Source organism: Patella vulgata, chromosome 5 (genome assembly GCF_932274485.2).
Source record: "Patella vulgata chromosome 5, xgPatVulg1.2, whole genome shotgun sequence".
In the NCBI taxonomy this organism is placed as follows: domain Eukaryota; kingdom Metazoa; phylum Mollusca; class Gastropoda; family Patellidae; genus Patella; species Patella vulgata.
Window position 1 is genome coordinate 21262385 of NC_065883.2, and position 129441 is coordinate 21391825.

The 129441-nt window shown below is 33.3% G+C and overlaps 7 protein-coding genes across 10 annotated transcripts; 3 read left to right on the forward strand and 4 right to left on the reverse strand.

Annotated features, from left to right (window-relative positions):
• The first annotated feature begins 4315 nt into the window (after positions 1–4315).
• LOC126821038 (sorting nexin-6) lies at positions 4316–16615 on the forward strand. The gene is made up of 14 exons (XM_050549330.2): positions 4316–4369; positions 4477–4524; positions 5848–5949; positions 6319–6432; positions 6936–7057; positions 7414–7537; positions 7913–8008; positions 8744–8849; positions 10210–10285; positions 10719–10758; positions 11145–11327; positions 12106–12169; positions 12558–12643; positions 13320–16615. Exons 1-14 carry the CDS (start codon positions 4364–4366, stop codon positions 13371–13373), a joined length of 1221 nt encoding a protein of 406 aa, XP_050405287.1. The 5' UTR covers positions 4316–4363; the 3' UTR covers positions 13374–16615.
• Positions 16616–17814: 1199 nt separating this feature from the next.
• Positions 17815–39541, reverse strand: LOC126821682 (myosin-10). 2 transcript variants are annotated; one of them, XM_050550154.2, is made up of 25 exons: positions 39395–39541; positions 38078–38163; positions 37526–37637; positions 36074–36209; positions 35756–35833; positions 35200–35254; positions 34871–34969; positions 32802–32857; positions 32414–32477; positions 31561–31670; positions 31266–31347; positions 30814–30886; positions 30183–30246; positions 29724–29834; positions 29059–29130; positions 28100–28235; positions 27157–27288; positions 25716–25854; positions 24896–24975; positions 24324–24476; positions 23112–23214; positions 21750–21793; positions 20491–20653; positions 19828–19846; positions 18033–18411 (listed from the first exon to the last, which is right to left on the reverse strand). In XM_050550154.2, exons 1-25 carry the CDS (start codon positions 39453–39455, stop codon positions 18183–18185), a joined length of 2457 nt encoding a protein of 818 aa, XP_050406111.1. In that variant the 5' UTR covers positions 39456–39541; the 3' UTR covers positions 18033–18182. The 2 variants fall into 2 exon arrangements, with proteins under 2 accessions (XP_050406110.1, XP_050406111.1); XM_050550153.2 differs by lacking the exon at positions 19828–19846 and having other exon boundaries at positions 17815–18411.
• Positions 39542–41786: 2245 nt separating this feature from the next.
• LOC126820369 (lysophospholipase-like protein 1) lies at positions 41787–48775 on the reverse strand. The gene is made up of 5 exons (XM_050548272.2): positions 48628–48775; positions 46345–46444; positions 45316–45482; positions 43503–43618; positions 41787–42766 (listed from the first exon to the last, which is right to left on the reverse strand). Exons 1-5 carry the CDS (start codon positions 48716–48718, stop codon positions 42545–42547), a joined length of 696 nt encoding a protein of 231 aa, XP_050404229.1. The 5' UTR covers positions 48719–48775; the 3' UTR covers positions 41787–42544.
• On the forward strand, positions 48750–80745 carry LOC126820366 (tubulin polyglutamylase TTLL5). The gene is made up of 34 exons (XM_050548264.1): positions 48750–48799; positions 49360–49566; positions 53185–53294; positions 53603–53685; positions 54176–54282; positions 54441–54504; positions 54834–54900; positions 55509–55591; positions 56028–56097; positions 56332–56416; positions 57694–57795; positions 58483–58574; positions 58903–59010; positions 59473–59554; positions 60224–60285; positions 60459–60547; positions 61164–61184; positions 62153–62185; positions 62782–62957; positions 63530–63592; positions 63879–63935; positions 64180–64234; positions 64445–64553; positions 65574–66054; positions 66876–66990; positions 67770–67916; positions 68203–68315; positions 68956–69176; positions 70162–70179; positions 70816–70980; positions 73585–73668; positions 73926–75360; positions 76181–76287; positions 77936–80745. The coding sequence occupies exons 2-34, from the start codon at positions 49451–49453 to the stop codon at positions 77941–77943; spliced, it is 4728 nt and encodes a 1575-aa protein (XP_050404221.1). The 5' UTR covers positions 48750–48799; positions 49360–49450; the 3' UTR covers positions 77944–80745.
• A 2129-nt stretch (positions 80746–82874) lies between these two features.
• Positions 82875–89087, reverse strand: LOC130010424 (uncharacterized). 2 transcript variants are annotated; one of them, XM_050548271.2, is made up of 5 exons: positions 88950–89087; positions 87668–87971; positions 84906–85131; positions 84501–84648; positions 82875–84055 (listed from the first exon to the last, which is right to left on the reverse strand). In XM_050548271.2, exons 2-5 carry the CDS (start codon positions 87947–87949, stop codon positions 83887–83889), a joined length of 825 nt encoding a protein of 274 aa, XP_050404228.2. In that variant the 5' UTR covers positions 87950–87971; positions 88950–89087; the 3' UTR covers positions 82875–83886. The 2 variants fall into 2 exon arrangements, with proteins under 2 accessions (XP_050404228.2, XP_055956794.1); XM_056100819.1 differs by lacking the exon at positions 88950–89087 and adding an exon at positions 88542–88843.
• A 4309-nt stretch (positions 89088–93396) lies between these two features.
• On the reverse strand, positions 93397–97176 carry LOC126820368 (uncharacterized). Of its 2 annotated transcripts, none has more exons than XM_056100820.1 (5): positions 97048–97176; positions 95585–96362; positions 95014–95236; positions 94316–94463; positions 93397–93646 (listed from the first exon to the last, which is right to left on the reverse strand). In XM_056100820.1, exons 2-5 carry the CDS (start codon positions 96335–96337, stop codon positions 93475–93477), a joined length of 1296 nt encoding a protein of 431 aa, XP_055956795.1. In that variant the 5' UTR covers positions 96338–96362; positions 97048–97176; the 3' UTR covers positions 93397–93474. The 2 variants fall into 2 exon arrangements, with proteins under 2 accessions (XP_055956795.1, XP_050404223.1); XM_050548266.2 differs by having other exon boundaries at positions 95585–96365; positions 97048–97158.
• Positions 97177–98966: 1790 nt separating this feature from the next.
• Positions 98967–105932, forward strand: LOC126820365 (galactose mutarotase). Its single transcript, XM_050548263.2, has 8 exons — positions 98967–99127; positions 100670–100800; positions 101423–101577; positions 102106–102315; positions 103054–103135; positions 103553–103697; positions 104359–104530; positions 105711–105932. The coding sequence occupies exons 1-8, from the start codon at positions 99069–99071 to the stop codon at positions 105789–105791; spliced, it is 1035 nt and encodes a 344-aa protein (XP_050404220.1). The 5' UTR covers positions 98967–99068; the 3' UTR covers positions 105792–105932.
• The last annotated feature ends 23509 nt before the right edge of the window (positions 105933–129441 follow it).

The window sequence follows — 129441 nt, forward strand, 5'->3', positions numbered from 1 at the left end:
GTTTTGCGACCCATTTGTATCCATTTCTAGATGCCAAAGAATAGCGATTTACCTCCTCTAATCTTGATTCTAGGGCAAATATAACTCAATGTCTACATAATAATAAATAAAAAGATTTAAATCAATAAGACATACAATACCAAATAAAAGGTTGTACTACAAATAAAAAATTGTGGTTGTTAAAACGTGCTCTAGTAGGGAATCAAAATAAAAAGTTAAAAACACAACATCAACAGGATAAATCAATTCTTAGTTGTTGTAAAAAAGGCTCCACATGAAAACAGAGTGGAATTGGGTTTAAAATCCCACCAACACAATATCTGGGTCATATTTACATAGCTACGGGTTGTGCATTACGAGGATGGGCAGTAAAGGGAGGCGGCGTATTTCCAGAGAACATATTAAAACGGGGAACAAAAAACATACACAACCAATTGTGTACCATGTGAAAGGAAACCGAATTAAACCGGTTACAGAGTCAAACCGGTACGAGTCGGGAATGATATTTGCGTTTAGTTTTTCGATGGAGGCAAAAAATACCGAGATCCCTTGTACTAATTAATCGTGTACTTAAATTATCTTTTGGCAGTTAGAAAAGCCGATATCCTGGTCAAAATCCTTCCAACAGCTATAGAATAAAAATCCCATATATCTAAATAACGTGTCTGAGAGATATGTTATACTCCATAATTCCGTCCCACAACGATATGAAGTATGACTGACACAAGGTAATTAACACGCAGCTGTGCTCATTAAGCTAAAAATATTGATCAATCAACTAGTTCTATATTCTGACAGAACAGTATCTAACTAAATAAAAATTGGTTACATAAACAACGTTTCTTATGACACGTAATCAATTTTATAACGATCGATGTGATGAAGAGATAGAGACTAACAATTTTTTTTTTAAAAAAAAACCTTATTATTTTGTTACGCGATGGCGAATTGGAGACCTTCATTAATTTAACTTGTACAAATATTAGATATTACACACAACAATTATATCGAGGTTTATCAGTAAATAATCAGATTTTTCATATTCTTGTACAGTTTATGTCGTCATAGATGGTATTCAATAATTTAGGGTTTTTTCCTTTATTAAAAGAAAGCAGGTTTTAAAGTACTTGGTTGAAATGCGTTGTATGAGAAACATGAAATTAGGTCGCAATGTCTGACTCCTTCCGCAATTTCTATGAGGACTGTCATCCACTGGCGAGTCTGAACGATATAGCCCTGATTCATGTCAGATTCCACCCGAAACACGTAATATTAATTAAGTTTGAGAGAGGGAGAGAGAGAGAGAGAGAGAGAGAGGGAGGGAGAAGTGGGGTTTAACGTCCACTCGACACAAACTAGGTCATTTCGGGACTAACATATGGTTTAATTTTATTTCAATAATTCGCTTGCGCGTAGTGGTCTTTAGCAGTGGGAGGAAACCGGAGGACCCGGAGAAAACCCACGAGGTTGGACAGGCGACCCTACTCCTTGTCACGTACAACCGGGGATTCGAAACCAATTAAGTTTGATTAATTACATTTAGAAAATTAAATATTTCACAGTACAATTTTACCGAGACAGCGGCGGTGCTATATGGCCTATTCAATGGTTCTTTTAACTTTGTTACCGCCTTTTTGTACCAGTCGAACCACTAGGCGCGGTTTCCGCCCAGGCCATCCATCCTGCATCACTTATAAGAGACACCGCCCCGGATACAGATAGTGGACAGGCACATCACTCACTCAGCCACCGAGACCACCGATATAGTTCTAGGTCAAATGCGTAAATACGTGTGAATATTCTCACAAAAGCTCCGAATCTGATAAAAAAAACGTTTACTTGATTCGCTCATCAGGTGGTTTTGGTACTAATAACTCTCTTGTGTACAGGCCTCTTTGGTTAAATCTTCGAATTGTGCTAACCACACATTGGCGTCTATCGTCAACGATAAATCAGAAAGATCGCCACCTAAAAGATCTCTACTGACAATCTATTGCCGAAACATCTATATTATGGCATAGTTTGGGATAAATTTGCGCGACAGATTTTCGCGGACAAGAAATCCAACTATCTGCAATAATTAGTCCTTAGTTTGTACAGGCCTTAATACTATAACTATCAAAGATTCTATTATAGTATATTTCTGAATCCATTCCATTCTTTAGAATGTTTCTATACTCGGATTTCCTTAATTAGATAGTACAGGCAATATACCACCAGCACCTCAAACAAAATAGTACATACACGCTAATTACCCCAGACTTCCATTCATCAGCTTTCTAAAGCGGTATTATACATACGTATGAAACTCAAATATAGAGTTTAAAATCTTAAATCATTATATTAACCCCACAAGAAAAACAACTGTTCAAGTCCACCAATACTTACTTTGAGTTTTGCCATTTGAATTTTACATTGGTTCCTATTGAATTATCTTCGCCACCTTTCTTCGATATAGTTGATAGAAATAATACAAAATACAAGCCAACGTTATACGTATAGATCTTGTCCGGACATTTACTTAATTTGATTGAATTTAGATATGTTTACTTAGTAAAGTAGCACACATTATTTTACTATAAAATATTTATGTGTATCGTGTGTTGTCTCTTTAACCATGTTATTGATATTACCAACGGTAAATTACCAACTGTAGTAATTAATCCTAGGGGAAGAATCGTATAGTATTATTATATTACCCTAAAGTAGAAATCATTTCCTATATCATCGACATTATCAAGTCAATGTATTATCGATATCGGTTTCACATGTCAACAGTAATAAGCCAATTTACGAATCTATCCATAATAATCTAAACAATAACAAAGCAAAAGTGTATATTGTTAGGCCTACGCTCTGAGGGAAACCAGCTCCGATTTTAGTACTGGTTATATATATCTCTCTGCGTTAAGGATGAATTATTCAAGAGCTAAATCAGCATATTGCAAGTCGTTTTTGGGTTTCAAATGTTATATAAATTATCAATTAAGCATGTATTCACATGCCAAGCCCATTTTAGACCATAGGGTAATCGAAATATTAATGGATTGTCATTTAATAATTTAACGCTAAACTGGATGGACGAGACCATGTTTATTAATTATCTTAGCATTGTATCTTGACAATCTAAACAATCTTGTCAAAACTTCAAACACTCATAACTTCGATCAGAATAAAGTCATTTGACGGAAAATTTCAATATATTCATTTTTTATTATCTTTTTTGAACTATTATAGAAAATAGATCTTTATCTAAATCTTACATTATGCATCTTTAAATCAATTTTAATTACTTCCGCGACACGTAACATAGGATTAAACCGAAGTTGGAAACGGAAATTTGTATTTAATAATAATAAGTCCATTTATATCGCGCTAATTCCACATATAGTCGTGCTCATAGCGCTATTTGTCACTATAGGAGTCATTGGTCTGGAATATAGATTATCTCCGGAATCAATTTTCTAGGGGACATGTATCTCGGGGACCAGTTGTCTGTGAACCAACTTTCTTAGGTGCGAATGTCTCCGGGTACAATAATGTTTAGAGCAATTAAGTTGTCTCGGGACAAATTATCTCCGGGGTAAATTGTATTGGACCTTATTGTCGCCGCCACATGAAAGAATATTAATATGCTTTGCGCAGTACATTAATGTAATAGTGTGAATGTACATAAAATATCGATTAAAACTAACTAACAGCGTGGCTTATTTTAGAAGAATGAATTATTAAAATATCAGATATTCTGCTCTACATACCTAAATTATTTGAAGGAATGTCGTCTGATGGACTACTTAGTCTATACGTACTAAACGGGGTATTATCTCTCTCACTTGTACCGTAATTAACTGTGTCCTACCGTATTTAAATGAAATGGGGTTTAACGTCCTAGTCCTACTGTTTCTGCACCAACTGGGCTAATAAAGACGGTCGTATCTAAAACAACCGCATGTTACCCAACCGTGCAAGTAGGTTCTTAATGTGTCAGCCTTTTTCAATTTCCGAGGGGAGGGGGGAGGGGGGGTGAAGTTAATTCCTCTTTAAGTCCAACGCTGTCATTCATAGTCTAACTTCTTTCAATTTTCGAAGAGCCTATTTTTGAACAATTCAATATAATTATTATTATATCGTTATTAGAACCCCAGTTCAATTGAATTGCCATTGGGGGGATTTTATGCGAATGCGTTGAATAGCTTTAGTTATAACAGCCAAATACCGTCATTTCTTTATAAATCAAAAGGACGTTAAACCCCATGGCATTTCATTTATAAATCAAAAATTTTATTGATTAGAATGTCCCTTTAAATACGAAACTAAGCCGTTCAGGAACTCGCTTTTTATAGTCACGTGACCAACTGCAGCCATGATGGTGGGTGTTGCAGACTATTTATTTACTTTTTTATGTTTTTATATGAAATTGAAAGAAAATCATTCATTATTTGGTCGAAAATTAAACCATGACCTTGTGTATTTCAGGACGGAATAGATGACAGCCCTGACCTCCTTGCTGAGGATAATATCAAGGTAAAAATATATCGAACAATCAGCAAACTGACAAAATGCCATCGTTAGTATCGTATGATCGCCCGGCTGGCGTATTCAACAATATATTGCACAATGCAAATTTATATTTTGTTTTATTATTCTATGGTTATTTCACTATCTAAGCTGTGTTTCATTTTATTATACAAGAATATGAAAGTGTCATTTATCGAAAGTCATAACTTTCATAAGAGGTGACTGCAAAGAGACCTGTTCAAGATTGTAGTACATCTACATATAGGCTACTACATGTACTGGTGTAAGCTGTATTACTATATAAAATATGTAACAGCACAGCCACAGGCATTGTAGAACGAAGCAGATGTGATTGTTAAATATAAAACCTTCATAATTATGCTTCTCAAGTGATACAAATAATGTTAAATAATTTCATTTTTCCGAATTGATTTTAATCTAAATCTAAATTGTATGATTCATTTTGTTTAAAAAAAAAAAGAACAAAAAATGTGAGAATTATTTTCATTGACGTCAAAAATACACGTAATCTCACTTGGGTGAGATTTGGTAAGTTGGCATGCACATTGCCAGTTTGCCCTTTGTATCCAGTTCTGGTCTGAAATTTTTTTATTCAACAGTCTGTCTGTGGGTGACAGACTTGCTCAAGCACCACACTTTGTGCGATGCTCTATGTTATCATTCATGGAAAAATGGAAAATTAACTGTAATTTGCAGAACTCCTCTTAATCGGTTCATGTATTGTATTCCTAGTCATGTAGCAGTTTGCCAAGTTGGCAGTACTAGGTTTTATGTACTGGGTAACATGCTTTGTTTGAATAAACCAATAAACAGACCACACACAAATCACTACATGTACTGTTGCCTACTATACCTGTGATATTGACATTGTTGTTTATGTATTTATTAGTCATTGACATCAGACCGGTATTCTGAAACTGATAAAAACATGAGTCACAGTATTTAAATAACAGTCTGTTCATTAATAAAATATGTCAGTTAATCTTTGGTTTGTGAAAAGTATAATATAATGATGATTTATGATCTTATAAGGATTATCTTTCATTTTTTTTTTTTAATATTTTAAAAAAAGCTTTTTAAAACTTACATGTATGCATCTACAAGGATATAAATAATTGAGTGGTACTTGTACTATGTATATTGTCCACATTTACCCCATTCTTCAGAATCCGTCAACCATTTTTTCCTTTATTTATCTAACCCTTGTACATATGCGATGTATAGGTAATTTTGGCTGTTGACTGATTCTGCTATCTAGCCAAAAAAGTAATCTAAAGCTTATTGACAACCAATCTTTGATAATTTCAGAGTCGTTCTGATACAGTTGATCTAACAGACACATCTCTCTTGGTTGACATATCAGATGCTTTAAGTGAAAGAGATAAAGTCAAGTTTACTGTACATACCAAGGTAATTATGTTATTATCTTCATTACTCATTTATGGAGTTTTTAATTAATTAGCCTACATGTATATACATGTAGACATTATACTGAGGTATACTCAAACAGATTAGTAATTTACTTTTATAACACTCTTATGACAAAGAAACAGGTGTCCGAAAGGATTGCTTTTTACTCTTAAATTCAGCAAAACTGATGCTTTTTCATTGATTTTAACATAAAATAACTTTCATTGAAGATCAACTCGGGTGGCAATATTATTACAAATTAAATATCAGGCTCTGTTCACGTTGATTTCCATATCTATTAATTCAAAATAGTTTTGAATGTAGTCATTGTCTGTAATTTTAGTACTGTCACTGATCTATGTTTTTCAGACAACACTACTACAGAGGTTTAAACAAGCTGAGTTTTCTGTTGTTCGTCAGCATGAAGAGTTTATTTGGTTACATGATAGATATGTTGAAAACTCTGAATATGCTGGTATTATTGTAAGTGTCTTCAGATGACATTTTTTGGACCCACATCTTGTCGTTCTTGGTGTGGGGTGGGGGGTCGACTCTTTTCTAAAAAAGCCAAAGGCTCTGCCAATTCATGTACAATCGCCACGTGACTTGGCATGCTGGTTCCGTGGACAATTGCACATCGATGGCTGGACTACTTTTGATGTGACGTCATAATTCCAAGTTCCTTGTCAATAGTACTGTGGTACTTGTTGTATAAGTTCTGTGAAAAATAAACCCTGTATTGGCTGTATATGATATATTGAGTAACAGAGGAATTCAATCTTCTGAAAGGGGACATGCACTAGTGTTCTGTGAATAGTGTAATTGATATATAATATAGTAGATGACAAAAAGCTAACTTTATTATCAGAAGTCTTTTTAATGACAATCTACCAGGTTTGTTTCAAAATTTGCATTCCTAAATAAATGAACAGCTGTTTTCTCAGATCTGTGTCACAATATATGTTTATTTATTTCTGTAATTATAGATTCCACCAGCACCACCAAAACCAGACTTTGAAGCATCTCGTGAAAAATTACAGCGGTTAGGTGATGGGGAAGGTACAATGACAAGAGAGGAGTTTGCAAAAATGAAACAGGAGCTAGAAGCGTAAGTTTCTAATCCACCATTTGTATAATTTTACTTTATGTCCATGTTTACTCAGTGATGCCCCCCCCTCCCCCTCCCTTTTTTTTTCAAGTCTCACCATTTTGATTCATGTACGAATCCAATATCTTATTTGTATATTTGTCAGTTGGACCAATATAATTTCTGCTCTAGAAATGTGGTTGTTTCTTTCTTTTGTTTTGGCTTTTAGGAATTAAAAACCACTTTTATTAGAAACAGACTATGATAATTATAAACTGGATTGTACATTAACTTACATGTATATAAGATGTGAATTTCTTGTTTCAGCTGTTGTAATTTATTTATGTTTTATTTGTATATTTTTCGTTTAATTATAGTGAATATTTAGCTACATTTAAGAAGACAGTAGCTATGCATGAAGTATTTTTACAAAGATTAGCAGCTCACCCTCTTCTTAAAACAGATGTTAATTTTGAAGTTTTTCTAGAATTTGATTCTGATGTAAGTTTTTTTTAAAACTTTTGGGCATAAGATCCAATATTTTTTTTTTATATATTTATTAAATTTGATTCTGATACAAGTATTCTTTTAAACTGTGGTTTTTAGTGTAGAATTGAAAATAATTCTGTATATAATATATAGCCATAAGTTGTGAATAGGGCTCCAAATTATGATAGTTTCCTCCCACTGCTAAAGACCCCTACGCGGAACCGAATTATTGAAATAAAATTGAACCATGTTAGTCCCGAAATTACCTAGTTTGTGTTGAGTGATGTTAAACCCCATTTCTCTCTGTCTCTTCAAATTATGACAGGGATTAATAAGATTATTTCTTGAATTGTTTATGTACTCTAAGAGGTTTTTATTTACTTGTAGTTAAGTGTACGAGGTAAAAACAAGAAAGAGAAAATTGGGGGCTTTTTTAAAACTATTACTAAAACAGCAGATGAAGCATTATTAGCACAACAAAAGGTGAGAAATTTAAAGTTTATCTATTCGACTATATTGGATTGTTTATTGTATGCATAATATAACAGAATCCCAAGCAACCTACTACCGGTATGTCTTAAACAAAATTAACACTTAGTTTATGGTTTGGAGGGTTCTTAGATCAAGATTAGGAGGGAGAGCTTACTGTTCCAACATTTTTGTTCGATCTTTGAAGATGAGTATGGTGTTAATGTTATGGTGTATGAAATAAGTGAAAGATTGGAGAGATTCAAATATTTTTTACAAATTATTCTCTTACTTTTTTGTCAAGATTAAATAAGTACTAAGCCTGTGGAAAATATCGATAGTGTCAATTGGAAGGCCAAGAAAAGCACTATCGATTATCGTGCTTTATCTATTTTTCTTGTGTCTGAAATTTCAATGTTTTCTGTCAGTAAATCATAATACACAGATTGTAAATCACAAATTTTAATTTGTCAGTGTTTTGGAATACGATAACTTTCTGATTGTTTGAGGTGATGAAACATGATGTTTTATTACATAATGCCATGACTAAATTCAATTATGAGCATGTGTATTGGTATATTGGCAAAAATGTGTACTGGTATATTTGATAATAAAATGTGTTCTGGTATATTTGATAATAAATGTGTACTGGTATACTGGTGATACTGTGTGATAATAAATGTGAACTGATATAGTACATGTATATTGGTAATAATTTGTGATAATAAATGTATACTGGTATATTTGCAGGATGTAGATGAATTTTTTGAAAGTGAGAAGCAATTTCTTGTTGAATATCACAATAAGATTAAAGATGCTACAGCTAAGGCTGATAAAATGACCAGAGCACATAAATGTAAGATTGTATTTTATGATTAACGTCCAGGAATATATAATAGCAGTAAATTATATTAAAAAATTATATTTATAATTTTCCAAATAACGAAAATGAATTTAGTTTTGAGTGTTTCAAAAAGTAGAAGATAAACTTCCATAGGTCTTTGGTAGAAGGGGCACAGGGCAGGAAAGAAGAGACAGTTGCTAATTTTTATCAACTTTTAAATATATAGGTGTTCTATTGACCCACTTCTTATATTAGAAATAAAGCCTTTCACTTCTTATATTAGAAATAAAGTCCTTCACTTCTTATATTAGATATAAAGTCCTTCACTTCTTATATTAGATATAAAGTCCTTCACTTCTTATATTAGAAATAAAGTCTTTCACTTCTTATATTAGAAATAAAGTCTTTCACTTCTTATATTAGAAATAAAGTCTTTAAACTTCCTATATTAGAAATAAAGTCCTTCACTTCTTATATTAGAAATAAAGTCCTACACTTCTTATATTAGATATAAAGTCCTTCACTTCTTATATTAGAAATAAAGTCTTTCACTTCTTATATTAGAAATAAAGTCCTCCACTTCTTATATTAGAAATCAAGTCCTCCACTTCTTATATTAGAAATAAAGTCTTTCACTTCTTATATTAGAAATAAAGTCCTCCACTTCTTATATTAGAAATAAAGTCCTCCACTTCTTATATTAGAAATAAAGTCCTCCACTTCTTATATTAGAAATCAAGTCCTCCACTTCTTATATTAGAAATAAAGTCCTCCACTTCTCATATAAGAAATAAAGTCCTTCACTTCTTATATTAGAAATCAAGTCCTCCACTTCTTATATTAGAAATAAAGTCCTTCACTTCTTGTATTAGAAATAAAGTCCTCCACTTCTTATATTAGAAATCAAGTCCTCCACTTCTTATATTAGAAATAAAGTCATTCACTTCTTGTATTAGAAATAAAGTCCTCCACTTCTTATATTAGAAATAAAGTCCTCCACTTCTTATATTAGAAATAAAGTCCTTCACTTTTTGTATTAGAAATAAAGTCCTCCACTTCTTATATTAGAAATAAAGTCCTCCACTTCTTATATTAGAAATAAAGTCTTTCACTTCTTGTATCAGATATAAAGTCCTTCACTTCTTATATTAGAAATAAACTCTTTCACTTCTTATATTAGATATAAAGTCCTTCACTTCTTATATTAGAAATAAAGTTCTTCACATCTCGTATTAGAAATAAACTCCTTCACTTCTTATATTAGAAATAAAGTCTTTCACTTCTTGGAGGAGTTAAAATAAATAAGGTAATTGCTTTACATATTTCAAGGAAGATAATAATTAAAGATATTTAAATGATTTTCTTTGCCTAGGTGTGGCTGACACATATATTCAAATATCATCATCATTAGTACAACTAGCTACCATTGAAAATACAGAATTAGATAAGTAAGTTGTAATGTGTACATAGCTTTAACAACACTCCCTGGAAAAAAGTGAGGTCTATTAACAATGCTAGCGAGTATCTTACAAATCTTATTATTACCAAATCTCTTGCAAATCTGTGGCATGCATGGTGAATTGCATAGAAACCCTTTGCCAATGTTTGCTTTGTCTCTTATCCGCCTGGCTAAGTAAAGATGAATGCTGACGAATCCTTACAAATGACTTGCGCTCACCACAAATGCCTTGCCATGCCATCACTAAGAATGGCTTATGATTTGAACAATGAGAGAGTGATTCCTATTTTCCAGTTCTTCATTCATCTATTGCAAAATGTGCTTGTATCTTGAAATGGTAAATGTTTATCTATTCAGATATACATGTACTTTAAAAACCTTTATTTTTTTTTCGTATCAATAGTTTTTATGTTTATTTTTAGAATATTTACAAAAGTAGCTGAAGCGCTAGAAAAAGCCAGAGTAAGTATTTATTAAAATGTAAATTTTTAATACTGTAGTCCATGTTTATAGGTCTACCTATACTTGTCAGCATATATTTAAAACAGACATTTTACATGAAACACACTGACTATTGTGTTATTTGGAGCAAAATTGGTTGAAAATTTGAATTCATTTTATCCAGTCTTTAATAGTACGTGCAGGAGGACAGCACCACACACAAACAATTACACAAGACAATCCTACGGACAGAACACAATATACAGACACTACAAACAATAAATATCTGATCAAGTGAATGGATCCAAAGTCTAGCCGTAAGCGTCTACTGCCATGTACAGCTTGGACCTGTATTGATACAAACTTAACTCAAAATGATTGAGAATTATTTGGATAATGTTTTGTAGAAATTAGAAGGAAGAGTTGCAACAGATGAAGATTTAAAATTAAGTGATACATTAAGGTATTATATGAGAGACTCTGCAGCTGGTAAAGATTTATTATATAGACGATCACGGTCTCTAGCTGATTATGAAAATGCAAATAAAGCTCTAGAAAAGGCTAGAACAAAGAATAAAGATGTTCAACAGGTTAGTGGAGAGATTAATTTTTTTTTTAAATTTTTTGTCTTAAATGAGTTTGGTGGTGTTCATTGATGTGTAAAGACTTTTGAAGAACCACGTGTAGAACTAGAAGTATTATAAATGGTCAAAGCACAGTTTTACTGCTGTAACATGCCCAGAACTGGGATCCAAGAGCTAGTCATCTTGTTGTTGTTTAACTTCTTGTAGAACTAGAAGTATTATAAATGGTCAAAGCACAGTTTTACTGCTGTAACATGCCCAGAACTGGGATCCAAGAGCTAGTCATCTTGTTGTTGTTTAACTTCTTGTGGCTGATGTGATCTGTGGTGGCTCATTTAGTAAAAATTTGGCTCGCTAACCTGGAGGTTCTGTGTGCAGGATGGAGGACCTTCCAAGGGACATGTATAGTCGTTTGGATGGTCTGAAAAACCGAGATCCTATATACACTTAAAAGAACCCTTGATAGTTAGAATTCTAAACTGAAAGTAGACTGTAGTGCCGCTGTCCAGGCAAAATTTAGCTCATAGCCCACTGTATGACATATGCCCGTCTCCATTAGCCTAGTCAGTGCAGAATAGTAAACTGTTAACCCCATTTCATTTAATTTCTTGTCACCGACACTCAACAAAAGACTAAGGCTCTGACAAGTCAAGTATGATCGACATGAAACTTTGCATGACTGACGTCACACTTCCACGATGACTGCACTGACATCATACTCGGTTCCTGGTCCATAGTTTAAACATTAGATATCCACTTGATTATATTATCTTTTTATTTACAGGCAGAAAAAGTTCAACAACAGTGCTGTGAAAAATTTGATAAAATATCAGATACTGCCAAAAAAGGTAGGTTTATAATCTTGTTGAAGAATATGTTCAGCTATCTATAAATCAACTAGGGATCTGTCAAACACACGATGAATGGGAGTGCAGTTGGTAATGAATCCATTAAAGTTTTGTCAAAATCTTTGCTACTCGCATCAAGAAAATCACACCTATTAAAAGGGGTTTTACATGAAGTTATATATGAATGAATGTGGTTTCCTAATTTTTATTTTGCATAAAAATACTTTTAGTAAGTTGCTGGGGGACGGCACCACACATAATTACACAAAACAATCCACGGACAAGGCATAATATGCAGAAATCACAAACAAACGTACATATCAGATTAAGTGAAAAGAGTGGAAAAAATGGTTGCAATGAATGACAGATATTTATGTTTTTATTGTAGAATTATCTGAGTTTAAGACTAGAAGAATTGCTTATTTTAAGAAGAATTTAGTAGAAGTAACTGAACTAGAACTGAAACATGCAACTGTAAGTATATAATGTTATTTGCCTGTATGAATACCATTAATAAATCAGTTGCTGCCATGACAACAGGAATTCTACATGTGTCTCCATGCCTTGACTACAACAGTACCACTCTCTTTGCAACTTAGTATCAGAAGACAATAAAGTAGTGTTTGTATTTGAAGTTGATATATTATTGATTATGCTTTATTAAAAAAACATTATGGGTGATTCGGTAACGAGTTGGCAGTTCTCACTATTATAGTTAAAAACTAGATAATGTAAAGGCAATTTGGTGAAAATTTCATTCAAATTGAACCACTATGAACCGAGAACTAAGCGACTGAAATTCCCATAAGCCTCGGTCATCATTACTAAAGTCAGTAATAGTCTCGATTATCCATTTAATCGTTTACTAGAGAAGGAAAGTTATGCAGTAAATCGGCTTACAATCCACTAAAGATCGCAGGCTAGCGCTGCCATCTAGAGTTGATTATGGCCTGGATAGGTTAATCAATGTCTAATTAATAATTTAGATAACATTTCAGGCCTAAAGAAAGACCTGAAATAGACAGATTTAGCTCTTGCATAATGTATGTTTAAATGTTAGTTTTCTACTCATGAAAGTAAAAATTTTCTAAACATATTTTTGTCAGTTTAATTTTTTATTAACCATTTCGATCAAATTTTGTTTTTGAAGGCTCAAATCCAATTACTGAAGAACTGTATTGCTGCTTTAAAGAAAGATTCCTAGAGATAGTGTATGGAAGGTGCCTTTAAAGAATTTGTTGCTAGGCTGAAAACATTGTTGGAAGAGCGACCATATTGTTCAGCTGGTAGTTTTTATAGATCAACCCTTGAATATTTCTACCTTGTTAGTTTGATACAAACAGTTTATATTTATATTGTTGTATTATATATATATATATTATACCTATATGTTACATCACACTGCTAAATGTAATATTCTTTGACCCCTCCACAGGTCATTATTAATGTTAGAAATTACTCTGTAATAAATACCAACCAGTTTAGGTTATAAAAAAAATATTCTGATTCTCAAAGGTCTACATAAAAAATACAAAAATTATCCTCATTGATTACCACACATTTATATTTCCTGTGTTACAAGGAGGTAACTCTTGAATTTTGGAAGTGTCTAGTAGGCTTATTAGTTGTCAAGTACACAACCCTGCACAACCATAAATGACACTGTATGATCATAAATTAGAAAATGGCATCCATTTATTCATCTGCTTAATTTAAGTCCATTCTATTGTGGATGGAAGGAACGGCAATCACATCAGAACTACAAAGTCTGTGCTTTCATCTGAAGACCGAGACAACAATTAATTACTGCGTGTATATTAAATTATATTCGGATTAGGATATAGTCCAGTTACAGCTAAGTTTACATACATAACACAAGTATTAGTAACTTTAAGTAAATTCCAATAAACAGATGACAAGGTAAATGTAGAACCTTGAAATGCAGTACTTATGAGAAGTCATTTAGCCATACAAACCTTTTATGAATTTAGCCATACTATCCTTTGATGAAATAAAAACCTCCCCACAATATCAGATTATTTTGTATGTTTGTCTTGAGAACCAGAATTTTTTTTGTATTTCCTAAATAATATGCCATTGCTAATGGATCGAAAAAATTCATCTGTCATTAGTTAAATTAGGCATATTGACAGATTAGTTGTTATTCGTTTTATCATTGTGACTTTTATTTTTACATTGATGTTACACCCTCATTATCTGTATGTCATGCATGTCATAAGTTACTTAACAATATGTAAAACACATTTAATATAGAAATTAGTTATGCCATATTATATATAGAACGTTGTAGTGAACAGTAATACTCTGTTCGCAGTGGATTGATTTGAAAAATTTGTAATACAATTATGTTTTATAATATCAGTTTGGGTTATTGCTGTTTCTTTCATCTGTCTTACTGCTTGGAAATATTGCATGAAATTAATATCAGTCATTTTGTCCACAAGTCTACTGACTCTTTATGGCAGTAAATTGCTATGTCTGCAAATTAGTATGGTCTCTATAATAAGCTATTTTTGGCATTAATTTCAATCATTGTGGAGTTAGAGAAGGGGAATCAATTGCCATAAGGAAGAATAACCTACAGATACCATGTTTACCCAGGGTATATTCCCACACTGACAGCTTGCAGTGTCAGCTTTTGTCTCCATGGTAAACTACATCATTAAACACAGCAATATCACATTCATGTAGCCAAACCGGATTATTCTACTTATTATATTAGTCATAATAAAAATTGTTTTCACCATATGATAAACTAGAACATGTATAACTGTTCAATATGATGACATTTATTTTCAATAGATCATGTTATGTATTAAAACACATCACAATATAATATTTCACGGTTTAATTTTGCGGTTCATTTATTTTTTTGGGCATGATAAAACAAGTAGACAGCACACTATAAATCTATAGACGTAGAGATGATTTCAATATATTGTATATAAATGTAAATAATTAAACAATTAATTGATTAAATTAACCAATTTATTAAGGATTATGTATATAATCTATTAAAGATTGATCCTTATTTAGAGGAGATTTTCAGCTACCATGAATTTGAAATATTCTCAAAGATTTTCTGATCTTAATTCTTCATAACAATTCTTCATTTCTATTGTTTTCTTTATTTTATACAAATTGTTTTGAACAAGATAAAATGTGTTATTTTTAGTGTTGCTGTGTTATTTGTTACTGTGTGGCCTTATTAAAATATTTATTTAATTTTTCTGTTATTATTTTAATAAATTGGTTAAAATTTAGTGCTTTAATTAGCTCTTGTTAGAGTTTCTAAATATTACATGTGTAACTATGTTTAACATTCCAATTTCAGGCTTGTTAACTGCTTCTATTTATGTTAGAGAATCTTCAACTTTTGTCATTCAGTTCTAATTTAAAAATTAGTAATGTATTCACTGTCTCTGGCAACCTTTTTGTTACTTATTTCTTATAAATTTAGTTGTTACAAAGTTGTACTAGATAAAGACAAGAGGAGTTGCTAAATTTTGGAAACCAAAGTAGGTACAGTACCTTATGTTTTATTTGTGGAAAATGTCATTTGTTTGTTTTAGAGGTGGAGCATGTTTTGGCAAGTGTAGCATATTCAGTTATGTTTTGTTTCATTTTTTAAATTTAGTTTATTTGAAAAATATAATTATGATGGTCGACATGTGCGGGGGATTAATCAATCGTGTACTATATGTACAACAATGAAATACAAGCTGACAAATATCAGAAGTTATCGTTTGTATTTTATAACAACTGTAATCTGTGCATAGCCATATCAAAATACTCTTCGAAACTGACATTCAAACCTAGTCAGACAATGTATTAGAATTTGAAAAAAGGTGTCAATATCTTGTATTGTTTAATATTTTGTTATGTTTTTGTATTGCTAAATATCAGCAGATGAATGTATCAAACGTATAATTCTAAATCAGTCTGTATTTGAATCAGTGTTATAAAAGATGCCATCAAAGTACTATAACTAATCTAAATCACCCACCCTAAACATTGTAAAATGCAAGATTAAATGACCAAGCATCAATGTTTCAAGCTTGTCAAATTGCTCTGTTCGACTTTCTGAATAAATAGTTTGACAAAAAGAGAATTAATGTTGCTATAAAAGATAGTTAGGGTTAATCATTGTCAGATATTTTTCTAGTATAAAGTAGCTTTTTATATTGTAATTAGATGTGAATAGTTAGCAATGATTGTTAAATAATGTTGATGACTGATTGCAATAATTACCCCTGGGACTTTGATAATAATATATTGATTGGATCACCATCCTTGATTGGTAATAATATAAGCACTTGAAAGTTTGGCAACTCATCGATATGTTATTACAGTTTGATAATGAATGTATGTACCTCCACGCTACACCATATCTGTTGAAATAAAATTATTATGTATACAAATGAATTTTTTCTTCACTGGCTTTTTATACTCCCACATTGAAATGTGGCCTTACATTGTCGTCACACCAGTCTGTATGTCGGTTGTCCACAATTGCTTGTGGGCGATCTAGAGGCTAAAGTTAATATCTAATTGTCTTTAAATTTATACACTGTGTTTAAGGTCATACGACGAAGAAGCCTACTGAACAATTTCCGATAATTAGTCAAGAGTTATGGTCCTTGATCCCTTTTTAAAATCTTGTGGTCACTCTGAGTTAATATCTGACTTCAAATTGACACACAGTGTTTAAGGTCATGAGATGAAGAATCCCATTGATTTTCACATTAAAGAGTCTTGTGGATGCTCTAGAGGCCAAGGTTAATATCTGATTCACTTCAAATTTATACGCAATGTTTAAGGTCATCAGAAGACAAAGCCTATTCATTTCCGATAACTTGAACAGCTAAATTCATGATATTAAAGATACATTATGTAAGATTTAGATAAAGAGCTAGCCATTCTTGCTTTAATACTATTAATAGTTAGAAAATAGATAATGTAAAATGAATAATATCACAGAGAGGGATGACATCGGGGCGAGTTCATTAGCTCTCAATATTAACTTTTTTCTTCTGCAAATTGAATTAAATTCTAAAACAATTTTTAAATTATTAGAAATATAAAGGTGTTTGAAGTATATCTGGATAAAAAATATTTAGTGTAAATGGGAACATAAAAATAGTATATAGTATGTCGAGATCGTAAAAGGAACCAATTCTGTCGGGTCCAGTTTGTATTACTACATCTGATGTAAATAACGTGAGAGAGAGAAATGAGGTTTAAAGTTTACTCAACACAAACCAGGTCATTTTGGGACTAACACACGGTTCAATTTTTATTTCAATAATTCGCTTGCGTGTAGGGGTCTTTAGCAGTGGGAGGAAACCGGAGGACCCAGAGAAAACCCACAAGGTTGGACTCGTACAACCGGGGAATCAAAACCACGTCAGTTGACTCAATGACAGACCTTATGATACTGCGCGCAAGATCAAGGGTATACTATTGACAGCAATTTAAAGATCTCCCCACATTAGGAAGTTGATATGGTCCTGATAGCACACTGCACAGCAGCATGTATATGCCCTTCTTTATTACCCGGGTTGGTGTAGAAAAGTATACCTCATTTCCCCATAAAATATGGGTATGTAAGGAGAAACAAACTGTAAGATATGTAATTTAATCATATTTACATAAATATACCATAAACAAATAATATATAATACATTACAGGATGGGAAATATCACAGATATAGGTTTTACATGCATACATCAGTTTCTAGTTAGGTAATTCTTGTGTGTGGTGCAGTCCTCCTGCATTTGCTACTGAACATGAGGTATTTCCATGTAGGGTCTACTGGAATGCTACAATACAATATTTTGTAATTAAGCAGTTTCCATAACCTATTCTTTTCTAGCAATAGGAGGCAATGGGGAATCACTGAATCGAGCAGATTTTCTAGAGTGACTAGATAAAGTTGTTGAAGATCTGGTTAGTCCAGACGTACTCTCACACTGATTGATCAGGATGCTACTAACTGGTCTCGGGCTCTTGGAATCTGACCTTGGCGACTTTTGTGACCGGGGAGTCGTTGGTGACTTTTGTGACCGAGGGGTCGTTGGTGACTTTTGTGACCGAGGGGTTGTCGTTATTGACTTCAGGCTTGCGCTCTTTAGATTTGCTTCTGCTACAGCTTCTATAGGATGGCTTTGAGACATTTGACTTCCTGCTCGACTTGGTGGTTTTTTGCTCTCCCGAGATTCTAGAAAAGAAAAAAAAGACAAAGATACAGATTACAGGATGTTCCCTAGTCCAAGTTTAAATGTGCTAGGTTTAACGTAAGGTACAGAACTACAGAGTGAAATGGTGTTGAATAATGTGTATGACTGAAACATTTATTATCCAAGGCCAATCAAAATACTACCAACATAAAAATTCCTTTTTATTTTTCAGCTATTTATTGCTCTTGGTTTACAGATATTCCTTCATGGGTCATGATAAAGAAAATGTGATGCACAAAATCCTTTGAAATCCTCATATGTATACTGTCTAATCAAAATCATCATAATATGCACAGACCATGTTTCTATTGAAAACAGTCTTTAGATGCTAATTGTGTACAAACGGAACAAGAATAACATGCAATTTTAATTGGACTACAAAATCGCCAATTATTTCTAGAATATTATAAAAAGCCTTCAGGATATCTCTGTCTATTTGTATTAAATACAATACAGGTCATGTTAGCTAGGATGATGTATTATTGTGGTACTGATTGCAGTATTTGATGTAATAACTGTTTGTGTTCAAAAAGCCCCACCTATCTCATTATAAAAGGAAAGTTTGATTACCTTTCACCAGAAATAAACTTAAAATCAAGCCAGACACTACTATAGAAGTAACCCAGCAATATATGGGTAAACATTCTCTACATACAGAGACAATACTAGTTTAATACAATTACATAGTTGTTTTTATAAATTTTGTACATCTCAAATAATATGAGCCAACAAGGAGGCAATGTCCCCCAAAATAAATAGATGACACTCATTATTTACTTGCACATTGATCTTTTATAATGCACATTTTATAACACACTGAGGAATCAAATTGCTTACCACTCTGCTTAACGTGATCAGAAAAAACTTTTTATCGAAGTAGTCAAGGTATCAATGTAATGAAAGTCTACACTACACTATATTTCATTACAAATAAAATCAGAGGTATCTCTGCTAGGCCTCAACATGTAATACTCATCATCGAACTCAGTCAAGACATTTACACAATGAACATCTTCACCAAGTTTAAACATTCTAACTCAATCAGAAGCAGTGTTATTGTGTTCCAAAAGGTTCGACAGACAGACAGACCATCAAATTCAATAGGCAGGGACAAATATTCAAATTCATTATGGACTTTAAACATGCAGATTGAATTTCTACAATGGAATTATTTGATCTACCATGCACATTACAACTAAACTAATAACTGAACAAAATTGACGACAAAACAATCATAAAACTTAAATTTTAAAATAATAAATAAATATTAGTTTGACTAATATTTAGGTAAAACAATTCCTGTAAACCATGCTGAGAAAATAAACAATATAGAAAAAATAAGGCATTCACGAAAATAAATCTATATACTAGTGTTGTTGGTTGTAATATAAAGTTACCTCATGATCTTTCTAGTAACTGAAAGTTTAGTAATTATTAAAATGATAAATCAGTTGCTTTAATTAAAACAAAAATATTCAGCATTGAAATGGTGCAAATTATTTCAATAATTCACATTGCAATCAATGTGATTAAAACACAGATCCTATTTCGTTTTGTTTTTTATAGTTCAAAATTTCGTTTTGGTTGAATTGAAGGATAAGCCAATGAAACGGTCTGTTATGGCGACTTCTTGGCGTGCCATGGACGGAATTGTGGGTAAACCACTAGAAACGTCAACACTGATTGATTAATCAACGTCTGACATCACACATCACAGGGTCAAAAGTCACTTGTACGACCCCTGACATGACCTTCCAGTACAACTTGTCAGATCTTCATGTAGTGTAGGCCATCGAAAGTATAAAAAAATGAAACGAAATATAGATGTGTATTTTAATTAGATTGCATTGCAATGTGATGCAGGTACCATGAAAACAGTAATAATAATTTTATGAAGTGCTTTTGTGGAAATTTTGGGCAAAATGAAATAAACACTGACTAGCTTGTGGAAGAAGATCTTTGTGATCTTAATAACGACACTTGAAGTCAAGTTACTGTGAAAGGATGCTGTCAGTTTTCTGTTGCATTATGAAGTTTTGATACAGATTTTTGATAATTACCTTTAGGACGACGTCTCGCTACATTATCCAGAAATTTTGACAGAACAGATAACTCATCTTCTAACTTTTCTGATACCTCTCCTATTTTCACCTCTCGCTTTTCAGTTCTGGCTAATATTTCACCAAATGCATCTATGGTTAGTTGATCTCGACTTCCAAAAAACTGAAAATTACGAAAATTGTACATTTTTAATAATTCTATATATTTTATCATCTACTGGTAGATATTTCCTTAATCCTACTGACAGCGTAAAAACTAAAGGTGAAACACTGAATGTAGAAATTTAAGGGGGTTAGTGACTTATTTTATATTCAATTATGTACTTATAACCAACTTCTAAATGACTGAAATGACTCTGTGACTCAAAGTTGGTTGCTATAATGACATATTATTATGTTATCATTGACTTTAATGTCCTCCTATCATATAATTTTAACCAAAATAATTGTATTGTTTGGAAGGATTATTTATTTGTACTACCGGTACCATTATACTTGGGTTATAAATTTCTTTCCTAAAAAGGTCAATTAATTTGAAGGTACAAGCCTAATAATAGAGAGAGAGAGAGAGAGAGAGAGAGAGATTAATGTCCACTACACAAACTTAGGTCATTTTGGGACTAACATATGGTTTAATTTTATTTCAATAATTTGCTTGTGCTTAGGAGTCATTAGCAGTGGGAGGAAACCGGAAGACATGGAGAAAACCCACGAGGTTGGACAGGCGACCCAACTCCTTGTCACATACAACCGGGGAATTGAAACCACACCAGTTGACTCAATGACAGACCATATGATACAGCATACAAACGCTAACCATTTGGCCATCCACCCCACCCCCCACCCCTAGTAATAGAGGGACAAAAAGCATTATTCAGATCTGAATAGAGAGAGAGAGAGAAATGGGGTTTAACGTCCACTCGACACAAACTAGGTCATTTCGGGACTAACATATGGTTTAATTTTATTTCAATATCTCGCTTGCGCATAGGGGTCTTTAGCAGTGGGAGGAAACCAGAGGACCCGGAGAAAACCCACGAGGTCGGACAGGCGACCCTACTCCTTGTCACGTACAACCGTGGATTCAAAACCACGCCAGTCGACTCAATGACAGACTTTATGATACAACGCGCGCAGCGCTAACCATTCAGCCATCCAACCCCCCCCCTGAATAGAGAAGATTATATGTAAGCTATGGTGCAGTCATGCCAACTTCAGGAGAACAAATATAGGTATTATAATAAGATTATTAAACAAACCTCTTGCATATTTTTATCTTCAGCCCAACATTTAACTAGTTTATCTATAATAACAACATACAAATAAATCAGTTATTTCACAATAATATAAGATATAAGGAAGTCTAGCATATAAATCTTGAAATGTGGAGAGTAACATCCCCTCAACACAAACTATAGGTCATTTTGGGACTAACACAGTAATTATGTTTCTTAATAATTTGCTTCTGTGTACAGGTCTTTAGCAGTAGAAGGAAACTTGGAGGACCCGAAGAAACCCACAAGGTTTGACAGATGACCCTACACCTTGCCATGTACAAGCTTGGGATTGAAACCACACAATTTGACCCATTGACATATCTTATGATCGAAAGCATTAGACCATCAACAACTCAACCATGTAATATGAATGCATATGAAGTGATTTATATTCAATTTTTAAAAGAATTTATTGTAATTTCTAATCAATTCTGTTTAGTATAATATGTGAACAGCCCAAATTGAACAACAGTTCTTTATACCTGCTTAGTCCATTCTGAATGTTTTTTTCTATTATCATTATTTTGTCATTTGTGAATCAGCATTTACTAAATTACTTCTTCACACTTGTAGGGTATGTTTTTCTTGGTTCATTACAAATAGCACCCAAAACCATAGAATACACGACTTGTGTACTGATTATAAAATGTTCATTGAGTCTTAAATATTGGACATTAGGATTCCATATTTTCACTACAAAATAACAACATCAATATTGATTGAATTGGACCAATATTGAATTTTAATTCATGTTTTTAATTTCGAATGTTATGGAAAATATTGAGTTTGAGGTTTCGCTCCTTTAATTCATTTAAATTTTTAGAAAAATAAAAAACCTAACAGAATTGTTAATCATATTTCTTAATCTTAAAAAAAAAAGTATATATAAAATATAATTTCTATAGGAATTAGATTGACTTACTTCTTAAGGGAGCCATGGTGGCTTAGTGAGAAGGATGTTAAGCTTGCTAACCTGGAGGCCCTGCGTTCGATCTCTGCGTTGGTCGAGAAAGTTCATCAGGATTTTCCAACGCGGTTCCCCCTTGTGTAGGATGGAGGACCTGGCAAGGGACAACGTATAGTCTTTCTGATGGGACAAAAAATGAAGGTCCCTGTACACATTGGCATACACCTAAAAGAACCCTTGACAGTTGGAATTCAAAATGTGAGTATGCCATAGCGCCGCTGTCCCGGTAAAATTTCCCTCATAGCACACTGCATGGCATAGGTCCGTTTTCATTAGCCCAGTAGGAGCAGAACAGTAGGACGTTATAAACCCCATTTCATTCTTCTTACAATAAGTATACATAACATATTCATTTTATAGAGATTAGACTGACTTACCTCTACTATCTAACAGATTTTCTGTTAATTCTTCTTTTACTTTATCATTATCTTCCATTTGTTCAAATATATCTTTTATTTCCTCTTCCAACTTTCTACAGGCCTGTAATAATACATGAATGCATGTCATAACAACTCTAATCTTGCATGTTTGTGCTCTAAATATATCTTCAGACAAACAAGTATGGCTTGTGATACGGTGTGCTACAAATTCCCCATCAAAGTTAAAGATGCATTATTCAAGAGCTAAATCTGCCTATTGCAGGTCTTTCTTTAGGCTATAAATTAATGTTATATAAATTATTAGTTAGACATTTATTAATTTGCCGAGACCATAATCAACTCTTGATGCCATCGGATGCTCTAGATTTTCAACAGATTTAAATACAATTGGCAGTTAATATGATTTAATTCAAAAATGGATAATCAAGACTTTGTTTACTATCGTAATAACAGAAGCAATGACAATCGTGACTACACTGTTCTGCAATCAATGATAACTCCACTCAGAATGAAGTAATTTGACTGAAATTTTCATCATATTCCCTTTTCATTATCTATTTTTAAACTATTATAGCAAGAACTGTCAGCTCTTTAACTAATCTTACATAATGCATCTTTAATGAAAGCTCAAGAACCTGTCCATTCTTATTGCATTATTTTGATTGGTCAACGTTTGTGATCAACAGAACAAATGTTTTAGTTTACCATCATCAATGCTATAACTGCATGGGAATTTGTTTGTAATTCCGTATTTAATGATGGGAAGGAAGTTCAGAGCCTACAACAAACTACTACTTATTATGCACAATCATAGCACAATATTGAAGATCTAGCAGTAGTGCTTTAGATCAGTTTTTAATACCCAATAAGAACTTGTAATTCTCAAAGAATCCCGAATTTTTCACGCAAATTTCTTAAAAAAAATTAGCCTCTCTAAAAAAGCAGATTTATTAATGAGATAGATATTGAGTTTTGCTACGGTATCAGTGTATTATTATTTGTATTGATCGACACTGCATTTCTGTTAACCTAGTTTATCCATAATTGGGAATAAATATTAAGAGAAAATTCAACCTATCTATTGTAAAGACATCAAGTTTATTATATTTTATTTGAACATAACTTAATATGCAAATTTTTGTACAAAAATGTAGAGCAGGCACAACTTTTTGCATGCAGAATCAACTGAGTACTGAGGGGATTTCTCACCTCGTCAAATGTATTATTTTCTTCCAGAACTGTTTTTAATTTACAGCCTTCTAAATAGATCTCTTGTTCAATCTGTTGAGTTTCCTCCCCTTGTTCATGTAATAATTTCATATAATAGTCTCGTTTCTCTTTTAAATCACCTCGCAGCTTTTCCTGAAAACAGAAATTTTTAAATAAATTAGTGTTAACAAAAAAGTTTCTAAATAAACAGTAATGAAACAAATTATATACAGCATGACTTTGAAGTAACGATTATCTAAATCATGCATTTTTGTTTAATAAAGCAAGTTATGTCCCATCTTAGTATTGTAATATACAACATTACAGTCATCTACTGTTTACCGTATCCCGCAAACTTGTACATTTCTTAAATACAATTTCTTTAAATTGCTCAAATTATTAAGTTAATGTGTATATTTAACAATAAGTAAACTTGAAGGCTGATTAATGACGTCAGATTATCCTATTTGAATTGCTGCTTTAAGCCATGATGTGATGTAGATATATAGAGACAATAGTCAAAATTTGAAGCTATCTATAATGGCTCTAGTTTTTATATAATTCCAACAAACCTGTGGTTTTGCTTTCTTTTCTTTATCCATCTTTGCTTTTCTGATTCCCTCTTCTAGATTATTCTTCTCTGTCTTCATCACTGAAATCATTCAATAATCTTAAAATATCAGTTTGTTATCCATAACAATTCTATAGGTTCAGTTTATTACTCATAGCAATTCAATAGGTTCAGTTTGTTACTCATCAATTTATTATTCACAACAACTCTATGGGATCAATTTGTTATTCATAGCAATTCTATACATTCAATTCATTATCAATAGCAATTCTATTAGTAAGTGCAGGAGGATCGCACTACACACAAAATAAAATCTACAAGATAAACCTGCAGACAAGATAGAATACATACACAATGCAAGAAATAAACACATATCAATTCAAATGGGTTAACTTTGTTACTCATAGCAATTCTATATGTTCAATTTGTCATCAATAACAATTCTATGGGAATTGTATACTTCAATTTGTTATCCATAATAATTCTATAGGTTCAATTTGTTATCCATAACAATTTGTAAGTTCAATTTGTTATCCATAACAATTCTATGGGTTCAATTTCCTATCCAAAGTTGTTCTAACAGCTCAATTCAATCTGCTATCCATAACAATACTAATTTCTATAGGTTCAATTTGCTATCGAAAGCAATTCTCTAGGCTCAATTTAATCTATATCAATTCTATAGGCTCATTTTGATATTAAATGACAAATCTATAGGTACAGCAACAAAAAATCCATAACATTTGCATCCACAGTCTTTTATTTAAATCCATCATGTTTATTTTTCTCCTAAAGAATTAAATTATTGTTTTTCTCCTTACCAACAATATCTTTCTTTGTTTTTTCATATAATTCTGTTCTGGTTTGAAAGAAAGACTCAAATTCATAAAAGATAGGCGTTCTTTCCTCGATCTCTTTGTTTTTATCTTCTATTTCTGTTTCCATAGAGGTAACTTCTTCCTATCAACAAATACAAGACAACATGGGACATGTGGAAATATCATTAACATGAAATGAAATGAAATGGGGTTTAACGTTCTACTGTTCTGCTCCGAACTGGGCTAATGAAGACGGGCATATGCCATACAGTGTGCTATGAGGGAAACTTTGCCGGGACAGCGGCACTACAGCCTACTCTTATGTCGAATTCCAACTGTCAAGGGAGTTTTTACGTGCACGCCAATGAGTACACAGGACCTTGGTTTTTCGTGCAATCCGAAAGACTAGACAGCTGTCCTTGTTAGGCCCTCCATCCTGCATCACTGAACCACGCCGGAAAATCTGGATGAACTTTCTCGGCAAATGCAGAGATCGAACACCCAACCTCCTGGGCGACCTTCGGTTATATTTTTTCCACAACTAGTAGTCGGAAATAGAAAGTATTCGAAATGCTTCGAAATCGCGTCTACGGACGTCTGGTTTTCAAAATTTTATGGGGGAGGCCCCCCAGACCACCCATCGGACGTTGGAACAGTGCCGACTAATCTATCCTAGCTGGGGGTTGTGTTATTTTGGGCGTGTCTGTTAGGGGCAACCCACCGCACAAACAGTCTGGCAGTGGTCATTCATGATTACTGTGGTGGTACTGAACAACTCCAAAGCTGTTTTAGGTGGTACAGATTTCAGCTAATCTAGCCTAGCTTTGGTCTGGAAATTAGATAACTCTTTGTCAGGGATACTCCATCACTACAATTGTCTGGTAATTACATAGCTCTGTCAGGGGTACCCCACCACTAGAAATATCTGTCTGAGTGTTTTTGTAATACCTGAAGATGTACGGTACATTGCTGTGCGATTTTCATGTGGTACACTTTTGAGCTAATCTAGACTAGTTGGGGGGCATGGCATTTTGGGCGTGGAATACCACACCCACCACCAGAAACCCGGCAGACTTACATTCTGATGATACCAGATATACATACATTGATAACATATAGGAGAAAATTGGTACACTTTTCAGCTAGGTTAACCCCCTGGGCTCCTGCTCTACTACATAATAAATTATCAAGATCATGGGGAATGGAAGCTTATTAAAGATATTTCTTGAAAGTGATGACAACTTCTAGTCACTCAATCCTGGCCTCTGTTTACCACCGAATAAAATGTCTGAGGGGTAAAATTTTGAAATGGTTATGTTATATATTTCCCAATAGACGGTACAGTAGGAGAGTTACATGTGTGATTGTGTAGATTCTATATTTTACTTTTAATCCAGCATAATGTCCCTTTAAGAAATAAAATGACCAGAGTAAAACAGTATACCTCAACAGTTGAAACTTTAGACTGTAGTGTATCGAACATTCCTTCATACTCATTTGTAATCTCACCCAATTCACCCTGTAGTTTATCTATCTCAACCTCATCTTGTCGAATTACACGTTGCAAATGAGTACCCTATAAAGAAATAGTCCATGAAAGTAATAGAAATAAAAGTGGGAGAGGGGGTAAAGCAGTAGGGTTAACGCACAGAACCCAGAAAAAAAATGAGCAACAACCATTCAGCTGCCCACCAGAGCTTTTTCAATAATACAAGACTTATTACATTTAAAGGGGCATTATGTAAGATTGGATAAAGAGGTGACAGTTCTTGCTATAATAGTTTAAAAAATAGATAATGAAAATGGAATATGTTGAAAATTTCAATCAAATTAATTCACTCTGATACAATTACAGTGTAGCCTTGATTGTCATTGCTACTGTTACGATAATAAACAAAGTCTCAATAATCCATTTTTACGTTAAACCATCAACCACAAAACGTATTTAAATCTACCTAATATTGGAGCTATTCAATAGCATAGAGAGTTGATTATGGTCTTGGTAAGTTAATTAATGTCTAATAAATATATAACATTTAAGGTCTAAAGAAAGACCTGCAACAGGCATGGAGATCTAGCTCTTGCATAATGCCTGTTTAAATTGTTTCAATGGCATTTAGTAATTGAACTGAAAATACACATATAGAATACAATTTAATGTCTATTACTGAGCAAAGTTTCAACAATAATAACAAGACAGGGCACGAAAAATATCAATGTTGATTACAGTAATGCCAAACATGGCACTAACTATATATCAATGTTGATTACAGTAAGGCCAAACATTTAATAATATTATAATAATATCAACTATCTAAGTGGTGATAATATCAAGAGCCATTGGACAAGTTCGACCAGTTTTCTATGAACTGTGATGAGTAGTATACCTCGTTAGTTAATTCTACATGTTTTGTTTTGCCTTCTTGTATCTTATGATTAACACCAACTAAAATCTGTTGGGTTTCGGCTTTTATCTCCTCTAAACATTTATGTATAGAATCTTTCTTGGTTTGTAACTCAGTTCTGAAAGGAAATGTAAGGATATAAAAAAACAGCTTGACAGTCAACATGTTAAAGAGAAAGAATGATCAGTTGGAATCGTATAGTCCTGATATAAAAGAAATGGCATTTCACATCCTTATGCCGTATATCCACAGATACGACTGTGCCTTTAACCCAGAGGGAGAGAGAGAGAGAAATGGGGTTTAATGTCCACTCGACACAAACTAGGTCATTTCGGGACTAACATATGGTTCAATTTTATTTCAAGAGGTTGGACAGGCGACCCTACTCCTTGTCACGTACAACCGGGGATTCGAAACCACGCCAGTAGACTCAATGACAGACTTTATGATAAGCATGCGCACGCTAACCATTCAGCCATCCAACCCCCTTTAACCCAGAGGATAAATGCACTAAAATTTCTTTCTAGACCTCCCACCCCCTTTCCTAGCTTTTACGCTGGAATTGCCTCTAGAACATGACTGGCTGCAAGTTTCCCAGAAAGTAGACTCTTAACCCCATGATTGAACAAAACAAACCAACTCACGATTAACACCATAATTTGGCCATTTTGGAATTGACATCGGTAATTCACACCATGCAAGGAATAGACAATTCTGTGTAGACAGAAATGTTTTTGTCTAAGCTTATTTGAAATTCCAACTACCTAGGGATCTTTTACGTGCACTGTACCCGAGTGAGGGAGGTTGTTTGTTTAGAATTCTGCTCAATTCTATGAGAATTTTCTTATTTCCAATCTATTCACGATTGGATATCAATATTTGATAATTAATTAGCTGTGTTGTAGGTTTTGGTAATGTAAATTAAACACTAAAAAACTAACCTGTCTTTTCTTTCTTTTTCTAACTGTTCGCGTAAATCTTCTATCTGATTCATTAACTGTGCATGTACAGCTCTATGAAAACAAGCAAAATATCTAAATGACTAACTTAATCTAAATATTATATTTTTTTTAAAAATCATTTATAGAATCCAAATAGTTATTTAATTTTTGTTCTAAAAACTTGTAACAAAATCTGGTAACCGTTCTGTTCAACAGTTTTATATAGTTCACAGCAACAATATCATTTCTCTTTCTAGAATAAAATGAAATGAAATGGGGTTTAACATCCTACTTTTCTGCTCCGAACTGGGCTAATGAAGACAGGCATACGCCATACAGTGTGCTATGAGGGAAATTTTGCCCGGACTGGGGTACTACAGCCTACTATCAAATTCCAATGTATACACAGGACCGTAGTTTTTCGTACCATTCGAATGACTTAGACAGCTGTCCTTGTCAGGCCGTCCGTCCTGCATCACTGACAAAGGGGAACCATGCTGGTAAATCTGGATAAACTTTTTTGGGCCAATGCAGGGATCGAACACCCGACCTCCAGGCTAGAGAGCCAGCGCCTTACTCACTTAGCAACCATGACCCCCTCTTTCTAGAACACATTTTACTTGAGATAATGGAAATCAGAATAAATAGTACAAATAATATCCTACTTATGGGAATCTCTAATATTTTCTATCTCTTCCTCCATATCAGCATTTTCTTGTTGTAATCTTCCTACTTCTTGAGCTTTTCTAGATAAATTAGATTTATCTGACTGTAATCTAAAATTATAATATAACAATGATAATTGTAAGTTTTTGTTGAGCTAGATAAATTAGATTTATCTGTCTGCAACCTAAAATTATAAAATAACAATAGTAATTGTAAGCCTTTGTTAAGCTAGATAAATAAGATTTAGCTGTCTGTAACCTAGAATTATAAAATAACAATGGTAATTGTAAGCCTTTGTGTTAGATAAATTAGATTTAGCCGTCTGTAACCTAGAATTATAACATATCAATGATAATATCATCAACCTTACTATTACTACTATTATCCGTTAATTTAACAATAGATGTAAGGATGTGGGTGTATAAAAATCCACTATATATGAATATATGACTACTTACATTTTATCTAGAGATCGAACTTTTTCAGTATTAGCTATTTTTACCGCTTCTTTTTCTTCAATTTCTGGATAAAAGATAAGACATACGTAGAACAGTTGAAAATGAAAAGATCTATCTAGTGTTCTAATAAGAATAGTGTTATTCAATGATGATATCTACTATCTGATGTTCTAATAAGAATAGTGTTATTCCATGATAAGATCTACTATCTGATGTTCTAATAAGACTAGTGTTATTCCATGGTGAGATCTACTATCTAGTGTTACTAAAAACAGTGTTATTCAATGATAAGATCTACTATCTGGTGTTCTAATAAGACTAGTGTTATTCCATGGTGAGATCTACTATCTAGTGTTACTAAAAATAGTGTTATTCAATGATAAGATCTACTATCTGGTGTTCTAATAAGACTAGTGTTATTCCATGGTGAGATCTACTATCTAGTGTTACTAAAAATAGTGTTATTCAATGATAAGATCAACTATCTGATGTTCTAATAAGAATAGTTTTATTCCATGGTGAGATCTACTATCTGGTGTTCTAACAATAATAGTGCTGTTCGACGATCACACCTTTCTAATGTTCTAATGAAAACCTGAGGTCTCCCATTTGAAGAGAACAAAAAGATTACCTCTTTGTAATACAATGGATCTTTCTGTAAAATCATCATTTCTAGCAAGTTCTTTTGCTATATCTCCTTCATACTGTACATAATAAAAATAAAAAGATCATTCTATCAATATAAGGAACAGTTAACACAATTTTTAAAATAACCAGCGGCTGCCACGCAGGATACGCCCACATTTTGCAGGAGATGGATAGAGAACAAGCTAAAAACAAACGCGATTTTTTGTACAATCAGGGGCAATAATCCAGAAAGTTATAGTCTGAAATGCGCAATGAAAATGTGGGCGTATAAAAATGTATACTATATTAATATGCACTAAGAAATATGACCAGAATATTCCATAATGTCATTCAAGAAAATGGCATGAGTAGAGCAAGATAAAAGTTTTTAAAAATGTATAACTATATTAAGGGGATGCGTTGTCATAAGATTAAACATAATAGATAACAATTTACCCTTTTCACTCTACTTGTTAATTCTAGTTTAACATCCTTAAATTCTTCATGAGCCCAATGAGTGGCTTCTGATATAGATAAACTGTAATAAAAATGTTTTGATTAAGAAATCTAATAAGGCAATTTGTGAAGTAAATGTTTAGCCTATTGTCATTTCAAATGAAATGAAAAATTTAATTTATGAATAGCAAATTTTCACCTAAATAATTGTTCATGTAATTATATGATCACCTATCAACAACCTCAGCAGAAATGAATATATTTTTTTGTAAATAAAATATAAAATTTTACAAACCCTTTAGTAACGAGATCTTGATTCATTTCTAGTTGTTTCTGTAACTGACTGTTTAACCTTTTCTCTTCTTTCTCTAATTTTTTTATAGTTACCTCATAACGCTTGATTTTCTAAAGAAAAAAACAAGGAGGTTTAAAATCTCAAATTCCATTAGGAGGGATTTCAGTCCCTAATATGCTTAAAGGAGGCATGTTGCTTACTCAATATCATCCACAGTCTTCGACATTGCAAACACGACTTATTGGTCAATATGGCATACAAAAATGGCATACAAGTTGCATGATGGAATGTTTTTGAGTGCGATCTGTAATGAAGCGACTCGATGAACGGGGCTAACATCCCACAGGGGAGAATACTACCAGTGTAGACTGGAATAACCAGACGCCAAAGACTGCCATTCAATTTGAACTTGTCGCATATTTCGCCGAAGATAACTAATCAGAAATCGCGATAAAAACAGAAACGATTGAATTTAAATTGTTTATATACATTCATATTACATTATTATATGTGTTGCGACCAATTTGTGTCCATTTTTAGGTGCCAAAGAATAGGGACTTAGCTCCTGTAACAATATGAGTGACACTCAAAGTTTATTACTGCAATGCATATTAACAAGACGGATCCTCAACTTATTTTTAAACTTTGGAGAGCACATGTTTGCATGAATAATGTTTTGCAATACTTCACCAAAATTACTGAATAATTATACATTTACCTGTATTTTTAGCTTGAAGACAGTTTCAAATTATTGGTTTTAATTGACAGATTAGGTAAATGATGTTTTCTGATAAAATAAGTTTAGCAGTTCAATAAATAATAATTTTTAAAAAATGTATTATGTTACACTAACCTTTCTAACAACATCTAATTTACCAATACTTTCTTGCAACTTTTCTTGTAACACATCTAATTCTCTAAAAAAAAAACCAAAAAACATTAATACAAAAATATCTTTATTCTTTAAACCTAACTAATCAGACAAAACAAAAATTTTGGTTGATTGGTTGACTTAAAATATGTAAATGAATCTCACAAGAGATATGTAGATATTACTTATACTACTAAGGTGGAGTTTAGTTATTGGACATCAAGGGCAATAATTTCTCAAAAAACATAAAACTGGTCAAAGATGATGATCATACCAGTAGATTGCCAGAACCTGTAGGTCAGAACAAAATTCACCACATTTAACACAGAGCAGAGAAACATATTTTGATATTTACATTTAGTCCACTTACTTTTTCTTGTCAAGATTTAGTTCTGTTTGTTCTTTAGTTTGATCAGATGTGTCCGCCTGAAGAAATATATAATACCAGTATTTAACAAGCCAACAGTGAGGCTGATGTCCCCCGCCGAAATCCCAAAATAAATAGATGACACATATTAATTAATTGCACATTTATTTTTTTCAAAAGTATCGAGCAATCAAACTACACACTAAGTTTCATCACTCTCTATCAGATAGAATGAAATTGATTAACTCTGCTTAGCTTTAGCTTGAAATGTTAATCATTGAAATCAGTCAAGACATTCACCTAATGAACATCTACATCAGTTTTAAACATTCTACCTCAATTAAAAGCAGAGTTTTTATGTTCCAAAGTCTTGACCAATCAAATTGCTCATCGCTCCTTAGCCCAGGCAGAAAATTTGAACAATCGAACTTAGTCAAGGTAATAATATAATGAATCTATATTCAGAGTTTCATCGCTCTCACTTCATTATAACCAAAGTTATCGTGCCCCTAAATCATCAACCAATCAGATTGCTTATCTCTGCCTACTACACTGAGATCATTGCTACGATAGATGCGTAATCAATGTTTCAACAATCGGAAGTGACGAACGCAAAAGGAAAACACGATTTATCCCTCTATATAACTGACTGGAGTGACAAGTGATAACAGATGCATGGGCGATATTGATACACTATATATTATTATAGTGTGCCCTTCCATGTTTAATTGTTTAGGGACACTTTACAAAGTGACAATTTAATCATATTAAAAAAAATAAAAACATACACCAAGTTTGAACATTCTAGCTCAATTAAAAGTTATCGTGTCCCAAAGCATCAACCAATCAAATTGCTTATCTCTGCTTACCCTAAGCGGAAAATGCTCATCTTCGAACTCCATCAAGGCATTGACCTAATCAACACATACACCAAGTTTGAACATTCTAGCCCAATTAGGAAGAGAGTTATCGTGTCCCAAAGCATCAACCAATCAAATTGCTTATCTCTGCTTACCCTAAGCGGAAAATGCTCATCTTCGAACTCCATCAAGGCATAGACCTAATAAACACATACACCAAGTTTGAACATTCTAGCTCAATTAGGAAGAGAGTTATTGTGTCCCAAAAAGTGTGACGGACAGACAGACGGACAGACAGACGGACAGACAGACAGACGGACGAACCCATTTTAATAGTCCCCTGCTTTCTTCGAAAGGCGGGGGACAAAAATAAACAATGCTAGTTTTCATAACAATAGAACAAATTATTTGATGACCCCTATCTTGGAGTATAAATAAATCATAGACATCAGAAATTTCTTTACCTCTAACAAAAGAGCCTTTTTTTATATCTTTGAGTGGTAGCACGAGTTTAATCAAATGATATATTTTGTTGGTATACATAATAGAATGTGCATAATAGAATAAGAACCCCACTGTACAAGAGACAGATCTGAGGTAAAGAGAAACATGTAACCAGGACAAAAACATGGTCATTGTAAATCATAAAATCATGCGATTGAGTCATGGGGCTGTCCGACAGTTTCCACTGTGCTTTATAATCCCAGGTAGTGCTGTGTATTGCCACTACAGTCATGATACGTATTGCGATTAGGGTGCTACGATACGATACGTATTGCGATTCGGGTCCTACGAAACGATTTGTATCACGATTCATTACCAGGTCAATATTTACCAAGAAAACAACAGGATAAATGAATGATTGGTATTTTATTGGAGTCACAATTTACAATTACTGCCCAGGGCTTGAAATGTGCGTTTGTCTACTTGTTGCCAACAGATCAAAATAAGGAAATAAGGCCCAAAAAAATTCAAGGGTGTTGTGTAATGTGTGACGCTGATCTTAAAGAGTGACAGGTTACTTACTGAAGCAACAAAAAAACATAAAGAATGATGATACATCGATTCAGCATTTCACAATTCAATGTGCAAATCACAAGAACTTCGTCGAGAAGGTGAATCGATTCAACGATGTATCGTACCAGCACTAATCCCAGGAGATAAACCTATTTAGATTTTAGCATTCTGTGAAAAATGTGTAAGGGTACTCACAACTGCTCTTTTTAATCTCTTCTTTTCTTGTCTAGCTTCTGTTCTTTCCTGAATTAAATCTTCTTTCAGTTGTAAAATACCATCCTCTAAATCTACTATCTGTACAATAAATAAATAACATATCGATATTAAATGTTTTCTATAACATAACAGAAATACTATAAATATAATGCTCTTTCAAAAGAGGTTTTTATACCTTAAGATATTTTGATATTTTACTTATTTAATTAAAACTAAAGATATCATTGTATGTTTTATTATTCCAAAATCTTAGCTTGTCAATTTTTTTTTAGATTAAATTAAAACGTTTTCTAAATTCACGTTCTTACATTTTGATTGGCACACCTGACTTTATCTCTTGTTTCATTCAAAGTGATCTGCATACTGAAAATATAGAAAAAATTAACTCAAAGATTCTTGAATTATAAAATTAATAAAGAAATGAAATGAATTGAAATGCGGTTTTTAACGTCCCAATGTTCTGCCCAAACTGGGCTAATGACGACGGGCATATATCATACCTTATGCTATGAGGAAAGTTTTGCCCAGGCAGGGGCACTATGACCTACTCTTATATCAAATTCTAACTGCCAAGGGATCATTTATGTAAATGCCAATGTATACGTCACAGGATCTCGATTTTTCATCCTATCTGAACGACTTGACAGTTGTCCTTGTCAGGCCCTCCGTCCTGTATCACTGACAAGGTGAAACCACGTCGGAAAATCCCGATGAATTTTCTCAGCCAATGCAAAATTAATAAAGAACTGAAAACGTGTTTTCTAGAAACTTCCAGCATCTTAACACTGACACAGCTGGTTTTGTTATTTAATGAACTACTAGTAATGGCTCAGTTAGAATACATGATACAACCAATATAAATACCTGGCTTTTTCAGCTAAACGCTGATTAAGTAAAGATATAATTTCTTCATGCTGTTGACGAATCATTTCTCTCTCTGGACTAAAAATACAATGAAAATATGGTAACATCAAACACTAATCTTATTCTTAAATTAATAACATGCTAAACAAATGAATAATGGGTTCCAAAATTTAGTCATTTATAATTTAGGTACAGGTAGCAAACATAATGTTTGAAAGATCTGTAACTATAAGCTCTATACGAAAAAAAGGGGAGAACTGGGTTTAGTGGCATTCCCCCCCCCCCCCCCCCAACCCCCTGAGTCTTTTATTAACTTACTGAAGTTCTGAATTTTCAATTTCTAATTCTTGTTGATGTTTCCCCATGGTAATAATATTAGTATTAATTGTATCAAGTTCATTCTTTAAATCTTGTAAAGCTACTGTATTGGACTGATGAGCAGAGTTTACAGCATCTATAAAATGAAAAAAATTAATTAACATTACATATTTCGGACAAACGTTGACAAATAATGGTCAATTACTTACACAAAGATGTGTTTGGTTAATTGTTTTACCGTCTCTACACAATAAAAAATAAATATAAGAATGTTTATTTTTTTTTTTTTGCCCTACAATGGTAGCCAGGAAATCATTATTCACAGTCATGGTGTAGCCTTAAGCTAACACTGAAGCTGGTGTGCTGTACTATTTCTAACAAGCGGTTTGCCATTCAAGATATGCCCACAGTTTGCAAGAGATGGACAGAGAACAAGCTAAAAAAAGAGATTTTTCGGACAAATTCATAATCCAGGATGTTACAGTCTCACATGTGACAATATCAAAAAGAACCATGATCTTCAGGATATAAACATACATTTTAAGTTTCATTAAAATCTGATAAAAATTGTGACCTCTAGAGGGTCAACACACTATAAATGTGATTCGTACAATCAATGGCCATAATCCAGATCTTTGGGATATAAACATATATTACAAGTTTCATCAAAATCGGATAAAAATTGTGTCTCCAGAGGACCACATACTTGATATACCATAGTTTTACACTATTTGTGTACAAGGAGCGGCCATTTTGTTGGGCAGTTTGGGTCTGATTTTCACGAAATTCAAACCCAACCGCCATTATAGTGTAACGGTGATATATTTGAATGTTTTTTTCAATCGGAAAAAAATTGTGAACTAGAGAGGAACAAACAAGCTACAAACGCTATTTAGGGGCCATAATCCCGACAGTTACAGTCCGATATGCACAATTATCGACAGGAACCCAAGATCTTTGGGTTATAAACATACATTTCAAGTTTCATCAAAATCGGATAAAAATTGTGACCTCTAGAGTGTCCACAAGCTAAAAACAAGATTTTTAATACAATCAGGGGCCATAATCCATGAAGTTGTGGTCCGATACATGCCAATATTGAGAGGAACTAAGATTTTTTAATATAAACCTATATTTCAAATTTTGCCAAAATCAGATTAAAATTGTGACCTGTAGAGTGTCCACAAACAAATGTGAACGGATGGACGGACAGAGGCGACAACAATATACGTCCACATGAAAATGTGGGCGTATAAAAAGAGCTAATCGGGCATAATTAAATGAACTAGAGAAATCAATAACTTATATCTAGCAATGTGCTTTTAAATCATAGTTTGTAATAGGTTTCTAAAATCAACAATGGCTTCAGACTGTCAATTTAATCTTTGATACAGGAACAGGGAGTATGAAAATTTACCATAAATATATATTACGGTATAAGAAAGAACTTACTCATAGTTTCTTTTTTAATCTGTCCTGGCAAAAATAATAATTTGTGCCTTAAAACACTGGCTTTTATAGTTTCTGTTTCTAGATTGTCATGCATTTTTAATCTTGCTCTGTCCTGAAGAATAAATAAATTATAATATAAATGAACTGTTAAGATAAGGAGATAAAAGCATAAAAAATCTAATAGGCTCATTCTAATTAATTCAATAATAAATTAACTTAAATTTAATTATAAATTTTATAATTTATTTCAGCTAATTAATCTGGTTTAGAGTTTATGTAGAAAATGCATATTCCCAGAAACAGATGATCATATATAGTTATTTATAAATAGCAGACATTTGTTACGGCCCTTTCCATTAACAGTTTGACTTTACTACTTTAGACTACGGTACATGTTCGTTCAATAATAAGTCACACATGCAAATCACACAACTTCCTTAAAATATTTTGCACCCATGAACAAAATTTCTTTGTTCACAGGCATTGCTAGTTGCAAAGAAATAACTATTTTGTCATTTTTAAATAAAAACTATTTGTAAAAATCTAACTTACCAATTCACGAAGTGCTTCAATGACTTTATCAATATTCTTAACATCATTTTCTTTAAAACCGAAATCACTGTGCCTCATTCGTATAGCTGGGAAAAAAAAAAAAGAAATATGCTAGAATTTTTCGGTTAGGCCAAGACAACATTTATCTAATTTAAATTAGCCAAACATTTTCTTTTAATGTAAATTTAATAATCAATTAAAATTGTTTAAAAAAATTTTGCACAAAAGACTGATCACTTGCCCTTTTATTTTGATAACTTTGTTTATTCACATTGAAGTGAATATATTATCATATTCGATGACCAAGTCCTTCCATTTCCCTTTGGCAGGCTATGTATAGTATTATTATTAGTGGCAGTCAAGGACTTGGTGATCGAAGATAATTTTCAGCCTAATAAAGTTAGTAAACAATGGCAGTAGATACCTTTAAAGGAGCTAAATCACTAACATTTGGGACCTAGAAATTGAGCCAAATGGGTCACAACGCATATAATAATATGGTAATCTGATTGTATATGAACTGATTTACATTCAATTGTTTCCGTTTTGACTCCTAATTTCAAATCAGTTATGTCCAGCGAAATACGGCATGAGTCTCAATCGAATAGAAATTTCTAGCGTCTGGTTATTCCAGTCTATTGCACATGCTCTCTCAAGAGAAGTTATGGCGTCACCGTTTGACATGAGTTGTGGAATATGTCTAGCCTCATTCTTGCTGGTCACTTGTTACAAATGACACTGAAACGCAATATGGTCCACGATTCATGTACGGTACCAATGGTAAAATGTTTATTTTGTCTTAAATATTGGATATCAGAAGCCCACCTTTTCCCGGTAAGATAACAACATCAATGTTGATTTGAATTGACAAATAATTCGTGTTTTCAACGTGTAAGACTTTGGGTGACATTGAGTTACAGACTTATACTATAGCTACTTTAATATTACATCACTATTTAATCGGGTTTAATATTTTCAAAAATGTATTATTTATTAATCACTATATATAAATTTACATACAAAATCATGAAATGAAATGATATTTCTGGTTAGGCCTATGATGATCTACTGACACTACTGTCACACCTATCGTCTCTGTCTGGTTTTCGACAGCAACGTTCAGAGTTATTTATTTATTTTTTTTTTTGTATCTTTATTATTATATTATAGTCAGTTCAAATAAGTTATTGAGTTACTCAGTTAGTCAGATTTAACTATAGTGTTAATAATAAAGTTACTACCGCACCGGTACTAATAATATAAAAATAAATAAAATAATGTCTACTAGCCTAATCACTAAAAAAGACTGTCACTTACAAAGTTCGTCAAGCTTTCCAACTGCATTGTTGACATTAGCCTCTTCCGTTTGGACCGACATTTTGTTAAAATTTAATTAAATATGCAAAAATATCTAGTCATTTATTCAAAATTACGGATTTCTCTAAAAATGTTGTCAGCCATTTGTAAACTTTATCGTTGTCAATAATGTTTTTGATCTCAATTTGTAAAGAAAAGCCAAAGGGAAGTAACTATAGTAGCTTTCAACTATAGTCTCCTTCATCAAGTATCATTACTATAGTATGGTACTTTTATTACGTCAATAGACTATAGATACGACAGAGATATAGCCAACAGAGATTTTTTAATTTTAAATAAAGGATCTAGTCCCAATGTATTCTTAATAAATCTTCTATTTCCCCCTTTCTATAAAGACAGGAATTATTATTATTATTATTTTGTTGTATTTCTATAGTGTACCTTTCACAAAAGTGCTCAGATGCGCTTTACAATTCAATAAAGTGGAATGTAAAAAAGTTGTCAAGATCGTTTCCAGATTGACTGGTCCCCCCTCCAAAGTCCCTGAAGGTGACCTCTACCAATTACTTGGAATACAAATTAATTATAAATTATTTGCGACAAGATTTCTTTGCTTGATAAAGACATGTACACTGGTTGTAAGGTCACCATAATATCTCATTCAGTTACTAAATGCCAATTTAACAATTATATTGTATATGAATAGCCTTAAGTGATGAAAGAATATTCACTTGGTCAGCCTGTGGTCTATTTTTCATAAATAAGAGGGACTCTGGTAGGATCTGATTACATTATGTAGTACTCTTTTTGTCATGAAATATTGTTATAAAATAAAATTCCACCACAGAATGTAAATATGTAGGCTAATGTCAAGATGGCTACTAATTAAGATGCTTTTTGTCTTGCAAAGACAAAATAATACTTAATTAGATTTCGCTTTATAGGATCCCATGATAATTTCTCTTTGCTACAATTAAGCAACATAAACCAGTAGAAAAAAGCAGGTCTACAATGAAGTATTCACCAATAACCACTTACACTGTCTAAAGAAATGAAATGAAATGAAATGGGGTTTAACGTCCTACTGTTCTGCTCCTAACCTGGGCTAATGAAGACGGAGACGGGCATACGCCATACAGTGTGCTATGAGGGAAATTTTGCCCGGACAGCGGCACTACGGCCTACTCTTATATCGAATTCCAACTGCCAAGGGATCTTTTACGTGCACGCCAATGTGTACACGGGACCTCGGTTTTTTCGTCCCATCCGAACGACTAGACAGCTTTCCTTGTCAGCCCCTCCGTCCTGCATCACTGACAAGGGAGAACCACGCCGGAAAATCTGGATGAACTTTCTCGGCCAATGCAGGGATCGAACACCCGACCTCCAGGCTAGCGAGCTAGCGTCTTACCCACTTAGCCACGTGATCCCCCACTGTCTAAAGAATTTTAATATGGATCAACACCACATTCATATCTGCATCCAATCAAACATCTGGGTTTGTTCAAAGCTCATTCTAATTAAACTATCTTTCATTTTACTTTTATGGTTCTAATTTTCAACACTGCATAAGATCAAACATAGGCAGCAGTTGGACAAGACTATATATGAATACGAGAACACAACAAATTGATAAATGGTTCTGATAAAATATAAAATACATGTATAAAACGATATGCAATAGTTTTCTGCTTAAACCAGGCAAACAAAAACAGGCATATGCTATGCAGTGTGCTATGTGGGAAGTTTTGCCTGGACTGACATTTTTGCCTACTCTTTGCCAAATTTCAACTGTGAAGGATTCGGTTACATGCACACCAATGTGTACACAGGACCTCAGGTTTCCTTAATGACTAGATGTTGTTTCTACACTGTTGACAAGGGCAATATAAAATAAAAAACAAATCGAAAATCATCTGCTTTTAATGGGATTGGGGAGAGAGAGAGAAATGGGGTTTAACTTCCACCCAACCCAAACCAGGTCATTTCGTGACTAACACATGGTTCAATTTTATTTCAATAATTTGATTGCGCGTAGAGGTCTTTAGCAGTGGGAGGAAACCGGAGGACCTGGAGATAAACCACGAGGTTGGACAGGCGTTCTACTCTTGTCATGTACGACCTGAGAATCGAAACCATGCCAGTTGACTCATTGACAGACCTTATGATTCAACACGCACGCACTAACCAATCGGCCATCCAACCCCTCTAATCAGATTGGAGTTTCTTGTTACATAAACTGCTTCAGTGCAGTCAATACCAAGTGGATTATAGTATTTTGGCATTCAATAATGGTGAATATGCTAGGATAATGGTACTGGAAAGTTTGAACTAATGGACATGTAATTTGTATTGGAATAATAAAACAGTAATGGTCATTCCAAAGATCAGCTAATGGTCAGTTACAGTTTATTTATTTTATTACAAATCTCAACATTTTCAACAATATATGACAAACCTTGAATTTTAACATCAAAGCTGTAAATTATGTATAGAAGTCCAATAGTTAGATTTAAAAAAACAAAACAAAATATTTACAACCGTTCCAAAGAATCATAAAAATAAAGAATAAACAAAGTTTTTAATTTGATTATTTTGTATTAGGGACAGTGGTGTGAAGACCACTAACCATACATGACAAACAAGATCATGTGGGGGCATCAAAACCCAAAATTTTTATCATTACCTCAGGAGGCTCGGCTCAGGTGGAATGGTTATGATCAGTTTGTGTCATATCTGAATCTGCCAATAGAATTGGAAACCTCACTGCAACCGCATGATTATTTCCTATCGGGAGGTGCAAAAACTTAGCCTGTTAACCTTCAAGTGACCCATAATTAGCCCATTTTATTACATTTTCCTTCAGGTGACAAATATAAAAACTAACCTGTCAATTCTATTCTAATAACTTTTTTACAGTTACTGAAACATTTTGTTTTAGGCATGATAAAGAATTTCCCAGTCAGTAAAACAATGTCAATGAACAAACTATCAGAACTGATCAACCATGACCATATTTTTAATTATTTCTAAACTCCTATACAGTTTTTGTTGCCATTGCCACTAACATTCAAATTTAATATGGACTTGATGGGATATTTTATATAGACGATTTCCAACAGCAAAGTAGTCCATGCGTACAAAAATATATCAGCTATTGGGTATTATTTTTGTTATCCAGTCCCGCAGCATGTGTAATTCTTTTTTATCCAGCTCATGTGATAGTTTAGGAAATGAATTAAAGTTTGTCGTAACACCCAGCGATTTTAACTGGTTACATGTTTTTTCTCCCCATTCATATTTCACCAAAGGATCTGCTTGGCCATGACAATAAAATAATGGAGGCATTTCATTTGTTGATTTCTTTACACTCTGAAAAAAAAAGAAAGACATATCTATTTGCAAGATTTGATTGCATTTTCACATTTAAACTTATAGATACATTATGGGAGATTAGATAAAGAGCTGGCAGTTCTCACTATAATAGTTAAAAACTAGATACTGTAAAGGGAATTTGCCGAAAATTTCAATCAAATTGATCCAGTCTGAACCGAGAAATTAGCATTGAATTTCAGATCTAGCCTTGATCATCATTACTAAAATCAATACGATAAAAAACATAAGTCTCCATTATCCATTTTTTGATTAAATGGGCTTTAACATTCTACTGTTCTTATTAGGCCTTGTACACAAGGTGATCTTATAAAGTTTTGGTTTTCATAACCAGGTTTGAAACCATTACTACATTCAGCTGTAGTGGCAGGTTTCATGCACAATTCAGGGTATGCTTATTCTATACAGAACACCTAATACTACTTTTCATTTGATGACTACACATAGCTTACAAACACTTGTAATTTTGCATTTAAAATCCTTAAATTTTGTTCACAATTGAACTCTTAATAAGAAAAATAAAGCCTTTTATGAAATCATATATTATTGAAATATTGAAGTTAGATGAGAGTATCAAGTTAAAAGCAAAGGAAAAATAGCAGGGCTTGAGATCGGGAAATAGCTGCTTGATATTATAAAACAGAAGTCTTTGAAAATCGATCAGCAGTTATCATCAAGGTACAGCTACCCATTAATCTTTATAGTTTATACTTACATCATAAACAGCTGAACCTGTATTAAGGAATCCAGACAGAACAAAACAACCAGCTACTTGTGGGTGAAATCTATAGGCCATATGCATAGCTAAACATCCACCCATAGAGAAACCTCCTATAAAAATATTTACCTTAAGTAATACAGGAAAGCCAAAAAACGTATATATTTTGAGTAAATAGATCAAAAAAGATGTGCTGATGCTAAATTTGTGAGGAAAATAGATATTTAACATGTCCATGAAATAGATCACGGGTGCTGATTTATTAGTGTCACAGTAAGGTCTGATATGGTGATCATGTACATGTAAGTCACAGTAGAAATAACCCCATCTCAAAAACTTTTTGTATATTTACACACTTTTGATATAAAAAAATCCATAACTCAAACATCAAGGAATAACTCTTGAGAACACTTGAATGTAGTGTATTTGAATTACAATTGGTCCCGGTTTTACAAAACATTCTCAGACTTAAGTTCAGAATTTACTCAAAATCGTGCGTTTTATTTTAACTAAAATATAGCCCATGATAAAACTTTTGTTATTTTAATGAATCAAATATATCAATAAGAAACTATGTGCAAATTTTTATTGTTTCTAGATCAAAGATATTTCTCATAAACAGTAATTAAAAGTTAATCTATTTCTTAAGTCTGAGAAAGCTTTGTGAAACCGGAATCAGTTGTTTTACAATCCTATACATTAATTGGTTGTTTTCGATCTAACCAGTTGAACAAACCAAGCAGACATACACCGGCACTATGAGGAAATAAGGAAAAATAATCTAAAGATATTTTGCTACATTAGTGTTGATGTTTTTCAACAGAATTATTAATCTAGACAATTTATCACATGGTGACTATATGATGTTTATCATTAAAGATACATTATGTAAGATTTAAATAAAGAGCTAGCCATTCTTGCCATAATAGTTTGAAAATATACTAACGTCCAAAAGAAAGTATACACTGTGCATATTGTGCTGCATCAACCAAAGTCGTTTTTCCATGGTATACGGTATTAGGGTAGAATGTCAATTTGTTTCACATTTTTATTTTGCTTACAAATGTTGAGTTTGGACGCAAGAGACAAACTCAGTAATGCTTTATCAAATGTTTTTAATCTAAACAAAACTTAGTCATACTTTTAGTGTGTATACTTTCTTTTGGACGTCAGTATAGATAATGTAAAATGAAAATATTGAAAATTTCATGCTAATTACTCTGTTGCGAGTGAAGATATTAGACTTTGAAGGTTTGACAGGATGTGTGCAATAATTTCAACCACCGTACTGATTGTTCAAAGCTAAGTCTTGCTTCTCCATTTTTAGCTTAAATCAAAATATGGCTGAACTGTTCTAATCTATTCAATATTGGAGAAATCCGATGCCATCGAGAGTTGATTATGGCCTGGATAAGTTAATTAATGTTTAATTAATAATTTTCAAGACATTTCAGGCCTAAAGAAAGACCTGCAATAAGCAGCTTTAGCTCTTGCATAATGTATGTTTAACCACTGCCAATGATCTTTATAACAGTGTTGTTTGTATTTGCACGTTTTATGCTCTGTTAACTATCACTCTATTCAATATTTCATGCAGCCAGGATACATCACAACAGACAATGTTTTGTGTACATCTTTGGTGCTTAAATATTAATTGTGTGTATATAAGTAGCAACAATCAATATATCTGATTACAGTGATGCTGTAATCAACAATTGATTCTCATCACTATAATGGTCACGATGATCTGTTGGCTTCCACAACAAAACACACTAAAGAACATATCAAAACAATCAAATATAATCTTTACCTATAATTATTTTATTTTTGGGTGTCCCCTTTTCAACTAAATCATTGACAATAGGCTCTAATTGTTGACACATCGTTGACACAGATTCTGTCTCTGGTACGTCTTGGGCTATATCAACTCTATCAAACCAGACATTACTTAGTTCACCACCATATAAACTATAAGGTCTGAAATATTAAAGTTCAATCAATCATTAACGATAAATAAAAACATCATACATGTCGATGTTTGCTTGTTTGTCAGGTCCTCTTAAATACCCACTAGTGCTTACCGGTACATCAAATTATATGAATTGCTACTGTCTTGCTTTTCATTACTCAATGTCAATCAAACTAATTAACACTAATGGAATTTGATCAGACTTTGTTTTTTTTATGTCAATTAAACTAATTGGATTACCTGTCTCAAAAAGTCCAGAGCCTTTACAAAAAAATGCTGAATAGACTGATTGACAAAAGGTGACAACAATATAGGTCAGGATTAAATTTGGACATGCAAAAATGAAAACAATAGAAAAAGACATATCCATAAAAAAATTGTCTTTTACATCTACAGATGAAAAATTACCACTAAAATTGGTATTATACAATATATATGCCAAGTACATGATAGTCAGTTTGTCAAATTGGGTTAATAACTTCATCTGTTTCAGCTGGTCACAGCAGTTAAAAACTTTTCGACAGATGTTTTCTTTGATCAATAAATAATATCTAATACAAATTTATCATCCAAGTATAACCAGATTTCTATTATATAAATAGAAATTATTGATTCAATATAATCATCTAATTGAGAAACAAATATATGTGAACGAATATGAACAATAAGGCTCAGTCATTAAAATCCGACACCCTTGTATACCAAAAACTATGTTAAATATTTGTTTCCATGGAAACATAAAAATTATTAAATCTTAGAAATTTTCAATTCGCAAAATGTTCAACTACTATTATAGGTTGATATGTATATAGTACAATGTTTCATAGAGATAAAGTGTCTTTTGGAATATTTTTGTGAACTATATTTTACCTTTCTGGTGCTGTTGGTATTATAACATCCAAATGAGGAAAAGAGAACTCTTCCCGTAATACAAGTTTCAACCATTCTCTGATTCCATTACCAGTATCACCTTGAACAAAAATAAAAGACAAGAGATACTTTCATTATTCAGCAAGTCAACAATATGATTAAATCTATATCTATCTAGCTATGTAAAAACTAAAACACTTCTATATTTATTTGTATATTCTAAAACACAAAATAGCCGTCTATAGACTAAAAATAGGTTGCCAGACAACAAAACATACACTGTCCCGCAACAGTTAAGTCATCTAAGCAGGCCAGATAATGGCGACACTTATGTACATGTATTTTTTGGTAGGTAATATAAACATTCATGAGACACAAAAACTGATGAAGTAATTACCAGAAAGAACCAAAATCTGATAGGTTTCTAATACAGTCTAGTTCTTCTTAGTTCAGACACAAACAACACATGTACTGAATATGATGATAAATTTAGCTGTTTGAGTTACTGGGAATGATAGAAATTCAACAAGAATCATGGTTGCATGCCCAAAAACATAACATTTGCTAAGTCACTAAGTGATTAAATAATATTACTATTATTAAGCATTTCTACTGCGCACAAGGGCCATATCTCTGACAGTAAGAATTGGAAATGATGAACATATATTTCAAGTTAATCTATAAGTGTATGGTATCCACAAGCAATTTAACTACTGCTGTGCCAGATATATCGCAAATCTTGTAGTATAGTATTCCTCAGCTCTCATTCTGTCCACATGACAATACAAGAGGGCCACCATGTTTCTTCATACTGTTTATTATATTAACAGTAATATGAGAGCAAGGATAGAGTCATCATCGGAATATTTGCATGTAAAGGGAATTATTTATATCCCTTATTGCATAGATTTGGGAACTACTTGTATACCATCTCATCCGGTTATCAGAAATGCATTTGATTTGTATATTATGTGTTTATTCTAGATCAAGCAGTTTTTAGGGATCTGCATCTGTTTCCTTCTATTCCTCTTTGATAAGCTGATTACACCTAAAATACAATCATTACTTAACTCTACTTGATGAACTAATAAACAATTCAAAATTGCAGGACACATGTTGCTCAAAACCCTTCTTATTTTCTGTTGCTCCGTGGGTAAGCGTGAGACCACAATGGGGAGAGAGGAAAATTTTTGAAAACTAGAAGCCTGGAAATGCCATTCCCAGCAATCTGAGACAATAAATGTGGTACTGAAATACTCTGATTTCGTAGTGATAACTTGTGATTTTCTTCTGAATGCATAACAACTCAAGATTGTTTAATGAGTTTATGAGGGTACGGCTTTTGATAATCTGCAATTTCTTAAAATATACATGTGAAACTCTTGACACGTATATTTAAAGTTTAATTTAAATTGAATTTCACATATCTAATAAGTTTTACTGATGCCTGGTGTCTGTCATCTCCCCAATACTTTTCATCAGTGAAAATATGCGCTAAACATAAGTATTGCAAACTGGCATGGAAAGAACAAAAGAAACTATAATTTGATTAAATTTGCTGGTGTAGCGGATGACACATTAATTAAAGAATTAATCACTTTCACCAAAGTCCATGCTTTCATCCATTTCTCGCCCCACTAGACTAGATTCAGGCATATATAGAAATCTTGCATGTGAGTAATAGGCGGACATTTTGGCTGTTTTTTTGGGACACAGGACTTGAAGGCATTTTGTGAGACTGTCCCCCAAAACGCGAGACTGTCCCGCGAAAACATGGGATGAATGGTCACCCTCAAATGTTAGATTTCTATTTTCTAAACAGTGTGATATCAGGCCCTATTTATCGTAAGGTTTTATTAACAAAGCATGTAGGCTACAGTTACTGGTAGTGGTACTGTACAATTAACGAAGCGTGTACAATTACCGCTACTTTACAAATCATAGCCCACACAGCAAGCTTTTTCAGAGTCAGCCATAAAATCCCCCAAACCTGATTGAATAAAAAGATCTCCCCCCCCCCCGTTCCGACTGACCAGAATACCTGGGCAATGTAAGCAAGCATAACAAGACAGAGACCCCTTAGATAGAGGATACTGCTATGCGTTTCTGTTATACTGCTTGTAGTGAATGAAGAAGGCATGGCATTCTCAAAAAAACTAATAAAATTTAAATTGGAAATTGGGTGGGGGGGGGAGCATTGTATTCACCTCGTTTAAACCAATGACACTTTTGAAAAAAATAAACAGTTTAACCCCAATAAAGAATAATTCATTTATGAATCACCTGATCCGTGGAAAAATATTACTGAGCCTTTATATGTAGACGAAGTGTGACCTATAGTCTGCACCAAAAACTTTCTCATGGGGGCAGACATGTTTACCCATAATACCTTGCTCCAGGACGAAGTGCGCGTGTCAAAACTCGCATGTCGTGCCAAAACAGACCGACGAAGTGGGTAAGTTTTATGGATTTTTAGCCTTTAAAAAAATAATAATTTGTCAGGATTTCTATTTTAATTAGTGTGATAAACCAGCCTAAGATAATGGTTCATTTTAACCAGTATATTTGATTAATAGCATACGTTTTTTAGGCGATACGCATGGTGAATCTTAAGTCTAAGTCCCCACCCACCTTCCCGCGTTGCCAGTGTCATCAAAAATATCGTGAAATAATGAATTGCTCGCTTTCAGACACAGAAAGTGTTGTATGATCAGTTTCAGCAACCCAATTTGCATAATTAACAGAATTAATCTTTCATTTCTTAATAAATATTAGATTTTATTTACAAACTTCCGGTCCCGTATAACAAATACGACAATATGGAGGTGTGTCCATGACAACTCCGTCAACTGATCTACTTTCATTTTTATATATTTCCCTTTTTTTTAATTTGAAAATATGACTGTAGAATTTGTTGATTGCTCCATTTGTATTCCCTCATTAGATCTACCCAATTCAACACTTTTTTTGACCTAAGAGATTTTGCTAAATATATAAATATTTTTTTTTTCTCAGTCAAGACCAAGAGGACAAGAGGTTCTAAAGTTGTAATGTGTAGGAATTATTGTTTAGTTGGTATGACAGTGTAAATATTAGACAGATCAAGATGGCTAGTAGAGGATCTGATTCAGATGGTGGATCTATGACACCATCAGAGAGAAGCGATGAGGAAAGAAGTGAACATGATTCAGATTATGAAACTGATGAAGAGGAAGAAGAAAGGTTTGATGTTTGACTATTGAAAATTCACTACGGTAACATATGTAATATTTATGATTGATTAAAAAGGACAGAAAAAGGTTAGGCTGTTACTGTCCCGACGTACATAAATATTAACATGAATTTTATTATAATTAAACACAATTATGAAGTATAGTAGTCAAGGGGATATGTAGCCTATGTAAGCCTAAACTAAACATTCAGTTAGTCTATCATTCCCAAATTTGTTTCATGGCTATAGCCTGGTTACAAATGAAATGAAATGAGGTTTAGTTTAACATCCTACTGTTCTACACCGACTTGGCTAATGAAGACGGTAATATGCCTTACAGTGTGCTATGAGATAAATTTTGCCCAGATAGTGGCACTACGATAGAGTGGCCCACAGCTTCTATTATCTGTACTATATAAACTGACCTGTTTTAACAGCTTGTTGTCACGCGGATCAAAACTTCGATTATGAGAAAAGGGCTCGCTCGTGCACTGTAAGCAGCAAACAGTCGCCCAAAATAGACATTCAAGTGACTATATTCATTCACTTATTTATCAATGAAGCCATGTAAAAAAATTATTCTTTACTCGTCGGGCTTTTAAAAATAAGAAGTTAAGAACTAGATTAAAATTTTGGCTAAAACACGGCGATTTAATTTCTAAGTTAGTTCATTGTAACCAATGACGTATATATTGTAACGGTTCTCGTTTCAGTGTCAACTCATGTAGTTTCGCCCTTTTTCTATCTTTTAAATCCACTCTCGTGGCAACATACCGACACTGCAAGACTGTGAAAGTTACTTTTATTTAACCATAAAACTCTGTTGTTAGTGGGCGCTTTAGTTACTTTAGAAGTTACATTGTTGCTAGCTCTAAATACGCAGAAAAAATTTGAGACTGGAAATTAATTGAACGAAATTATTTTCCCTAGTCTCGATTAACCAGACGTGTATGATTAAAATAAAATTACGGTACTGGTCACAAGACTCGGATTCTAATCATTTTAGGGCGCTGCGAATTTGGCCTCCGGTTTTGTGTCAAATTTAATAAGAGGATGTGCCATTATTGCTATGCCATTCGTGTTTAGTATCCTTATGCATTTGCCATTTCTAACATGGTGGTTACAAAACGTTTCAGTTATTATAAATCCAGTAACAACTCATTTTTGTAGAACTGAAATATAACCAAAAAGACGCGCATTGACCGTTTCATAATTATCATAGGCGTACGGGCTCGATGACAGTTAGGGGGGCAGAACCCGAAATGCCCGAAAAAATTTCGGTGTCGGTCTTCCTCGAGAGGCGAAGAAGTGGAGCTTACCTTGTATGCCCACCCCCCCCCCCCCCAAGAAAATTTTGGAATATTTGACGTTTTCCTGCTATTTCAGCCCGTGAACAAGCAACTTCAATGTGGTCTAATATAGCCTAATGACAATGGCTGACTCGAATTCCAATCAAAAGATCAACCGTTGGGAAAAAAACTGCCGCAAATGCTTTTTCCTGTTATTCCAGCCTGTGAATACAGCAACTTCAATTCGGTCCAATATACATGTAGCCTACCTGGCTGACCCAAATTCCAAACAACCAATTAATCGTCGTGGGTTATGGGGGCCTCACCCTCCCAGAGAAAATATTGAAAATTTAACCACCGCAAATGCATTTTCTGCTATCCTAGCCTGTTGCAGTTGCATTCACAAATAATAATCGATGCCAGAAAAATGTCGCACAAAGAATGGCTCTAGACAAAATGTTTTAATCCATAGTCAACTCAGTACAAATTCGTTGTATTCAATTAAAAGAAAAGTAAAATTAGTGTTTTATTAGGGATCGATGACAGTTAGGGAAGCAAAACTAGAAATGCCCGAAAAAATTTCAGGTTTACAGACAGCGGCGCCCGTTTTCTTCGAGAGGCAAAGAAGCGGAGCTGACCTTGTCTGGACCCCCCCCCAAAATTTTTGGAATACTTGACGGCTGCAAGTGCGTTTTAGTGCTATTCCAGCCCGTAAAATTAGTGTTTTATTAGATTTCGGGAACTTTATTTTGCCAAATAGATGAAATAGGCTCGTACGCCTATGATAATTATTAAAAATATTAAAACGCGACACGATGCGTAAATTGTGCGTCTTACTTTCGAGAACAATAGCTATAAAACAGAAATTTCCAGATTGATACATAATACGACACAACCAACCATAAGTGGTAATTCAAACACAAAGGATATATTTAAACTTACATTTCTCTAAAAGATGCCTATTGCAGAACTCCCAACTTATTATGAAGTCATTGTCATGCCGGTTGTTTTTAATAACAGAATTTTCCAGTCATATAACAGATCAAAGAATTTTTCGAGACGCATTGTCACGTATCGACTTCTATTTTTGGATTATCTGGCGCCACACATAGCCCAATCATATCAAAAAGCATGCAGTTCCACCTTGAAATGGGTTCAGTTGATTTACGGTTTATTCTATAATTTATAACACGGTTTAGAGCACAATGTGTAGGAGTCGCATTTTTGACTTATAAGTAGATTCTTATACGGAATTCCGGATGCAATGCTAGACATTTGGACCACTGCTGCCGAACCGATTTGAAAATGCTTAAGGCTTTTTTTTCTTTGCGCATGTCGTGTGCTCCTCTGTTTTTGATGTGTATGATTTTTATTTTTGTGATAATTATTTGAAACAAAATAGGATTATCATAAAGGATATTTAACATATTCAATATGAGTACAGTAAGCACTCTCTACGTACTGCGTTTGTAAACCATGAAATTCACCCCTTATTAGAAAGTTTCAAATATAGTCTATTGCATGTAAACGTTAAAAAAAATCAGCTCGAAATACAGACACTCTCTCTCTCTCTCTCTCTCTCAGGGCTGCGCATGGTACAAATGTTAAATTCAATCGTTAAATGTAGGTACGTAAAAAACGAAGAAAGCCGACTGCGGAAAATAAGAATTCGTTTTCCAGAACAAAATTTGAAACTTTGATGTGACCAAGAAACATAACTCTTTTTAATGAAAAAATCTACCGCTGTAACGCTACTTGGGCGATCAACTTTTCCATATAATTAGAAAGTCCCATTCAAATGGCCAAATCACACAAATATCCAACTTAGCAATAGTTTAATTGTTAACGAATGATGATTTTAATGGTAAGTCTTATCATATTTGTTAAAATAAGCCCCAAATATAGCTCGTTTATTTGATTTTTGTTATTTGCACGAACCACTCTAACTACGACCTACTTTATAGTATACCAAATTCCCACTGTCAGTTGTTCTTTTACTGTACATCAATGCATACACAGGCCCTTGGTTTTTCGTATCATACAAACGACTATGCTGTACCATGCCAGGCCCTTCGTCCTGCAATATAACCTTGTTACCGTACCGTTTAAAATAAATTCATTCAACTTTGTACACACGAAACGTACTGAAGATGTGCCAAACAACAAATTATTTAGAAAAAAATAATTCTTGTATTCACTAAATCATGTTGGCTGTAGACACATCTTGATATTATACTCTGAAAGTCATTGCATTCTATTCCTATTTAATTCTATATCCATTCTATTCAATACTTGCATAAATGATAAAACTCAGAATTTATTTTATTTGGTTTATTGCAGCTCGGATAATTTGAATGTTGTGTGGACGGGTTATGGTAAAAAGAATCCAGTGATGTTATTCAAGGTTGAAGCCATTATGAACAAAAAAAGTGACTTTAAAACAGTTGGAGGTTGGTCATTTGAATTATTTTTAAATACTGATATATGAAACAAAGAGGATTAAACTTAAGTCATATAATAATATCCTTTTTGATTTATTTTTAAACTGTTCTTAGTGGTGGCATAGACCATTTGTCAGCTGAACTATATGTAGCCAATATTGATCAAGGTGTCCATTAAAGGAAGCACAATCATTATGCTAATCTTAAAAAATTTGCAGTGTTGAATACAATACAGTAGAAGTGTCATGATAATTATTATTGTCAATAACTTAAGAATATGGCTGAATTATTAATATATATTCATCATTTATTTTCAGAACGTTACCACATGGCTTATAAATTTGCTAACACAGAATGTAAGATTATTCGGAATATTCTCCAAACGCATGGTTTACACGAGGTATGTTTGCTACATTCTTGAAAAGTTAATTAAACCTCCAATTGCTAGAATAGAGTTAAAGAAAACATTCTGGTCTAAAAACTATTAAAATCAATCCTTGTTACGTTTGTTTATATGGCATTTTAGTAACTTTGTGATTGTAAATGTCAGAGTTTCTTTCTCCCTATTTGCTTTCAAATTTATGAATGAATGAAATGACGTACAAGGTCTTACTTTAGTGCTCCAGTTGTACCACTAAAGACCGGTTTTAAACTTAATGAAAGCTTATGAAGTGAATCGGGGCAAACTTGAGATTGTTCACTGACAAGCACCCCACCCCCATCTTTGACTTTATATAAGCTTAAATATAAATGATTTGGTCTGTTGTGTCTTTAAAGTTTGAAACCTAAAATAGTGGACAATTTAAGTAGAGTTTTAACATTAATGAAGATAGATTTTTAAATATCTTTTTTGAACAAATTTTTAATTTTGAAATGTCATTATATTTCAGATTCATCCAAATAGTTCTGATTACAATATAGTTTGGTCTAATGGCCATTTAAAACCATTCACATTAAGAAGTATGACAGAATATCAGAAGATTAATCATTTTCCAAGGTAAACTTATAACAGATGTTTAACAAATTCAACAACTATTTTGGAAATTTGAATAATTTATAGCTTGAATTCAAATTTGATATTAAATCTCCAATTTAAGAAAATATTTCTTTTGATTGTTTTAATTAATAATGAATTTAATGACTTGTATTGAACAGGTCGTATGAATTAACACGTAAAGACAGACTGTTTAAAAATATACAAAGAATGCAACAAGTCAAGGTAGGTACATGTAGGAGGAATGAACAGATCGGAATATTGTTCTGAGTTAAATAGTAGCTAGAACTGGAAGTCTGTAGGGTGTTCTGAAACAATTTATAACTAAAGAATTGCATATCTGTTTCGATCACTAATTGCATAGAATAGATCTTGTCTGTAATTGATTTAAAAATATATTGATTAAGTTTGTTGGGACACTGTAACTATCAAGTAAGAAATCCTTTCTTTAATGCTAATGTACACACATGTGTATATCCTGATTCATATCCATTGTCAATAGCAACGATTTGACTTTTTGTTTATTAATAATTTCATACTTTCATTTTTTTCAGGGTTTAAGACATTTTGATTTTATTCCATCAAGTTTTGTTTTACCTGGTGAATATCAAGATTTTTGTTGTAAGTTATTTTTTTAAACATTATAAGTGTTAAATTTCCTTAAATTTTGTAGCAAAACTGCTAGACAAATAGTAATTTGTGAGAGAAAATGGGACTGTAGTATTACAGAATAGGCACTTTATCCATACTTGTCTTGTTTCCTTTGTCTAAAAGTGTAGGTGAAGACCCCATACACCCATACTTTAGTGTGTTAGGTTTTAATACACCTAGACTTATTGGCAAGTTTATTAGACACACCCGTACTTATAATTTGTTAAGATAAATACATAGATTATTAACATAAACCTTAAATCCACAGAAATTATTCATTTTAAGTCTACAAAATTTGAGAATAAATTAGAATTACCTAAAAGCAATGTGACCGCTGTCCAAGCATCTTTAAACTAATTCCCCAAAGTTGTTATGGTTTCGGTCAAAACTTCCCCTAAATTTGGTTTAGTAAACAATTCAGCTATTGCTGATAGTGATATCATGGGTTCCATGTCGGCCGTATATGCAGGTCGGTACCGAGGGCTTTTGAAAATGACCAAAACTGGATAAGATCCGTATGTCATTTTGCACGCCGGAAAAATAACATATAACTCAATATAATCATATGTGTATTACAGCTGCATTTTTAAAAGATAAAGGTCCATGGATTGTGAAACCAGTAGCTTCATCAAGAGGTAGAGGTGTATTTTTAATCAATCATGTAAGTATATACTTTTTTACTGAACCTGGGGGGTTGGGATGGCCTAGTGGTTTAGAGTGCCGCGCTTCGACCTCTGGCTGGCCGGTCACCTCTGGCTTGCGGCTGTGGTTTCGAGCCCTGGTGTGAGCGTATGTGGCATGGAGATAGGGGCGCCTTCTCAACCTCGTGGGTTTCCTCCGGGCACTCCGGTTTCCTCCCACTGCTAAAGACCTCTACGCGCAAGCGAATTATTGAAATAAAATTAAACCATATGTTAGTCCCGAAATGACCTAGTTGTGTCGAGTGGACGTTAAACCCCATTTCTCTCTCTCTCTCTCTTTTACTGAACCAGTCATGCAGAGCTTTTTTTTGCTTTGACATGTCTTCCTCTGCCTTGTACATGTAACTAGGTTCTCATTCATAATTTTAAAAGAATTTTGTTTATTTTTGATTTCAGCCTGAACAAGCACCATTAGATGAAAATGTTATAGTATGTAAATATGTAGCTAATCCATTGCTTATTGATGGTAGGTTTTCTTACCTTTATATAATATTGTTTTGAAATAGATTTTGAAATTAAACTGTTTGCCATTTTGCTTTTTCATATAAACAACATTATCAGACATCAGTTCTTGTTAGCAATTGATGAGATGTTAATGTAAAAACCTATCTTTATTTTACAACAAATGGGTAATCCTGATGTCTAAAATATTCAAGTAAATGACAACATACATTAGTGAATATTATGTATTTAATTTTAGGTTTTAAATTTGATGTAAGATTATATATAGCTGTGACATCCTATGATCCACTGGTCATTTATTTATTTGAAGAAGGTTTAACAAGGTGAGAGAGAGAGAGAAATGGGGTTTAACGTCCACTCGACACAAACTAGGTCATTTCGGGACTAACACATGGTTTTAATTTTATTTTAATAATTCGCTTGCGCGTAGGGGTCTTTAGCAGTGGGAGGAAACCAGAGAACCCGGAGAAAACCCACGAGGTTGACAGGCGACCCTACTCCTTGCCACGTACAACTGGGGATTCGAAACCATGCCAGTTGACTCAATGACAGACTTTATGGTACAGCGCGCACGTGCTAACCATTCAGCCATCCAACCCCCCACGTTTAACAAGGTATTTGTTAATATTTTTGATAATGATTTATATGGCCTCAATCAGTGCCTCAAATTCATCATTCACGATTGAAATGAAATAAAAGGGGATTTTAACGTGCTACTAATGGGATAATGAAGACAAGCAATTGTCATGCATTGTGCCCGGACAGCGGCGCAACAGACACTCTTATTTCGAATTCCAACTGTCAACCGTTCTTTTACATGCATGCCAATGTATACAAGCGACATCTGTTTTCTGTCACATCCAAATACTATACATTGTCCCTTGCCAGACCCTCTGTCCTACAACATTGTCAAAGGGAACCATGCCCCAAAATCCCAATTAACTTTTTTCGACTAACGAAGGGATCGAACACGGGACCTCCAGATTAACGAGCCAAGGATTTACTCACTGAGCCACCTCGACTCAAGATTCACGATTCTAAGTAATGTGCTAGATTAATGAATTTTATCTGCTACTTTGTATCGGATTTGGAATGAGCTGTCAAACTATTACATAAGTATTTTGGGAAGGGTCATGTGATCTTTGACACAAATCTAAATCTTACAAAATGCATCTTTAAGGCATATGTTTTAAATAGTTTTTTTCAAGAATGGATGTCTAGGATTGTTTTTCTTTGTGTGAAATGAAATGGGGTTTAACGTCCTTCTGTTCTGCTCCTAAACTGGGCTAATGAAGACAGGCATACGCCATACAGTGTGCAATGAGAGAAATTTTGCCCGGGCAGCGGCACTACGGCCTACTCTTATATCGAATTCCAACTGTCAAGCGATCTTTTACGTGCATGCCAATGTGTACACGGGACCTCAGTTTTCCGTCCCATCCGCACGACTAGACAGCTGTCCTTGTCAGGCCCTCCGTCCTGCATCACTGACAAGGGGAAACCAAGCCGGAAAATCTCGATGAACTTTTTATTTGTTTATGATTATTGATGAAATAGTTGTTGTTTTCTATTAAGATTCTGGGGTTTTTTTTTATGCCAGGTTTGCAACTGTTAAATATGAGAAGACAAATAGATCTATAAGAAACCAGTGTATGCATTTAACTAATTATAGTGTAAATAAGAAAAGTCAGGATTATGTACGGTAAGTTGTAATAATTGTAATATTTTTCACAGTATTTTGATGATCACAGTTAAAGATGCATTATGTAACAGCCAAATCTGTCTATTGCAGGTCTTTCTTTTGGCCTTAAATGTTATATAAATAATTAATTAGACATTTATTCACAATTAATTAGACATTTATTCACAATTTATTAGACATTTATTCACATGACAAGTCCATAATTAACTCTCTGGACATCTGGTGGTCGTGATTTTTAATGGATTGAAAAAACAATTGTCACTTAATGATTTAATTTAAAAATAGATTGAACAACAATTACCATTTAATAATTTAATTTCGGAATGGACAATCAAGATATTTTATTATCGCAACAATGGTACTTGACAATCAAAGACTATATTGTGAACACTTTAGAGCTCGATACTTTTGCTCAGAAACAAGTAATTTGACTGAAATTTTCAATATTTTTATATTTCATTATCTAATTTTGAACTTATTTATATTTTAGCAAGAACGGCCATCTAAATCTTACATAAAGCATCTTTAAGAGTGTTATTTGAGAAATTAATTTTTATATTGCTTCATACCATTTTATCGAATGTTATTACACTGGAAAGCTACTATTTAAACTTGTAAAGCATGTCTAATATGTATTAAAATGTAATTCTCAAAATACATTATTTGTTTTGTCACATCTAATTACAGTAATGATGATCCCGAGATAGAAGATTATGGTAATAAATGGTCCTTAGGAGCATTATTAAGATATTTACGATCTGAAGGAAAAGACACTGCAGGTTTGTAGCACTGATAAACACGTAGTCTTGAACATTCAAATATTGGTCTGGGCAAAATAGGCCCATAAACAGATTTCCATACTTCAATTGTATGGCATCTGCCAGTCTTCATTAGCTGAGTAGGTGCAACATAGTAGGACATTAAAACCCCATTTCATTTCATGTCTTTTGCTTCGTTAACTGGGGAGGATCTTCACATAATGTTGGAAGAATGCATTGCAAACTGGTGAATCAAATGGTATTTTCAATAAGATTGAGTAAATTTACTGCATCAAAGGGAGATAATAATTTGTTGAAGATTTATTATATGATGTTTTATTATATTTAGCATTAATGATGAGAATAGAGGATGTTATAATGAAAACTATTATATCAGTTGAACTACCTGTTGCTACAGCTTGTAAAATGTTCATGCCACATAGAGGAAACTGTTTTGGTAAGTATTGTTACCATCTTTTCACAGATATATACACACATACACAGAATTAATTAAAACTTGGAGAAATATCCTATGAAGATGTTTTGGTGGTGTTAGTCTGCATACTTTAGAGGTTACTTCCAGTCGTATTAAATTCTTGCTATTTCTAACAGCAAATCTTTTTAATTATTATTTTCAAACATGACATGGTTTAGTTTTATTTGTAAGAGAAATAGTCATAGTGCTATCATTGGTATTTGTGTTAACTTTGTGTTCCTCTAAAATTACAAAGGTGTCATATGCTATACTTTGTGTAATTATATGGTATTGTATTTTGTATAATTTTATGGATTTGATATATTTTGCTGAATCATATGGATTTGATATATTTTGTTGAATTATATGGGTTTGATATATTTTGTAGAATTATATGGATTTGATATATTTTGTTGAATTATATGGATTTGATGTATTTTGTAGAATTATATGGATTTGATATATTAATTGATGATACGTTAAAGCCATGGATTATAGAAGTCAATCTGTCTCCTTCTTTAGCTTGGTAATTATTTCCTTTTATTATTTATAAAAAATAGTCCAAATTGATGGGCAGGGAGGGCATATTTGAAGATGTCAAGAGTTGTTGTTTGTAAAAGCTGGAAGTACATTCATTTTTCAAGTTGACCCTATAACTATTTTGACTTTAGGTGATAGGTTCATTCATACACATAATAAATGATAAATATTCTTGTATGAGTGATGATAAGTTAAAGATACATTATGGGAGATAATATAAAGAGATGGCAGTTCTCGCTATAATAGTTAAAAACTAGATAGTGTAAAGGTAATTTGCTGGAAATTTCAGACAAATTGATCCACTATGAGCCGAGAAAGAAGCGGGTGAAATTTTTGCATAGTCTCCGTCATCATTACTAAAATCATTAATATAAACAGCATAGTCTTGATTATCCACTTTTTCTGATTTAATTATCAACGGCCGTTAGCGGCATATAGGAATCTAATCCAGCCAACATCGAAGGCTAGCCTTGACATCGAGAGTTTCTTATGGTCTGGATAAGTTAATTAATGTCTAATTGATAATTTAGATAACATTTCAGGCCTAAAGAAAGACTTGTAATAAGCAGATTTTGCTCTTGCATAATGCATGTTTAAGTGTTCATTTCTATTTTGTAGAATGGTTGATTCATCAATGTTTTTTCTTAAATTTCAGCGATAGTCCATTAGATTTAAAGATAAAGGGCAATATGCTGTGTGATTTATTCAGTCTAACAGGTAAGAACAAATTGACAATAGGAAGCAAACCAAACAATCATTTTCTAAATCGAGTTATCATTATTAATAGTGATTAAAAACATTTTTACCACAAATTTTGTTTTTAAAGAAAGTGTAAAATAAAAGAAATCATTTGTAGTAAAGATTGTGATTATATTTGTGTGTGTATTTAGGAATTGTTTGTCATGATCCTATGGTTAAAACGTTACAACAGAGTAAAAGAAATCTAGAGATAGCCTCTAAACTAGCATCAAGAGCTAAGGTAAGTCCTAGGCTTAAATGAGTAGTATTTAATGATTCTAAACGAGATACATTATTGACTATTCACTAATAATATGGTTATACAGCATCCAGTGGTAACCAGGCTTCTAGTAGCTATAGAGCTGAAAAAAGTTTGAAGTGTAGTGCTAATTAAGAATTAACTTGCAGTTGTATATTTTTGGATCAGGAACGTGCTAATCAATTGAATAATAGCGCCTAACAGGCAGCTGTGTTTAATTATGTTCTCCTGATTTTGATTGTTTCTGTGTGTTTGAAGTATATGTTTGTGATATGCGCTTAGAAACACTTCACGTGTAATGAAGCGCTATATAAATCGAACAATAATAATAATAATAATAATAATATGGTGTTCTTGGGGGCAGTGCTCTTTGAAAAGAGCACAAAGCTTTGTCAATTCAAGTATGATTGACATAAAACTTGGAATGCTTGATTCTTGTACAATTGCTTACCGATTGTCAGACTTCCATTTTAATATGATGTCGCATTTTCAAAATGGCAGCAACGGACGTCACCCTTGGTTCCTGGTCCATAGTATACTCTTACTTGTTGACATGTTAATTACTACTAATTGTATGTTGTTTAACTTTATACTATAGTGGAAAAATCTTCCTAGATATGTGAGTTTCTAGTTCATGCTTTTTTACTGGGAATTGGGTTTCTACAATTATAGTGCTTGGAAATTTGAATTATTTTGGTGATGGGCAACTAACAAAAACCAAGAAGTCTTGTAGCTATATGATAGTCATGCTTTAATTAGGAAATTGTCCTGAAATGTTTGTTTTGGTATAACCACATATTACAAACTGTATGACACTAAACTGGCAGCTGTGAAAGAAATATATTTGTCCAATAGTTCTTAGTGCCTAACATCCAGTAACATGTAGCAAACATTGATTAATCAGTTTTAGCTGTGTAGTTATACCAACATATGAAATTTGATTGTTGCATCCATTTAACTAGGTGGTTAAAGCTTATTTCATTTTGGTGTTGGAGAATACATTTGTAGTTTGCTTATTAATTTATTTTTTTCAGACTTTAGTCTATTTCATTAATTGGTCAGCAATGATCACAACAATGTGCAATTTTAGGTTTCTATCAAGGATCAAGGCGACTTCAATATTAACTTCAAATGTCATCCTTATAAGTTGACATGTTCTTATTTAACTGGCCTTAATACTGTTAGTGAGAAGATACAGGAATAACTCATTAAATTTGTACTCTCATAGAAAAGACTAACTGTAGTCAAATCATGACTATGTCTTTGAGTTGCTAGTGTACATATTTGCAATCAATGTGATTGTAATTGTCACATTTTGGGTCATGTCACATGATTACTTGTTTGTATCACATTCAAATTTATTTTTCCAGAAATTATGGCTTCTTTGTAGGCTTGAGCTTTCATAAATTTATAATTCAAGTTACTGGAAATTAAATGGGCTGATTTTAGCAAGACTAATATTTAACAGTCACAGTTAATGTGTTAATCAAAGATCACAACAATTATAGAATGCTAATAGTTTATATTTTTGTTTTATATTTGTAAAATGTAGTGTAGTTGTAGTAATAACTGTATTAATATTTTCAGTCAGCTAGAGCACGACCATCATCAGCTTGTTCTGTAAGTTGTACATTCCATTCATTCATTTCTAATTCCTTCATCTACACCTCATGATTACATATATCATAGCACCTGTTCACTTAATATAATATAAAATTGATAAGTTTGAAAATGAAGCAGCATTCCCAAATATAACCAAGTATCTGTTACATTGCACAATGTAATGAAATAAAGGACACATACTTATGTGGTCATGGTTATACTGGTACTATTGCAAGTGTAGATTAGAACTGACTTTCTTTCTTTGAAAAATTATCAGGTTTTCGGACAGGAGCATTTTATTTTCATTCATAAATGAATCATTCTCAACTTTTATTATTTGGGTTTGTAGATTGTGAATATGGAACATTCAGAATTATTGGAATTGTAATCAGCTTGTGTCACAAGTTGGTCATTCCTGATAACCAATGGTTAACCATTCATCACTGATCATATTGAGAGAATTCAATACCTGAATGTTCCATCAGTTAGTTACCCACAAGGGTTGGGTCTTGTGGTAGTTTGACTTTCTACTGGTTGTTACTGGGCACAATTTTATGTACAGAGAAAAAATACATGTATCTATTTGATAATTTTGTTTTCATTTATTGTTGCAGCAAAAACGACCATTGTCTGCTGGTTCAACAACACAGAAAAAAGAAGTTAGGAATCCTGCTTTAGCTGGCCTTAGTGGAGAAGAAATAAAAATTTTACGTCGTGTGAAGGAAGAGGAATCTAGAAGAAAAGGATGGGTCCGAATTTTTCCATCGGCTGACTCATGGGACACACACTCGTAAGGCTATAACTCATTTCTTTTGTGGCTAGCTCTGTCTAAATGAAACACATGTCTCACGCTTCTAATTTCAGATGACACTGTGAAACAGTACTTTAACCATTTTGAGTTTCAAGCACATTTGCCTGTATTTTTATTTTATCAGTGCTCAAAATTTGCTGTTTTGATGTATATATGTTGAGTCATGCTTTGTTTGTTTGGGAATGAATGCTAAAGTGTTTACCAGTATACCATGCTTAGTTTGTTTGGGAATGAATGCTAAAGTGTATACCAGTATACCAACTTCAAATTTAAATATCTCCATCAGTACATAAGTAAAATTTATAAATGGATACGTTTTTATTTTTCGACCTCTCTATCTCATTTATTCAGAGCTGGTAGTGGTAACAAATATTGTTAAATACATCGAAAAGTTTTAGGGTATTGTGGCTTTTAAACATGCATCTGTACGTGTGGTCACTATATAATACTAACTCTACCCCTGACACTGTTATAGCATATTCATGATAATTTCATCCCCAAGAAAATAGCCATTTGTTTTCTCTGAAGTATATTTAAAATTTTATTTTCAGGCAATATCTCCAGTTTAATACAACACATAATTTAATGTTACATCAGAGGTTATACGCAGAAAGGTAAATTTATGTATTTATTATATAGGAGATCATTTTCCAAGACTTATCCATTTATATTACTACATATAGGAATGAACTCTTCATAAAGATGCCACAAATAACAAATTGGTTCATGACATTCACTTTTTGATAACTATTTTGCAACAAAGTTTATTTTACTTTTTTAAAATATAGATAGAAATTTACCTCCTGATGTGCCTACATAAAAAAACTTGAATAAATCTACACTCAGTGAGAGATATTTAGTTTTTATTTGTTTTCTTTTAATATTAATGATATGTTTTAGACACAAGACTGGATCTAAAACTGGTGCTAGTCTAACATCAACTGGTCAAAGATCAAGGTCAGTTTATTTTAACACATTCATAGGTGAACAAATGACTTTTTAATCCATCATGATTTATTCTCAATTTTCTACTCTCAAAACGTTGTCCTAACATTTTCGATATCACTAAGAAGAGTAAGACTTTGTGCTCTATATTTTTTGTTGGGGCATTTTGTTTGAAGTTTTCCTGGATTGTTTATTATAATGTTGGGGAACAAGACTACTGAAAATATATTTTGAAATTAAAAATGTTGTTTTTCAGGAATACTTATTTACAAATAACTGGAAGTGGTAGTCACACAAAATTAGATCCAGAAGTATGTTAAAACACTAATTACCTTAATAATATCTTTCCTAACCTTGAAGCAGTTATTAATGTTTAATCTCACACTATTTACTATAATTAACGGTACGTCTTAATTCTGAAGCAGTTATTGGTAATAATCTGTCCACTTGCATCATTTTGATCATAGAAACAAAAAAAATGTACTGAATTCCGGTGTAATTGTGTTTGATTTGTCTTACAGCGTTCTGTAGAAGCATATGCTCAGGCTCTATTGAGAACAAGACAATATGAAAGAAGATTGGGTCCAAGAAAAAAGAGAAAAAAAGGGAAAAAAGGAAAAGCGGGTAAAGGTAAAGTAAAATGATTGTTATTATAAATGCTGTATGTAAGATTTATATTTAAAGCTGACCATTCTTGCTGCAAATATAATGGAAAATGAATATTGAAAATTCCATTCGAATTACACTTTTCTAAACAAAGTTATGAGTGTTTGACAAGATGAACCTACAGTAGCAATGTTATTTAACAATCAGGACTAAATCTTGATTATCCTTTCTATCGTTAGATTTTTAAATCTTGGGTGTGTTCTAAGCCATTTAAATCTTGGCCAACTGATGTTCTATATAGTGTCATGTAAATGTCCAACTAATAGTATATAAAATTTGAAGCCAAAATAAAGACCTGAGATAGTCAGAGTAAGGTCTTACATAATGCATCTTTAATCTGGTATTAAGCCAGTGATCATCAATCGACGGATTTTGAATCCCTTGCAAATTACAATAGTGTAAAAATTGAATTTCTAGAAAGATTGTCAGTCCCAAAATATTTCAGCCTCTTTTTAATCCGATTGAATTCAAGCCGAGAGAATTTACATTAATGATAAAAGTACATTTAACAGTCATTTATTTCATGACAAAATTCAATGAGCTTATGTCATTAAAAGGGCAATATATTTGTGAAATAGTTTTTGCTATTAACTTCTTCGACTAAATTTCTTCACAATTATATCAGTTAATACGTTTTGGCGTACCGAGACAAGCCTAGTTATGCAAAACTTTGCCTGGTTTTTGGTATTAGATTTGATTGTTAATTGTAATAAATTAACTCTTTTCATGTTGTTTGATAACCATGAGAGACCATATGACCGTGATAGTTATCATGACGAATCTACCTTGTAATTAGGATTTAAGATACAGTTCTGGTAAAAATGATGTTATTTATATTTGTGCTGGAAATGTATTAAAAATATCATTTAAAACACAGCAAATGTCTTATTTCCAGACTTGATAGTGCCAAGGTTGATTTTATAAACGTCATCAAAACAAAGAGTTGATAAAAGTTAATCACTATGTTAAATGTTTCTATTGTAGTCAGTAGCAGAAGAATGAAATTAGCTCAAGGCGTAGCTGAAGATTTACAAGATGAAGGTGAAGGTCAGTCTGATACAGAGGTACCTCAAATATCAGATGATGAACCTGTGATTGAACCCGAACCAGAACCTGTTCCAGTTCCAACAAAGAAAATGGAAAAAATAGCCCCAACTAATAAAAATCCACCAATTCCTACAAATCAAATCAAAATAAAGGAAAAAGAATCAGAAGTGGTAAACAAGCCTGTTACTCCCGTGGTAGTTGAAAAACCAGAAGAAAAAGAAGAAACAGAGAAAACCGTTAAAAAAGTAACTTACACAGAAGTTCCTGCACCCACAGGAGCAGTAGCTAGATTTGAAGAGAAACCACCTCCAGTTGAAGAACCCCCACAAACACCAACTCCTCCACCTAGTCCACCACCTACCCCACCAGAACCTAGATATAATGTAGTAGGATTACTTAATAAAGGTAGAACTCTCAGGTATGTCTTCATATTCTACGAGACATTGGAATAAAATCTTCATACACAACCGACACTTGTAACACTAGGGACCGGGTATCATTCAGATTTGATGAAAAAAGGAAAGAAACTGAGCTTACCATCTAGAATCTAATACATGTATCCAATAGATTGCCGTCCCGAAAGTATTAAATGCCATCAAGATTCATCAAAAAAAAGGCCCAGTTTCTGCTACCATGTAGTTTAAGAAACACTGTTTAGTTTTGACATCGGTTGTCTAGTTTATGAACATTTAGTTTAGTTTTGATATTGGTCGTCTGGTTTATGACCATTTAGTTTGATAATCTAGATGACCGATGTCAAAACTAAACAGCGTTTCTTAAACTATACGTAGCACAAACTGGACGTTTTTTGATGAATCTTGACGACGGCATTTAACACTTTCTGGATGGCAATTTTTTATCTGCATGCGAGTATTAGATTCTAGATAGTAGGCTCAGTTTCTTTCCTTTTTTCGTCAAATCTGAATGGTACCCGGTCTCTAGTGTAAGGATGTATTGTATATCTGGGAACATTAGAACAAACCAGGGCTGTCGGTTCTACTATGTTTATTAGTCCTTATAATAGTTTCATGTCATAAAATAAGGAATTATAAAAAAGTTGACTTTAAAAAACACAATTATATTTCTGCATGTAAACACACCATTTATTTATAATGTTAGGTAAACTATTTGTGATATAATTATCTATTGGCAACAATTACAAAATGTTTTAAGATGTGTTTATGGTTGTAAATTTATTTTGAAATGACGTAGAATTGGATGTATTATTTTGTGTTTCAGTAAAGTACAAGCTAGATCAGCATTTGCGATGTATTTAGTACGAGTTGAAGACAGATTATTAACAGATTCTAATGTATTATCTACAGAAGCTATTGATGCTTTAAATGAGCAAATGGTAAAATATTATTCGTATACATTCATACTCCTCATATATTTTATTTGATAACAACAAAAAAAACTGACCAATACAAATAAAATAAAATGAAATGGAGTTTAACGGCTTATGAAGACAGGCATATACCATACAGTGTGCTATGAGGGAAATTTTGCTCGGACAGCGGCGCTACAGCCTACTCTTATATCAAATTCCAAATACCAAGGGATCTTTTACGTGCAAATGTGTATGCGAGACCTCAGGTTTTTCGTCCCATCCGAACAACTATACATTGTCCCTTGCCGGGATCAAACATCAAGTTTAGCAAGCCAACGTTGTGCTCACTGATCCACAATGGCTCCCATGTGGCCAGTACAAGGATGTTTTTATATAAGCATACTTAATTGTATTAACTATAAGCTGAAGAGTTTATCATCCTAAAAATTGAACAATTGAATGACTCCTGTTCCTTGCCAAGCATTCCATCCTGCACCACAGACAATAGGGAAACCATACTGGAAAATCCTGTCAAACTATCTCTGCCTTCACCAAGATCTACTGCATAAACCATCTGTTCAGTGAGCCCAAGCCTTACTCAATGAGTCACTCAGTGATGTAATATTGATGATACCTGAGATGTATTAAGCATACCGGAAAATCTTGAGCTTTATCTACCAACTCCAGGACCAAATCATGTAAACCTCCTGTTTACTGAGCCAGCGCCTTACGCACTGAGCCACAGTGTCTCCCTCATTAAGATGGTGTAATGATCATCTGACCTGTGTTAATGTATTTTACAGGATTTGGTGTTGAGGTTTTTAAAAAGAGCTGCTGTAAATTTACAACAATCATTTAAAGTTGTTGTACCAAGTCGTAAACTTCCACTAAGTGATAGAAAACGAATACTGGCTAAACAGTTGGGAGATTTTGTTCATATCTATAATAAGGTAAAAAAATATGATTTATTGTTTTGGAAAATATAGATGTTAGGTTTTTAACTTTGGAAATTTTGATGTTAGAACTGCAATAAATGAACCAAGATCATGGAGAAACTAATTTTTGGGGCGACCGAAAGAAAAGATAGAAATGTAATAAAAATTTTAAAACATATTTCAGAAGTTATAAATTACAATATACTATTAAGGTATTATCCACCCATATTCCTTATGACTTATAACAGCATGGGCGACAAAGTTGTATGTATATTTCATTGCCATGGCAATAATATTACAGGAAACTGAACAACTGAAATCTCGTCAACAAATAGATAAGACACATCTGAGACGAGGTGAAAGTACTGAAGGTTTAAATGAAAACAAGTTTGATCATTTTGTTAAAACAGTCAGGTAAGTCAGAATTTAAAAATATTCTGATATTTATAAAGAGTAACGACCATTATTTTAATGCATATTTCTATCATATAGCAAATTCAATAAGATCATCAAAGATAAAAGCCTGATTGTACTTATTGTCCCAGATAACATAACAATTGGTATTATATGACTTGTAAGAAGCTATTTATTTTTTAAAATGTTTTGCATTGATGTTAATTCCCATTAGGTTGCATTAAAATAATCTTTATTTTTTTATTCATTTGTTCATAAAAATTTTTAAAAAATTTTAATTTTCATCTCATAAGTCTAATCAGTTCAAATTAAATTGTATGGTATGCCAAATCTTTCAAGTCATCGCTACAATAATATAAACACCATATTTTCAATTTTATGAGTTGTAGTCACTTGTACAAATATGCTAATGTATTCAAGGAGTTTTTAAAAAAATCTACCTTACTCTTAGAAGAAGTCTGAGCATGTCAGTGTTTTGATCCTCATTAATAAAGTGAATTTAAACTAGTTATGAATATGATATTATTCAAATTTACTAACATTTATTTTCTTCACAAGAGATAGATAATTCCTCTTTAAATTTAAGATTTATGTTTTTGCAGTATTACCTTTGAATATAATATTTTTATTTTGTAAACAGCGAAGCAGAATTAGAGGATGTATTAACTACGTACACTAGAATCAATAAATCAGCCAGTATATTTCTAGGTAGTAATAGTAAATCTACTACTAGTACTAGTGATACTACTACGCAACCACCTATATCTACATCTAATACTACATCTACTACTACAACAGAAACATTAGTTAAACGTAAAGACAGTGATAACGGTCTCGTTACATGGGAAGATGTTCCAAGAAGTAAGTCAAAAATTTTCCTTGTTTATATCACTGTCATCTGGTTAATGTTTAATCATGAGTATTTAATTCTTATTTCTTTCACATTTGTTAAAAAAAAAACAATCTTCTTTAGAAAATTCGTAAAAATCATCTACATGTATAATTACCCAAAATCATCTAATTTGTACTTGTGTCCAGTTTAAAGCTGACCGTTTAATTTTAAGAACGAGTGTGAAATTTACAGGTGTTTAATTTCCCTGACAACTGTTCCAAAATAAATAACCCCATTGAATATTAATGTTTAATAATTAATTGGGACATATTTTTGAACAGTGGACACAAGTATAAATTAGATTAATTTGGGTGATATTAAACATTTTCCCCATTTATCTATTGAAGATTCAATATTGAACAAACATGAAAGAAATACGGGCTAAATACACAAGATTAAACAATACCCGGGTTACAGTGTATGTCCAGTCAGATGAAAAATAAAATTGGAATATTGGATATTCAGGGTTCAAGACATAGAATTTCCAGAATTTTGTATAATATGGCAATGTTTTTGCCTTTTGACGCATTCCCTAATCTTTGAGTGGCATTTAGCGACTGGGAAACTGTGTTTTGTTGACCCATTTCCCGTGTTTATAAACGATATCAGTTACCACTAATTCAATGTTTTTGGACCCATTCCTAGTGCTCAGTTGTGATATTACCATTTACCACTGAATCAAGTCATTCCCTTTTATAAGATGTTAAAATCAAATATAATCATTATGCCATGGTGTCAGAATCTTTTTCTGTAATTAATTGATGTCGTTTATTAAATGATTTATTGAGAAAGAGACAAGTCTGTTATTTATTTGCCCTGATTCGTTGTAAAATTTATAAAATGGTATTTAGAACTAATCAAATTTTATTTTTTAATTTCAATTTCTTCGATTGATAGAAAATTAACATAATTTAGTATTTTAACCAAAGTTTTTTTAAAAACTAATATTTTCAGCTTTTCTTCGTTTAGCAGGTAAACTAGTAGTTCAAATTCGAATGCATTCTTTTAGAATTATTTTTTATTTTTGCTGCTTACACTAGATTGGTTTCAGCACAGATTTAGTTACAATTGAAACAGAAATTAAAAAAAAAATTGTGTAAAAATATCCCCAAAGAAATCTTGTTAAATCCTGTGTTCTTAGTCTCAGTGTCAGATTACATGTATTTTAATTTTGTGATAACAATAATTGTAGGAATTTGATTTTGTTTTCGCACTATGATGTTATTAGGACTTGATAACTCGACAAAAATTAGCTTACTAAATATTTCTTCAGTGCATCAAGAATAAGTGTTGTTGTTTTTTTTTCTAAGTGAATGCTTCCCTTCATTTAGATTTCTATTTTTTATTTTGCACACTTGACTTAGCAAATTTTTTGAACAAAAAGCTTCTAAGAGTTTAGATTCCTAGTAACTTTGCCAACTGTAAAAGTATAATGTCTAAATGCTTTTCTTTTCCAGAACAAAATCAAAACGTTTCTCATTGACATTTGGAAATCTTTTACATAAAGTTATATTCTATTACTTGAATAATGTTTTAATGGAATTGATCTGGACACATTTCATTTCTTGAGGATTTTTTTATTTTAACCCTTTAACCCTTCTTTCTTAGTTCGTAGTGCTTCAAATACAGATCTTAGAGCAGTGAATAATCATGGGGCATTCGTGGGTAATAACAGACCAATATCCGCTAAACATACATACACTGATGCTGTATCTATATACAGTCAAAGATTGCTCCGTCCTCGATCGGCATCAACTGGTAATATGGCTAAAGGTATATAACTATGTGTTACATGGATTGAGTTGGCAGATATATATATATGTTGCATGATAACAATATTGTAATATTTTTATTGTGGTTTATTTGTGTTTTTGTAATCTCTCAATAATAACTGAAGGAGTGGAATGCTGTTTTCCAAATCATTAATCTTTCATTACTCTTTTATATTCATCTACCAATTTGCAATAATAAAACCCTTCACATGGTAAAAATTTAGAAAATCATGGTACGTGTGCCAAGCAGAAATTTTGCATCAAAATAATCTTTAAATGTCAAAATCAGTTGAAAACTATCTAAAGATAATCAACATTCAAGAAAATGAGATAATCCAAAGAAAATGAAGAGAGAAAATGCAGTTTAAACCTAATGTCACAGTTAACAATTATTTACAGACTAAGGAATTAATTTTTTTTATGATTCCCAAGTTGGAACTAGTTATTTTGTATTTATCATTCTGTATTTATCTACCAACAAAATAGGCTAACATTGTTATGGACTTTCAGGCACTGGCACTGTTCTGCAAGTCTCATACGGTTCAGAAAATTTAAAAAAAAATGTATTTCAAATAATTTCTGTTGCAAAACTATATATTTTCATAAATAACAGTTCATAAAATGTAAATATGTTAAGAACAGAAAATTGACCTATATAATGGTTAACATTGTATTTTGGCATTTATCTCACTTTGAGCCAGTGTGACATCCGACTGGTTTTCTTAAGCCGTCTGCCACACATATTATAATCACTGTACCTTTTTAAGCAGTAGTGAGTTTTAACTGTCCAGGTGTAGTTGAATTTATGCCATTTGTTTTGTACGAAAGTCAGCTCTCCTTCAGTTAATTGCAAGCTATACTAACTTGTGTGAAATAGTTTTATTTAACAACCGCTTCCAGGTTTAGTTGAATTTATACCATTGGTTTTGTACAACAGTCAGCTCTCCTTTGATTGTTAATTGCAAGCTGTGCTAACTTGTGTGAAATAGTTTTGATTAACAACCGCTTCCACCTTAGTGATATCACCTACAATGACATTATTACATTTAGGAAAATTTGCCTTGCTAACCAATCTTACGAAATTTTGAACTATAAAAATCGAAACAAAATAGGATCTGTGTTTTAATCAGAGTATGGTATCATTATATTAGCTTGAAATAGGATTGACATCATTGGGTGGCATTTGTGATGTTCGTCGTTATGGAATATTTCGGCAAAGATCTGATTTCTAATACTTCAGTCCATTCTTTATAAAACAGATCAGATTAGTAATAGTATCTTTAGATAAAATGTATTATCATTAAATGGGAGGCCAATCTGTGTGTTAATCAAGGAATTCTGTAACTTGTAGTTTTGATTGCTAAAACCATACGTGCATCACATTCACATTTCACAATGCATTTACCTGTGTGTATATGTCTGTACCTTTTGATTGAGTATTTTATCGTCACCATTTATATTTAGTGTCACCTGCCACACACTTGAAATTTTTAAGATATTTAACTTCACTATTTCTACTAATTGGGCTGAATATACCGGTACTAAAACTAATTTAAAGCCGCTCAAGAATTTTGAATTCAGTAAAAACCACCATTTTAGTCTGTTCCGTATTTACAAAGATATAATCTGCAGGAAAAAAAAGCAAACCATAAGTTTGACCTTTTATGTCTGATTGAGTCCAAGCCGGGAGATTATCTAACATTGATATTTTGAATTTGTTTTTTTTAAAGATACATTATGTAAGATTTAGATAAAGAGCTGGCTATTCTTTCTATAATAGTTCGAAAATAGATAATGTAAAATGAAAAATTTGAAAATTTCTTTCAAATTACTCTATTGCGAGCGAAGGTCTTAGCCTTTGAAGGTTTGACAAGATGTGTGCAATAATTTCAACCACCATACTGGTTGTCACTCCTCCATTTTTGGCTTAAATCTAAATATGGCTGAAAGTTTCTAATCTATTTAATATCGTCGAAATCCGATGCCATCGAGAGTTGATTTTGACCTGGATAAGTTAATTAATGTCTAATTAATAATTTAGAAAACATTTCAGGCCTAAAGAAAGACTTGCAATAAACAGATTTAGCTCTTGCATAATGTATGTTTAATTGAATGTTAAATAATGAATTGCAGTAGATTTTACCATGGATTAAGCTGTTGAAAATTAGATATTGTCTAAAATATGCAGCTTTAAAAGAACAGATGACTCGAGTTCTCATACATTATTACAGTTTTTTTCCTAGGTCATTCAGAATGAACCACCCCTTATTCAAATGTTATAATTCCTTCTACTAACAAAAAATAATGTGCATGAAGCAATAATGAATTGTTTATTTATAATTAGTAGGCTAAGTTTCATAACAATAACATTTATGTAGTTTAAAAATTTGGTTAGTAGTTGATTTATTCTAAAAGAAGGAACAATTTTATTAGTAATAATTAATTGCTTATTAATTAGTAGACATTTTAAAATTTATTACAATAATATTAATGTAGTCTGAAAATTTGGTTATTAATTAGTCTAAAAGAATGGACAATTTGAGTTTATAACTGTATTATTTTGTTTATAGTTTTGAAACTAATATATGTTATTTCAATAAACCAGGTAAATCACCTACCAATAGACCTGTATCTGCTGTTGTACAACGACCTGTGAACCCTTCATTTGCTCCATCTGAACCAACTGTAGGTAAGGACATATCACCATGTAGGATGGTCTTATTGAAGGTTGTTTGAAAAAAAAAAATGAAATATAGTGGATCACCTTTTTTATACCCCACTCAACATAGTTTGGGTGTATATTATATACAGTACATTTAAAAGTAAAGAAATTAAAAAAAAAAAGTTTTAAGTGAAATTGATAAATTACAGCGCAAAACTGTTTATATAAAATGTCCCAAATTTAAAATCGGATTCAGGTTTTATTATTTCTATTTTGCTTTCCAGATACCTATAATGAACAAGCAATACAGGATGCCTTACAGAGATTGGCTGTTCGTCAACAAGCTCGACAATACTCTGCATTTAATGGAAGTTGTGTCCTCAGTCAAGAAAACATAGCCACCCGTCCACCATCTGGTTACCATGGCAATAGACCAGGAACAGCAAGTTCTATCCGTTCAACGCCTGATAATAATTATAGTAATAATACTGGTGCTAATTTTAATCATCAGAACATTGTTAGTTATAATAATGACAATCAACAAAATTATGTTGCTCCTAAAATAGCCAAGGTTCGCTACACGTCTGAGGAGAATATTACCCGCCCGACAACCAGTTACAAAAGTACTACGTCATACATGTCTTCAAAACCACAATCCACTTCGCATGGTCGTCAAAATGTTCATCACCGCAATGCTAACACAACCTTTAATACCTTTATTGAAGATGCTGGTCAGGTTCGAGATATTGCTAATGCGTATGGTCAGATTACAGGAAATACTCACTATAGTACAGGCGGTTATCATAATTCACGACAGTTACAGTTCGCTCAACAACAAATGTTCAAACAACAGAGATTAATGGAGCAAAGTAAAGCTCTGTTGGAACAAAGTCGCGCAAAGCATCAAGCAATGGTTGCTCAAGCTCACGCAGCCCAGAGAACGTTAAATGGTTCAAATAACACGGATGGTAAAAATGATCATTCTAATTCACAGACTAGAGTTACAAGTGCCGAGCGTTCAAAGCAAAGATTCAGAAACGATATGGAATATTCAAAACCAAAAGTGAACAGTGCCCAACAAAGTGAACACACAAGGCCCAGGGTAATCAGTGCTCAGCAAAGTGAACACTCCAAATCAAGAGTTAGCAGTGCTCAACAGAGTGAACATTCAAAGCCTAGAGTCAATAATGTGCAACAACATGAACATTCAAAGCCAAGGTTGAACAGTGCACAGCAGCCTGAACATTCAAAGCCAGGAGTAAACAGTGCCCAGCAAAGTGAACATTCCAACCCAAGAGCTAATTTTGCACAACTAGATCGCCCTACACCAAGACCGAATGTAGACGTCAATGAACATGCACTTCCAAAAAAGACAGCTTCAGAAGGGTATGAAAGTTCGCAAACAAGGCCAGTTAGTTCAAAACAAAAAAACACTAAAACACAGCAAAATGAAAAAACGCACCGACCGACCACATCTGAAAGCCAACATAAACAAAATGATGGGTTTAACAGTGACGGTCAAATAATAGAAACAAGACAAGAACGAATACATAAAAAAACATTGGAAGCTCAACAGAAGCTAGCACAGCAAAAAACACTTGAAGCACCATCTGGGGAAAATTTAAGTGAAAATGAGAATAACAGTCAATCTTTTGCTCCTAAACCACCAGATCAACCATCCAGTTATAAAAAACTTCCTAACTCATACAGAATAGCCAGGTAAGAAATTTGATGGTTACCTTTCTATGCTTTTACCTAATGTCCCTCTGTCTCCCTCCCTGCATTTTCTTAAGGCAATTTAAATTCAATCCATCTTTTCTTATCTGGTTGGAACCTACATCAATTGTATTTTCTTTATTGAGAAGTAATCTAGTATGAAGACACTAAATATTTTATTATGTGTATTACTCGCTTGATTTATTGTCGCTCAAAACGAAGGAAGCCTTGTTTTATAGGATCCACAGATTGAGGAATATAGAATGTGGCTATACTGTACATGTACATATCTACATAAAAACATTCTACCTAATGAATTTCACCATATGTGTATGATTATGATTTATTTGTAAAATATTGGGATCAGATGAATTTATTTTTAAATTAGAAAACAGATGGACACCAACTTTTTGTTATCTTGCTGATGAAATTCTATTTGTTTGGACATATGCTTGTTTGGACATGTGCCTTAAAGCTGTGTAATCATTCGTATTTACCATTCACTCGCAACCTGTGTGTGTTTTTGTGTAGCATTTCATCATCATGTGTTATTATTATGCACTGGCAACCTATTTGTGTGACATTTCATTATGTTTTATTAATAAGCATGCACTGGCAACCTATTTGTGTGGTTTTTGTGTGACACTTCATTATGTGTTATCATTATTTTGCATGCTCTGGCAACCTATTCCTCTTTGTTTTTGTGTAGCATTTCATTCAATTCTTGCATGATTTTTTGTAGACCCATATCTATTACCCTGCATGCTCTGGCAACCTATCTTTATGTGTATTTACTAATTATGAATATATATTCCTGCTTCAGAACTAACGCAACTAACAGCAATGACGAGAAAGCTTTAAATTTTGATTTTTATAACAGTTTAAAATACGATGTCCATACCGGTCAGACAAGATCAAGAGGTGGTGATAGTAAGTATTGTGGCCATTTTATGCGCGCTATTTGAATTTGATAAAGATTGTTTATTTCAGTATGGACATATTCTACATTCCTCCATATTTCAGCTGTAATCAACGGGTCATATTTTAAACAAATTTGGTAAATATGTTGCTGTTGGTGAATTCCACAGGATGGAATGCTATATTTATAGTTCAAAAATAGATAATGAAAAAAGAATATATTGAAAATTTCATTCAAATCACGTTATTCTGAGCAAAGTCTGGCTCACACTAAGTGACAAATATCGCCATAATTGAAGTGGAGGTACATGTAGCAAAGTGAGAGTTTGGAGACAAATATCGCCGTAATTTAAGTGGAGGTACATGTACATGTAGCACACTACACGAGGACTTTGGCGATCACACAACTTTGAATATTGTCATATTTCTTTATCTATTTTAAACTATTATAGTTATAGCGAGAATGAACTGCTCTTTATCTAAATCTTACATAATCCATGATCTGGAACTGTAATTGTTCAACTACCTTACATTCACATAACCTGAATGAACTTTGCGTCAGTTGTCTATACAATATATTTTGCATGCAAATGTTTCATACTAATCACATGTTGTTAATATTCTTTGTTATCTAACTATCACCTGCATGTATGTGAAGGTTTTGTACTATTTACAAAATGAAACTGCGGGACAAAATGGCCGCTCTTTGTATGCAAATTGTGTAAAATTATGTAACACGAAGGTTGTGGACCCTCTAGAGGTCATAATTTTTTTCCAATTTTGATGAAACTTAAAACATATCTATATACCGATGGTCTCAGTCCCATTTGATATTTGCGCATTTCACACCATAACTTTATGGATTATGGCCCCTGATTGTACAAAAAATCGCTTTTGTTTCTAGCTTGCTCTCTATCCATCTCTTGCAAAATGTGGGCGTATCTTGCCTGGCAGCCCCTGGTTACCCTACTTAGACAAAACTGATCAAAAATATAGTTTGTGAAGGCAATAGTTTATAAATTATACTTTCTATCTGATTCAAAAGGGTAGAGTGAGAATGCACAGAATATTACTTCATTTAGTCTATTTATGAATGCAAATATAGTGGCTTTGCTTTGAAAAGCTAACACTCCAAACTACATGTTGTCCTTGTTAACTGCTGCCATTTCCAAAACCTTAGATGCATGTAGATCTCTACCATGTGGACATTCATTATCATTGCCTTTTTGCCTCTCTTGGAGGTTAGAAGCTTATAGCATTTGTAAGTGTACCAGTAGTTACATGTATATATGTGTAACTTACTGTTTGTGTTATATACATATTGTAAGATACAGTCAAATCCTCTGCACTCTCACAAAGAGGTATTTTGCTGGATACCTTGTAATTCTGTACATTGAAACATACTTATTACTAAAACAGTATTGTACTGTATGTGATCTTGGTTCCTTTTGATGTTGACGCATGTCTGACCGTAACATCTTGGATTATGGCCCCTTATTGTATGAAAATCGCTTTTTTAGCTGGTAGTGGTTCTCTGTCCATCTCTTGCAAAATGTGTGCGTATCTTGCATGGCAACTGCTTGTTTACATTATAGTTTTGTTTTAGAAATTTATCATACGCTTAGACCTAGATCTAGATGTTTTGATACTTTTATTTCAGATTGGTGACATAAAAGACCATGATAAACATTCCACAGATTGATCTCCACATCCAGTCATAAACCATCATTTGGATTAGATGAATTATAATAAAACTGCATAGATTTCTATTATATACATCATCGTGATAGCTTTTTATAATATTTACAGCTTTAAAAGTAGCATGGTCATATAAGTATATTTATTATGTCATTATTATTTTAATATATTTTAATGTAGACTTATATGACATTAAACTGCTGCAAAAAAAGAATCATTGCTAAAAGTAGAAGTATGAATATTGAAAGCGGATGTCCAATGGACCCAAGTCTCATATGATTCATATTTTGAGGCATTAGACCTTTGAAGATTTTAAAACTATAATTTTCAATTTTCAGTGATTTGACTACAGTTATATCAAGGGTTTTTAAATTAGATTGTATATAAAATTTGAGACAGATCTGCCTGCATGTTCTGTACAAGGTGTACTTATTATTAGCCTATGGTGTACATTTCAAAGTTCAGCAGTCACTCACCAAGTCTAGGGTGATTTTGAATATATTACATGTACATGAAATTAATTACATTTAGTTTCTTAATTAAAGTTCTAATGCCTCTTTAAACCTACTAAGTTATCAGTTTTATGTGTATTATATATGCTGGTATATTTTCATGTATACGAATGATATTTATATTATGGTTTATATACTGTAGGTAATAGTATATTTATCTGTGATGATCTCCACATGTATTAAGAGTAAAAAGCTGTCAGGGATCAGATATGTCCATTCAAGACTTTTGTCTTCATCAGTCCCTTTAATGTATTATATATATATATATATTGTCTGTGATATCAGTGACGGATCCAGGTGAGCCAGGACCCCCTAAATAACAGTATAAAAATTAACTTATTATTCTGTTTGTATGAAATGTGTAAATTCGATCTTTTTGTTGGATTGGTTGAAATTGAATGTTATATTCGGACCAGATATTCGCCAGAAGTCACAATTGACTCTCAGACTTTTTAAAATTTCCTCGGAGGACAATCAAGCAACCAGACACCCCCCCCCCCCCACCAAATATCCTGCAACCGTCACTGTGTGATATACACCAGAGTAACTTCAGCAAGTAATGATAATTATGTGATAAATAGATATATAACATTGTGTATATTATACTTGTATATTCTGTTATTTACACCTTTCCTCCATTCTGTTAAATAGATGTGACTCTGTGTTGGTATAAGTAACTGATAGTAATACACTTGGTGTGTACTTCTGGTAAATTTACTTTGGGTTAATATGTGGTAAAATCTTATTGTGAACATAACTTTCAGTCTGAGAGCTCTGTGGCTCTATGGTATACATGTATAGCCAGGTACCCCAATGTAATTATCCAATTCATGCCCCAAGTAAGTTATGTACTGGTACCAAACGGTTGGTATTGTGCATGAAACAATGGTGCTACATGCTGTCCTGTGTCAGGATTGGTAAGTGCACATACCTAATAATTAGAAAGTCAAGAAAAGAGATGAAATGAGATCAAAATTTGACTGTAGATCTGACAAAGAAAAGAAACATTGTAAGGTCTAATACACAGGAAAGGTCCCTCTTTACATCCATCCATCTAATTATTAGCCATTGACTACTGTATACTGCACACATTATTATCATTATTAACATTGTATATATGTAAATAACAATGCTAAATTGTATGAAACTATTCTCATGGGTGGATTTATACATAAATTAATTGTCTCTATTGTCTTGTCATATTCTATAAATATTAAATGTGACCAGCTCCAGCTAAATGAGATATGTTTGTACTTAAAAGATTGTTAAATTGTGTTTTATATGAAATGATTTAGATATTTGAAGTTGGTACGATACTTCATAATACTACTATTCAGATATAAGTGATTGAAATGACTAAAATATAACAAAAATAAAAAGAGAGTCAATCTTTTGCCTTTGAGCATTGTTGGAATTGAACTAAGGTAATTTTTAAAGACGACAATATTTATTAACTAAAAGATTGTTTTCTTGTTTTATGTCATATCTAAAATAAGGGAGTGTGACATGTCTTATTTAGCGGGAGCTGGTTGCAAATTGTACAATGAATATTATGTTTAAAGTATGATGTAGTTAATTTACTTTTAGCATTCTCTCCAATACAATTACACTAAAAATATGAATATTTTAGAATATGTTTTATTATTTCTCAATTCTATTTCCACACCACATCAGTTATCGTGAGTGACAAAATTAAATTACCCGTACATGTAATTGCAATTCTAAACGTTCCAGGTTCACAATCAAGAATTTCCTCTGGTCTTCCTATATAACATGGTTTTAGTTAAAGAATCCTTACTTTTTGACATTCTAAATATTGAGAAAGATGCTTTATAGAAAGTTGCGTATATTATATTTAATTTTTTTGTCTCTAAGTCTAATACTGTGATATCAACATAATTGACTTCTTGATGTTTATCTTTTAAAAACATTCATTTTGTACGTTATGTGTTTGTTTATGTTCTGTGTATAATTGCAATAATTTTATTAATTTTGATTTCTTCCGAGACGTCCATTTGGGTTTGGATTATTTTGATAGTTCAAGTGATAAAAATTTGAATCCAGACTAAATGACAATCTGAAGGAGATAAGAATTTGTGAAATTTATTGACTAATGAATGCATATTATTTTGTTAGATATTTTTAGTCATCATCGCCTTTATTTCATACCTCAGCATACTACTATCTTGTTATTTAATTGTATATATATAGCAAATAAATGAATTATATCTATATTATAATAAATTATCAAAAAACCAAACCACGTTTTATATATTTTACAGATTATTAGTTAAGTAGTAGTACTGTAAAAGGGCAAGTTACTAGTGATCGATGGTATCTCTTTCTGCATTTTCTATTCGATTATTCAGCTAACTGGTTAACTAAAGATAGAAAAGTAATGGAGTTAATGTATTGTCAATGCACTTTTTATACGTCCGGCGTCCACAATTGCTTGTGGACGCTCTATAGGCTAAAGTTAATATCCGATTGACTTTAAATTTATACACAGTGTCTAAGGTCATGAGACGAAGAAGCCTACTGATATTCAGCGATTTCCGATAATTACTGCCAGAGTTATGGCCCTTGATCACTTAGAAAAACATTGTGAACGTTCTAGAGGCTAAAATTAATATCTGATTGACTTTAATTTTATACACTGTGTTTAAGGTCATTAGACGAAGAAGCCTATTGATTTTCAGCGATTTCCGATAATTACTGCCAGAGTTATGGCCCTTGATTACTATGAAAAATCTTGTGGACGCTCTAGAGGCTAAAGTTATCATCCGATTGACTTTAGATTGATACACAGAGTTTAAGGTCTTGAGACAAACAAGTATATTGATTTTCAATGAAGCTTTATGACTTGAACAGCTAAATCCATGATGTTAAAAGTTTCATATATTAAATGTTAGCATGGGGCAGAACTTTATAAAAACCAAACAAGTTCTAATGGTTTTCTGATAATTACTTAATGAGTTGTTACTCTTAATCAGATTTTAATGTATTATAAATCTTTCATTACCGAAAAAAGTAAAAATATGCGACAACTCTGGTTTACTGCCCGGACGATATAGCTGCTGTGGGCGTATGTTTCATTGCCTGGCAACCTATCTTTGTTTCTGTGGTCATGTGTGCAATCCTAGGTATTTTGGGGGAATGCCAACCCTAACCCTTTTTAAAGAGTGAACTGGGATCCAGTTTAGCTTTTACCCCTCTTTAAAGGGTTAGGGTTAGTATTCCCCAAAATACTCATTTATTTAAAGCAGCCGTTGTGGACTCAACTTCGGTCCAAGTTACCACCAGAAATTCCTGGACCTCCCCAACCGACCTTCAATTAGCATCACACAAACACATTCGTACGTAACTAACGTACGAAAATTAAATGGTAGCTGGGTTTTTTTTTTTCGCACGTATACAGTGAATGGCCATTTTGCTCATTAATCCCAGCCAGAATTTGGCTATTTTTTTAAAATTGCGTTAAAATTTTAAATTTTTGTTTAGAACTGAAATAAATTAACTTTTAGTCAATCCCCACGCTAAAAACATTAACAGAATTGATTGTGTATATCTGAAATAGACAGGACCGAAGCACAAAATAGTGCCAATATGCCGATATCAAATCTAGAGTTGTAGACGATGTTATTTTTGTGAAAAATCATTGGAAGAAGCGATAAGACGTTCTGTACGGATTATACAGTCCTAAAGGCTGCAAGAAGGCTATTGTTTACAATGTAACATTGTGTCTTGTAATGTTGATAATGATCATAATGATGGTGTTTACATTTGTTTGTTGATGTGACCTCATGACCTGTGACGTTTAGATAACGTCATATGGATATCATGGCTATTCACTGTGTCAGAGTCACTTCTCTGCAGGAAGGGTGAGTCTGTCGTTCAGATTGAAACACATTGTGTGCTTTAGAGGCTAAGTTAATATTGACTTTAAGAATTCATGTACAGTGTTTAAGGTTACGAGACGAAGAATCTTATTGTTTTTCAGGAGCTGCAGTGGCTCAGTAAGACTCTGGCTCGCTGGGTTTGCTCCCGGTGTTGGCAAAGAAAGTTCTGTAGGATTTCCTGTGCAGTTTTCCTTTGTCAGTGGTGCAGGATGGAGACCCTAACAAAGACAGCTGTCTAGTTGTTCAGATGAGACGGTTGGAATTTGAAATAAGAGTAGCGCTGCTGTCCAGACAAAATTTTCCTCATAGTACCCTGTACATGTATGATTTCCGATAATTACTGCCTGAGTTTTGGATGCTCCCTCGAGTCCAAAGTTATCATCTGATCAATTTAAATTTATACACAGTCACAATCATTTACATTTTAAAATAACAAAAACTATATGCAATAGATAGATATAAAAGTTTTATAAGTGGTAAATAATCTATTTGGACTGAATGCCTATCCAAAATAATATTCTAATGTAATATATGTATTAAAATTCCACAATACAATAAAACATGAATAATATTTAAATCAACAAGAATGAACCCATTTAAGTTACCTGGCAATCCACTAAGCTGGAGGAAGTTACCCAGGTTGGGACAAAAAAAAACCCATGGTCCTGGGTGTTCAATATTCATGGCACATTAAAGATCCCCTGACAGTAAGAAACTGAATTAAGAGCTGGCTGTAACGCTACATTACGAGAAAAATTTCTATAGCACATTGTATGGAATATGCCTGTCTTGATTAGCCTGCTTGGTGCAGAACATAGGATGTTAAACCTCAATTCATATTCAATCAAGTCCTGGGTAAACCATTTCATACACATCACATAAATTTTCATTCCTAAGGCATAGTCTTGCCGATTTGCTAAGAAGTTATGCCAGTGTAAATCTGGCTTTTTTGGTGGGAATATGTTTTTTGTATATTTTAGAAAATGGGATCACGGATCACTACTTTAGTCTATAATAGGCGCATAACAGTAGGACGTTAAACCCCATTTCATTTTATTTCTTTAGTCTATATATTCTATGTACACCATTAAAGGCTTAATACCACTCTTGTTGTAACTGAATAATATGTCCCAATCTTTATTCTGGTCAACAAATTGTACTATTTTAGAATATTTCAATCAATTGATGATACAAATTTCATCTTAACACACCTTATTTAAAAATTTTGAAAAATTCAACATAATGCCTTTAATGGTTTGAAACGTCTAACGTAAACCTTTTCAAATGAAACTTCGATTTAAAAATATTTTCGAACCCTCTGGACAAGTAAAATAGGATGTAATGGATAATTTACACAACAGGTAGGACACTTAAACATCTAGTACTTAGAAAGAGAGATTATTTATTTTCTGGAGCTTTCAAGCCAGCAAGAGTGTTATTGTCCCTTTAATGGAACAATTCTTCTTTTCTTGAACAGAACATTTTTACTGTAAGATTACTGATTAAGCATGTTTTAATGCTTCACGAACACTGAGAGTGGCTAGCTTGGATTTGTTTTTAGAAACAAATGTTTTGATGAGATCTGGATCGGTTCGAAAATGGTTTCTCAATGCCCATCCTATAGATTTCTGTATGAAAAATTCCTTTTCGTGAGCACACTGCAAACTATATCTGTAAAAAAAAGAAAATATATAAAGAAGATATTTTTCTGTTATATTTTATGGAAAGAAAACCAAAACACACAGTTGAAATGATCTCAGGAGATACGGTGGCTCAGTGAGTAAGACATTGGCTCGCTAGCCCTGGAGATCCAGAGTTCGATTCCTGTGTTGACCGAGAAAATTCACTGGGATTTTCCGGCGTGGTTCCCTCTTGTAAGTGGTGCAGGATGAAGGGCCTGGCCAGGCACAACGTATAATTTAAATGATGGGAAGAAAAACTGAGGTCCCATGTACACATTGGCGCACACATAAAAGAACTCTGGCAGTTGCAATTTGATATAAGAGTAGACCATAGTGCCGCTGTCCAGACAAAATTTCCCTCATAGCACACTGGCGTGTTCATTAGCCCACTCGGAGCAGAACAGTAGGACCTAAAAAGTCTATTGGTATCTTACCTAAACAGTCTATCAGTATCTGTTTTATGTTTATAATTTAATTGATGTAATATAGCTGTTCTTCTAATCCACATATTATCATCAGATATCCATTCATCCATTAGTTGAGAATACTTCTCTCTATCACTTAATACTAATATTCCAACAACTACAACAAAAATTTTTTAAAAAAATAAGATTTGGACAGATTAAAGACGCATTATGTAAGATTTAGATAAAAAGCTGACAGTTCTCGCTATAATTGGCTGGGAATAGGAAAGGAGCATAGTAAGAGTACAGTGGGCAAATCCGATGAAAGCTCTGACAGCTTAACGTGGATTTTGTATTTATATTTTATGAATATATAGGGGAATCACCTTATTATCTGCCACTGATATAGACCTACATTATATAAAGCCATCATACCTTTAGATGCCAGAAGATCAACAGTATCCCACCAACTTTTATTTGTAATTAAATGTTTAAGAACTTCTAGATTTTGATCATTCCAGTCTGGGTGATTTATATGTTTAATATATTTATCACAATAATCTAATACAAAACATTGATAATCTCTTTCTTCTTCTTGCCATAATAAATAAAATAACTGATATATATCTGGATGATTCAGTACTGGATGGGCTTCAAAAATCTGAAATTATAATTGGTATTAGTTAACATGAATATTTGCCGAACCTCTTTAGTTTTGGTCAAAATAAAGCATCAATTTTAGTCACAATTCTTTTGTTGCTTTGGGGATCACGTGGCTAAGTGGGTAAGATGCTTGCTCGGTAGCCTGGAGGTCGGGTGTTCGATCCCTGCATTGGCCGAGAAAGTTCATCCAGATTTTCCGGCGTGGTTTCCCCTTGTCAGTGATGCAGGACGGAGGGCCTGACAAGGACAGCTGTCTAGTCATTCCGATGGGACAAAAACCCGAGGTCCTGTGTACAAATTGGCGTGCATGTAAAAGATCCCTTGGCAGTTGGAATTTGATATAAGAGTAGGCCGTAGCGCCGCTGGCCGGGCAAAATTTCCCTCACAGCACACTGTATGGCGTATGCCCGTCTTCATTAGCCCAGTTTTGGAGCAAAACAGTAGGACGTTAAACCCCATATCATTTCATTTCATTTCTTCTGATGCTTGTCAATTTATCTGGCACATATTTGTCATTTTCTGCTAACATCTTTTATATTGTCTGGTATAATGTTAAGAATGTAACATATACAATTTCAACTTTGCTTTACATTTTGTCAAGTACAAATAAAATTGTTATTTTTGAGCACAGGAATCCAAGAAATTAAGGTTTTAGACAAAAAAGATGAGAACATATCTTGCAGGAATCTTTTCAAATCTAAGACTACCTAAACATTTTTTTTTCTTGCCCTTATTTCAATTACACAATCATATATTCTTTGTACAGAATTTGAAATTAATTGGATTAGATCAGTAGTTCTTAACCCTTTTTTCCCAACGGCACACATTGGAACGCATGAAAAAATAGCGGCACACCTGGCTAAATATATATATGAACCAGCGGCTGTCAGGCAGGATACGCCCACCTTTTTGAGAGATGGATAGAGAACAAGCTAAAAGAAAGTGATTTTTTCTACAATCAACGGCCATAATTCATGAAGTTACAATTCGATATGCGCAAATATCGAAAGGAACCAAGATCTTTGGGTTATAAACATGCATTTCAAGTTTCATCAAAATCGGATTAAAATTGTAACCTCTACAGGGTCCACAACCTTGATATACCATATTTTTACACCTTTCTCGTACAAGCGGCGGCCACTTTGTACGGCAGTTTTGGTTTGATTTTCAGGAAATTTGAACTCAACCTTTATTATGGTGTTACGGTGATATATTCAAACGATTTTTAAAATCAGATAATAAGTGTGACCTTCAGAGGGACCACAAGCTAAAAGAGGCGATTTTTCGTATAATCAGGGGCCATAATTCATGAAGTTATGATCCGAAATGCGACAATATCGAAAGGAACCAAGATCTTTAGGTTATAAACATGCATTTCAAGTTTCATCAAAATCGAATTAAAATTGCGACCTCTTCAGGGTCCACAACCTTGACATATACCATATTTTTACACTATTCGCGTACAAGCGTCGGCCATTTTGTCCGGCAATTTGGTCCGATTTTCACGAAATTCGAACTCAACCTTCATTACGGTGTAACGGTGATATAATCAAATGTCTTTTTAAATCGGATAATAATTGTGACCTCCAGAGGGACCACACGCTAAAAAAGGCGATTTTGCATACAATCAGGGGCCATAATTCAGGAAGTTACGATCCGATATGCGACAATATCGAAAGGAACCAAAATCTTTAGGTTATAAACATGCATTTCAAGTTTCATCAAAATTGAATTAAAATTGTGACCCAGACAGGGTCCACAACCTTGATTTACCATATTTTTACACTATTCGTGTACAAACGGCGGCCATTTTGTCCGGCAATTTTAATCCGATTTTCACGAAATTCAATCTCAACCTTCCTTAGGGTGTAACGGTGATATAATAATACGTTTTTTTAAATCAGATAAAAATTATGACCTCTATAGGGTCCACAAGCTAAAAACGCGATTTTTCATACAATCAGGGGCCATAATTCAGGAAGTTATGCACAAATATCGACAGGAACTGATATCTTTGGGTTATAAACTTACATGTCAAGTTTCAACAAAATCGGATAAAAATTGTGACCTATAGGGTTCACAAGCTAAAAACGTAATTTTTTCGTACAAACAGGGGCCATAATCCATGAAGTTTTAATCCGATAGATGCCAATATCGAAAGCAGCCGAGATCTTTTGGGGATAAACATATATTTCAAGTTTCGTCAAAATCGGACAAGAATTGTGACCTGTAGAGAGTCCACAAACAAATTGTGGACGGACGGACAGGGGCGACAACAATATACGTCCACATGAAAATGTGGGCGTATAAAAATATTTGAATTTTGCAAAATAAAAACATGATAAGTCAGATCTAGATGGAATACAACCGTAGACAGAGACTAGTCATAGACACATAGAATAAATAAAGAAAAACACAACTGTGAACGCCAGTGAATACTCAATTGGGATCACATGGTTTTTCACATTTTCTTAGTGTGGCGTTCAAAATTTCACGTGGCACACTGGTTGAGAATCACTGGATTACATGATTACCTCTTTATTTATAGCTCGTCTTTCAGGAGCTTTTATTCCAATAAATTCATACTGATTCCTCATATACTGTTTGATCTTAGCTGCATATGTCTTATTCTTAGCTGCAGAATATTTAGTTTTTAATGTTTTGATCAGTTTCTGGACAGACATGGAAGGTTTTTGTGTTGGTATGGTAGATGAAACTTGGTTGTTTATTTGAGCACCATTTGATAATTTTGATGATTTTAATGTTTTTGTTTTTCTTGTTGGTGTAGATTTCTTTACTGTTTTAACTTTCGGCATTATAACAGAAAGACTTTACTAACTGAAAAAGATGTAAAATTAAACAGTTAATCAAAATAACATGGGATAAATCAAAGTAGCATAGGTTGTGTTAATGTTATTTGTGAGTGAATTAGGTGGCTTGTTAAAATATTATAATAGTCTAAATGACAATGCAGAATAACAGCACGATAAAGGGCAGTCAGTGCAATTAAAAATCCGGTAATAAATTTCAACACTTCGCTGACAATATAGGTTGCTGTAAAACAGACCATGCATGTACATGAAAGAAAACTTTCACTGGTTTGTTGAAGAAACGACTCCAAGGTTCCTTCTTCATATATATATAGTGTCTGCATATTGTGCAATTTGAAGATCCACCATTCATGTTTTCTCACAGATTATAAGTGAAAGGCTACATAGTTTCTTACAAAACAATTAACGTATGCAGTATTGTCATACTGGGAGAAATAGTTGTGGAATTTATAACCAATAAAATTATTTTAAAGATAAAAACAAATTGGCACGCGATGCCTCGCTATCTCCCTTGACACATCAGCGATCAGAAAATCTAGTATTTTAAATGAAATTCAATAGATATCTATGGTTTTACCTATTCACCAATTTCCGTAAAAAGGTAGTCTTTATAAATATTAAGATAACGATCGCTATTTAGAATATGGTTTGTATGCTTGACTAACATTTAGGCTACTCTTGCAAACTGTCGTAAATTTGATCAAAATAAACAGTTATGTCCCTTTACTTGACCTCAATTAGAGCTCCATGTAACCGCAAACTTCTCGATGCGATCAGTCGCCGATTGAATAGGATCGACTACGGACAAGTTCATAACTTTGCCGTTTTTCGGATAAATTCATCGTTAAGATAAACTGATAAAAAAAAAGGTTGTTGACTATTACCATAGTCGCCATAACATTACAATAAACTACCGCAGTATCAGTATCTTTATAAATAACAAAATCATAAGATAAATATGATATATTATTTAAAATACACTCACCCAATGTGTAACGATAATTGATCTGTCTATCCAATTCTAAAAAAGTGTCAATTGATAATATTTGAACGTCTTTGACGACAGATTTAGGCCCTTTTATAACCACACAGAGGTAAAAATTAAAAAAGCCACGTGTGTGTGAAGCAGTGTCAGCAAAATGAATAAGAAACTCACTGATCCATTTAACGGTATATTTTTGATACTTGTGCAATCGTACAGGATACCAGCTCTTTATATACATAAAGATTATTTTGAAGTCTCTCGATCTACTTCATGTCGTTATTTAAAAAAGGACATTTAAAAATTGAATGTTCTGAATTTCAGCAACATTATGTGTATATAAAATAGATAAATATAAATAAAGCCCACATTTACAGTTATTGGAATTACAAATATAAGGAACGGTTGGGGTCTATCAACTGCTGCAAAATGACTCTGTAATTCCAGAAAATCCAAATTCGCCGATTAGTGCTAAATATTAATCAAAACTTTATCTAGTAAAACTCTTTTTTAAATAGGCCGATGACCAAAACTTTATACCACTAAATACCTCTTACCAACTACTATATCCCTCACTTCAATTTTCTACCTTTTTCCTGATTAAATTTTAGATCCTCAAGAAAATAGAACCACATATTTTACCAGTTGTTCTCCAGGGCCCTGTTTCTCGAAATCTTAACTAAAAATAAAATCCAAATTTTAGTAGATATTTCAATTTTGATTGGCAAAGCAATAAAATCAATCTAATATTATCCAATCAAATTACTAAAATTTGGATTTTATCTTAGTTAAAATTTCGTGAAACAGGCCCCAGTTTATGAGCTTCCTTTTTTTTTTCTTTTTTTTGGATGTTTCGCATTTGGACTAAAGTAAATCAGATAAAAATTATGACCTCTATAGGGTCCACAAGCTAAAAACGCGATTTTTCATACAATCAGGGGCCATAATTCAGGAAGTTATGCACAAATATCGACAGGAACTGATATCTTTGGGTTATAAACTTACATGTCAAGTTTCAACAAAATCGGATAAAAATTGTGACCTATAGGGTTCACAAGCTAAAAACGTAATTTTTTCGTACAAACAGGGGCCATAATCCATGAAGTTTTAATCCGATAGATGCCAATATCGAAAGCAGCCGAGATCTTTTGGGGATAAACATATATTTCAAGTTTCGTCAAAATCGGACAAGAATTGTGACCTGTAGAGAGTCCACAAACAAATTGTGGACGGACGGACAGGGGCGACAACAATATACGTCCACATGAAAATGTGGGCGTATAAAAATATTTGAATTTTGCAAAATAAAAACATGATAAGTCAGATCTAGATGGAATACAACCGTAGACAGAGACTAGTCATAGACACATAGAATGACTCAAACTAAATAAAGAAAAACACAACTGTGAACGCCAGTGAATACTCAATTGGGATCACATGGTTTTTCACATTTTCTTAGTGTGGCGTTCAAAATTTCACGTGGCACACTGGTTGAGAATCACTGGATTACATGATTACCTCTTTATTTATAGCTCGTCTTTCAGGAGCTTTTATTCCAATAAATTCATACTGATTCCTCATATACTGTTTGATCTTAGCTGCATATGTCTTATTCTTAGCTGCAGAATATTTAGTTTTTAATGTTTTGATCAGTTTCTGGACAGACATGGAAGGTTTTTGTGTTGGTATGGTAGATGAAACTTGGTTGTTTATTTGAGCACCATTTGATAATTTTGATGATTTTAATGTTTTTGTTTTTCTTGTTGGTGTAGATTTCTTTACTGTTTTAACTTTCGGCATTATAACAGAAAGACTTTACTAACTGAAAAAGATGTAAAATTAAACAGTTAATCAAAATAACATGGGATAAATCAAAGTAGCATAGGTTGTGTTAATGTTATTTGTGAGTGAATTAGGTGGCTTGTTAAAATATTATAATAGTCTAAATGACAATGCAGAATAACAGCACGATAAAGGGCAGTCAGTGCAATTAAAAATCCGGTAATAAATTTCAACACTTCGCTGACAATATAGGTTGCTGTAAAACAGACCATGCATGTACATGAAAGAAAACTTTCACTGGTTTGTTGAAGAAACGACTCCAAGGTTCCTTCTTCATATATATATAGTGTCTGCATCGTGTGCAATTTGAAGATCCACCATTCATGTTTTCTCACAGATTATAAGTGAAAGGCTACATAGTTTCTTACAAAACAATTAACGTATGCAGTATTGTCATACTGGGAGAAATAGTTGTGGAATTTATAACCAATAAAATTATTTTAAAGATAAAAACAAATTGGCACGCGATGCCTCGCTATCTCCCTTGACACATCAGCGATCAGAAAATCTAGTATTTTAAATGAAATTCAATAGATATCTATGGTTTTACCTATTCACCAATTTCCGTAAAAAGGTAGTCTTTATAAATATTAAGATAACGATCGCTATTTAGAATATGGTTTGTATGCTTGACTAACATTTAGGCTACTCTTGCAAACTGTCGTAAATTTGATCAAAATAAACAGTTATGTCCCTTTACTTGACCTCAATTAGAGCTCCATGTAACCGCAAACTTCTCGATGCGATCAGTCGCCGATTGAATAGGATCGACTACGGACAAGTTCATAACTTTGCCGTTTTTCGGATAAATTCATCGTTAAGATAAACTGATAAAAAAAAAGGTTGTTGACTATTACCATAGTCGCCATAACATTACAATAAACTACCGCAGTATCAGTATCTTTATAAATAACAAAATCATAAGATAAATATGATATATTATTTAAAATACACTCACCCAATGTGTAACGATAATTGATCTGTCTATCCAATTATAAAAAAGTGTCAATTGATAATATTTGAACGTCTTTGACGACAGATTTAGGCCCTTTTATAACCACACAGAGGTAAAAATTAAAAAAGCCACGTGTGTGTGAAGCAGTGTCAGCAAAATGAATAAGAAACTCACTGATCCATTTAACGGTATATTTTTGATACTTGTGCAATCGTACAGGATACCAGCTCTTTATATACATAAAGATTATTTTGAAGTCTCTCGATCTACTTCATGTCGTTATTTAAAAAAGGACATTTAAAAATTGAATGTTCTGAATTTCAGCAACATTATGTGTATATAAAATAGATAAATATAAATAAAGCCCACATTTACAGTTATTGGAATTACAAATATAAGGAACGGTTGGGGTCTATCAACTGCTGCAAAATGACTCTGTAATTCCAGAAAATCCAAATTCGCCGATTAGTGCTAAATATTAATCAAAACTTTATCTAGTAAAACTCTTTTTTAAATAGGCCGATGACCAAAACTTTATACCACTAAATACCTCTTACCAACTACTATATCCCTCACTTCAATTTTCTACCTTTTTCCTGATTAAATTTTAGATCCTCAAGAAAATAGAACCACATATTTTACCAGTTGTTCTCCAGGGCCCTGTTTCTCGAAATCTTAACTAAAAATAAAATCCAAATTTTAGTAGATATTTCAATTTTGATTGGCAAAGCAATAAAATCAATCTAATATTATCCAATCAAATTACTAAAATTTGGATTTTATCTTAGTTAAAATTTCGTGAAACAGGCCCCAGTTTATGAGCTTCCTTTTTTTTTTCTTTTTTTTGGATGTTTCGCATTTGGACTAAAGTAAGGGTGGACCCAGGGTGGAGCTATGCACCCCCCTGCATTTCGTCACTGTGGGATTTTTCTTTAGTATATCCTCAGGGAATCCAAAGTATGAACAATGAAATATACATGTAGGTATAATGCCAACGATCGTTAATTATTATTGATATAATGATATGATTAACCTTCCAGTTGAAAGTATTTAATATTATAATAATACACAGTATTTTTTTAAATGACCCAACATGCCGTGTAAAAAGTTAAATTATAAAACTAAAGAAATTATTTTATTGAAAAACATTCTGGTCCAAATATTATTCAAACAGATTTATCCTACATGAAATTATGGTCATTTAAAGTTCACAAGATATGTACAGCAGCCATGGTCTCGAAATAAATATGGTCATTAACAGTAGCTTATACGAAAGGAAAACGTAGATGATGAACAAATTTGATAAGCATCTAATATACTTCAAGACCACCGTGGTGTTCACAAGCTTTTCCGACACATAATAGCATATTTGTGAACAAAAATTCCAATAATGCTGAAAACCAACAACGTGTCCCCTTCTTCGATCTCAAAGCTTTAAACCAGAATTAAAAATCATTAGGTTTAATTAAGTCTAGCATTTCACAGCACAGCCCAAGTGCTTCACTCCAAATTTGAAATAAATACGTTAAAAACGGTAGCCGCAATCGCTGAAGGATGCAACCACGGACATGGAAACGATGTATAAAATGTTTTGACATCTGATACTTGTGAGACAAAGTTTATTTTAAATATGGTATTATTATTCAAAATAAATTTTTGGTGAGAGACATGCCATTTAAATTTCACATTTCTCCGTTCTGAATTCCAGCTAGTTGGAAAATGTTCTTTATGTTAAGCATACCTTAATGCAAACCGAACACTTAGGGTGGTAAGTCTTAACTGATTTTTAGAAATAAATCTTTTGACAAGTTCTGGATCAATACGGAAATAGTTTCTCAAACCCCACCCGATAGCTTTCTGGATATAATTATTGTCTTTTTCATTTGCACATTTCAAACAATATCTGAAACAAAAATGAATAGTAATGTTTACTGATTTATGTAATTCCATGGATGGGCTATAGATAATATTTTCATAATATGCTTAACAAAAATCCTAATGATGACATGTAATGTATAGGGCCTATATATATACCACGCTATAGTGTATTTATGTGGTACACGCGTTTGTTACTGCTTTCTAAATTATTTTTTATGTTAATTTTAACCATAAGGACCTCTGAAGGCAAAAGTCCCCATGAAAACATTCTTCACGGAAGCGATATATTTATGGTAGTAACTCGAGTGGCCTTTCATTATCTTGTAGAAAAAATATCCAATCTTACCTATATATAAGCTGTCAGTATCTTACATAAACAGCATTCAATCTTACACAAATAGTCTATCAATATCTTACATAAACAGTCTACTGACCTATCTTACATAAACAGTCTACTGGTGTCTTACCAAAACAGTCTATCGAGTACCTTACCTGAACAGTCTACTTGAATCTTACATAAACAGTCTATCTTACCTAAACAGTCAATAAGTATCTTACCTAAACAGTCTACTGGTATTTTACTTAAACAGTCTATCAGTATCTTACCTAAACAGTCTATCAGTATCTTACCTAAACAGTCTATCAGTATCTTACCTAAACAGTATCTTACCTAAACAGTCTATCAGTATCTTACCTAAACAGTCTATCAGTATCTGTTTTATGTTTATAGTTTAATTGATGTAATATAGCTGTTCTTCTAATCCACATATTATCATCAGATATCCATTCATCCATTAGTTGAGAATACTTCTCTCTATCACTTAATACCAATATTCCAACAACTACAATAAAAGAAAAGTTTTTAACAGCTGCCATTAACAATTAAAAGAAACACATTAGTGAATGGGCACTACTATTTTAAGGCACAACACAATGCAACTACAGAAGGTCTGCATACACAATACAACTACTAGTAAATAGACGCTTTGAATGTACTTTATTTTTTGGGGCCGGCATATATAGTTCAAATTATCCAGTATTGTCTTGATAGAGAGAGAGAGAGAGAGGGAGAGAGAGAGAGGGAGTTGTTATAAACAGTGGAGAAAACCGGTGAAAACTCACATTTTTAAACAGGCGACCCTATTATTGGAGTAAAGAGCGTGGGACCCAAACAACAAATACGAAGACTTTAGCATCTACCCTCCACACCCTTCCTACCCAAACTATCCCCTTAACTATCAAAATAATGAGATTGTTTTTTTTTATTTTTTAACTTAGTATCAACCCAATCATTTTGTTGGTTATACGAAGAAGTACCAAGTAATTTGAACTCAATTAATCCTTGTAATAATATAAAAGGGAAGAATTGCCTAATTAAAAATCCTACAATACCTCTAGCCAACTGGTCGACCGTTTCCCACCAACTTTTATTTGCAATCAAATGTTTAAGTACTTGTAAATTTTGATCATTCCAGTCTGGGTGATTTATATGTTTAATATATTTATCACAATAATCTAATACAAAACATTGATAATCTCTTTCTTCTTCTTGCCATAATAAATAAAATAACTGATATATATCTGGATGAATCAATATTGGATGGGCTTCAAAAATCTGAAATTCACAGACACACTTAATTAATAAAACTTGAACAATAGTAGGTCTAAATTATAATCCCGGTTTGTGTATATAACCCAGAACAGCGGCGACCCGATTACCTCACAACTACACTATGCTGCCCCCACCCCTTACGGCTGCATAAAATCCGCAACTTCTTCCATATAAATCGAGTGACGGCGCAAGAGACTTTAGATTTCCGATATTATACGTAAACTACAAACAAATTGCAATCAGAAATGTTTAACTGGGTATTATACCATATTGTTGGAACTGGGAATCAATTAAAGAGGAACATTGGGGTTGGTAATTGTGGTGGAGATGATGATGATGATCGATATTTACCTTTTTATTCATGTCGCGTCTGTCAGATGATCTTATTCCCAGGAATTCAATTCCCATTAACTGTTTGAGACTTGCCGCATATTCCTTGTTAGCAGCAGTCGAATATTTCGATTTGATTAATTTAAACAATTTCTGGACAGCCAGTGAAGGTTTGGTGCCAGATGATCCGGCGATCTTTAATGGAGAAACTTGCGAACAAATTGGGCTGTATACTTCAACGAGAGGTCCAATTTGGTTGACAGGTGGAGAAACAGATCTCTTTACTTCAGCACCAGAAACGGGGCCATCTTCATCAAATAGACTCTTTTCTTTCTCTGCGTTTGGTAAATGTTTTGACTTCAATGTCGAAGAATTTCTTGTTCGTAGAGAGCCCCGAAATGTTTTTATTGATTTTACTCTAGATGTGTTCGCAGTGTCTAATTTAACATTAGAAGAAGCTTGACTACAGTTTGATTGTTTTGTTCGTGTGGATCTTCTTTTTAACGTTTTTGCTTCAGGCAAACCTGGACCGTTTAATTGAACGCTGGTTTTCTGGGAATTACTCGAGTTCGATTTCAAAGTTATTTTATTTTTTCTGGTTCGTGGTGATTTAGTGCAACGTCCAGGAGAAATGATACTGTTTACTTCATCATAAGGAGAAACGGGGCTGTTTATATTTTCTGCAAACTTTGACGAATCCTTCAACATCAATGATTTAGTTTTTCTTATTGGTGTAGATCTTTTTGACGTTTTTAATGTTTTTATTTTAGGCATGGTAAGGGAGATTCTACTACACAACCTGCTAAATAAAATAACGTAATGAAATGGAGTTTTACGCCCTACTTTTCTGTACCGACCGGGAATATGTCACGACTTCTCTCCATCAAATTTTAAACTGTCAAAGGTTATATGGCGTGACCGACAACGAGTAGGCCTTTGGGCATAGGTGTTTCTTTGAATCTGAACGAATGGACTCTTTTTTTTCCTTGCAATAACCTACATAACTACGGTGGGGGAACTGGCCATTGCACCGAGGTCAACAGGGGACATCTTGATTAGTGAACTTGTATCATACTTACTGAGTCACCGTGGCTTAATGTATAATTTCGAAATGATGACAGCTTATACGTACGTTATTGTGGTGTTTTATCAAGAAACAAACACAATTGAACATGTTTACAAGTTTTGGTGGCTAGGTAGAACTAGGTAGGCCAAATCGATCGGTGATTTATGACAGTCAAGATAGACTAAGCCTAATCACAGAAAATAGAACAATACATCTTTTAGATATAAATTATAAGGGGAAAAAATGTCATTGTGCAAGATTAAATTTTTTTTTATTTATATGGAGTTGCCTCCCTTAATATGACTTGGACCGAAAGCACATTTTCATAGTGACCTATTTACAATTAATCGTAAATTTATACACTTTATCTACTTTAATGTGTGTTAGACTATGATATCATATAATTACAACAACTTACCGATATGAACGGTAGGGCTAACGTTAACTGACAAACAAGTATTGACTATCAACGCATTGATAAGTTAAAACAGTTCTAATCGTGATAGCCCGGGCCTTCGAAAGCCATTCACTGGTTAATTCACACGTGACCATAAACAATTATAAAGGGCATTTTTTCGTAGAGTTCTTATTGGTTGAGATATTTTATATGTCGGATACATATGATTCTTATGCAATTGGAGATACTGTGTTTTCGATTAACGGTATTAAAAATCATACGCCTCAAAATTAATGACACGTATAGGCCAATCTAGCAGACTACTAGTGCTACGCGTAGTGTCTCAATCAATGATCAACACAATAAATCGAAGGTAAATAAGATAATAACCAATGGCAAATCAAGGGTCATTGCAGTACGTGCTACCGGCACTGTATTTACCGTTAAACTTTAAACACAATAGCATATGAAATGAAATGGGATTGAACAACGCTCTGTTCTGCTCCGACTGGGCTAATGAAGACGGGCATTCGCCATGCAATGCGCTATGAATGAAATTTTGCCAGGACAGCGACGCTATATATGATCTACTATTATATATGGAATTCAAACTGCCAAAGGGGTTCTTTTACGTGCACGCCAATGTACATGGGCTCTCGGTTTTTCTTCCTATTGGACGATAATAATTTGTCCCTCAGGCCCTTGTTCTGCACCATTGACAAGGCAGTAACCCGGCCGGGACCATCTTTTTAGTGAATCAGATCTTCTCACCGAGCCACCTGGTTCGCCTCCGGTGTTGTCTGAGAAATTTTCTTGGAATTTTCGGGGGTGGTTACCCCTTTTATTAGAGGGGCAGGACGGAGGGCCTAACAAGGGACAGTCTAGTCGTTCGGGTGAGACGTAAAACTGAATCCCGTGAAAGAAACATTGGAATTCGAAATAATTATTAGCCGTAGTTACAGGAGCTACATCGCTAATAGGGGGGTTGGATGGCTGAATGGTTAGCGTGCGCGCGCTGTATCATAAAGTCTGTCATTGAGTCGACTGGCGTGGTTTCGAATCCCCGGTTGTACGTGACAAGGAGTAGGGTCGCCTGTCCAACCTCGGGGGTTTTCTCCGGGTCCTCCGGTTTCCTCCCACTGCTAAAGACCCCTACGCGCAAGCGAATTATTGAAATAAAATTAAACCATATGTTAGTCCCGAAATGACCTAGTTTGTGTCGAGTGGACGTTAAACACCATTTCTCTCTCTCACATTGCTAATATTTGGGACCTAGAAATTGACACAACCGGGTCACAACGAATACAATAATGTAATATGAATGCATATAAACTGATTTACGTTCAATCGTTGCCATTTTTACTGTAATTTCAAATCAGTTATGTTCGGCGAAATACGCCAGAAGTCTCAACCGAATGGCAATCTCTGGCGTCTGGTTATTCCCGTCTACACCGATATTATTTATTGCGCATGCTCTTTGAATAAGAATATCCATGGCGTCACCGTTTGACATGACTTGTGCAATATGTCTAGTCTCGTTCTTCGAGTCTCTTAATTGTTACAAATGGCATTGAAACGCATTATGGTACACGATTCGTGTACCAATGGTAAAATGTTGATTTTGTCTTAAATATTGGATCAATGGTAAAATATTTATTTTGTCTTAAATATTGGATAAAATATTTATTTTGTTTTAAATATTGGATATCCAATATTTAATACAAAATAAACATTTTACCATTGATGCGTTACCATTTTGCCAATGGGTATCCAATATTATAGTTCTCCAGTCATTATTGTTTTTAATGAAAAATTAATGATATCGATTATACGTGACAACACGAACGCAACATATTTTTTTCTATTTAAATAAACATAACGGTATATTATCAATGTATGAGAGACACGACCTTGACCGTGGTGTCTTTGCGAACTGATAATGTGTCGGGTCAAATTTTAAAAGAAGATAAAAGTAACCTGATAACGATATATCATTACTTACCCATAGTATTGTTAAATATTTCATCATAATCAAAGTCAACATGGGATCCATTAAAGCAGATATTTTTGGGAGATTAAAAAGTGGAAAAGTTGTTGCAAGGTAGGCCTATAAAACTATTTATCGAGACCAAAATAAATATTATTTAAAGGGTATTCTCTATAATCTAAAAAAACTTCAAATTAAATAATATACAATGGCATATACAACTCTTAATTTTCACCTCGATGGAAAACCAGAGGTGAATTAAGATTGTGTAGGCTAGAGGTAAGCCTACTGCATGTATGAAGCTCCTGAAATAGAAAGACCTCTCTCTTTATTGGCTCGGTTGGTGCAGAAAACTAGGACGTTGAAAATTATTTCATTCATTCATTCATTCCTAGAAAGGCCGTTATGCCTTATGGTGGCCAGTGCAGTATAACTAACTACAGAAGCCAATGCCTTTAGCCCAATAGAGAGCTATATATAGTGTTTGGTATACTTCATAATAGATACGATGAATTGCACAAGACTCGTGAAGGGATATATAGAATATGTTTGCTATTTTTAATAGTTGCAAATTTATATGAGTGGGCGGGGCCCAATTGTTCGTTTGCTTAGGGCACTAGGTTCGCACTAACTGTTTGAATGTCCAGATCTCGCAGTTTGACCCGGTTCCCGGTTTGGCTCAGTATTTTATTTGGTTTAGTGACATTAAAAACGACATTTAACCTTGACATTTTTGAGCAAACGATATAGTCGTTTAGGCCTACATACCTAAGTAGACCTATAATGATAAAAGAAAAATATGTAAAAAGATAAATTAAAGATTTTAACTGATAATTATTAACAGTTGGTTTGAGGAACAGTTCCTCGATAGAGTGTCTTTTAAAGATAACAGTTCCCCGATAGAGCGTCTTATAAACATAATGGAACAAGGGCAGTTCCTCACGATAGGTCAAACAGGTTCCCTATGAAAACAGGACATCAAATAGATACGTAAATGATGCATTTTTACTGCAATCCCTTGCACACTAAACCCCCGTCTTCATTAGCCCAGGTTAGGAGCAGAACAGTAGGATGTTAAACCCCATTTCATTTCATTTCATTGCACACTAAACCGACAAAAATCTGGTTCGAATCCCGGATGCCGTTTTGTAATCGTTGTAAGAGATGTTATCAGTACGCAATGGGAGAGTTCGATGTAGAGGTACAGGAGACGTCAGTTATCAAGAAGTAACGGTTAGAATATATTAAAATGTATTAAAATAAAGCCTTAAAATAGATGGTATCCATAAACAGTCCTACCTTGTTAAAGAATAATCATATTAATCCTATAATTCGCTGTTGCCAGCTGAGAAATTGGCAAAAATATCATTTTTAACTTCAAATTCCAACGTTGGAAAATGGCTGTCCCATGTTGTCAATAGCAAAACAGGGGAGGTAATTGTGTTGTTATTTCCTGTGTCATAGATTTTTAAGGGTGGGAAATAAAGCCCATGATCGTATAATAGTGATTTGATAACCTATTGAGCAAAAGACATAGAATAATTATGTTTGACTTTCTTAGAAAATTTGAAATTCTCGCTTTAAGTAAATTGTTGACCTACCCTCAACCCCCTGTGGATGTGTAATAAATGAATATTTTTGTATCATATTATTCAGATATACTTTAACAAATAAAAATGGTATAACAGTTAAAATATTAGACTATGGTGGTATAATAACAGATATACATGTTCCTGATAAAAATGGAAAAGTTGATGATATTTGTCTGGGATTCAATGACATAGAAGGTAACATTTAAATTAAACAAAGAAAGATTGTTAACAAGCATTAGTATCAACCCCTTTCATTAAGTATAATGCAATAATAATATGATCATTACAAACTATTATCATTATAGTCATTATTAAACAACATGATTGTACTTTTTAAACATTACAATCATTGAAAGCCAATCAAACAATATCATTACGGTCAACAATATCCAGCGATATCATTACAATCAGTATCAAACATTATCACTGGCATTGGTATTGCAATTATCATTACAATCAGTATTATACATTATCATTACAATACCTATATATACAATACGTATATATTACAATCGGTATCAAATACTATCATTACAATCAGTATCAGACATTATCATTACAATACGTATACACAATACGTATATATTACAATCGGTATCAAATACTATCATTACAATCAGTGTCATTAGAACCATTATCATTACTTATCAGGTGGTATGCAAACCAATATTACACCAGTCTCAACGCTATTAGGATCAATGTCGTCCAAATTCGTTTCTTAAAAGAAAAGGGGAAGTTTTGGCGTAATATCTCACAAAATCGAAAAGAACCGCGAACACTGTGTGAAAATTCTAATATTTATGTTTTATTTTCACAGGTTATGAGACACGAAGTCCGTATTTTGGAGCGTTGATTGGTCGTTACGGTAATCGTATAGCGGGTGCTAAGTTTGTATTGGATGGAATAGCTTATTCACTGACAGTTAATAATGGTCCAAATAGTCTTCATGGGGGAAAAATTGGGTTTGATAAGGTAATAAATTTGTGTAATTTAATGAATTCAGATGAACGACACAATATTCCTGACTGCAAGAAAAATTTAGACATTTTGTCCCATATACTTTCAAAAGCAGTCTTATCAAAAAGCATATTATTCTAAAACTTATTAAAATCGACCAAACGTTTAGTAAAAATAGCCATCTACGGTTCAGTTTCTTCCTGTAGGTTTCAAGACAACTTTTGAAGAATCGTCCGTTTCTATCCATGTACCAAGATGGCATTTAAACTAGGTTTTATAATTTATGGTCTAGATTACAATCTAAAAAATTTACAGCGCTTATATTTGCTAATAATGAAAATGACTGTTAGTTTCTATTCGCATACCGGCTTCAAGATGTTAAAAACATTTACAACTGAGTAGAATGGTATTCTACTTCCAGCTCCATTGCACCTTGGTCACTGGTAATGATAATATTATACAACAATAAATATCAATTATTCTTTGTTAAAACATAGAATACCATGTTATATTATACTTTTTATATTACGTGTATTATATTAGGTGGTTTGGAATGCTAAAATTGATAATAACCAACTGATATTAACCCATGTCAGCCCTGATGGTGATGAGAATTATCCAGGGGCGCTAAGTGTTAAAGTTATCTATGAATTAACAGATGATGACGTATTAAAATTGGATTATACAGCTACTACAACAAAAGCTACACCAATAAATTTAACAAACCATACTTATTTTAACTTGGCAGGACATGTAAGTATAGTTAATAGCTTGTATGACGTTTTTGCGGAGCCCCGGTGGTTCAGTGAGTAAGGCGTTGACTTAGTGTTGGCAGCGTCTAGTCCTTCGGATGGGACAAAAAACCAAGGTCTTGTGTAACCTTGGTTGGTGTGTAGGTAAAAGAACCTTCGACAGATGGAATTCAGTTGCTGTGTGGACAAATTCTCCCTCATCGCACACATCATGACGTATGCCTGTCTTCATTAGCCCGGTTGGAGCCGAAAAATAGGATGTTAACCCCCATTTCATTCATTCGTGAAGTTTTTTTGTTTTGTTTTTTTGCATTGTAGTCTTGGGAACAATGTCTTAAAAGGAATAACCAATCCTTAAAAAAACAATAAAGATGTCAAGGCGATGGTAGCCCCGGTATCTTTGGCACCAGAACCCACACTTTTTCCAACTCAATTCAATTTGACCATATCTGTAGCATGTATTTAATAGTACTATCTTTAGCATATCTAATACCTGAAAATACCTGGAATGCTTTGGAGTGTGGATAAGAAAAAAGTACATAATTACAATATATATATTATATGGTTGCAACCTTTTCGCTTGTCCTAAAAGCCTAATTTTATCCTATGTGCCTAGATATAACTGCATTATAAACCAAGTATATTTCTGACCTTTAGTTTAACGTTGGGGATGCTGTCCTAGGCTATGGACAACACGTCCCCCGCATAGCCCTTATATTTTATTTGACTGTAATTTCAGGCATCTAACGATATATCCGACCATGTTGTAATGATACCAGCTGAATCATACGTAGTTTTAGATAGAAACACCATACCCACAGGTACGTCATCAAACTGGTCTCATAGACAATTTTATGGAAAGAATTTACTGCCATAAATATAGCTTCTAACTCCTTATTTTTAATTTCTACGTGTTAGATTCCCCTACATGTAGTGGCCAAACTGCAATGTGCCTACTGACTATACTTTTATAATTTGTAAAGGCTGTTGTTCTATAAGTAAATTACTACCCTATAGCCAACCATGTGGGGTCTTAGTCGTTCTTTTTGCACCGGGGACAGCCTTTTGGACCGGAATCAGCTTTTCATGACAGCAAGAGGGCGAAGTTCGTTGGCATAACCCTTCATGTTCCGCTATAGTCTATCACTTTCAGATATAATCCAACCGTAAACAAAATATTCTTGAAGTCGTTTAAATATATTGTAGTAAGTTATATTATAGCTCCATCTTTATTTCAGGTGAAATAAGGAGTGTAGAAGGATCATCGATGGATTTACGACAACCTGTTAAATTAGGAGATGTAATGCCTAATGTTAATGATGGTTTAGGTTTTGATAATAACTTTAATTTAAAACAATCGGACGAGATTAAGCTTGGTGCCAGGTAGACCTATTAAATGTTATAATTATGAAATAAAAAATGGAGTTTAATGACCTACTGTTCTGCTTCGACTGGGATAATGAAGACGGGCATACGCCATACAATGTGCTACGCGGGAAAGTTTTCCCGGACAGAGGCTCTACGGCCTTCTACATACATCGAATTCCAACGCTGGCTCATTTACCAGAGGTCCGGGGTTCCATCCTAGTGTTGACCGAGAAAGTTCCTCGAGATTTGCCAACGTGGTTTCCCCATGTCATTGGTGCAGGAAGTAGGGCCTGGTAAGGAACAATGTCTAAACGTTCTGATGGGGCGAAAACCCGAGCTCCAGTGTACACATCGGCGTATACGTAAAAGACCCATTGGCGGTTTGAATTCGAAATAATAGTAGGCGACAGCACTGCTGTCCAGGCAAATTTCCCCTCATTGCACACTGCATGGTGTATGTCCATCTTCGTTAGGTCGCTTGGGGGATGGAATGTGGGACATTAAACCACATTCCATATTTGGCTGTGGAAATGTTTACTCTAAGGCTTGACGTTTTGGTGGTATGACAAACCAGTTGGAATTCGAATACCTATATCTCATTGCACAAGTCACAGCAAAAATTAAAATGACCACATTGTGACATAAGCACTATTATGTATATTGCATTATATTACAGAATAGAACATCCGCCATCAGGTCGGTATATAGAATGTCGGACAACGGAACCAGGCATGCAGTTTTATACATGTAAAAACCTTAAAGAAACACCAGGCAAGAACGGTGCTGTTTATAAACAATTTGGTGGTTTCTGTCTAGAAGCACAACATTATCCTGACAGTGTTCATTATGTAAGTATAATTAAATCTATGTACATTATTATTATTATAGGGCGTATTATGTGTAAAACCGCTGCCCTGGCGAAATTATCCCCAACATTATACGTGTCAGATAAAATATACAACCTTTGAGTTAGTAACTTGACAATTTGCAAAAAATCCTTTGCCAACCATTCTCTTGGTTTGATAGTTCTCCGATTGCTTATTATTTTATATATGGTGTCCTTGCTCTTGTCGGCCATGTGGTTGTTTCTGCATTTACAACTAGAAAGAAAGGGTATTCAATAAGTGTTGACTGTGTCGTCAACTGGGTCATGGTATAATATTGTTGTTATCCGGCCGATCCTGCGTTGGCCGTGAAAGTTTATCCAGATTTTCAGGCGTGGTTCCCACTTGTCAGTGATGCAAGACGGCGGGCCTGACAATTGACAACGTATAGTGGTTCGGATTGGCGTTGAAATTCGATATAAGAGTAGGTCGTAGTGCCGCTGTCCGGGCATAGTTTCCCTCATAGCACACTGTATGGCGTATGCTCGTCTTCATTAGCCCAATCGGAGCAGAACAGTACTGAGTAAGGACGTTAAACCCCATTTCATTTCATTTGTTATCCCGACCAATGTTTCTTCTGACAGCTCTACACACTACAGTTCTTGTCAGGTTTTCTCCAAATTTCCAGTGATAGTTCATTCGGTGTTAAGTAAGAACCTTTGTTTTAAAACAAATTTGGCGAGATTGTTCAGTGGACCATCAGAGAAACCCCGTGAGTTTCCAAATTTAGATCAGTGGCTAAAACGTTGGCTCGCTAACTTTGTGGTCTCGTGTTCGATTCCTGCGTTGGCCGAGAAACTTCATCGGGATTTTCTCACGTCGTTCCTCCTTGTCAGTGGTGCAGGACCGAGGACCTGGGAAGGGACAACGTATAGTCGTTCGGATGGAACGACAAACCGAGACCCTTTATACACATTGCCGTGTACGTAAAAGATCCCTTGGCAGTTGGAATTCGATATAAGAGTAGGCCGTAGCGCCGCTGTCCGGGCCAAATGTCTCGCATAGCACACTGTATGGCGTATGCCCGTCTTTATTAGCCCAGTCGGAGCAGAACAGTAGGACATTAAACCCCATTTCATTTCATTTCTAAATTTAGAGATCATAATTTCGAAAGCTAATATTTTTCTTTGTATTTATTTTTCAGAAACATTTCCCTAATACAATTTTACGACCAGGAGAAATATATCGACAAACGACAACATATAAATTTGGCGTCAGCCCATAAACCACTGAAGATAATTTAAGCTTGTCATAAATCAACGATGAAGGAAAATAACACACACATTTGATACTGACCCATATCTTTTTACTTGACGTAATTTTATAATGACGTTAAAAATAAACCCTAATTTATTATAAGTAGTTGTAGTTCGATAAAATCCAAATTTTAGTAATTTGATTGGATAATATTAGACTGATTTTAGTGCTTAGCAAATCAAAATTGAAGTATCTACTAAAATTTGGATTTTATCTTTTGTTAAGATTTCGAGAAACAGGGTCCAGGTTATACTACATCACACCACTATTTTATTCCTTGGACTCATAGGGGATCTATCATTGGTCTGTCAGTGAGTCAAGTGGCGTGGTTTCGATTCTCCGCTTGAACGTGACAAACAGTAGGTTCGCCTGTCCAACTTCGTGGGTTTTCTCCGGCTTCTCCGGTTTCCTCCCACTGCTAAAGACCCCTGCGCGCAAGCGAATTAATGACATAAAATTGAACCATATGTTTATCCCAGTTTGCGTCGATTGGACGTTTAACCTCATTTCTAACCACATGTTAATCCCGAAATGACCTAGTTTGCTTCGATTCGACGTTAAACCTCATTTCATTTCATTTGAAATTGGGGCCAGGAACTGGGCACGATACCCTGGTCATCTTGTTTTTCTTGGCGACCACACCCTTCATATTCGCCATATCCGCACAATTTTAAAAGTAAGAACCGGCTTGCCAAATCCCGGGGCTTCTAACCCCGGACAGACTGACCGAGTATATCTAATTCCCGTACCGCCTGTCTATCGCGGCCCTCAATCTGATAAAATGCGTGGATAACTTATCAGCATTATAGGTCCAGTATTGAAAGTGTATTCATTCTATAGTATATAATATATACTATAGAATGAATACACTTTCAATACATGTAGTATAGAAAATTGTTTAGTCATCTTTGGACGTATGTTGATATGTAGACTGGTTTTACGAGAATTCTTATGTGAATTATAACATTGTTTACAATAATACGCTTTACTGAACCAAACATTAAACAGTATGACCGTTCTGAACGAAGACGGGGGTCAGGGGTCAGAAAGTCAACTGAAGTTGTTAAAACTTGTGATCTAAGATTTTGTTGATTTTATATTGTTTATTCATGTCAAAATGTTATAAAGGACAGATACATGAATTTTGAAAATGGCAAATTATTCATAGCTCTTCCATTATAAATAGCGATTTATTGTTATTTTTTATAACGTCCTTTAAAATTCAGCGAAACCGAAAGTCCTATTATTATTATTAGAAGTTTAAATTTCAAATAAATTTATACGCCCACTATTTATCGGTTTTTACGTTATCAATCAAATTTAAAGATTACCATTAAATTAATCAACTGCACCTCAATCGAGTTAGGACTATTCAGTGGTGTCAGTACTATTGCTTAATCGAGTGACGTAGGTGGAATACCCCAAGGGGTTCCTCCTGGTAATATAATGCCGATTGATCTTTAATAGAAATGATGAGTTTTCACCACACTCAACGCTTAAAATCCTCGTTTTTCTCTAAATTTTACAATGATTGCTTATATGCAAGATCAAATGTTACCGAGAGTGTCACTTTTCGTATTGTTAGGTGAGTAAGACATAGGCTCGCTAACCTGTAGGTCCCGTGTTTTGATCCCGGTGTTGGGCAAAAACGTTCTTCGGGATTGTCAGTGATGCAGTGGTTCGGAAAGAGTCTTCACTGCACTCAGCGCTTAAAATTCAGATATTACAAAGAAATTAGACGATTGTTTATATTTTTGAGTGTGTCACTTTTCGTACGTTTTTGATCTTACAGGTCTGCCAATAAATCGTTTCAACGCCACGTGGTAATTAATCTGGAGATCCACGTACAGGACATGGAATATAATTAGTTCATAACTGGGTCATGTTTTGACAAGGCTTTTTTACTCTTTATCAAGCAATCAAACCAGTCGGGCTCTCTAGTTTGAGGAAATTTCCAGGCCAACACCAGGATCGAACACCGGATCTTCTGATTGGTGAGTCAACACCATACTCACCGAGCCACCTTGGCCACTCCCCCAACTACCCCCAACCCAAACCCTCTACGTAGGTTAATACGTGACAAACTGTAGAGAGTCTCCTACCTCACCTTTTCACCACCTTTTTTTAAGAAATTAAAACCGGTTATGTCAGAGTTAAAAACGTATATATTATATCGTGTGAACTATTAGCCGTATGCTTAGCTGTCATTATTATTTATACCAACCGGGTCACATCGTCTATAATTTAATGAGTCAGTATTTATGCAAAAACAAAGTGCATTCGGGGCGCAGTCGCTATTTTCGAAGCACTATATGTAGCTAATGTCAGCGTAAGGTTATTCCAGTTTGACTGACAATCTGTGTCAATTTTTAAGGCAATTTAAAGGAGAAGACCCAATATTCACTAGGCGAAAATCTTCAGTCGCTGCAAATGATTTCAAGAACTGTTTATCGGGTTTACAAAATACTTATACTAAATAAAAGCCACTATTCAATACAGTTATTAAAACATAGCAATAACCTGTAAAATTATAGTACTCATTGGAAAACAATTATATAATTAGCTCGCATAATATATGTGAATTGCGCCCAGATTGAGTTATAGAATGAATGGATAAAATAGGGTTTAACGTCCTACCTTTTGCTACAACCGAAATATTGAAAACAGACATATGCCATGCAGTGTGCGATGAGGGGACTTTTGCACCACTGATAAGGGCACAAATGCTGGAAAATCATGAGGAACTTCACCGAGACCTCTTGGTTATTGAGACGGGTCCTACTCACAGAGCCAAAGTTATAAAAAAGTCGTCTATATAACTGCAACTGGTGTTTCTTTTAAAACGTTTAAAAAAATGAAATGAAACGAAATGGGGTTTAACGTCTTAAAGTTCTACTGGGTTTATGAAATGGGGTTTAACGTCATACTGTTCTGCTCTGACTGTTCTACTCCGACTGGGTTTATGAAATGGGGTTTAACGTCCTACTATTCTGCTCTGACTGGGCTAATGAAATGAAATGGGGTTTAACTTCCTACTGTTCTGCTCTGACTGGGCTATTGAAATGAAATGAAATGGGATTTAACGTCCTACTGTGCTGCTCCGACTGGGCTAATGAAAATGGGCATACGCCATATAGTGCGCTATGGGAGGGGGGGGGGGGGTGGAATTATGCCCGGACAGCTATACTACGGCCTACTCTTAATTGGAAATCCAACTGCTAAAGCTTGTTTTACGTGCACGCTAATGTGTACACTGCCAACACCTGGATCGCTAGTCAAAGTTTTACTCACTGAGCCACTGCTTCTCCCACGTACATAGAGGTTACGATAGTGGCTTGGGACTAGAATAACGGACTCTAAACTTAGCATTCCACAAAGAATGAACTAATTTTATTCACGTAAGTAATTCTGGGATTTCTAAATTAAATTAAGCAGAAGAGAAAAATTATAGAAAACTGTAGGTACATAAAGGTAATTATTTATTTTTTTTGTCTACACCTGCGCATCTCAAACATGGCTCGTGACATTTATCATAATTTTTTCCTCGTTTCTAGTCCAACTATCTGTATAATATATATAGAATCTGTTATAGAGAAGGTGTAATAGTTGAATAATAGAAGTAATAATAGGTGTAACAAAAAGGTGCGAAAGTACGTTCCGTATTTCATTACAATTGTATACACATGTACAGTCGTTAAAGACTTTAAATAAAGTTCTAGAATAGTTTAAATATATACTGTAATGATAAAGGGAACATATTGAATATTTCTGTCACATTACTCTATTCTGTGCAAAGTTATGAATGCTGGAAGTTTTGATAAGAATAGCGAAGTCTCGATTCTTCATTGTTATCAAGTAGGACGTTAAAGCCCATTTCATTTCATTTCATTGCTATCATTGTTATGATAATAAACAAAGTCTCGATTATCCATTTTTAAATTAAATTATTAAATGATAATCGTTTTTACAATCCATCAAAAATCAACACCATCCGATGATCTAGAGAGTTGATTATGGGCTTTTCATTAATAATTTATATAACATTTAAGGCCAAAAGAAAGAGATCTACAATATTAAAGATTTGGCTGTTATATAATGTATCTTTCATGGCCAAAAATAATACAAGAGGAGAAGGCTAGTATACAAAAGATTTCCATAGACCTGACCTCGGATCATTATCACTGAATTTCAATACATAAAATTCATTTAATTATTTATTTACATGTACTTCTGTATATAGGTTTACTCAAAGGCAACGTGAAACAGGCTTCTTGGCCTAATTTTCTATTCTTGTTATTATCCTTATGTCTAGCTGAACAACGCCTCAAAAATACAAAAATTAGACAGAGGGATATGAGGACAATGGGGAGACAATATATTATACAACCACGATTATATGACGTTGGTATTGGCTAATGTATGGTTTACATAACAAATTGTTTTTAACGCCAGGACTATCTATCATATCACTAATTTTACATCGATTAATTGATAGCAATAGTATGTAAACATTTACAAGGACAAGATATTCAACTACAACTTACAGATAGTAAATATGATACAGTAGGTTACAGGGGACTGGCCTAAAGGTGTTCGTACAGACACAAATTAAAATCATGTCAGTTATAAAGTCTGGTAATAATAACTTCCGGTGAAACATCCATTTGCAGTGAAGAAATATGAGCGAGAGTATCAGAATTGTCGGGCGGATTAGAGGTACCTTCTGTATCTGCTCGGAAGACCTTGGTAAAACCAAAATTGTGAACCAATGTCATTCTATATTAGAGTTAGGTCAAACAACATCGAGACAATATGGCCAAAAAAAGCGCGAGACCTCATTTTACGACAACCAGGACCAGATTGTTTTGAATATGGGCCTATACCGAATCATCCTAGATGTATTATGTAAGAGCTAAATCCGCCTGTTGCAGGTCTTTCTTTTGGCCTTATTTATTAGCAATTATTCTGACTTCAAGCCCGTACTCAACTCTCTAGATCATCTCGTACGGTTGTGATTTTGAAACACGATCGCCATTTAATAATTTAATTTAGAAAATGGATAATCAAGATTTGTTTATTATCGTAACAATTGTAACAATGAAAATCGAAACTTCGCTATTTTGCAAACAGTCATACCCCCCCCCCCCCCACCCCACGAAAAGTTTCGCCCCTCCGTGAAAGAATTGTCGACCATAAAAACAATAGATATACATTCTCCGTCAATTGTACAGCCCCCCCCCCCCCGAGAATCCCCCCCCCCCTGTTGCTCTGAGCTAGTTACGGCTCTGATAGAAAGCCACAAATTTATTAAATTTGGTTTATATTAAAAAGACATTACGTAACAGATAAATCTGCATATTGCAAGTCTTTCTTCGGGCCTTAAATATTACATAAAATATTTATTAGACATTTATTAACATGACAAGACCATAATCAACTTGCGATGCCATCGAATTGCCCCGATTTTAATTATAGATTAAAACGGTTCGGCCAGGTAATCATATAATTTAAAAATGGAGAAGCGAGATTAAGACTCGAAAGACTCGAATGACCTGTACACATCTTGTCAAGACTACAACCATTGATAACTTCGCTCAAATTAAAGTAATTTGAATGGAAGTTTCAATATTCATTTTGCATTATCTATTTTTAAAATATTATAACGAGGCGCCTTAAATATTTTTAAACGTGGCTGTTTGGAAACAGGTGAACAAGTCAGTATGTAAACATACACGTCATAATTAACACGATGTTTACAATAATTAATCAATATTACACATCAGACTTCGACGACATTACGTCACTAATACCCCTACCTCTTTATTTCATTATGAAGTCATCAACACCTTTAGGCACTATACGTTTTTACGTCAGAAGAGTGGAATATGACGAGTCTGGCCTTAAGATGTTCACACAAACACAAATTAAAATCGTGTCATTTTGAAAGTGTGGTATTAATTTGCGGTGAATATTTTCCCAGTTTCCAACATTAACGGGGAAATCCTTTGCCAATGCAGAGACGCTATAAAAACGTACATAAAAAAATCAACTTTCTAAATAAATCTATTTAATTTTTGCACCTGACAAGGGAAATCTCGACTGCATGCAGCTGAGCCATGCTACCATAATCGACTGCATGCAGCCGAGTCTCTACCATAATCAACCGAATGCAGACGAATCTCTTCCATAATCAACTGACTTACATACGAGTCTCTTCCATAATCAACTACATGCAGCTGAGTCTCTACCATAATCAACTACATGCAGCTGAGTTTCGGCCATATTCAACTGCACACAACTGAGTCTTAAAGGACAATATTGGTGCCAGTCATTATCACATATGTGTTAGAGCTGGTTAAACACATTCCAAATATATTTTTAACACAGAGATCATTGCTACGATAGCTGAGTAATACAGGTTTCCCGTATCGGAAGTGACGAACGCCAAAGGAAAACACGAGTCGCTGCTCTATATAACTGACTGAAGCGACGAGTGATAACAGATACACGGCCGAATTTCTACTCACTAATAACTCCTTCGATGACCAAAAGTTGTTATATGGGACTGTAAGAGGATATCTGACAATTCAATAAAATAATTGAATGTCATTAGATAAGAGAACACGAGAAAAATAGAAATAGTCCGTACATTCCCTTGTTTATATTCATTATATACCTGGTAATGCACGGTAATGGTAAAAACATGGTAATGCACGGACTTTTTCTGTTTTTCTTTCGTGTTCTCTTATCTAGTGGCAGTCAATTCTTTTTATGAATTGTCAGATATCCTCTCACAGTCTCACACCACAACTGTTGGTCTTCAAAGGAATTATTAGTGAGCCGAAATTCGGCCGTGTATCTGTTATCACTCGTCGCTTCAGTCAGTTATATAGGGCGGTGACTCGTGTTTTCCTTTGACGTTCGTCACTTCCGATACGGGAAACCTGTATTACTCAGCTATCGTAGCAATGATCTATGGGGTAAAAGTATATTTGGAATGTGTTTAACCAGCTCTAACACATATGTGATAATGTCTGGCACCAATATTGTCCTTTAACTTCATACTGTTAAACCACTACCATAATCGAATGCATGTAGCTGAATCTCTATCACAATTGACTGCATACAGCCGAACCTCACTCGCTGAATCAACCGCATGTGTGTAGCCTCACTATCATAATCAACTGCATACAACCGAGCCAGACTACCATAACCAACTGCATACAACGAGCCACACTACGATAATCAACTGCATACAAATGAATCACACTACCATAACAGGCTGCTTATAGAGAGAGAGAGAGAGAGAGAGAGAGAGAGATAAATGTCCACTCGACACAAACTAGGTCATTTCGGGACTAACATACGGTTCAATTTTATTTTCATAATTCGCTTGCGCGTAGGGGTCTTTAGCAGTAGGAGGAAACCGGAGGACCCGGAGAAAACCCACGAAGTTGGACAGGCGACCCTACTCCTTGTCACGTACAACAGGGGATTCGAAACCACGCCAGTTGACTCAATGACAGACTTTATGGTACAGCACGCACGTGCTAACCATTCAGCCATCCAACCCCCCTGCTTATAGAAAACATTGACTTGTTTTAAATAACATAAGACAACGTCTCCATGGACGATAAATTTCTACGTATAGCATATTGTAACCTTGAATTATCGGGTGATATCAGATGGGTGACATTTTAAAACTATACAGGATAATAAATGTAATTCTCGTATTTTACATAGCTATGTACATCACCATCTTGTACTGTACATGATACGGAACAGAATTTATCCAGGATAAAGCAGTTAGAGCAGTATTAAATTATGAAATTCATTTATATCCAAATATCCTAACGTATTTCATCCCAAATTATTTTAAGATATTAAACAACGGAATGGCAAATAAACTGATCAAATAAATATAATTTTTGGGCGTAAATTTTAATTCGAGAAATATTATTATATTTGAGGAGAAATTTACAGGAAATGTCACTATATAAAGGAATGTCGGAATGTCATAAAACATTCGAGTATTCGAGGTGAACTTATTGAACCTACATGGTATTATTTACATTTATCTTGTTTTGGTGAAATTCCAATAAAATTTTACAAACCCGTCTTTCTAGTGACATGTTTAAGAGGTGAAATGAAATACATAATTTTACTACAATTTACGTACATGTTTAAATTTAGCAAAATCATGACTTAGATAAACACGATGTAAATAAAGTACATGTTTATCAATATATACAGTATAGTCTTGATCTCATATTTCGTTATAGCAATATGGATAAAATATCAGTCATTGGAAACCAGGACGAGATGGTATTGGTATTGTTTTTGATTATGGAACTGGGGCAGTAGAGACAAACCCTTGCGCTAACTGGTTAAATATGGATCATCTACAGAAGGGAGTCGCAATTAGTTGGATTAATAAATTACGGAAATTTAACAAATTTTGTTGTGGAGGAGTACGACTGTTATAGGCCTATTAACATTTAATATAACTTCACAATCGAGATAATATCTACACCTAAACAAGTTGTTGGGTTGATGTAAATCGATACAAGTATTTCCACTTCTAACGTAGACTGTATAATTATCATTTTCGTGACAAAGGATTTCAAAATTTCTTCTCATTACTAAGGAAAATAAATTCATAATTTAATATAATTTTCTACTGGGCTATAAAACACCATAGAAAAACATTTACATTAACTTTTATTAATATTTACGCATTTAGTCATCTATGAATTTATTAAGAACTACGGGAAGTGGACATAAAGTTATAACTATCCGTCAAAGGAATGACCAGAGGCGAATTGATCACATTAAATGGGGATTATGTCTCTGTACTTGATAGATTTTATGTCAGTCACGGATTTAACAACATTTGACCATCTTAAACCCCTAGCTCTAACCAAAGTGTGTGCTTGTTATACATATGAAAACCATCGTTCATTGATTCCACAACAGCCTGCAGTCCGGCCAATCTATTAATGACCTTCCGAAGAAGCGACCGGACAATAATGAATGATTCTATATACATGTCCTGAATAGTGATTTTGCGATCTATCAGTGGCTGTCATTGACCTGTAACGGGTATTTTCTATACTAACATTGATAAATGAATGGTTTTGGGGTATTTAGGAAGTGATTTGCTCATCAATTACTATATACTATCGCCTCAAGATCTTTACATGTATACAAACTGCATAGCTTATACACGGATGTACGTGATTTAATGGGTGGGATTTTCGTTCTGCCATAGTAAATACCTTAGCCTTGAGGATTTTAATTTCATTATGTGGAAATTGAAAGAAAATGCGGTTTATTAATCGCTATTCTGGATGGTACAGAAAAAAAATTCAAATTCATTGGGATATACTGAATTATTCTGAAAATTCGAGCCTAGATTATGTGAAACGGAGAGAAAATAATTACGCACTCAAGTTTACAGCAGGGTATGAAACAACGCGTGTAACTAATTTTTTCCAATCCCAGATGAGATGTGTAATTTGATTTACGGCGACATTAAACCTTTTATTACTGTTAATTAAAGTGACATGTGTTCTCGCTTATTCAAACGAAAACTTGGATTGGATCTGTTGTGGAAAAATGAACGAAAATATTGCCAATCCCTATGATATTTGTATTCTATTAGTGAATGTCAGTGCGCATAATTCGAACTTTGGATTGGAAAATAGCAAGATGGATAGTATGCAATTTTTGAAAATAATAGTTTGATAGAAAGGGATCGGCAAAATGAATGGATCTTTTGTGTTTATCGCTTTTACAGGCAGTCCCGTTAGCTATGTGGATTTGGCAGGGGTGCCGATTCTGATCGGATTCGGAATAGCGGAATTTGTTTTAAATATGATCGTTTTATCTGCCATGACTTTAGATGTATTGGATCAAGATGTGTCTAATTATTTCATTATTAATTTAGCCCTGGCGGATGGTTTAATAGGCGTGGTTGTTGTTTATAATGGTTTATATACGTTATTAGAATGGAAAGACGTTCATGAATGTTTGTTACGATTTGGTATAGTGAACGGATTTAACGTGGCGTCTGTTTTAAACATAGCTTTATTGACTATCGATAAATTTATTAAAATAAAATATCCATTTAAATATTATCACTATATAACTCCCAATCGGGCGAAATTTACCACTGTGTTTGTGTGGCTATTTGCATTAACAATATCAGTGCTGCCCGCTGCCGGTTGGAGTAATATCGGCAAGGAATGGAGCCATTGTGCCTTTTTTGATGTGATGTCCAGGAGCTATTTGATTACCTCTATACTCGTTTACTGTGTTCCTTTTATTGTGATAGTGACGTTGTACCCACAGATGTGTTCTCTAGCTAGACGCCATGCTCTAGCCATTCAGTCCCAGACAAGACTTTATATACACAGAAAGGGAACATGGCGCTTTGTAAAACCTGTTGGTCTCATTGTGGGAATTTATGTCATCTGCTGGCTTCCAGTCGGTAAGTATCCCAGTTTGTCATTGATTTATCTAAATCGAAGGATTCTAATATTTTGCATTAAATGCCCTAATTTGTCAACAGTTACTTTTTCGTATTGCACGTTAAACAAACAAGGGTTGGGGGTTGGTATAGTTGTCCGAGAAAGCTCGTGGACACATCCAAACATTTAAAGAATAGCAATACGTTAGGGTGGGGAACCTCTTCGCGTAGCCCCCCCCCCCCCAAAGAAAACCAACAAAAAAACACGCGACAAATGGTCCTAATCTAGCTCCGTCGCTGCTTTACTTTGATATCCGTCGATTCGCCATGAGTCCACAACCGGAAGGCGAAGGAAGGGTACCGCGAAGGCGAGAAGCCAGGAGTGATTCACTACGTTTTTCGGTCTATATGCTCCATGAAACTGAAAGTTGAAGCTTTAACAATAGGAATGCCTATGACCGAAAAAAACAGGCCCGTAGTTTGCCCAAAAATGTTGGGTGGGGGGGGGGGGGCATGGGCTTCTGGGGCGCCGATCTACCTACACTTGGCGGTCCACGTTTTTCGGTCTATATCTGCCACGAAACTGAAAATTGAAGCTTTATCAATAGGAATGCTTTCTCCCCCCACCCCTGAGGAGAGGAACTATGAAAATGACTGAAAATTTCAGTTTTGAGGCTGAATTTGTGATATTGGCGTATTATGATATTTTGATATGAACTTTATAAAAATTTGAAGGAAGAAATACGACTATAATTTATGAGAAAAACTGAAAGTTCTCAATCGGGTTAGAGTGAGACTTGTTTGAATTTTGAAGATTATCACGACATGATTGGTGAGGTGCCCATAAAATCAAGTGACATTGGTTGCGCACCCCGCCAATCTCGTCATGGGTGCCCAGCAAATGTCACTCGGCTTTATAGGGCGCCAGTACTGATAGGGGTACCTTGGTGGTTGGATTCGTAATGGATTTTTTCCATCCCCACCCCCCTAAAAACGAAGTGAAATCACTTCTCGGCATCTTGGGTAAGGATGTTTGTTTAAGTAGAATTAGAAAAGGGTAGTTTCTGTCACTAAACATTTTTGGTTGTCGTCAATAATAGTTCTTTTATTTTTTTCTCTTTCAGGAACATATTTGATATTAGTTTTGGTTGATCGAAAAACTGTAGAATCATCAGGGGTTGATATGGGAACCATTTTGGCACTTTCTGCTGGAATCGGTTCCTTGAACAGTTTATTCAACCCCATCATTTATGCTGCTAAAATTCCTGCTGTTTCTCGACAATTTAAACGTGTGTGCTGTTGCTGTTGTTGGCAAGTGCCATTCATACAATCGAACGCTTATTCTAGTATGCACGTGTCTACTGCTTCTATTCAGACTGGAATATCAAAACATAGTAGTGTGCAGTTAGATCAGTGTTAATCATTTAATAGCTGTTTGTGATTCTGGTGTTTCTTTTGTTTATTTGTACAGTTATAGTCTCCACATCATGGACAAGCGAAAAGAAGGCATTGATCAATGTCAGAAACGTTTGAATATCAAAACTAGGTCCCACTGCTAGTTTGATATCTGTCGAAAACATTAACTAGTATCATTTTGAATATGATGTCGATTGAACATGATATAAAACTGATCTCATAATTTTTCGCTCACCCAATAATTCGACTGTCGATCTTTGGGACTAACAGGAATAGAATGGGGTTGATCAAGAACTAGTAAAATTCTACGATGGTACATGAATGTGACATATTATAGTGAATGTGACATATTAATGTAAAATATGGCGACTTTTGTTCTACTCTCAATCGATATAACTATGCCTTCGTTCGTATTCAAGATGGAACAATCTAATCAAATAGCTTCATCACACATCTTTCAATGACTGTTTGATTAAATAAAAAGTATTCTGAAAGTTGTCCCATGCCTTTAATCTACAGACATTAATTGTCAAGGTATCATCAGAACTTTTGTAATAAAGGACGCCAGAAGTGTGTCGACAATTCCTGTCATTAAAAGGACATAACTACCTCATTATAATAAATAAATAAAAACCCTTTTATTATATTCAGTTCAATACATAGAGTTCAATTTAAAGGAGCTAAATCGCTAATATTTGGGACCTAGAAATTGACCCAAATGGGTCGCAACTGTTTCCGTTTCAAATCAGTTAGGTCCAGCGAAATACGGCATAAGTCTCAACCGAATAGAAATTTCTAGCGTCTGGTTATTTCAGTCTATTGCGCATGCTCTTCAGATAAAGTTATGGCGTCGCCGTGTGACATTAGTTGTGGAATATGTCTAGCCTCGCTCTTTCTGGTCACTTGTTATAAATGACGATGAAACGCACTATGGTACACGATTCGTGTACCAATGGTAAAATGTTTATTTTGTCTTAAATATTGGATATCAGAAGCCTGCCTTTTCCCGGTAGGATAACAACATTAATGTTGATTTGAATTGACAAATAATTCGTGTTTTCAACGTGTAAGACTTTGGATGATATTGAGTTAGAGACTTAGCTACTTTAAATAGATTGTTTTTATATTCTCAGGTCGTAATTTTTGTATTTTATTGAAATATCGATAAATCCTCAGATCTTGTTTAAGAAAAAAGGGCTTTGATTTGAGTCAAAAATAAAAGTGTAAATTAGGTTGCTTTTGATCATGTGTTCGACAGCTGTGGTCAAAACTGAAAATAAACCCATATAATTATAACACATCAGATCTGCCAAATGCAACATTTTATTTTGACCTAAATCGAAGAGGTTTAGCCCCTTTAACAACCTGTGTTATTTTTATAAATTGTATGCATTTTATTTATCCATACTTAAATTTATATTTTAAATTATTTTGTACAGAAGAGAATTAAAATGTTATATTTTCATGATTTTCTTTTAGTTAATTGCAGGTGTGTTGAATATATTTGTCACTGAAAGTGAAAACCTAGCCTCACAAGTGTGTGCAGTGCGTTTTGTTAATGCTGAAAAGGGGGGCCCTTATTAGGCCTACTGCCGTTGAATATGTATTTCTTCTAATCAACAATTTATGTTTTCGGTCGTCTGGTGGTTACCTCGTCTTTCCTTACAACGAAATTTATAGAACACCATGTATATCTAAGGAAGTTTTCAGAATAGTTTTTAGCGATAAAAATTTATCTTGTTTTCTTGTAGGCAACGACAGCCTTTTGAGAACAATAACGGGTGTGAAATGTACTATGGAGGCAGACCACCACTTTCTATGTACCTCCTATTTATAGTCTTTCTCTATCTCCCACTTTCTTCCTTTTAGTATGGTTTAGAATCTAAGGAAACCATTTAAATTGGCATTTTCAACCAGGTTTTGACGAATAGTCGTTTAGTGGCGGCCGGACAAGAGAATGATTAAGGTGATATGTGCGGTGAATACATGTAGTACGCTACTACAAAATTGTGTATCGCAAAAATCCCCAAATCTCATGCTCGTGCTCCGTCTGGACTAGAGAGCGTTCATCCCAACCAAAATGTTTGGGTAAATTTTGAGCCCGACATAGAGATACGAATCCACATTAAAGAATATTTGGTGATCTGTATCCCTATGCCCGATACCCTGTCTAATTGTCTCCCTTTATAAAGGTATTGCACCATCCCATACAACGTACTATATTTGTAAGTATAAAACTGATATTATCGGGTGAGCCGTAGTTCCGTGGTAATGGCAACAGATATCATGAGATATTAATTAGCCTTCCTATGAGACTGAAGCATTGGAATTATCTCGTTACTTGTCTCCTGATTACCCCAGGTTACAGGTGTCGAGAAACTGCAGAATTAATTCGATACTCACCTTTTATTATCTATTTTATTATAAACAGATTTATTTATTGTAAAGGCTATAATCTATTTATAACGTACTCTTTCTATCAGACAGCTTTTCAAGATAAAATGACTGACCAATACAGTAATGTAACAATAAACATAAGATGGATGATCAGTACAGTAACGTAAAAAGTGCTGAAACCCGAGGTATATCTTATGTAACGTTTTGATTTTGAAATAGAAATGTACGAATCATGCTAGAAAGATGGATGATCAGTACAGTAACGTAAAAAGTGCTGAAACCCGAGGTATATCTTATGTAACGTTTTGATTTTGAAATAGAAATGTACGAATCATGCTAGAAAAAAGAAGAAGGTATAGTTGAAAACTAAATTCATGTTACAAAATATTTATGAGAGAAGGGGTTAGTGCGAATAAGATAATTTGATAGTCGTGGCCCACCCCACCCTACCAGGCGCGAATGGTTCATTTCTTTGTTCTCGGTCACAAACAGACTTTTTGATTTCGAAATAGAAAATCTACAAAGCTGCATTTATGATCCATGCCAACAAGAGAAGAATATATACTTGAAGACTTAATAGATGTTACTAAATATATACATTACTACGGGAGTTCAAATACAAAATATTTTTTTTTATATTTATTTCCTATTTTTAGTTTTAATTTTTAGTTTTGAAAAATAATTTCTAATTTCTTTTTTTTAATTTACGATTTTGTAGAATAACTTTTAATTTTGTAATTTTTTATTTCCTGTTTTCATTTTTAATATTTTGAAAAATAATGTTTAATTTTGTAAAATTCTCCTTATAAAAAAACTATTTTTTGTTAAGCGACACATTTTCCTAATCAGTAAATCAGTACCATAATGTCAGGCTGAGAATTATAAATTAAAGACCAAAATTATAAATCCAATTTTAAAATTATAAATCCAATTTTAAAATTATCAATCCAATTTTAAAATTATCAATCCAATTTTAAAATTATCAATCCAATTTTAAAATTATAAATCCAATTTTAAAATTATAAATTCAATTTTAAAATAATAAATCCAATTTACGAAATAATAAACTAAGTTACAGAATTCTAAACTATTTACAGAATTATAAACTAATTTACAGAATTATAAACTAATTACAAAAAACTATAAACTAATTACAAAAAACTATAAACTAATTTGCAAAATTATAAATTAATTTACAAAATTATAAATTAATTTACAAAATTATAAATTAATTTACAAAATTATAAATTAATTTACAAAATTATAAATTAATTTACAAAATTATAAATTAATTTACAAAATTATAAATTAATTTACAAAATTATAAATTAATTTACAAAATTATAAATCAATTAAAAAAATTATAAATCAATTTAAAAAATTATAAATTAATTTACAAATTTAAAAATTAATTTACAAAATTATAAATTAATTTACAAAATTAGAAATTAATTTACAAAATTATAAATTAATTTACAAAATCAAAAATTAACTTACAAAAATTATAAATTATAAATCAAATTACAAAATTATAAATTAATTTACAAATTTAAAAATTAATTTACAAAATTATAAATTAATTTACAAAATTATAAATTAATTTACAAAATTATAAATTAATTTACAAAATTATAAATTAATTTACAAAATCAAAAATTAACTTACAAAAATTAATTTACAAAATTAATAATTAACTAACAAAAATTAATTTACAAAATTAAATATTAATTTACAACATTAAATACCAATTACAAATTAATTTACAAAATTAAAAATTAATTTTTAAACTTAAAAAAATAATTTACAAAATTAAAAAATAATTTACAAAATTAAAAAATAATTTACAAAATTAAATTAAAAAATAATTTAAAAAATTAAAAAATAATTAATTTTTTTTTTTAAATTAAAAAAATAATTTAAAAAATAATTTGAAAATTTTAAAAAAAAATAATTTGCAAAATTAAAGGGACATTATGTGAGACTAGATAAAGACTTGACAGTTCTCGCTATAATTTAAAAAACTAAAAAATAATTTAAAAAATTAAAAAATAATTTAAAAAATTAAAAAATAATTTAAAAAATTAAAAAATAATTTAAAAAATTAAAAAATAATTAAATTTTTTTTTTTAAATTAAAAAAATAATTTAAAAAATAATTTGAAAATTTAAAAAAAAAATAATTTGCAAAATTAAAGGGGCATTATGTGAGACTAGATAAAGACTTGACAGTTCTCGCTATAATTTAAAAAATTAAAAAATAATTTAAAAAATTAAAAAATAATTTAAAAAATTAAAAAATAATTTAAAAAATTAAAAAATAATTTAAAAAATTAAAAAATAATTTAAAAAATTAAAAAATAAGATAAAGACTTGACAGTTAAAAACAATAGATAACGTAAATAAAATATGCTGAAAATTTTAGTCAAAGTGCTCAACTCTGAATCGAGATGTTTGCTTTTGAATTTAAGCTAGCCTCGATCATCATTACTAAAGTCGGTACGATTATACACTTTAACATTTAATTATACTTCACAAATTGTATTCCAATCCGCTATAATTTAAAAAATTAATTAAGAAAATAAAAAAATTAATTAAGAAAATAAAAAATTAATTTAGAAAATTAATTTAGAAAATTAATTTAGAAAATTAATTTAGAAAATTAAAATTGAATTTAGAAAATTAAAATTGAATTTAGAAAATTAAAATTGAATTTAGAAAATTTAAATTGAATTTAGAAAATTAAAATTGAATTTAGAAAATTAAAATTGAATTTAGAAAATTAAAATTGAATTTAGAAAATTAAAATTGAATTTAGAAAATTAAAATTGAATTTAGAAAATTAAAATTGAATTTAGAAAATTAAAATTAAAATTGAATTTAGAAAATTAAAATTAAAATTGAATTTAGAAAATTAAAATTAAAATTGAATTTAGAAAATTAAAATTGAATTTAGAAAATTAAAATTGAATTTAGAAAATTAAAATTGAATTTAGAAAATTAAAATTGAATTTAGAAAATTAAAATTGAATTTAGAAAATTAAAATTGAATTTAGAAAATTAAAATTGAATTTAGAAAATTAAAATTGAATTTAGAAAATTAATTAGAAAGTAATGGGTGTGAATAATTTTTGGGATGATTGTGCCCCCCGCCCCTATCTATATGGCAGATGAGGTTTTATCAATTATTTCGATATACCTTATGCCTGACGAGAAACGTTCTGTTTAGTATACACATGGTAGATACGGTGTTCCATACAACTAAATAAACTTTTATTTCCAATAAAACTGCTATATATATACAATCAATGATGTCACTTTCCCGTTAAACGTAATTATAGTTGTAAGAGCAACTAAATATCAAATGTAAATTGGTTAAAATATAATTATTTTAACAATAAAAGCTTTATTTTATCGTAAACATTAAGTCGATAAAAAAACTTGTCGTCTGAAACCTTGTTTAATTATTTCCTTTTGTATATAGGTATTGCACCATCCCATATACTGTACTATATTAGTAGGTATAAAAGTGTATGTTATCGGGTGAGCCGTAGTTCTGTGGTAATGGCTACAGATATTAGCCTTCCTGTGAGACTGAAGCATTGGAATTATCTCGTTACTTGTCACCTGGTTACCCCAGGATACTTGTGGCGAGACACTGCAGAATTAATTCGATACTCACCTTTTATTATTTATTTCATTTTTAACAGATTTACTTATTTTCTATGCTATAACCTTTTAATTACTTATTTGTTCAATATAAGCAAACTGCTTTTCAAGATGAATAATCAATACAGTAATGAAACAAGTGTTGACACTCTTTGCAAGAAATTTTAATAGTTCGGATGATAAATTAGTATGGAAGCAGTATTTGATCAATAAAGATCGCCTGATTGCAGTTTTAGAGGACAAACCAAATTGCGAGTTGTAATCCACGTGTCACAACCAGAAGGAAGTGTCAAAAAATAATAATTACATGGCTCGAGTTTCTTTGTAAGGCTTCCTGAATAAATTATAATTATCGCTTAAAACACGGACTTTTTCTATTTTCTATTTTGTCGCATTCTCTTATCTCGTGACAGTCAATTCTTTTTATGTATAGTTCGTTTCAAAAAGATATCCCCTGATGCACATACGAGTTTTGAATCTAAAGTCCCTGAAATGCCATTTCCGGGTTGCTGTTGATGGCCTTCCAGGACGCGAGTCATCGTCAAGGCTCTCTCTGACATGCTTAAATGCTACAGCCCACTTCATAACTGTGGAAAAGGAAGGGGTATCATCCCCTAAAGTGTAGACCATGTCGGCATGTATATGTGTTGGGGCTAGTCCTTTCACTTGCAGGTACTAGAGGACTACTCCATACCAAGTTTTGTCCATTTCTGGTGATTCACTTGGTAGGTTCACAAGATGGTCTGGTACAAAGACAACATCCACAGTTGAAGTTCTTATATCTATGATTCATTCATTGATTGTACTTGTTGGTGGCAAAAGTTTGTTTCAACCCAACTGATCTATATGTTTTCAGACAGACCTCGTGCTGTGAATCTGCGCGTGAGTAGCGTGACGTATGCAATTTAGGTACACAGATTCATCATGCAAATACATATATTATATATTTGGATTTTTCTCTTCTCTTTTGGCATTGTTTGTTTACCTCAAAACATTTCTTAGACCAACATACTCACAACAGAATAAGAGTGAAAAATATTTTTTTCAAACCTGACAAGTTGACAAGGTTATTTTATACTATAGTTTTACGTGAGTAGCGTGGCGTATGCAATGTAGGTGCAATAAATCACGCAAGTACATTATTTGTGATTTTACCCTTCTATTTTGGCATTAATTCATTTAGTCGCCGGTGCATAATTTTGCGCCCGACTGCACTTATTTTGCGCCCTACTATTTTTTTTCTGGGGGAGGTGTAGTGGGTATACCCCACCCCTATCCATTTACGCTGATTATTAGTGGTCTAAAAATCGAATAATAATACCAGTTATCGCCCTCTTCTTCAATAGTAAGGTAAACGCACGTCACTGCCTGATTCTTCAAATCTTTGTAACGGATCAACAAGATCTCTGTGTTCAAATTATATATATTCGGAATAATCGTTAACATATATAGTTATTGGCTGATATCAACATTGTCTTTTAAAGAAAGCGGGCAAAATGAAATGTTGTGTGTGTGATTAAAATATAAGAAAGTGTATAGCCCATTTCCATTTTTCTTTCATAAGGAATATCTGAACACTAAACATGTTTTGATACAAATGTAATCATACCTGTTAAGAAGAAAAGCTTAGTTTCATCTTAAGCATAAGAAATTGCCTAATTGTCTCCCTTTATAAAGGTATCGCACCATCCCATACAACGTACTATATTTGTAAGTATAAAACTGTATGTTATCGGGTGAGCCGTAGTTCTGTGGTAATGGCAACCGATATCATGAGATATTAATTAGCCTTCCTATGAGACTGAAGCATTGGAATTATCTCGTTACTTGTCACCTGGTTACCCCAGGTTACTTGTGGCGGGACACTGTAGAATTAATTCGATACTCACCTTTTATTATTTATTTCATTTTTAACAGATTTACTTATTTTCTATGCTATAACCTTTTAATTACTTATTTGTTCAATATAAGCAAACTGCTTTCCAAGATGAATAATCAATACAGTAATGAAACAAGTGTTGACACTCTTTGCAAGAAATTTTAATAGTTCGGATGATAAATTAGTATGGAAGCAGTATTTGATCAATAAAGATCGCCTGATTTTCTATTTTATCGCATTCTCTTATCTCGTGACAGTCAATTCTTTTTATGTATAGTTCGTTTCAAAAAGATATCCCCTTATGCACATACGAGTTTTGAATCTAAAGTCCCTGAAATGCCATTTCCGGGTTGCTGTTGATGGCCTTCCAGGACGCGAGTCATCGTCAAGGCTCTCTCTGACATGCTTAAATGCTTCAGCCCACTTCATTACTGTGGAAAAGGAAGGGACATCATCCCCTAAAGTGTAGACCATGTCGGCATGTATATGTGTTGGGGCTAGTCCTTTCACTTGTAGGTACTAGAGGACTGCTCCATACCAAGTTTTGTCCATTTCTGGTGATTCAATTGGTAGGTTCACAAGATGGTCTGGTACAAAGACAACATCCACAGTTGAAGTTATTATGTCTATGATTCATTCATTGATTGTACTTGTTGGTGGCAAAAGTTTGTTTCAACCCAACTGATCTATATGTTTTCAGACAGACCTCGTGCTGTGAATCTGCTCGTGAGTAGCGTGACGTATGCAATTTAGGTACACAGATTCATCATGCAAATACATATATTATATATTTGGATTTTTCTCTTCTATTTTGGCATTGTTTGTTTACCTTATTAATTCATTTAGTCGGAGACCGACTGCAGTGGGCACTTATTTATAGACTGACTATTTTGCTCCCTCGGTGGAAAACATTTCTTAGACCAACATATTCACAACAGAAAAAGAGTGAAAAATATTTTTTTCAAACATGACAAGTTGACAAGGTTATTTTATACTTTAGTTTTGCGTGAGTAGCGTGGCGTATGCAATGTAGGTGCACGAAATCACGCAAATACATTATTTGTGATTTTACCCTTCTATTTTGGCATTAATTCATTTAGTCGCCGGTGCATAATTTTGCGCCCGACTGCACATTTTTTTCTGGGGGAGGTGTAGTGGGTGTACCCCCACCCCTATCCATTTACGCTGATTATTAGTGGTCTAAAAATCGAATAATAATACCAGTAATAGATTTTACCATATATTTACATGAACGAAGTGACGAGTGTGAATAATGTATTGGATAATTGTGCCCCACCCCCCACATACACACCACCCTACCCCACCCCTACAATTACAAAATTAAGCATTAATTTACAAAATTAAGCAATAATTTACAAAATTAAGCAATAATTTACAAAATTAAGCAATAATTTACAAAAATAAGCATTAATTTACAAAAATAAGCATTAATTTACAAAAATAAGCATTAATTTACAAAATTCAAAATTCAAATTAGAAATTAGAAATTATTTTTCAAAATTAAAAAATGAACAAAACTATAGTTCTTATTTGAGCTTCCTTACATGACTGAAGTGACGAGCGTGAATAATTTTTTTGGATGATTGTCCCCCCCCCCCCCTATATATGGTAGATTTGGTTTAATCAATTATTACGATATATTACTTATACCTCATAATCCGAAATTAAAAATAGAAATTACAGTTTATTTTTCAAAATGAAAAAAATACAAAGTAAGCATTAATTGACAAAATTAAGCATTACTTTACAAAATTAAGCATAAATGTACAAAATTAAGCATAAATGTACAAAATTAAGCATTACTTTACAAAATTAAGCATTACTTTACAAAATTAAGCATTACTTTACAAAATTAAGCATTACTTTACAAAATTAAGCATTAATTTACAAAATTAAGCATTAATTCACAAAATTCAAAATTAAAATTAGTTCTTATTTGAGCTTCCTTACATGGTAGATTGGGTTTTAAGATACCTTATACCTCATAATCCAAAATTAAAAATAGAAATTACAGCATGTTTTTCAAAATGAAAAAAATACAAATAGCAAATCAAAAAAAAAAAAAAAAAAAAATGCCGCGTATTCTAGCTTCTTTACATGACTATTACGATATGCCTTATACCTGACAAGGTAACGTACTATTTTGTATACACATTTTGGTAGATACGGTGTTCCATACAACTAAATAAACTAAAACTAGTTCGATTTCCAATAAAACTGCTAAGCAATCTATATATATAATCAATGATGTCACTTTCCCGTTAAACGTAATTATAGGTGTAGGAGCAACTAAATATCAAATGTAAATTGGTTAAAATAGAAGTATTTTAACAATAAAAACTTTATTTTATCGTAAACAATGTCGATAAAAAAAACTTGTGTCTGAAACCTTGTTTAATTAGTTCCCTTTGTATATAGGTATTGCACCATCCCATATACTGTACTATATTAGTAGGTATAAAAGTGTATGTTATCGGGTGAGCCGTAGTTCTGTGGTAATGGCTACAGATATTAGCCTTCCTGTGAGACTGAAGCATTGGAATTATCTCGTTACTTGTCACCTGGTTACCCCAGGATACTTGTGGCGGGACACTGCAGAATTAATTCGATACTCACCTTTTATTATTTATTTCATTTTTAACAGATTTACTTATTTTCTATACTATAAACTTTTAATTACTTATTTGTTCAATATAAGCAAACTGCTTTTCAAGATGAATAATCAATACAGTAATGGCTACAGATATTAGCCTTCCTATGAGACTGAAGCATTGGAATTATCTCGTTACTTGTCTCCTGGTTACCCCAGGTTACGGGTGGCGGGAAACTACAGAATTAATTCGACACTCACCTTTTATTATTAATTGCCAATAGATCAATCGACAATTTTCATAAATTTGAACATGTACAACATTTAATAACTATAGTATGGCGTCTAAATTATTATCAATCATTAAGATTTGTCATATACCTCACATTAATTCATCTTTAAACATTTAGTAGAAAATAAACCTGTGGTCTGAACCCGTGCGTAATTACTTCCCTTGTCATAAAAATATTGCACCATCCCATACAATGTAATATATTAGTAGGTATAAAACTGTATGTTATCGGGTGAGCCGTAGTTCTGTGGTAATGGCTACAGATATTAGCCTTCCTGTGAGACTGAAGCATTGGAATTATCTCGTTACTTGTCTCCTGGTTACCCCAGGTTACGGGTGGCGGGAAACTACAGAATTAATTCGACACTCACCTTTTATTATTTTCTTCATTATTAACAGATTTATTTCTGTTCAAGTCAATAACCTTTTCATAACTTACTCTTCCTATCAAGATGGATGATCATTACCATAATGTAACAAGTGCTGAGACTTGAAGTATACGTCATGTAACGCTTTGATTTTGAAATAGAAAATTCCCATAGATAAATGTTTGAATCATGCCAAAAAGGGGAAAAAAAGTATAGTTGAAAACTTAATTTATGTTACCAAATATTTACATGAGTGAAGTGACTACTGCGAATAATTTATTCGCCCCAACCCACCCCACCCGCAAAAATAATTCTGTTCTTTCTTCGAGGGGTTCCCGATCGCCATCAGACTTATGATTCATGCCAAAAAAGGAAGAATTTATAAATATTTTAAAAACTAATAGATTTTACCATATATTTACATGAACGAAGTAACGAGTGTGAATAATGTATTGGATAATTGTGCCCCCCACCCCCACATACACACCACCCTACCCCACCCCTATCATTCCGCCCGTC

Excerpts from the sequence above, each read along its gene's own strand:
- LOC126820369 (XM_050548272.2), bottom strand. The coding sequence starts at position 48,718 with ATGTCTGCCCCCATGAGAAAGTTTTTGGTGCAGACTATAGGTCACACT. Across the intron at positions 43,619-45,315 it reads CAAAAATAAAATAATTATAG|GAGGTTTCTCTATGGGTGGA; the intron begins GTAAAGATTATA and ends ATATTTTTATAG. Across the intron at positions 42,767-43,502 it reads CAGGTTCAGCTGTTTATGAT|AGTGTAAAGAAATCAACAAA; the intron begins GTAAGTATAAAC and ends TTTTTTTTTCAG.
- LOC126821682 (XM_050550153.2), bottom strand. The coding sequence starts at position 39,455 with ATGTCGGTCCAAACGGAAGAGGCTAATGTCAACAATGCAGTTGGAAAG. Across the intron at positions 31,671-32,413 it reads AATTAGATGTTGTTAGAAAG|AAAATCAAGCGTTATGAGGT; the intron begins GTTAGTGTAACA and ends TTTTTTCTTTAG. Across the intron at positions 30,247-30,813 it reads ATCCATTGTATTACAAAGAG|AAATTGAAGAAAAAGAAGCG; the intron begins GTAATCTTTTTG and ends TCTTTTATCCAG.
- LOC126820365 (XM_050548263.2), top strand. The coding sequence starts at position 99,069 with ATGGGATCCATTAAAGCAGATATTTTTGGGAGATTAAAAAGTGGAAAA. Across the intron at positions 101,578-102,105 it reads GAAAAATTGGGTTTGATAAG|GTGGTTTGGAATGCTAAAAT; the intron begins GTAATAAATTTG and ends GTATTATATTAG. Across the intron at positions 102,316-103,053 it reads ATTTTAACTTGGCAGGACAT|GCATCTAACGATATATCCGA; the intron begins GTAAGTATAGTT and ends CTGTAATTTCAG.
- LOC126820368 (XM_056100820.1), bottom strand. The coding sequence starts at position 96,337 with ATGCCTAAAATAAAAACATTAAAAACGTCAAAAAGATCTACACCAATA. Across the intron at positions 95,237-95,584 it reads GACGCGACATGAATAAAAAG|ATTTTTGAAGCCCATCCAAT; the intron begins GTAAATATCGAT and ends TGTGAATTTCAG. Across the intron at positions 93,647-94,315 it reads GATACTGATAGACTGTTTAG|ATATTGTTTGAAATGTGCAA; the intron begins GTAAGATACTGA and ends TTTTTGTTTCAG.
- LOC126821038 (XM_050549330.2), top strand. Across the intron at positions 4,525-5,847 it reads TTGCTGAGGATAATATCAAG|AGTCGTTCTGATACAGTTGA; the intron begins GTAAAAATATAT and ends TGATAATTTCAG. Across the intron at positions 5,950-6,318 it reads AGTTTACTGTACATACCAAG|ACAACACTACTACAGAGGTT; the intron begins GTAATTATGTTA and ends TATGTTTTTCAG.
- LOC130010424 (XM_050548271.2), bottom strand. The coding sequence starts at position 87,949 with ATGCCGAAAGTTAAAACAGTAAAGAAATCTACACCAACAAGAAAAACA. Across the intron at positions 85,132-87,667 it reads GACGAGCTATAAATAAAGAG|ATTTTTGAAGCCCATCCAGT; the intron begins GTAATCATGTAA and ends TTATAATTTCAG. Across the intron at positions 84,649-84,905 it reads TGATCTTCTGGCATCTAAAG|TTGTTGGAATATTAGTATTA; the intron begins GTATGATGGCTT and ends TTTTTGTTGTAG.
- LOC126820366 (XM_050548264.1), top strand. The coding sequence starts at position 49,451 with ATGGCTAGTAGAGGATCTGATTCAGATGGTGGATCTATGACACCATCA. Across the intron at positions 57,796-58,482 it reads AAAAGTCAGGATTATGTACG|TAATGATGATCCCGAGATAG; the intron begins GTAAGTTGTAAT and ends ATCTAATTACAG. Across the intron at positions 59,011-59,472 it reads ACATAGAGGAAACTGTTTTG|AATTATATGGATTTGATATA; the intron begins GTAAGTATTGTT and ends TGTATTTTGTAG.